Source organism: Phodopus roborovskii, unplaced genomic scaffold (genome assembly GCF_943737965.1).
Source record: "Phodopus roborovskii unplaced genomic scaffold, PHOROB, whole genome shotgun sequence".
Classification (NCBI taxonomy): domain Eukaryota; kingdom Metazoa; phylum Chordata; class Mammalia; order Rodentia; family Cricetidae; genus Phodopus; species Phodopus roborovskii.
Window position 1 is genome coordinate 75810828 of NW_026126418.1, and position 144179 is coordinate 75955006.

Genomic DNA, 144179 nt, shown 5'->3' on the forward strand with positions numbered 1-144179 from the left:
AACTAGTGAGTTTATGTCATTTCAACTTGACACAGTTAGAATCACTTGTGAAGAGGGAACCTCAATTGCCTCCATCAGATTGGGCTGTGGGCATGTCTGTAGGGCATTTCCTTTATTAATGATTAATGTGGGATTAATGTGTGTAGGGGTGCTACCCCTAGGCAGATAGTCCTGGATTATATAAGAAAGCAGGCTGAGCAAGCCATGGGGAGCAAGCCAGTAACCTTTTCTCCCCTGCAGGTTGCTTTTGGTCATGGTGTTTAATCACAGCAACAGAAAGCTAACTAGGACAGGTGGCCAATAGTCCAGCTATGCAAGTACTCACAGGACCTCTGCTGGACCTGGCTAGCCATGTGTCTGGGAAGCTCTCACCAGGTTGGATAATCCAAGTGCCTAATATAGGGCTCACAAATCATCTTCCCTGCCCAGGCCTTTCTCACCATCTGTAAAACAGCCATGTTAAAGAAGGGAATCCCTGTGGACTTTTCTCACAGAATGTGCAGGGTAGAGCTGAACCACAGCCTCCTGTGATGCTCTCTGAATACACAGCCCTGGGTCACATGAGAGAAGTACACATCTTAGGTCCCTCAACTCCTTACCTTCCTTCTCACCAAGTGGCTGATGTTCAACTGTTCTGCACATAGTGGGTAAGCATGCTAATTATCTGGCAATTAATATGAACGAATATTTTATTCAGTGTTCTCTACAAGGTGAGGAGGCTTAAGACCTTTGTGGGTGGATGATAGATGGCTGGAGAGGTAGCCTTAATTATGATACTGTCTGTTTACCTCCATCTATCTTGGGTGGGGCACTCCCTTAAAACTCCCCATCCTTCAGCACAAACAGGTCTGTGGCACCAGCTGTCCATGGTGACCTAGCCTGCCTCAGTAATCCTTGGATCTTCCTACCCATTTCTTTTTGTAGAACTTGGGCCCTCACCTTCCTGATAACCCTTCCTAGCATGATTTGCTCAGGGCCTCAAGTCACAGAGGCTCCACGGGTGGCCCTCTCCCTCTCTACTGCCGTAATCTAGGTGAGCATCTCTGTAGTCACTGTGTATGTCCACACTGTGTGCATTCTCTCCCATGTCCCGCCCTGTTATGGGTTTCTGTAGTGAAATATCCACCACACCTCATTTGGGCGTGGCCAGAGGTGCAGACATGACAGAAAATAGTTTTGGTCTTGGGTCGGGGCACAGGTGGCTCTCTTGCTTCCGGTCGAGTCACAGAGGGGCAGCCTGGGTGAATCCTTGGAGCTGGAACTTGTGGCAATCACCTGCTTCTTGTGTAAGTACATTCTCCCCGAATAAACTTCACTTAACCTATAATGAGTCTAGTGAATCTTGATTTCTATGCAATATCCACCCCACACACACTGGTAGCATTACAGGTGTATGCGGGGTGGATATCTTACTACAGGTCTCTGCATAGGATGCCATTCTGCTGAACTATGGCTGCCAAGAAATGCTTAATTTCGTTCACTGTGTACGCAGTATCTATTGCTTCTGGAAGTTATTCTACTTTGATTTTTGTTGCTTTGATATAATACCCCAAGAATATGCAGCTTAGGGGAGGAAGGGGCTTATTTAGCTGACAGTTCCAGGTTGCAGCCCATAATTTCAAGGAAGTCAAGGCAGAGAGTTAAAGTATCAGATGCATAGCCAACAGCAGAGACACATGGATGCGTCCATGCTGCCTACTCAGCTAGTTTTAATTACTTTTACACAGTTCTGGGACTCTGCCTAGGGAACGGTGCCACCCACGAGGGGCTGTATCTTTCTATGTCAATAAACAATCAAGACAACTTCGAATAGACACGTCCACAGGCCATGTGATCTAGATAATTCCTCAATTGAGCTGTCTTCCCAGGAGATTCTAGATTGCGTTAAGTTGTAGAGGTAAAAGTTGCAGTCCAGTCAGGCCCCACAGCATAAGAACCAACAATACTCCTTAAACTTTGATGTCCCTATAATATTCCTGGAGACTTGTTAAAATATAAATTTCCAGTGACTATGGTGGGGACTGAGACTCTGTACTCTTAACAAGCTCCTATGTGACGTGGATGTTGCTAGACAGGGGATGGGTTTTTGAGGAGCAATGAGCCAAGGACACAGCTGCATTGACTAAAGGAAGAAGTGCTAACAGGGAAGCCAGTGGTGTGAAGGATTATTGTTATTTATTTATTTATTTATTTACATTCCAATTCCAGTTCCCCCTCCCTCCTCTCCTTCCACTCCCTCCACTCTCCCCCCCCTTCTCCCATCTGCTCCACAGAGAGGGTAAGGCATCCCTTAGGAAGTTTACTAAGTTTGTCCCATCATCTAGTTGAGGCAGGACCTCTCTACTCCCACACCCCTGTATTTAGGCTGAGCAAGATACCTCCCCATGTAGAATGGGCTCCACTAAGTCTGTTTGTACATTAGAGTTAGATCTTGGACCCACTGCCGGTGGCCTCATATACTGTCCCAGTCACACCATTGTCACCTATATTAAGGGAATCTAGTTTGCTCTTAGGCGGGCTCACTAGGCTCAGGTCTGCTGATTCTGTGAGTTTCCCCATCATGGTCTTGACTCCTTGTTTATATTATCACTCCTTCCTCACTTAGATTGTACTCCAGGAGCTTGGCCTAATGGTTAGTAGTGGATTTCTGCATCTGCTTCCATCTGTTTCTGGAAGAGGGTTCTAGCTTCTGTGGGGTTATGGATTGTAGGCTGGGTATCTTTTGCTTTGTGTCTGATATCTACTTGTGAGTACACACTATATTTGTCTTTTTGGGTCTGAGTTATCTCACTCAGTTCTGTCTATTTGCCTGCAAATTTTAGGATGTCATTGTTTCTTATCACTGAGTAGTATTCTGTTGTGTAAATGTACCACATTTTCTTGATCAATTCTTCAGTTGAGGGGCATTTAGGTTATTTCCAATATCTGACTATTATGAATAATATTGCTGTGAACATAGTTGAGCAAATGTCCTTTTGGTGTGAGTGTACCTCCTTTGGGTATATGCCCAACAGTGGTGTTGCAGGGTTTTGAGGTAGGTTGATCCTTAATTTTCTGAGAAATCACCATACTGATTTCCACAGTGGCTGTACAAGTTTGCACTCCCACCAGCAATGGAGGAGTGTTCCCCTTTCTCCACATCCTCTCCAGCATAAGCTGTCCATTGTTTTTTTTTTTTTTTTTTTTTTTTTTTTATCTTAGCCATTTTGATTGGTGTAAGATGGAATCTCAGAGTGGTTTTGATTTGTATTTCCCTGATGACTAAGGACGTTGAGCATTTTCTTAATTGTCTTTCTGCCATTTGAGATTATTCTGTTGAGAATTCTCTATTTAGATCTGCATCCCCCATTTTTTAATTCCATTATTTTTGGTAGTTTGTCTAGTTTCTTGAGTTCTTTGTATATTTTGGAGATCAGCTTTCTGTCAGATGTGGGTGAAGATCTTTTCCCATTCTGTAGGGAGCTGTTTTGTCCTGTTGATTGTGTTCTTTGCTTTACAGAAGCTTCTCAGTTTGAGGGGTCCCGTTTATTAATTGTTGCTTTCAGTGTCTGTGCTACTTCTATTTAGGAAGTGCTCTCCTGTGCCTATGCTTTCAAATGTATTTCCCACTTTCTCTTCTATGAGGTTCAATGTGGAGGGAATTATATTGAAGTCTTTGATCCATTTGGACTTGGGTTTGGTGCATGGCTATAGATATGAATCTATTGGCATTCTTCTACATGTTATACCAGCACCATTTGTTGAATATATTTTCCTTTTTCCATTTTATATTTTTAGCTTCTTTGTAAAAAATCAGGTGTTCGTAGGTGTGTGGGCTGATATCAGGGTCTGTGATTCATTTCCACCTGTCTGTTTTATGCCAATACCAAGCTGTTTTTATTACTATAGTTCTATAGTAGAGCTTTGAAGTTAGGGATGGTGATGCCCCCAGATGATTCTTTGTTGTACAGGATTGTTTTGTCTATCCTGGGTTTTTGTTTTTCCATATGAAGTTGAGTATTGCTGTATTAAGGTCTGTGAAGAATTGCGCTGGGATTTTGATGGGAATTGCATGGAATCTGTAGATTACTTTTGGTAGGATTGCCATTTTTACTATGTTTATCTTACCTAGACTATTTTTGAGATAGTGGCATTTCTCCAATCATATTTTTTGTGTGTACCTGTGTGTAGGATACATGCATGTATCCTGTATATGCACATGTGTGTATCTGATTGTGGAAGCCTGAGGTTGATGTTGGAAGTCTTTCTCAGTGGCTTTCCGTTTCATTTATTGAGCTAGGGTCTCTCAATTGAACTCAAAGTTCAAGTCCTAGCAATTCTAGCTAGCCAGCTTGCCCTGGAAAACACCTGTTTCTGCCTTCCAAGTGCTAGGAGTACAGGTGGCCACCTGTCTGCCTGGCTTTTATGTGGTTTGGGGGAGATCTGAACTCAGGTCCGCATGCTTGTATGACAAATGCTTTATCCACTGGGGCATCTCTATTCTTTGAATGAAAGTGCCTCCTATCACAGGCCCATAGGGAGTGGTACTATTAGGAGGTATGGCCTTGTTGGAGTAAGTGTGGCCTCATTGAAGGAAGTGTGTCACTGGGTGTTGGCTTCTGACTGCCTGTTTTTGTTCTACAATTGAAATGCTCTATACTCTTTCTTTCTTTTAATTGGACTGCATTTGTTTATTTAATTTTTGATAATTTTTAAAATTTAAATTTGAAACAAGCTTGTTTTACATGTCAATCCCAGTTTCCAAACCCTCCTATCCTCCCTTGTTCCCCCACCAACCCCCATCCCATCCCCTTTCTGTTCCTCAGGGAGGGTGAGGCCTTCCATGGGGAGTCTTCAAAGTCTGCCATATCATTTGGAGTAGGGCCTAGGCCCTCCCGCTACACTTTTTCTTTTATTTTAAAGCTTTATTCAATGTGTATGAATGTTTTGCCGGAATGTATGTGTGTGCACCACGTGCGTGTCTGATACCCACAGAGGTTAGAAAAAGGCATCATAGAAGAGGGCATCAAATGCTTTTGGCTGGAATGATCCATGGTCCTGAGCCTCCATGTGAGTGCTGGAATCAGCAAAGACCTCTGCAGGAGCAGCCAGTACTCCAAATTGCTGAACCATCTCTCCAGCCCTTTCCATCTCTTTGATCTGTCCCATCCCTGTAACAGATCTGTAAGCTAGGTCTGGAGACACCCTACCACCTCATTTCCAAAGAGAAGGGAGGCATAGAGAGGACGGAAAATCTGGCAGCCTGCCCTGACCATAAGCAGTTTCTAACGCAGCCAGCAGGGCTGTGGATGTCACTTTCACTTTATGGGTGTGGTCCTATAACTTTCCTAGGGTAACGAGTCAGGGTAGCTCCACTCAGATAAGCAGAAGTTACTCAGCAGTAGAATCAGACTGGGCTTTTGGGAACGCTTTTCTGACTCATGGTTCAGTATCTCACTTCTTCATACCATTTCCGAAGAAACAGCCATCCCCCCTCCCCTTCTCTGTTACTATTTCTGCCCAACAGAGGAAAGTAGAATTAGTGCTGAGAATCTGACTCTGTTGTGGAACCCTGGGTCCCTTGTGCTACCTGTGAAGTGGGGATCATATGACTTTTAGGGAAATACTTTTTTAAAATTAATTTTTATTTAAATTAGAAACAATCTTACTTTATATACAACCCCAGTTCCCTCTCCCTCCCATCCTTCTATTCCCCCCAATAACCCCCATCCCACCACCATCCACTCCTCAGGGAGGATGAGGCCTCCTATGGGGGAATCATCAAAGTCTGTCACATTATTCGGGGCAGGACCAAGGCCCTCCCCTGTGTATCTAGGCCGAGAGAGTGTCTCTCCATTGGAAATGGGCCCCTGAAGTCCATTCATGCACTAGGGAGGCCCCATGAACTGCCCAAGCCCCCCAACTGAAATCCACGTTCAGGGCCTACTTCAGTCCTATGCTGGTTCCCCAGCTGTCAGTTTGGAGTCAGTGAGCTCCCACTTGCTCAGGTCAGCTGTTTCTGTGGGTTTCCCCAGCATGGTCTTGACCCCTTTGCTCATCACTCCTCCCTTTCTACAAGTGGATTCCAGGAGTTTGGTTCAGTGCTTAGTGTTTAGCTGTGAATTTCTGCTTCTGTTTCCATCATCTGCTGGGTGAAGGCTGTATGGTGGCATTTAAGGTAGTCATCAATCTCATTATAGGGAAAGGGCATGTAAGGTAGCCTCTCCACTCTTGCTTAGATTCTTAGTTGGGGTCATCCTTGTGGATTTCTGGATATTTCCCCAGTGCCAAATTTCTTGTTAAACCCATAATGGCTCCCTCTATTAAGGTATCTCTTTCCTTGCTCTCCCTCTCTATTCTTCCCCCAAGTGGACCTTCCTGACCCCTCATGTTCTCCTTCCCCCCTCTCCCCTCCTCTTTCTTCTACCCCCCACCCCCGTGCTCCCAATTTACTCAGGAGATCTTGTCCTTCTGGGGGAAATCTTGAATGTTAACCATTTATAACTGTAAGTAGCATGTTCACTGGGAAAGTTTTTTTGTTGTTGTTGTTGTTGTCACCTGTGGTGTGCAAGGAAATATGTTACTAGTGAACCACGGGTACACTGGTTACCCTTTTACTGCTGTGAAAAATACCTGACATTAAGGAAGGAAGGTGTCATGACTCAAAGTTTGAGGGTGCAGCCTGTAGCAGTGGCAGAGCTGGTGGCAGGAACAGGAGACAGCTGGTTTACCTGTCGTGGGGACACACGGAGAGATGGTGCTTAGCTCACCCTTTCCTTTTCATTTAGTTCAGGACCCTGTCCTGTGGGATGGTGACCGCCTACCTTTAGGGTGAGCCTTCCCACCTCAATGAACCAATAAAGAAAACCCATCAAGGCTTGTTCACAGTCCTGTTGTCCAGGTTAACAGACCCTATCAAGTTGACAAGCCACTATCACAGCCACTTTTATTGTGCTAATCATTTCATGTTATCTGTGCTCTCATTCAGGTCATAAAAATCCTCCAACTAGGGCATTATTAGCACTTCTATTTTTCAGATGTGAGAACTGAGACCTAAGGAGGTCCCTCCTATGGAGTTCTATGCTATTTTTGAACAGTTCTGGCTGTCCGAACATGTTTATTCACAGACTGATATCTCTCTATGCTCTGTTTTCCTGTGTGGTAGAAGAGCAGTGGGCCCCCTCAGAGGCCTTGGGCTTGTGTTCCTGGCGGTGGCTCCCCTGGGCCTGCTTTCCCAGGTGAAAATAGCAGATGGCAGGGGATGAACTCTTGTTTGTGGTTTGGACATTTTATGACTCCATAACTCATGATATCACACCCTCGTATCTGCTCATAATATGAGAGATCACTAACTCAGGTCTGACAAATGGAGAACCTGCATAAGATCCAGCTAGACTCCCTTAATATAGGTGAAAATGGTGTGGCTGGGACAGTATATGAGGCCACTGGCAGTGGGTCCAAGATCTAACTCTAATGTATAAACTGCTTAGTGGAGTCTGTTCTATATGGAGAGATATCTTGCTCAGCCTAGACACAGGAGTGTGGGGGTAGAGAGGTCCTGCCTCAACTAGGTGATGGGACAGATTTAGAAAAATTAAGCCCCACACACTAATAGTGGGAGACTTCAACACCCCACTCTCACCACTGGACAGATCTGCCAGACAGAAGCTTAACAGAGAAGTAAGGGAACTAACAGTGGTTATGACTCAAATGAATTTAACAGACATCTACAGAGCATTCCACCCAAACACAAAAGAATATATTTTCTTTTCAGTACCTCATGGAGCCTTCTCAAAAATAGAGCACATACTTGGTAACAAAGCAAACCTCAACAGATTAAAAAAAAAATGGAATAAACCTCTGTACGCCATCAGATCACCACAGCTTAAAGTTAGAATTCAACAGCAACATTAATTTCAGAATTAATTTCAGAAATCCCACAAACACATGGACATTGAACAATGATCAACTGAACCACCACTGGGTCCAGGAAGAAAGAAATAAATAAAAGACTTCCTAAAATTTAATGATGACCTCACAATATACCCAAACTTATGGGACACAATGAAAGCTGTGCTTAGTGGAAAGTTCATAGCACTGAATGCCTACATAAAGAAGCTGGAAAAATCCCACACCAGTGAATTAACAGAACAACTGAAAGTGCTAGAACAAAAACAAACAAACTCATCCAGAAGGAGAAGACGGCAAGAAATAGTCAAATTGAGGGATGGCATCAATAAAATAGAAACAAAGAAAACAATGCAAAGAATCAATGTGACAAAGAGTTGGTTCTTTGAGCAATTTAACAAAATAGACAAACCTGAGGAAATCCAGAGAAAACCTGTACTCCACAAAATTGGAAAAGTTTAAGGAGTTGAACAATTTTCTAGATATGTACCACGTTCCAAAATTAAATCAAGAACAGATAAACAACTTAAATACACCTATAACCCCTAAGGAAATAGAAACAGTTATCTATAGTCTCCCAACCAAAAAAGTTCAGGCCTAGATGGTTTCAGTGCTGAATTCTAGCAGATGTCCAAAAAGAATTAATACCAATACTCCTTAAATTGTTCTACACAATAGAAACAAAAATAGAAATAGGAACATTGCCAAACTCTTTTTATAAGGCTACAGTTACCTTGATACTCAAACCACATAAAGACACAACTAAGAAAAAGAATTACAGACCAATTCTCTCATGGACATAGATACAAAAATACTCAATTAAATGCTGACAAACTGAATCCAAGAGCACATCAGAAAAATCATCCACTATGACCATGTAGGATTCATCCCAAAGATGCAGGGATGGTTCAACATATGAAAATCCATCAATGTAATCCACCATGTAAACAAACTGAAAAAAAAAACATGATCATCTCACTCAATGCTGAAAATGCCTTCGACAAAATTCAACGCCTTTCATGATAAAGGTCTTGGAGAGAATAGGGATACAAGGAACATACCTAAACATAATAAAGGCAAATATACAGTGACCCAACAGCCAACATCAAACTAAATGAAGAGAAACTCAAAGCAATCCCTTTGAAATCAGGAACAAGACAAAGCTGTCCACTCTCTCCAAATGTATTCAATATAGTACTTGAAGTTCTAGCTAGAGCAATAAGATAACAAAAGGAGACCAACAAATTGGAAATGGAGAACTCAAACCCTCACTATTTGGTGATGATATGGTAGTATAAATAAGTGACCCCTAAAATTCTACCAGAGAACTCCTACAACTGATAAACACCTTCAGTAATACAGCAGGACACAAGATTAATTAAAAATAATTCAGTAGCCCTCCTATTACAGATGATAAATGGGCTGAGAAAAAAAAATTAGAAAAACATCACCCTTTACAATAACCAAAAATAACATAAAATATCTTGCAGTATCTCTAACCAAACAAATGAAATACCTGCATGATAGAACTTAATTAAATTTCTTAATTAAAGAAGATATCAGAAAATACCTATCCTATACTCTTGGATAGGTAGGATCAACATAGTAAAAATGGCAATCCTACCAAAAGTAATCTACAGATTCAATGCAATTCCTATCAAAATCCCAGCACAATTCTTCACAGACCTTGAAAGAACAATATTTAATTTCATATGGAGAAACAAAAAACCCAGGATAGACAAAACAATCATGTACAATAAAGGATCATCTGGGGGTGTCACCATCCTTGACTTCAAGCTTTATTATAGAGCTATAGCAATGAAAACATCTTGGTATTGGCATAAAACAGACAGGTGGACCAATAGAATTGAATCAAAGACCCTGATATCAATCCATACACTTATGAACACCTAATGTTTGACAAAGAAGCTAAAAATATAAAATGGAAAAAAAGCATATTTAACAAATCGTCCTGTATAATTGGCTGTCTGCATGTAGTAGACTCTATTGCCATGTACAAAACTCAAGTCCAAATGGATCAAAGACCTCAATATAAATCCATCCACAATGAACCTCATAGACAAGAAAGTGGGAAATACCCTTGAACACATAGGCACAGGAGACCACTTCCTAAATAGAACACCAGTAGCACAGACACTGAGAGCAACAATTAATAAATGAGACCTCCTAAAACTAAGAAGCTTCTGTAAAGCAAAGAACAGTCAACAGGACAAAATGGCTCCCTACAGAATGGGAAAAGATCTTCACCAACCCCACATCTGACAGAGGGCTGATCTCCAAAATATACAAAGAACTCAAGAAACTAGACAATCAAACTACCAAATAATCTAATTTTAAAAATGGGGTGCAGATTTAAATAGAGAATTCTCATCAGAGCAATCTCAAGTGGTGGGAAGACACTTAAGGAAATGTTCAACATCCTTAGTCATCAGGGAAATGCAAATCAAAACCATTCTGAGATTTCATCTTATACCAATCAGAATGGCTAAGATTAAAAAAAAAAAAAAAAAACCCAATGACAGCTTATGCTGGAGAGGATGTGGAGAAAGGGGAAAACTCCTTCATTGCTGGTGGGAGTGCAAACTTGTAAAGCCACTGTGGAAATCAGAAATCTAGGGATCAACCTACCTCAAGACCCCACAATATCACTTTTGAGCATATACCCAAAGTAGGTACATTCACATCACATCACATTAGCTATGCTAATAACAACATTATTCATAATAGCCAGATCTTGGAAACAACCTAGATGTCCCTCCCTCAACTGAAGAATGGGTGAAGAAAATTTACACAATGGAGTATTACTCAGTGATAAGAAACAATGACATCCTAAAATTTGCAGGCAAAACCATCCTGAGTGAGATAACCTAGTTCCAGAAAGATTAATATAGTATATACTCACTCATACGTGGATACCCGACATAAAGCAAAAGATACCCAGTTACTATCCACAACTCCAGAGAAGCTGGAACCCTCATCCAGAAACAGATGGGAGCAGATGCAGAAATCCACAACTAACCAATGGGCCAAGCTTCTAGAGTACAATCGAAGAGAGGGAGGAGCAATAATATGAACAAAGGAGTCAAGACCATGATGGGGAAACTCACAGAATCAGCTGACCCAAGCTAGTGAGAGATCACTGACTCAGGTCTGACAAATGGGGAGCCCACATAAGAGCTAACTAGATTCCCTTAATATAGGTGACAATGGTGTGACTGGGACAATATATGAGGCCACCGGCAGTGGGTCCAAGATCTAACTCTAATGTACAAACTGACTTAGTGGAGCTCATTCCATATGGAGAGACATCTTGCCCAATCTAGACACAGGGGTGTGGGGGTAGAAAGGACAGACTTAGTAGACTTCCCAGGAGAGGCCTTACCCTCTTTTAGGACCAGATGGTAGATGAGGTGGGGAGGGGGGATTTGGGGAAAGGGCAGGAAAGGATGATGGGAGAACTGGAATTGGAATGTAAAAAGTAAATTAATAAAAAATGTTTTAAAAAAGAATAACTTTACAATCATGTTTAGCAGAGAAGAAAAACAAGAACATTGTCCAAATCACAAAAAACAACTGCACCCCCTTTTCTGGCTAATCTGAGCTAATGGCTTTTTAAAAAAAAAACTAACTGGAAGAGAGTCAAGATACCCATTATAGGGTTGCCTCCATGTCCAGCCTACAGCAGAGCTCTGCTTCCTTGAAGTCTCTCCAGATAATATGCCACAACCCAAATCCCACAGTCTTTTCTAGCTCCTCTTACCAAGAGGGCTTATGGTCCCCATGGTGTGTTTTTCCTCTTCGAAGTCAACAGATGCTCTGAAGGGCATGAATGTGGCTGGGAAAGTCCCAGGACCCAGGCTGACCTGCCCCACTTTAAATTCCTGACTGGGAACCTCCAGCGGCCTCTTCCCACTGAAAGACAGTGGGCTTTAACCTGCAGTCTGTTCACTTTCCCTCTTTCTAAACAATAGGCTTCCTTTCTAGCCGCAGTTGGTCCTTTCTACTGGTTTCAGAGACATGAATTTCCTCAGCACACTTGTTCCCCCTCTCCAGGTCCCTACATCCTTCTCAAGGAAGCTCCGAATAGCATCTTCAGCTCTCTTCACATTTACAGACAGAAATATATACTTCATTACATGCATGCTTTTGGTTTTGTTTCCTGTTTCTTGTTGTATGATTATCAGATGATCTTAGTGCTTTAGACTAGAATGTTCAGGTCCCTTGTTTTTCAGACTATCAGAGAGATTAAGGGAACTTAATCTACCAATGAGGGGCAAAGCCAAGTCTAGAACTTGGATGTTCACATTCTTTACTGTCAGTGAGAGCCCACACGTAAGAGCTTCCAGGGTCCCTGTCAAGTTCTGGGCATTGTGCCAGGCCCTGGTCATAAAGGTGAATAGAGTGGTTGTAGACTTGCTCATGCACAGCTCATAATGGATCCAGGGTGGCACATGCTACCCAATTCTATATGATTCAGTACAAGTGTCTTGGAGGAGAAATGCGGGGTCAGGATTTGGCCTGGTTTGGAGTGACACTAAATGTGACTAAGGAAGTATGCTTGGAAGGAATAGGAAGAGAAGAGCTATCAACAAAAAAATCCAGCTGCATTTATGGCTTAAGCTGGTCACTGGTCTGGCCCATTTGCCACCACTCTTGGGGATGGAAGTCCAAAAGCTCGGAGACGGTGTGCCCCTTTACCCTTTGTTCAGCAAGAAGAGGCAGGAGCCATGAGCAGGCATGCTTAGTTGGTATCTTGGTCATATTCTGTGTAGCTTGGCATCTTTTTGGTTCCTGGAAGTAGAAAATCCCTGCCATTGATGAGACAAGCTATGAAGGTTCAGATAGTTCCATTGACTTGGTAAAAGGCAGATAACTTTTGTCCTTGTTACCATGACATCATGTGGACTATTTACACACTTCTTATGTTAACTCAGCAGGGCTAGGTAGCCTATACTTAAAAAGCCCTGGTTTTACATTTTGTTTTCATCTAAGGAAATCAACCAGTGCAAGTCTGGGCTGTGCAGGGGTGGACCTGGGATGCAAGTGAGCTTTTATCTCTGCTCTGCCCTGAACTAGGCTGGGGAGTTGCTCATGTTTAGGAGCCTCCATTTTGGGCGCTGTGAAATGGGGATAATAATCATCTCTATACTTTGGCGAGTCTGAGACTGAATGCAGACATCTAGGAGAACTCTTTCATAAGATCTATTGTGTTCCACGCACTATTGCTTGAAATTTAATCTTTTTCTTGTATAAAGCACAAACTTAGGATCCAAGAGCTACTAGGTCTAGGCGAGAATGACAGTCTTAGTTTCCTTTCTCTGGGTTTTTGCACTGGGGTCTCTCTTTGGTAGAGCGATTATTGGCAAGAGTGAGTTCCTGGGGAAACGGACAGGAGCTGAGAGAGGGAGGAAAGCAGAGACTTTTTCTGTCAGGGGCACAGGGAGAGCAGAAGAGGGAGCTGGCAGAGAGCAACACTCTTGCCTTCTCAGGAGCTGAGGGCTCAGGGGGTGGACTTCCAGGGTCAAGGTTCTCTATTTCTATTGCCATGTCGCCCTCTCTTTGTGTGCCTGAAGTAACAGTTTTTAATACAGCTGAGTGCAAAGTCAAGCGTTAATGGCCAGTTTCTGCCCTTGCTATTTCTTTCAAGTAATGGCTATGTTTTTATAGGGAGCTACATTTCAGGGGACTCTTTTATTGGTCCCAACAATCACTCCCAACTGCTACATGTTCAGTGTTGCTCAGTTTATTGGTGCTGATGTCCAATAACCTTGGGGGACCGGCTTTCTTGTTCCACACAGCTCTGTTATTGCACAAAGACATAACTTCAACTTGTGTCTTACTAAAGAGAAAGGGCGGTGAATTTTCGGGTAAGTCTCCAAGTAAAACTGGCTTCTAGGGAAAAGAGAATGTCACCAACAGGAGTCCACAGGGAAAGCGACACAGCTGAATTTCCTCAGGCGTTTTCACAGCCGTTTAAAAAGATGTCTTCGGCAAACTCATCCAAATTAGCTAAAAATGCTTGACATGAGGGACACGTCGTGTCTGTGGGCCAATACTCAATCCAGGTGGAGGAATCTAGAGGGTAGATGTACCTGTCAAGGCAAAATGGAAACAGTGTTGGTGATGGTGGCTACAGACAGAGGAAGAGCTCTTCCGTGGGAAGAGATCAGATGTGTGTGTGTGTGTGTGTGTGTGTGTGTGTGTGTGTGTGTGTGTATATGTTTGCATGTGTGTGTGAGTGTGTGGTGTGTGTGTGAGTGGTATGTGTCTAAATGTATGGTGTGTGAGTGGTATGTATCTAAATGTATGGTGTGTATGCGAGTGTGGTGGTGGTGGTGGTGGTGGTGGTGGTGTGTGTGTGTGTGTGTGTGTGTGTGTGTGTGTGTGTGTGTGTATGTGCTTGCATGCAGGTACATGTAGAAGCCAGAGTTCAGTCTTGGGTGCTGTTCCTTGGACACTGTCTACATTTGTCTTTTTTGAGACAATGTCCCTTACTGGCCTAGAACTTATCAAGTAGGTGCTCTGGTCTGTTCTGCAAGCCTCAGGGGTTCATCTGTCTCCGTTTCTCCAGCACAGAGATTACAAGTGTGCACCACCATGACTGGCTTTTGTTTAAATTATTTATTTATTATTATTTTATGTGTGTGGATGCTTTGTTTGCCTGAATGTTTGTGATCCTGGTACCTGCAGAGCCCAGATGAGAGTATTAGCTCCCCTGCAATTAGAGTTACGGATGGTTGAAAGCCACCATGTGTATGCAGAGAATTGAACCTGGGGCCTCTGGAAGAGCAGCCAGTGCTCTCAATCACTGAGCCATCTCTCCAGTCTTGAATGCCTGCTTTGGTTTGTTTGTTTGTTTGAATGTAGGTCTGGTCCTTGAACTTAGTTCCTCATGCTTGCACAGCAAGCACTTTCCTGACAAAGTTGTCATGTCTGCCTTCAAGCCCAGCTCTGTACAGATAACATAGCATTCATTTAAACATTCTTCTCTCTACAGTTAGACTCTTTGCACACTGCGGGAGCAGGCAGGTGGCCAGAGGATGTGGACACACTGTCTCATTTCCTCATTAGGTTGAATCACTTGGATGGCTCAGCTCTTGATCACTCAGGCACTGTGGAATTCTAGATACTCATAATGCATTGTTGGTTGAACTTAAGGCACAAGTGGAATGTGAGTGTAGTTAAGAGAAAAATGACACTCAGGTTGGAGAAGACCCAGAGGCTACAAATGCTGGTGACTTACTTGAAACTGAAATTGTGTTTGATCTGCAGAGCCTCTTTGCCCATGATTAAGTACTGCTTGCCTTTCACCAGACCAGCGTTGGCACAGCTCATCTTTCTAATAAAGGTTATTTCAGAGTCCTTCTCAGCAGCAGCTGCACCTGAGAGACACACAGGAGACTCATCATAGTCACATTTTAACGCCACAGTCATGAACTGACCAGATCCTTGTGGCCATGAGAGGTGAAGAGCGAATACTGTTGAAGAGTGGTACTTCCCCTGTGGCTGGCAGGGGACTCTGGACTCCGGCTGTCTGGGTTAAACCCCACCAGTGCCACTGATTTATGCTCCCTTCAGTAAGGACTCAGTCCCCTCATTTGAACAATAGCATGACTGCAGAACTACCAGGGAGGCTGACGGGCTGATATGAAAAGTGCTGAGGGCGATGTAAGACTAAGTGATCAGGGTGTTCAACAGTTGTGCAGTATTTATCTCCATGTGTTATATACTTAACTAGGGATGGATTTGGTAGCTGGCAATGGTCAACTTTCTAGAAAAGCATGTAATGTGAAGGGATGGCAGATTTTATGGAAGATAACTGAGATTCCTAAAGGACTCAGAAGTAGCCAGGACATGTTGCTTCCACCCAGAATGCAATCTTCCCCATGTTTAGCCTGTTGAGTTTCACATATGTTTAAGCCCACCTTCACTTCCCTTGTATATCTTTGTTGTAATAGTAACAGAGACTGACTCAGCGAGCATCTTCAATACTGAGCTAGACCCAGCCCGTCCCTCACTTCTTTTAAACCTCCTCCTCCACCTCCTCCACTCCCCTCCTTCCCACTCTGTCTTTCTCCGGTATATATGTATGTGCTTATGAAGGCAAGAAGTTGACTTTGGGTGGTCTCCTGTACCACTTTTCATCTTAGTTTTGGAGATAAGGTCTCTTAACCTAGGGATCACCACTTTGACTAGACTTGATGGCCAGGATCCGTTTGCTTATGCATCCAGATCCAGCACTGGGCTTACAGATGTCAGCACTGCATCTAGCTGTTTATAATAGTGCAGTGGACTCAGATCTGCAGGCTTGAGCAGCAGGCACTCTACCCACTGGGCCACCCCTCCCCCCCCCAGCACAGACACCTGAATTTCTATCCTCAGACATACTAGAAACTTCAGGGATCGCACCTTACTCACTGTTGTAATGTTAAGGGCCATTATTCAGCTAATTTTAAACTGTGACACAGTCTCCTGAACAGTTAAAGCCTGAAGAACTCTTGAACCTGTCAGGCAAATGTATATGATTGCTGCATACATAATTTTTCTAGTATCATTGGGTTTTTTTTTCTTTTTTCATTTTTGACTGTCCAGGGATACAGCTTCCTGTTGTAGCAATGCCTGAGCCACATCCCCAGCATCCTCAAGCCAGCCACTGTTACAGAAAGCAGGTGGCTACCCTGGTTCTTAACTTTTTGTTAGTGAAAAATTTCAAGTGAGTTCAGATGAGCAGAGAACAGTTAAGTTCAGCAATCACAACCCCTTTCTTTTGTCCCCATATTCTCACCTGCTCCTAGCATCCTTGAATATATAGAAATAACAATTTGTCAATATACCTTGATTCTAAAGGCAGGAAGCATGTGGGCTTCTGATACTTATATGAATTCAAATTTTCTGATAAGCATTAAAGGGAACATCCAAGATGAGGAGATAAAGTACCAAAAAACTTGCTTAGCCTTTCAAGCTTACTGGAATTAACCTTCATAATCCATAGGACAAAGATGAAATGACACTAACAAAGGGCTGTGACTTGGGGACCACCTGATGCCGTGTGAAATCAGAGCCATCCAGGTGGCTGTGGATACCAAGTGAGTACCGGTGTCAAACAAACCAGCAGTTTTGTATTTCTCAGGAGAAAAAGGCTTTTATTCTTCTAGTGAAAGACAAACTGCAGCCAGAGGAGGTGGCACATGCCTTTGAGCTTGGCATTTGGGTGGCTGATACAGAGGGTTGTGAGTTCAAGGCCAGTCTGAGAGTCTGAGCTACACAGTTAGATCATATCATTTTAAAACTTAAAAGAAAAGATGTGGTTAATTACTGCCTCTGATGTGAAGATCATATAAAAACAGTGCTCTAAATTTGGAGAGTGGAAAGGGCACAACCTTTCACCAGAATGGCAATCACAGGGCAAAAAAGAAGGGGCAGTGACCCTCAAAGATACAAAAATGAGATGGCAGACAACAGATACCAGGAAAGATGTTTTTGTCAGTGTTGACAAGTCAAATAAAAATTTGGAAGTTTATTAAAAGTTTTAATTCCATCTAGAGCATGCTAGTCAAGAGCCAACAATCTTGTGACATTGTGACAGAATTTACAAAGATACACATCAATAAAAACATATTACAGTGTAAACTTAGGGTCTTATTGCAGAATGTATATCTACTCAACTGAGAAATATGCTGTTTGGAGATATAAAATCAATAAATATTTAATTTTAAATGTGTTTTAAGGGTCAGCAAGAGATGGCTCAGCAGGGAAAGGTACTTGGTTCCAAAGCTGAGGACCTAAGTTCAAGGCCCTGGTGTCACATGGTGGAAGGAGCCAGCTCCTGCAAGCTGTCCTCTGACTCCCATGTTAGCCATAGATGCACACATGCAGAAATGAATAAATGGGATAAAAGGTGTGTTTTAAGTAACCCAAATGAGACACTAAGATGGTTAGGAAACATTTGCTGAAATCTGTGACAAGATAATTCAAGGAGAAATAGACACTTCATGAAGGTGAGGCCCCATGACTGCTTTCCAGTCTTCTCCATGTATGATACAGTGCCTGGCTGGTAAGGTGCACTAAATGGGGGGGGGGGAGAAAGAAGAGATCTCACCTGCTCTGTAAATATCCAGAAGAGTCGCAGTGTATTTGACAAAAACGTTTTCTTCAGTGTTGGATGTGATCCTAACCTTGTAAGCTGGTAAAGACAAAACAGGACAGAATGAAGCAGTTCTGATGGACACCACCAATGCCACCCCCATAGGAGCCAGGGCTTGTCATCAGATGTGGAATGTGGAGGGTGCTATCAGGGTACCCTGGGGCAGATCTCATTTATTTTGTGAATATTCCCAAATCCCTCAGCCAAATCATTTGATTTTTAAAAAAAGTGAAGATGAACTCAAAGGAAGGAAATACACGAAGATCATTCTGATGTCAGTAAATCTGCTGAGAAGAGTCTGTGGACAGAGATGGCAGTAACAGGACCAGGGCTACACCATTCCATCACTAGGTCCCTCATGATTCTAGACAAACATTACTCTCCTTGAGCCTCAGTTTCTTCACTGGTAAATAGTGCTCTAGAGCAGTGGTCTTCAACCTTCCTAATGCTGTGAGCCTCATGCTGTGGTGACCTCCTAACCATAAAATCATTTCATTGTTACTTTATAACTGTAATCTTGCTACTGTATTTTCATGTAAATATCTAATATTCAACCCCAAGGGATCGTGAACCGCAGGTTGAGAACTGCTGCTTTTAAGGGTCCTTATGGAACTCATGCTGTGGTGTGAGTGTGAATGTTGTCTGTAAGATCACATGTTTGGGGCTGGAGAGATGGCTCAGTGGTTAAGAGCACTGGCTGCTCTTCCAAAGGATCCAGGTTCAATTTCCAGCACCCACATGGTGGCTCACAATCATCCATAATGAGATCTGGTGGCCTCGTGTTTGAATGCTTGGTTCCCAGTGGGTTGGAAAGATTGTGGGATCTCTAAGAAGTAAAGCCCTCCCAGAGGAAGTGGGTCACTGGGACAAAGCTTACTTCCTATTCCCTTTTTACTCCTGAGTGCAGAGGCACTGTGCCTTCCCTTCCCAGCCTGCAATCATGTTTGCTTTATCCTGCTGGGACAAGAAGCCAAAATGAAGTTGTTCTCATTTATGATGCTTTTGTTGAGGCCTTTTGTCACAGTAATGGAAAAGGAACTCAGATGTCCAATGAAAAACCACCAGCAAAACACACAAAGAAGCCAAACCAGCTGTGTGTGTTTTTAAACTTGGAAACAACATTCTTTCTGAGAGAATTTAAAAATGCTACTGTACACTATTATTTCTCTCCCTCCCCTAAAAAAAAAAAAAAAAAACCCAAAACCCAGCCCAAGCCAGAAGCGCCTGATATAAACACAGGGAATGAAAGGCAGGCAGGGTGTCCCACACCACAATGGACGGCATCACCTCCAAAGATAAAGGAGAAACTTTAGTTTTCTTTTCTTTCATTCTTTTTATTTTTTCTTCCTCTCCACCCCTAAGGGTGTCAGATCCCCTGGAACTGGACACTTATAGATATTCGTGTGGCTGCTGGAATTGAACCTTGATCTGCTGGAAGAGCAGCCAGTACTCAACCCTCAAGCCATCTCTCCAGCCCCTACTTACTTAGTTTTCTACTGCAGAGATAAGATACATGGATCAAGGCAACTCAGAGAAGAGTTTATTTGTGGCCTCTGGCTTCAGAGTCAGAGCCCATGATAGCAGAGCAACGTCATGACAAAAGCTGGGAGCCATTCCTTAAGCCCCAATCTTTGTGTCTTTTCTCCAAAAGTTTTCTTGGAGTAAGTGTAGTACATCTATTCAGAAGGGTCTAGTAAGGGAAGTGTTTTGCTGAACACCTGTCTCTCCAATTATCATCAATGAATAACACATAACTTTGTACCCTAATGCTGAAAATTGACAATACTTTCCTTCAAGGTACCCCACAAATGTATCTATACAATGTCACTAATGTGCAATGCTCCATCTTTCTAACTGAACACATATTTATGAAATTTCATGATCAACTTACCATATGCAATCTCCGGTTTACACGCTGTTTCTTTCCTGGTGTCTGCAGAGATGGACAGGTCCATCTCTGCCTGCAGCTGCCCACAGTCAGCTAGATTGTGTGGAGAGTAGGTGAGAGTTAGTTGGGTGTACTGAAGTGGGCACTCACTGTGCGCGTGGACAGTCTTCAACGAGCCCTGACACAATCTGGATCATTTTTTATAAATGCCAGATTCCTCAGACCTATCCATTTTCTTCTCTTCAGTGAAGTGAAACATTACATAAGGCGAAAAGTTAAACCAGCAGCCAAAGACTTAAACACAGACTTATTGTTCTGTGGTTATTTATTCCACAGCCAGCTCTTCAGAGATGCATACCCTTCTCTCCAAGGTAGCGAGTGGGGAGTAACTTTCCATGTTTAGGAGTTTAACATAGCAGAAAATGAAGATTTGATTTTAAATATAAGTTGGTACAGTAAGGACCTAAGAAGGAGAAAAACAAAAAATAACCCCAAAACAACCGAACAAACACAAATAAGCAATTCCTAATTGATGGGCAAACAATCAAAACCAAACCAACTTGGACTCACAGACAAATGATGCTGATTTTCTGATGACTTTGGTGAGTTGCCAAAAAGGCTTCCTTTGATTGCAAAGAGACAGTTAGACTTGGAGAAGTGACAGAAAATCCCATTAATTAGAATTAAAAGAGAGAGGAAGGCCTGGTGGCCTAGCCCCGCATCTCTGCTCTCTTTGATTATGGTCCTTTGCTAAAAAAAATTAGGTGAAAGTAAAAGATAAACTATTATGTCCCCCAGGAAACCCAACAGCCATCTTGATGGAGTTTCTTCTCTTGTATAGGGTCTCATCAGGGTGTTTGGGAGCTGTAAGGAAACATCTTAGGGAGGCATTAATATTCAGTCAACTAAGATTACACATCTACTCCTGAGAAACTATGGTTTGGTCAAACAGCTTCCCGAGAGTCCCTTCAGACAGGGGCAGGCAGAATAAACAGGTGGTTACCTTCTACACATCTGCATGTTGCTCCTTCACATACTCTCTGAAGTCTGGTGTCAGAGGTGCTATAAAACATGGTGCACTGCTTGTCTGTGGGAATAGACAGGTCACAAGAAGTGTCTGGGCTGATCACAACATATTTTGTCACTGAGTCTCTTACAAGAGGCTGCAGAGATGTCTATGTCAATCTTTTCGTGTACAGCTCCAGGCCCAAGGAGGTGAAATTATGAACTGGCTGTCCTGGAAGGGCCCTTGTTCCCGAAGAACCCTCCCACCTCTTTGTTAGTTTGGCTCTGTGCTTGGGATTTTACTGTTCAACCATCATTTCTTAGTAACATAGTCCAGTTATTTTAAAAAGGAAGATGCTGAAAAATGACACATGAGTCCATTGCTTGATTATGAAGTTATTTGACTGCAGTATCTAAAAACAAGTGTTCAGGCCGGACTTTCTGAATTAGGCTTTAAGAACGGCAGTCTGTAAAATGTGCGGACCTCCTTTGATTTCTAAGTTACACAGACAGCAGACTGCAGAGCGGAGCAGAGGTGGTTACCTGGTCTATGATACTCATACACTGTGAAGGTAGCAGGATTCAAAAACCCAACTCGGAAAAGTTCAAATATCCGGAAGCGGACACAAAGGAAATCTCTGGAGGGAATCTGTTTGACAAGTTAAAGGTTGTAAGGAGATTGTGGGGGAGAGGTAAAGATTGGAGGGTAGGTGGAGATGCCAGGAAGCCGAGCTTACCGAATTCAGTTGTAGAATAACGTGGCCATCTTTGACCTGGTAATCCGTTAGGAGTTGGTCCACTCCATCCACAAGCTAAAGAAGAAAGGAGAAACACAGAGAGAGCACGCTGAACTTACTTTGTGTTTGATTGCACTCCCCCGTTATGCCCCGCTATGCCTCACCACTCAGAGCTGAAGCATGAGCCATCTTTCTGGAATCTCCGAGCACACTGCTGCGTGTACTCACATGTATGGGTTAGGTGACACTCCTGCTTCATTTTCATAAGTCACATCACAGATTTTTTTTTTTTTGGAAAGAGTATTTTGGGGGATTGTATGAGAGTGTGGCATTAAAGTAAAAGAATATAAATTTTCCCACAAAATAATGTAGGAAAGAAACCCCAGCATTCACAACATCTCAAAGAAAATACTTGCAGCACGTAAATCTTCTTGATTTGCTCCGATTCCGGTTGGCAGAGTGATATCCATCACTGCGTGGGAGGACCCGGATGCTGACTCCTCCCTGCTGGGCTTGTAGCTAAAACAAATTAGAGATTGAGAAAAGGATTAAATAAATTGTAAAATTCTTAAAGAAAGGGCCTCATTCCTCAGTAGCCTTTATTTGCTTACACACACACATACATACATACATACATACATACATACATACATACATACGAGACAGAGCCTAACAATGCAGCCCTTGGCTCTCCTGAGTCTACGAGACCTATGTAGCGTCAGCTAGCCTCAAAGTCACTGGTTCTGCCTCCTTCTCCCCAAGTGCTGAGATTAAAGGTGCACCACTATGGCTGCCATCAGCCTTTAACTTTTGATGTGGCTCTATGTATTAGGGTGTGTGAGTGTTAGAGTTGTGGGGGGGGGTCTCTATTCTAATGCTTCCTTGGGCAGCAATGGCAGTCTCTACTGTTGTGGAAATCATGCTCCAGAACAGAGGAAGTTAGGGCTGGAGTGCAGCATCTGGCCAAGGTTACACAGCAGCCTCCAGCGGAGCTGTGTATGAACCCAGGCTTCAGACTCTGTTGTCTAGGAATTTTGCTAGTTTGAAGTTAAGGAAAAGCAAAGTGGGTAAAATAGAGATTCTCTCTCTCTCTCTCTCTCTCTGAAGGGGGACCAGGAAATTTGGGTCTTGCCCCAGTTTTACTGAGCAATTTCCACAAATCATTTTCTTATTTGTGAAAAGTCACTGTGAGTATAGCCAGGTGTCTCAAAACATCTTTATGACTCTTGGGCTTTGAGAGGAGGAGGAGGCTTAGTGCTACACCAGTGGACAGTTAGAGGACTGAGGAGAAGGGTGGGTGGATGGGGACAAGTCAGGGAAGGAGCTAGTGGTGCAAGGTGACCCCTGGCTCCAGCTACACCTCAGGATGCTCAATAGCTGATTCACACTGGAGCAGGGAGGGTGGGGTGGAGAGGAAAGGGTGAGGGTGGGGGTGGCTCACAATTGATTTCACCCAAAGGAATGGGACTTAGGGAAACAGGTGGTATGAGGGTACATCTTTTCCTTAGTCACCCCTGACACACATTCAAACCAGCTTTTATGAGGAATTAAAAAAATCACATCTATCACAATAATTACAGGCATTAAAAAATAATCCCTGACTCATAAAAATGTAACTCCATCCCCACCGAAAGAGCCATTTAGAAGAGGACATGGGATGCCTTTGACCTGTGCCTTGACATCTGAGCATGTCCTTAATTGGATGTGGAGAAGCAGAGATTTCTGGCTCACAGATGCAAATAGTAGTCTGCAAGGAATGGGAAAGGGCCTCCCTGGTGGAGAGTGTCTATGAAAAGGGCAGCGGAACTTGATGACTGGTTGCCATGGGGACTGTTTCAATGGTGGAACAGAAATCCTTCATTCAAGAAGCACTTTGCCTGCTGCCAAAACCAGTAATCTTCCCCAAAGGCATTTTGTTGTAGAAATGAAATCTTTCCCCACCCCCTCCCTTTTCCTATGATTTTACCAAGAGGCTGTTAAAAAAAGAAAAAGAAAAAAGCAAATAAAAAATTAACTACACAAAAGAGACCTCTGACTATACAGTGTGCTAGCATTTTTTTTTTTTTTTAAATCAGGAGAGAATATTTGAAGGCAAAGAATTTCTTAAATGAATAAGGACTGCTTAGTTACTTTGGAATCCACCTAAGCTAACTTTAGGGTCACAGTTCCAAAAGCAACTTCCACCTGCCTTTTAAGAACCCTCTGTCTCTAATTTGTTTAAAAAAAAAAATCAAATGAAACAAGTAAAAATCTAAAGCAAGACCAAAACAACATCAAAAAGATATGCTATCTAGCACCACAGTTCCACTTGCTCTTTTGTATTTTGACAACTGGGATTAGACATCCTCTCAAAGAAGTCCAATGACTTTGAAAAGCACCCTTTTGTGTACAGCAGGGTTGGGGACAATCAGAACTGGCAGAAACTCAGAGGCAAGACAGCCCAATATGCTTCATAGGTCAGGTGCAGAGAATGAATGAATGTCCTCTGCTCAGGTCCATTTGAATGTTTGAGGGGAGGGCTGCCTGTGAGTGCACCCTCATCCCAGGGCTCTTCTCCAGCTAGCTCCAGGAGTCACCTGGTCAGCCCTGTGCACTGAGACCACTGTGACAAGTGTTATAGCTGTGGGATGGCCTCGTCCCCACCAAGGGGACTTGAAAGGGGGAATAACAGCTAGCTTGAAAAAACCTGCTGGGAGAGGGTGACCTCAGCGGAAAGACACTGGCATGAGGAAGATTTGAGAAGCAGAGGGTAAACTCTGCCCAGGGAGAAAGGAAAGAAGGAAGGAAGCTAGGAAGGGAGGGAGAGAGGGAGAGAGGGCAAGAGCGAGGAAAGAAAGAACTAAGGAGGGAGGGAAGGCTTACTGCAGGCAATGAAGCATGGCGGTGAGACAATCCTGAGAAGTGAGAGGCTCAGGGTCATAGACAAGGTGAAGAAATATCTGGGAAGGTGGCAATGGATTAACAGTCTTAGAGCATAGAGATCAAAAGAGGTAGTTTAGATGCTGTATGGGGGTGGCAAGTCAGGGAATTGAGGCCTTGCTGGCTTCTTTACTGCCTTTATTTCTAAAACCAGGGAATTCTATATCATTCCCAAAGTCCATTCAGTTAGAATCTAGTATACATTTTATACCAATTTTCTCCATCCACAGTGGGTACTTTGGTATCATGTATGTATAACCAACAAAATATGATTTGGGCTTTGCCTGATATTGACAATATTGAGATTTATGATGAGGACAGAACATGATAGGTGGCCTTGGAGGTGATGGAAAGATGAAGGAATTTGTCCTTGGTCTGGCTTTGCTACCAATGGTTCATTCTGTGCTCACTGAACCCAGAAGTGTGTGTGTTCAAAGCCTGTGTACACTTCACACACACACACTTGGCAGGAGGCCGTGATGAACAGTACACACCTTACACATACACACTAGGAAGAAGGTTGTGGTGAGCAGTGCACTTTGTAGGCTATGGTAAGTAGACTCAGAGTCTTCAAAGATGCTCACATCCTAATCTCCTGAACCTGCGAAGAAATGTGTCGATAAGGACATTACACATGTGATGGTACTTGGTTTAGGATGGTATGTCACAGGTTATTCATTAGACTCACAAGGCACTTTGTAAAGGCAAGATGAAAGTGAATCAGAGCAGGTGATGATGATAGGGGCCAAAATCAAAGCAAGCTGGGATGCTGCTACCAGCCATAAGAAACTAATATAGTGGCCAGCTTAGGGTTTTGCCAGCAGATGGGTTGATATCAATAGTCTCAATGTGGGCTGCAATAGATGGGGCCTGAGCCTTGGGTGTTTCTGAAGTTTCTGACCTGGAATGAGAGCAATGGCTCTAAGGACTGGAAGTTTTGTTGGTAAATGTGATTCCACTCCTCCCTCCCCAGATAGGAGAAATTTTCTGATATCACATTTCTACCATTCTGAACTATTGGGATGACAATGTGTGAGCAAACCCAGAGTTGCTCTCCAGAATAAGCAGCTACTTAAGAATTCTTGCTGTATTCTGCATTTAAAAAATGAACAACTGTTTGTGCAGAGGTAGCACATGCCTTTAATTCCAGCGCTCTGGAGGCAGAAGCAGGAGGATCTCTGTGTTCGAGGCCAGCCTGGTCTACAGAGTGAGTTTCAGGACAGCCAGGACACAGAGAAATCCTGTCTTGAGAAACTATAAGACCAAAATCAACCAACCAACCAATCAACAAACAAACACAACAAAACAAAGTAAAAAGCTAGAATCAAATGAATTAACAGATGAAAACTGAGTATCCTTGGAAGTGTTAAAAGGCATTGAAGTACTTCAGCGATAGCGAGGCCTCGGAAGCCTCCACTCCCTTTGTGAAATGGGCTCACCTGGCACATGCTATTATGTACTTGTGTCCAGAGTCACTGCGGCTGGGGTAGCTGGAGGCTGGCACATGGACAAACACACAAATTACAAAGTAGAAAGTAGACTTTTTTTTTTTTTTACTTGTTTTGGAGCATGCTTCCACAGAATCCTTAATGAGAAAGTCTCTAAACACACTTAAAAAATGATTTGTGATCTGGAAGCTGGCACTTGTGGAGATTTTAAAGCAATAGAAATCCAAAGGAATTTTCCATTTTGAGCCTTACAATCTGCTACCTTCTTTTAAAACATCAATAATAAAGCAACAAGCCTGAGTACGGTCAGCTTAGCTGCTATGTCCTTGATATTAGTTTGTAACAGTTATTAAAATTACATCTATTATAATAAATGGTAGTCATGGTTACTTGGAAGCCAACCTACTTAATAATTAGATTAAGAATTTTTTTTTTCTCACAGGCACAGCTTTCCTAATTAGTGAAGTTCTCTACCTGACATTTTCAAAGTGTAGCTGAAATACAGAGCACAGCAGGCCATCTTACCATCAATGTCTTGAGTATCAATTTTCAGGTAAAAGCTGCAGAATTCCTTGGATACGCTGGTTTTGTGAACCACAGTTTTTACCTATGTTGGGGTATGCAAACAAGAAGATTGTACGTCACAAGGGAAATGAAAGGGCATCACAGCAATACTCTGGCTGGGAGAGAGGAATGGTACATGTGAATGAATCAGTAATTCTATAGTCCAAACAAACACGAAGAACACCAAAACACAAAATGATGCCTTTGGGCCAAGCACAGTGCTCATGTGAATCCCATGTAATCAGATGGAAAGAATAGCTCCCCAGAAATCTGCTCCTTAGCCAGTACAGCTTAACGTCTTACCTTAGTCTTAGCTAACTTAAGAGTTCATTTCTCCCAACTCTACACACTATCAAGGCAAACAACTTACTGAAAATGTGTTTGGATTAGATATACTGACAGCAACCATGATTTCTGGAAAAATAAATAGCCTGGTTTCCTCCATGCCATCGTGTAAACAGTTCTTGAAACAATAAATGTGCTAAAGGTGAAAACATTATCAAAAGCATTGATAGAACAATAGTTTCTGCTCACAAAATGTAGACTGTGTGGACATCCACAAAGATGTGTAAATGAGAGATGTTATGAACCATGCAACACACACATCATGAGTCTGGTGAATAAACATGCAGCCATAAAATTTATACATATGTGTACTATTTAGCAATAGGGATATTTTCTAAGAAAAATTCATTAGGCAACTTTTCCATTGTGCAAACATCACAGGGTATATTTATATAAACTAAGATAGGTATGACATCACTAGCTGTTGCAGTCTCATGAGACTATAGTATACATAGCCAATTGTTGGCAGAAATATCACAATACAGTTGCTTGCCTATTTGCAATATGTACAAAATTTCCACAAACACACAAAGAATATGCACACATGGACATGGACCACAAGTTAATATCCAAAATAAACTGTGACAATGGTCAAGATAGAAAGAAAGAATTAGATAAACTAACCCTACTTTAGTCATGGTGATCTGATGGGGGATGTCCTTCTGTGTACATGTTTCTCTTAATTGGTTGATGAATAAAACACTGATTGGCCAGTAGCCAGGCAGTAAGTAAGGGTGGGGCTACTAGACAAAGAGAATGTTGAGTAGAGGAAAGAGAGAATTCTCCAGGGGAGATGCCACATAGCCATTGGGAAGATAGCATGCTAGAAGTTCTCCAGGAAGATAAAACCATGTAGAAACACATAGATTACTAGTTATGGGTTAATAATTAAGAGAGAGCTAGCCAGTAAGAAGCCTGAGTCCATCGGCCATAGAAGTCTATAATTAATAGAAGCCTCTGTGTTTATTTGGTGCTAAATGGCTGCAGGACCAGGTGGGAAAGAAACTCCATCCACAGTGGCCCAAGTCATATTTATGTGACTTTCTATCAAAGTGGTTTTTAAAAATGTTACCTAGATATACAGCTTTCCTTGGTACCAGTCAAATACTCACATATACTGTAGCCAAGCCATTGCTAAATCCTGTGGTGATGATGAGGTCATCATTGACAGGTACCTGAGGGGTGGATAGAGAAACCACGCTTTCATTCATCATTTGATAGAGGGCAGAGAGAGCGGAGAAAAGAGGGGGAGACCTGCAGCCTTTCTCTTGGATCTTGTGAAATTAGATGGATGACACCGAGGATCTGAACACAGCAGACACTAAAAGATCCTCGGGTGGGTCCTCCTACCCCTCCCTTCTATGTGCGAACAGGATGTCCTTTTCCTTAGCAAGCCAACTAAAGCACTGGCGTCCTGGAACTCTATCCATAGATCAGGCTGGCCTGGAACTCACAGTTCCACCTGCCTGTGCCTCCCCAGTGCTGGGACGAAAGGCGTGTGCCACATTGGATTGTTTCCATAAGCATGAAGATGCAAGACCAAAGCAACTGCAGAGTGTTCAATCCTCTCTATTTCCCCCTTTGCACCTCTCTTCTGCTTCTTGATGGTCCATCTTCTCCACTTCTCATTGGCTTGTGCTCTTTTAAACCCCAGGCATCTGCTTCTAACCCCTCGAACTCTATCCCAAGTCTCTGACCACCCCACTTAATCGTGCTACAAATCTGCCTTAGCTGTTCTCCCGCTCCTGCTGGGAGGAGAGTGAAGACACAGATTCAGCCAAGCAGCCCGCTCTCTCGAGGCATGCTATCACCCACAGACTCAGTAGTTTGGGGATACAATGGAAAGGATGATTTTGAGTCAAACTGAAGATTCAGCTGCTACTCCACACTTTGAGTCCATTTCTCTTTGCCGAGCACACTGGTGGGGTGGGGTGGGCTTGGCACACGGTCAAGTCTGTCAACCTTCCCTTCAAATTCCCTAGGGAAATAGGTCACCTCTCCTGTTGTGCCTGAGAGGACACCGCAGCATTACTTAGGGAATGAGTGCTTTGAGATGCTGAATGAGGAACGTTTCTAAGGTGATGAGTCTGGGAAATGCTATGCTGCATCCCATCTCTGTCCCGCTTCCTCCCAGAGTCACCATGCTTAGTAGCAAACATATTAAAGACAGATTTAATTGCATTTAAACTAGAGTGTCCATGCTTAGTTAGCAACCTCACACATTGCCTCATGTGGCACATTTTAGGAAAAGCTGTGGCAGAGAATCCGTATGTGGGTAGCAGCAGCCCAGGCTTCCCAGGGAAGCAGCATCCACACTGAGGTCAGGCTATTTAAGATGGCAAAAGGCCCTTACAGCATTACTCCTAAAGAGAGAAGTAATTCTGCCTACTTGAAGTATGCTGTGATGGTTTGTTTTGATTGTCACCTTGATACAGTTAGCATCTCCCAGGAAGATCATCTCAACGAAGGGCTGTCTATATCAGGTTGACTCATCAGCATGTCTATGGGGGAGTATCTTAATTATGCTAATTTATAAGGAAGATCTTCCTATTGTGGGTGGCACCATTGTCTGGCTGCTGCATTGTATAAAACTGGAGTAAGTGACTGAACATAAGCATTTCGACACACACTGAGCTGTGGACATGAGTAGCCCTTAATGCTCCTGCCTCCTTGAATTCTGCACAACAATGGACTGTGTCCCGGCATTGAGTTAAAAGGAACCCTTTCTCCCCTAAATAGATATTTTATTGGGTATTTTATCACAGCACAGGAAAAGAAGATAGGATACAGCCCCATGCTGCTCAGACCTACAGCTCCTCATTAGAGCATAGACTCAGAGCATGTGTCTCCGATGACTTGTAAATGTTCCCTGGGACAAAAGACATATTCCCAACCTTCAGAAACCCAGGGGGTGAGAAAATATGGACATAAATGCATATGCATATATCATGTGACCAGTACAGATTGAAAAAGCCAGGCCCAATGCCTATGCCCTGTTGCCAGATCTTATTTTTTCAAAGGAAGTTGAGAATCAGAACTGTATTTGAAATGTTTACATCACTAATTATTGACATAGATCTTTGTCTATGGCTATGTCCTTATCATAATTATATTATCATTATTTTGCTATCAGCCACTGGTTTGTGGTTTTTGCTTAAACTGCATTTCTCACAAGCATGAATATGTAGGGCAAGTAGATAGAGAGGACTATTTATGGTAATATATTATTTATAATTTATTAAAGCTTGCCTGAGGATTCAGAAAGCTAAGGCAGCCACAAGCCATAGAAGTCAGGCACACACCTTTAATCCCAGCAGCCAGAAGCTAGGAAGTGGTGGTGCACACCTTTAATCCTAGGATTCAGGATGGATCTCTGAGTCCAAGGCCACACAGATCCACACAAGATTGATCCAGTCCTAAAGAGAATCAGCTCACACAAAGATGATCTCAGCACCTGGGATCACATGTCTTTAATCTCAGCATTAGGGAGGGTATATAAGACAGTATCAGGCATTCATCCTCCAGCCACGCTGAGAATAGGAACACTTTTGCCCTGTTAGAGATAAGAGGTCTCTGGTAGCTTGGCTGCTTTGCTTCCCTGATCTTCAACTTGAACCCCAACATCTGTCTCTGGGTCTTTTATTTATTTTGTTACAACTATTCCCATTTGCATATATATTGAATGCACTAAATTCACACATAATAATTAGAAAAATATATATTCGCCTATGTAGATTGGCAGCAATAATAGTATAGAATATACTTTGTCTAATGATTCCCTTTCTTTGGGAAATTTCCATAACCTATTAAGAGTTTTCCCTTTTAAAAAATCCAGCCTTGGAAATAGACATGGAGCAAAGAGTCTAGAGATCCAGAGACCTAAGTTCAAGCTAGCTGCAGTCCGTGAGCAAGACCAAGGGCGAAAGGGACCTACAGCAGGTGCCAGTCAGGTCTTTCACGTCTTTACAATGGCGCTTGTGTGTGTGTCCTTTTCTTCACCTGGCTGCTCCTCTCTGATTCTCCCAGATTAGTCCATACACGTGGACATACCCTCACATACACACAACCTCTGTCAGCCTGGATCAGAAGGCCCCTCTGCACCTCATTTAAATGGCTGTCCCTCCCCAGGACATGGATTCGTTGTGTTTTATTCTCGACTCAGTGACTGAGATGTACAGGCACCCTGTCTACGTATCAGCTGGTACTCAGTGCATGTTTAAATAGTGAACAAAAACACACGTTCAGTAAGAATGGGAGAAATGACTTCAATTCTCCCATCTGATTGCAAAATATGTCATTTACCTCCACTGGTCTCCCAAGGAAATTCTTCTCTGTCATCTTATACTGGTAGAAATCACCTTTGTGTTTGTAGGAGACATTGATATCCATATTCAAATGAAGTTGTTTGGCCAGGAGTGAATATTCTGTCAGGCCCTCGATGGCATTAATGGTATCCTATCAATAATCAGCAAGATGCAAAAGCACATTTAGTTTATTTATACACTTTCAGTTTGCAAATAGACCCACTTTTGTTTTGAGAGTAGGATTCTGATATGTAGACTTGAACTCGGAATGCTCTTTTTTTTAATTTAATTTATTATTTTACATGTCGATCCCAGTTCCCTCTCCCTCTCTCCCTCCCTCCCTTTTACCCTCTCTGCCCCCTCACATGCACCCTGACCACCCTCCCCTCCCATCCCCCACCCCAATTCCACATGTAGTGCAATGCCATCCAGGTGGGGTCATGTAGATCTGTCAAGACTAGGACTTCTTTCCTGTCTCTAGGTTAAGGCAGTTATCCCTCCATGGGGGATGTGTTTGCAAGGTCACTTTGTGCACCAGGGATACATCCTGGCTCCACTGTCTGAGGTCCCTTAGACTGCTCAGTCCTTCTGGCTGAGACCCATATTCAGGGGGTCTGAGTCAGTCCCATGCTGGATTCCCAGCTATCAGTCTGGGGGCCCGTTAGCTCCTCCTTGTTCAGGTCAGCTGTCTCTACGTGCTTCTGCAACCTAGTCTTCTCCTCTCTCTCTTTGCATCTGGGTTCTAGTTTGACTCAGTGTTTAGGTATGAGTGTTTGCTTCTGTTTCCAACAGATATTAGATGAAGGCTCCATGGATAAGTTAGTTGTTGATCTCACTATCCGGGAAGGGCATTTATGGTAGCCTTTCCATGGATGCTCAAATTGTTAGTTGGCGGCAGTCTTGTAGGTCTCTAGACCTTTCTTTGGGTTCAGTTTTCTCTTCAAATCAATATTTTAAATATTTTTGTTCTCTCTCTCTCTGTCTGTCTTCTGTCTTCTATTCCTACCCTGACTCAATCTTCCTGGTCGCACATGTTTTCCTTTCCTCTTTCCTCCCTCTCATTTTCTCCTACTTCTCTTTCCATTCGCTGCCCCCCCCCCCAGTTCCCCTGTGATCTGGAGATCTTGACCCTTTCCCCTTCTGTGAGGGACATTATATGAATCTCTTAGAATCCACCTTGTATCCTAGTTCCTCTGGTGGTGTGAATTATAGGCTGGTGATTCTTTGATCTAGGTCTAAAATCCATATATGAGCGAGTAAATACCATGTTCCTGGGTTACCTCATTCAGGATGGTTTCTTCAAGTGCCATCCACTTGTCTGTGAATTTCAAGATTCCATTGTTTTTTTTCTGCAGAGTAGTATTCCATTGTGTAGATGTGCCACATCTTCATTAACAACTCTTCAATTGAGGGGCATCTAGGTTGCTTCCAGGTTCTTGCTATTACAAATAATGCTGCTATGAACATAGTTGAACAGATGTCTTTGTTGCATGGATGTGGATCATTTGAGTATATGCCTAAGAAGGGAATTGCCGGGTCCTGTGGTAAACTAATTCCCATTTTCCTGAGGAACTGCCATACTGATCTCCAAAATGGCTGTACAAGTTTGCACTCCCACCAGCAGTGGAGGAGTGTTCCCCTTTCTCCACATCATCTCCAGCATGAGTCATCATTGGTGTTTCTAATTTTAGCCATTCTGGCAGGAGTAAGATGGTATCTCAAAGTTGTTTTGATTTGAATTTCCCTGATAACTAAGGATGTTGAGCACTTTCTTAAGTGTCTTTCAGCCTTTTTGATTTCCTCTATTGAGAATTCTTTCTTCAGTTCTGTACCCCATTTTTTAATAGGGTTGTTTGGTGTTTTGTTGACTAGTTTCTTGAGTTCTTTGTATATTTTGGAGATCAGCCCTTTGTCGGATATAGGATTAGTGAAAATCTTTTCCCAGTCAGTGGGCTGCCGTTTGGTCTTGTCAACTGTGTCCTTTGCCTTACAGAAGCTTCTAAGTTTGAAGAGGTCCCATTTATTAATTGTTGATCTCAGTGTCTGTGCCCCGGAGCTATGTTCAAGAAGTGGTCTCCTATACCAATTTGTTCAAGGGTACCTCCTACTTTCTCTTCTAAGAGGTTCAGTGTGGCTGGAATGATGTTGAGGTCTCTTACTCCAGCCTCCCAAGTGCTGTGAACACCGAGCTCTACAAATGCCGGTCTAGAAGATGGTAGGTAGCACTGTCTGGAGAGGAAACCTGAGCTGACTGAATGAAGTATCTCTCTCTGCCATCAGGGACAGGAAGGAAGTATGGCTCAGTCTAGGCTCTCCACATAGTCTGCACATGTACCCTCAGGCAGATAACTCTGAAAAATGCCTCTCATACTGCAGGGTTATCTCTTTCTCACCCTCTAGTCTCAGTTTAAACACCCCCATAGCAAGGCCACAAACTATCCTTTTAAGATAGATGTAATTTTAATAACTGTTACAAACTAATATCAAGGACATAGCAGCTAAGCTGACCGTACTCAGGCTTGTTGCTTTATTATTGATGTTTTAAAAGAAGGTAATAGATTGTAAAGCTCAAAATGGAAAATTCCTTTGGATTTCTATTGCTTTAAAATCTCCACAAGTGCCAGCTTCCAGATCACAAATCATTTTTAAGTGTGTTTAGAGACTTTCTCATTAAGGATTCTGTGGAAGCATGCTCCAAAACAAGTAAAAAAAAAAAAAAAAGTCTACTTTCTACTTTGTAATTTGTGTGTTTGTCCATGTGCCAGCCTCCAGCTACCCCAGCCGCAGTGACTCTGGACACAAGTACATAATAGCGTGTGCCAGGTGAGCCCATTTCACAAAGGGAGTGGAGGCTTCCGAGGCCTCGCTGTCGCTCTGTACTTCAGTGCCTTTTAACACATGGGACCCATGCTTTCCTTGGTGTCTGCTCCAGTTGATTGTGTCCCTCAGTTTGTGTTTTGGAAACTTGATGTCCCTTTTGGGAATTTGGGGGAAGGTAGGATCTAATGGGAGGTGTGTGGGTCATGGGCACCTGTTGTGGAATATTATTTGAAGCCCCTGGACTTTTATTCTCTAGTCTACCTTCCTTCCTTCCTTCCTTCCTTCGTTCCTTCCTTCCTTCGTTCGTTCCTTCCTTCCTTCCTTCTTTTCTTTCTCGGTTGCTGGTTGTGTAGCTGGCTGGCTCCTGATGTCCTCCTCTCCTTTTCTTGCTCCCCATCCTTTCTCCCCAGATTTCTCCTCCTATTTATTCTCTCTGCCTGCCAGCCCCACCTAGCCTTTCTTTTGTCTACCTATTGGCCCTTCAGCTCTTTATCAGATCACTCAGGTGATTTAGAAAAGCAAAGTAACACAGATCCACAGAGTTAGACAAATGCAACATAAAAGAATGCAACACATCTTGCATAATTAAAAAATGCTCCACACCATAAACAGATGTAATGTATCTTCAAATAATTTTCAACAACAGGCACCACCCTCACAAGCAGATTGATGTCATTATCCTTATAAAAGAATGAATTTGTCCCTCTCTCTCCTCTCCCCTTCCCTCCCTCTCCCCCTCTCTCCTTTCTTCTCTTCTCTTTTTTACCTCCTCTTTGTCCTTCATGGAATGACACAGCAAAGATGTACTTGAAATATGAGCTAATAAATGCATATTAATTATAATTACAATCACCTTTATGTGATTGGCAGTGCTCACATCTGCACAAACATGTGTTATATACAATATTATAATAGTCACAAATCTAATAGTAGGCAATAGGAAATTTTCAGCTCTATTATAATTTTATGAATCACCATTATATTTATAGTTTGTTATTGACCAAAACATGTAATACATGACTGTGCATTATCCAACTATATAACAGTGGTCACAACATAAAACATGATTGATAGGTAGCTAAACACCATGCAGCAGAGGAATCATTGGCACCTTAGCTTCCATGGAAACCACAACTTCTTTTCTCTATTTTTTTTTTTTACATTCCAATCCAAGTTCCCCCTCCACCACACACTCCTCTCCTCCCACTCCCTTCATCCCCCTCCCCATCAGCTCCACAGAGAAGACAAGGCCTCCCCTAGGAAGTCTACTAAGTTTGTCCCATCATCTAGTTGAGGCAGGACCAAGGCACCTCTCCACTCTCCACACACACCCCTGTGTCTAGGCTGAGCAAGATAGCTTTCCATATAGTGTGGACTCTCCTAAGTCAGTTTGTGCATTAGTGTTAGTTTGAACCCACTGCCAGTGGCCACATATATTGTCCCAGCCACACCATTGTCACCTATATTAAAGGAGTCTAGTTTGGTCTTAGGCAGGTTCCTCATTTGTCAGACCTGAGTCAGTGATCTGTCACTAGCTAGGGTCAGCTGATTCTGTGAGTTTCCCCATCATGGTCTTGACTCCTTTGTTCATATTATCGCTCCTCCCTCACTTTGATTGTTCTCCAGGATTGGCCCAGTGGTTAGTAGTGGATTTCTGCATGTGCTTCTGTTTCTGGAAGAGAGTTCTAGCATCTCTGGGGTTATGGATTGTAGGTTGGGTATCTTTTGCTTTGTGTCTATTATCCACTTATGAGTGAGCACACACTATATTTGTCTTTCTGGGTGGTTTTTTTCTAATTCTGTCCATTTGCCTGCAAATTTTAGGATGTCATTGTTTCTTATCACTGAGTAGTACTCCATTGTGTAAATGTACCACATTTTCTTTACCCATTCTTCAGTTGAGGGGCATCTAGGTTGTTTCCAAGATCTGGCTATTACAAATAATGTTGCTATGAACATTAGTTGAGGAAATATTCTTGTGGTGTGAATGTGCCTCCTTCCAACCACTATTTCTTAAACAGTATGTAATGTAATTGCTTGTAACCTACCAGCCTTCCATGGTCTTTAAAGACAATTAAAGAAACACCAGGGGCCACAGAGTCAGGGAATACGGTTCTGATTTGACTCCTTGAATAACCTTCCTCAGGTTCATTTCCTCTTCTGAATATGAAGTTACCAATAACCTCCAGGGGCCTGTGATTCTAGACATGATTTGTATCCATGGCAGTTCATTTGTTAGACAGAGTCATAGAAGCCAGATAGTGTGAAGGGTGTGAGAAGGAAGCACAGATCAAGCGAACGCCACATTACCTGGGTGGAATAAAAGCCGCCTCCATATCTCTGCACTTCAGACAGCCACTTGATGATTGGGTTGACATAACTTGTCTCCTTCAGGTTCAGGCTGGTGAGCAAAGCATAGGCTGTGGTTTCTACCATACCTGCTGTGCCACTGTTAGGTACAGAGCTGTCTCTGTGTTGAAGAGCATCTTTCCAGAAACGGTAAAAGGGTGGATCACCTGATGGCAACACATGACATTCATTAGTAAAAATGGAAGCATGTAGCAGGTGTGTGATGGCCTTCTTACCTTTAGAAGTTCTCTTCTTTGTCAGAACTTTGTTAAGTTTCAAACCTGGGACAAAAGGTTAGTCTATTTAACTTATCACAGGGGACCTGGCCACCAGGTTCTGTCAGCATCCCTACCTGTTACAGGGTATGGCTGTACCCTGAACTCTCCAGCCCAGGGGCTGCCCTTTCCCCAGAGGCTCCTCCCTATATAATTCAGACATTTTGGTTACTCGCTCTATTGCTCCTTTGCCTCCTGGCTGCTACACCTGGTTCCCCTCTCTCCCTTCCCCTCACTCTCCCCATATGGCCCAGCTCAGTCTGGTCCTGTCCACTCTGCTCTCTCCTAGATGTCTCTGCCTCTGGTTATGCTCTCCCACACATCTATAATAAACTTTCTCCTCTGCCATACCTAGCAGCTGTCATGTCTTTTCTTTTTCTTTTTTTTTTCTTTCAAACTTCATCAAGGTAGCCAAGACAAAATGAGATCCCATAGCACAGTGTGCTTTGACTCCATTGTAGGATGGCCACAAATGCTGGAGAGCCAGAGACCGGCTGGCAGGCAGCAGAGCAGGCCTGAAAAGATGGCACTCAGGAACCAGGTTCTAGTCTGTTTTCTCCTACTAACTGGCAAAACAACCCAGAAAGCTGACTAGTTCTGTGGGACCCAGGCTCCTCATACTGTGAGTAGGTAATATTCATGTCTATGTAATGAAACTCACAGAGACAAACAGGAAAAAGTATTTATGAGCCAGCAAGCTCCATGCATAGATGAAGAATTATCATTATCCACACTGGAAGAATAAATTTGATGCAATGTATTTCTCTTTTGAGGAACACCAAAACCACATCTGGAAATGTGTGAGATGACACCCAACAGTAGGGTCTTCTATTATCTTTTCCCAAAGAAATGTACCCAGATTTTCATATATGCAATGTTTTTTCATGGCATAGATCATAACTTATATTTACTGTTGCTCTGATAACATAAAGCAATCTCTGCAACTCTTTCTTGGAATAATTTTTTTTAATAGTAAGATCTGTTTTTTTCCCCCAGGTTAATCTAATTTTGAGGTGTCTTTTTTACAATTAGTTGTTATATGATTTATATGACTCTGAACAAAGTATTTTCTTATTCCTCCCATACTCAGATTTACCATATTTAAAATGAAAGGTTTATTTGGGTTTCAAATATTATTTGAGTTATTCAGTTCCCTCCTAGCTTTTTAAGTGTATTATTTTATAATGCACCTTACAATACCCCAGACATTTTTGTGCTATTTCTGAAGCATCCAAGAAGTGGTTTTGAGGTGTGTATTAAAGCTTAGGCATTTTTATTTTATTATTATTCTTTCTTTCTTCCTTTCTGTTTTGTTTTTTCAAGACAGGGTTTCTCTGTGTACCTTTGGAGCCTGTCCTGGAACTAGCTCTGTTAAATGATGACAAAGGTGACATTTTCTAGACAGTCATAAACCTCACATGAAACTTGTTAAACATTTAGAAAACAGATTGGGATAGGGCTCAGAATTGCCAACCATGATAATCACTGCAACCTCCTGGTGAGATATAAGCCAGGCCACACAGCCCTTGGCTCAGTGTCTTCTGGTGGCTTAAAATGTAAGTTAAAGCCTTGAGCCAGGCAGCTTTGTGATGGAGGACGCAGTCTGGAGAGTGGAGGCAATATAGCCAATTTCAGACTCCTCGACTGTCCTGAGCTGCTGTGGTTTAAGTTGGATTGTTCTCAATGATACCAGTGTTGGGTGGGAAGAGAGCGGCTCATGAGTCTAGATGAATGGATGCTTTCCCGAAGGGCATAGTCTAGTCACTCTAGTTTAATTCTCTCTTCTGTTTCTCTAAACTTCCCACCATTAGGGCTCCACCAGAAGCTATCATGATGCTGGAGCTGTGTGCTTGGATCCCCAGAGCCATTAGTTCAAAGGGATCTCTTTCCTTCGCCCAACTCTGGTACTCCATTGTGACAACAGAACATGAACTGAGACAGGTGCTTAACCATTGCGTAACTGCATACTTAATCCTGGGGACACTGCAATGACCCCTAACATCCCATCTGCCCTCCTCATTCACTCACCGTCCCTTCCCTGCTCTCCCTTCCTGCTTTTCATCTCATAGCTTTGTCCCTCACTGGCCTCCATGCTGCTATTGGAACACCAGGAATGCTCAGGCCCTCTCAAGTTTACACTTAAATACAGTTGTATGCTGCACAATGATATTTTGGCTAATGGCAGACTGAATGTGACATTATTTCCCCCATTATCTATGTGGTTGCGGTACTTAGGTTTGCATAAGTACTCTCTGATGCTCATGCAGTGGAGAAACGTTTCTCTGAATGCATGGAATGGAATTCAGCTGTACCATGTTCTTGTGAGGCTTAAGCCCAAGTGCACATCTCAGCTCCTTACTGTATCTTTTCTCTGGGTTGTGGGATATCTGTGCACTGTGAAGATGTGCTGCTGTGATTGGTGTAACAGCCAACAACAGGTAGGGCAGACAGGCAGGACTTCTGGACAGAGAGAGATCTGGGAAGAAGAAAGGCAGAGTTGCCAGCAGATGAAGAGGAAACAGGATGGGCAGTACAGAGAAAAAGTAACCGAGCCACATAAAAGAACGTATATCAAAAGATATGTGTTAATCTAAGTTATAAGAACTAGCTAGGAACAAGCCTAAGGTAAGGCCAAGCTTTCATAATTAATAATAAATCTCCATGTTGTTATTTTATTTTTTTTGTGAGCTGGTGGCCCAAGAAAAACTCCCTCTACACCGTTTTATTTTTTTTTTATTTCTGTTGTCATAGCATATTTATAAAATTTTACTTATTTCTCACAACTGCTTCTTCCCAACTAAGTTTTGTAAGGATATGGATTAAAAAAAAAAGAAGTATGTTATTTGTTTGTTTGCTTGTTTATTGTGTGTATGTACATGGGTGCTCATGCTGTGGCATGCTTGTGGAAGTCAGAGGACAACATGCTGGAGTCTCTCTCCTCCCACCAGTCACCAGTCTTAGTGATTGGACTCGGGTTGTCAGGCCGAGTAACACTGGATGTCTTCTTTTGTCTTTTTTTTTTTTTTTTTTTTTTTTTTAAGACTGGGTTCTCACCAAGTAGCTCAAACTGATGGAACTCTGGATCCCCCACCTCAGGCTCTTGAGTGCTGGGATTGTAGGAGTGCACTATCACAGTCAGCCACTTAGGGTTTGTCTTGCTCTGTTTTATTTGTTGATTTGTCCCTCAGTGTAGAGCAGTGTGCAGCATGCAGGAAGAATTTGTAGGATGCTCGACATCTATGCATTGAATGAATGAATAAGTATTTGCTGAGTGAATGAATGATGGCAGGATTCATCACCTCGTGGTGTGATGGTTACTTCTTCCTGGATAAGGATAGTATCTCACTCTGCTTCCATCTCACTTGGTTGGAATCTCCAGTTTGCCTCTGCATAATCTGGAAGGCCCTGTTCCTTTCTCTCTCCCCAAACCCTACCTCCGAACACAGGAAAGGCGCTAGCAAGCCCATTGTAGGTGGCTTCTGCAGCTTCCTCCCCAGAAGTTGCCAGCTGCCCAAGTCTCCACCAGCTTACATGGACAACCCTTACCTACAACCTATTAAGTCTCCCTGCTTTCCTTTGTGGGCCTGACTTCTCCAGCCTTGATTTTTGGAATGGAGAACCTGTCCAGGGGTTGCTTTGCTCAGATAAGCCTGTTGTTATACCTTTTCAACTTGGCTTGATCTGGCTTATTGCATTGGTTGAGAAACGTATTATTGGTGGTGGTGGGGCAGAAAACCTATTACCCAGGGTGCAGACTCTCGGTGCTCAGTCAGTGCCTATTGAGCAGCAGTGTGGAATGAATCCTACCTTTAACCAAAGCTTCCCTTTTCAGGGCTGAGACGATTGAACGAAATCGAGGGTGGGTTCTGTCTCCCAGGGAAAGAGCATAGGCCACAATGGCCAGTGTGAAGGTACTCTTGGACGGCAGGGCCTTTTCAAGCAGGAAGGAGTCCGCTTTAGTTAGTGCTGTGTTAATTTTCTGGAAACAAGAGCAAAAGACAATCAACTTTCTTTGTCCAACATCCATAAATTGATGGGAGTAACCTTGAGGTTGCTGATGCACTGCAGTGTGTGTGTGTGTATCAGGGGTATGAAGACCCCAGAGACCTGACTATAGTCAGCAATGGGTGGTGGTGAAGACCCTGAAGACTGGTGAATACAATCAACAAAGCAAATCCTTTACAGAGAAGGGGTGGAGTGTATCTCAGAAGAAACCATGTGGTTGTCAAAATTGGGCTACACTTTCTGCCACTGAGTTCCTGTTTTCCTTGAGAAGTTTGTCCCTTGAGTTTCTGATTCCACTACTGACCCAACCCCTGAGGAGATGCAACAGTGTAGACAGGATTTTCATCCTGTGTCAGCATAGCTGAGACAAAGCCATGTGTTCAAGAGGATCATACCAAAACAAAAGAGAACAGAACCATAGCAGCAAAAGGAACAGAGCAACCAGAGCTCCCTGACCCTCATAAGAGTCCCTGTTATGAACCACTATGGATGACAAACCAGGTTGAGCCTGCTAGTGTCCTGCCTGGCCCCTGTGGGCATGAGTGTCAACCACACCTATGCGGCTGGGACTGGTTTCTGGTTTCTTGTTGATTATTTTCTCTTAGGTTTGAACACCAGTGCTTATGGAACTACCAGAACAGAATAATGCTTTTGTGGCTCCTGCTCTGCAAAGTCTCTTTGGAAACTGCTTTACAGGTCATGTATAGCTGACTTTGGCTTTGCAGACGGGAGCACAGAATCTCAGAGCAGGGCTCTCACTCTTCCACAAAGGGCTGTTGCCTATGTTAACCTTTGGGAGCTTCCTTTACCTCCTTCTTTTGGGACATGGACTCCCACTGAATTTGGAGCTTCCTAATAGGCGATACTGGCTGCCCAGCAACTCTCAGGGATCATCCAGTCTCTGCCTTCCAGGACTGGTGTTACAGGTGTGGTCATGTCACACCTAGCTTTGTATGTTCATGCTGGAGATCTGAACTCAGATCCTCCTGCCTCACTGGCAAGCACTGTATTGGCTGAGCCATCTCCCATCTCCCACATTGGGAAGCTTCTATGTTAAATAAGTGGCTCTTCTCTTCACCTCCTCAGCTTCCAAGCAAACTAAACAATATGGCCCAAGGAAATAAGAGTGTGATTGGATGCTGGGGACTCTACAATGATGAAGGCAACAGTAATGTACACATGACTGATGGGAGATGTCATTCTGTAAATATGTTTCTCTTATTGATTAATGAATAAAGCACTGTTGGCCAATAGGAAAGCAAGATAGGTGGGACTAGGAGATGATGAGGAGAGAGGGAGTAGTAGGGAGGAGATCCAAGATGGAGGATGGAGAGAAGAATGCCAGCCCCTCTCTCCAGTAAGATAAGACCACATGGAAGTACTTAGATTAATAGAAATGGGTTAATATTTAAGACAGAGCTAGCCGATAAGAAACAAGTAATTGGCCAACAGCATTTATATCTAATACAGAGTCTCTGTGTGTTATTTGGGGCTGGCACAGTAGTGGGTCCAAACCGGCAGGGAAAACCTTACATAATGGCGTCCAACGTGGACCGAAGAATTTCCACTTAAAACTTAACAAAAGCTTAAAAAAATGGTTTTAGAAACAAAAGAACAGAGACAAGCAAGGCTTCTTGGTAATAGCATTTTTCTCAGTTGGGCTCTGTTTTGCTAGAGACAAACAGAGATTTGTGCAGCTCCTTTAAGGGAGGTTTCTTGACTCAGCATAAGCGGCAAACAAACAAACAAACAAAAAACAAAACAAAACAAAACAAAAAAAACCGGCAAGGCTTTTAACGAGCTCTGCTAACAACGGAATGGTGTGTACGAGAGCTGGCAATGACAGTGACCACATCTCCAAGCTGGCAGCATGCTGCTGGATGGCAGCACAGACCAAGGCAGTGAGCACAGCTCTCAGTTCTGACGGTAAAAGTACCAGCAGCTATCTTTGATAGACCATGGCTGAAACAACTGTGGTTTTCATTTTAGCAATGTTGTTTACCAGATAAAAGACTTCTGGCCAGAAAAAGATAAAGATTTACAGTAAAGACAGATTCACATTAAGAAAAACCGCTAAAGGTTTACAGTGTGTTTTAAAATATACGCAGGCTTGGGAGAGAAAAAGAATAAAATGGTTTTCAAAAAGACAGAGAGTAGCTGGGTGTGGTGCACATGCCTTTAATTCCAGCACTCGGGAGACAGAGGCAAGCAGATCTCTGTGATTTCAAAGTAAACCTGGTATACAGAGTTAATTCCAGGACAGATACAAGTTTCACAGAGAAACCCTGTCTCAAAAAATGAAAAAATAGAAGCAGAAGAAATAGAGTAATAAAAAAGCCATGTAAAGATGGAAAGCACAGAAAAACTGTGGATACTATATGCTATTCTGTTGTCTTTAAATTGTTTGACTGCTGAGAAAATAACAACTGTTAAAAGAAATGCTGCTGGATTATTCAATTTATATATTTTTAAAATACTTTGATGTCAAAATTTAAGTCTAAGGACAGGTTACTGGGGGAAAAGATTTCTACTTTTATTTCCACAGAAAATGAAAAGCTGTGGATTTCTTCCATACTAATATGTTTTGATCAAGCCAGACCCCCTGAAACAGTGTCCCAGATGATCCAACATTCAAGACAGTTGGAACAAGGCAGTCTTACAGATTACAGCCAAGATTTCTGCATCTTCTTAGGATCCCCATGACAGTGCCCCCTTCTAGCAGGAAGAAGTTTGGAAAGAACGATGCCCAAATTCCCAAATATTGTCTATAAATATTTGTTTTAATTTAAATGGGATTGGTTATAAATGGTTAATGATCACAACCAATTCTTTTAAAGGTTAAAAAGGGGTTTATGGTATAGATATGAATACTTTGTTTTGGAATGGATTTTCATTTATTGATACAATTTAACATCAATTTTGTGATATGTGTATTTATCCTCTTGTTTAGGTATTGTGTTTATATAGCTCATTTAGGAATGTAATGTATAATTTAGTACAGATTATAGACAGTTGCTTATGATAGTCAAAACTTATGGTTAGGTGAGTTAGGTTTTCTAGATATATAGAGATGTATTTGAGATGAATAAGCATTCTTCAAACCTTTCAAAGACCTACAGAATATGGCATTAAAATGGTTTAGGATTTTTCTTGACAGTGAGACATAACTGCTCCTGACAACACCACCTGAGTCAGAAAGGAAGATGGACATCAAAGAACTAGTTATGGGGTTTGCTTTCAATATGGCAAGACTAGCCATTTGGGCAAGATACTACTCTTGACTTTATGCTGTATAAACTGGACATGCAGGACCCACAGAAAAATGACTGCTAAAACAAGATGGACATTGCCACAGAGTTTTTGCTTCATGGAAGAGTCTGGCAGACAGTCTGCATGACACAGAGAAAAGTGACTGACAAACTGCCAATACTGGTAAAAAGTATCCTGCTTTGCTGAGGAGTCTGCCAGACACACTATGGCCTATAGGCTGAAGATGGAACATTACAGAAGAACTTCAGGTGCCTGACCAGGCAGGGAGTTGTCTCTGTCATTTCTAGAGTTTATATACTATCCTTCTGTGGTCTTTGATTGAGTTGAAGACAGATAGTTATGGTTATAGTTTTCCTTAGTCATGGTTAAAGATAAGTTACATATAGGACTTTAGACTCACAAAGTAGGATAGATGATAAATCTTGCTAAATGTTAATGGACTAAATATTGTTAATTGTGATTCTTGTTTGATAACTGTTGTGTGATATATTTTGCTCTTCTTTTTATTTAGACAGAAAAGAGGAGATGATGGGAGATGTCATTCTGTAAATATGTTTCTCTTATTGGTTAATGAATAAAGCACTGTTGGCCAATAAGAAAGCAAGATAGGTGGGACTAGGAGATAATGAGGAGAGAGGAAGTAATAGGGAGGAGATCTAAGATGGAGGATGGAGAGAGAAGAATGCTGGCCCCTCTCTCTGGTAAGATAAGACCATGTGGAAGTACTTAGATTGATAGAAATGGCTTAATATTTAAGACAGAGCTAGCCGATAAGAAACAAGTAATTGGCCAACAGCATTTATATCTAATACAGAGTCTCTGTGTGTTATTTGGGGCTGGCACAGTAGTGGGTCCAGACCGGCAGGGAAAGCCTTACTCATAACACATAACAGAAGAGTTAAGAGCAGGAAGCTAGGAGCTGGAGAGATGGCTCATCAGGTTAAGAGCACTGGCTGGGTAGCTCACAGCCACCTGTAACTCCAGCTCCGGGGAACCCGATGGCGTCTTCTGGCCTCCAAGGTAGACATACAGACAAGAAGGCACATATGTACAAAAATCAAACTTAAAGTGTAAAAAGACATTGACTCTTTCTCCCATCAATGTCCCAGTTACTATCCCAGCTCTACAGTTTAGTAATCCATAACATGGAGCAATGAGCAATGGCAGTCTTCCTACCTTTGGTGTCAGCTGTCACCTCTTGATGAATCTACAGGTCAGACTAGATGGCAGAATCCATCACAGTTATAAAATCTTTGATTCTGGTCTTAAGATTATTTCCAAGTAATAAGAAAAGCAGTAAAAGAAACATTTGAAATAGAGTGTACTCTGATTGGTGAGCCTGCTCTCCCCCAAGTGTGTGACAGACTATGCCAGACAAGGAAAGGAGAACTAATTCTTACCATCAGGGGGCATATGTCCATGGCCTTCCTAATTCCAATCACAGAAAAGGCTGTAAGATACAAAGCTTTCTCTTGGGCTTCAACAGGCAGAGTACCCTAAAAACAAACAATGTTTTAAAAGAAGGGCAGATGACATTTTCAAAGTGAAATGATCTGGTTCAAATATCTTTGGGGCCATTCCATGTGTCCACATAACACACACTCCAGCTGGATGCTTATGCTTTCCCAAGAACACTGGAGTTTTGTGAGTGCCTTCCTTAGTCTGTCACGCCATCTTTACCTGTCAGCCACACCTCATGATTCTTTACTACATTCAAATTCATCCTCTCCTTCACAATTCTGTTAAAATGCCATGTCCTCTATGTGGTACCACTTAGCCCTCTTAGGGCAGGTGTGACCTAGTGCCAGGCTTAGAAGATCACCGGTGGAGCTGTTCTACCTACACAGATGAAGTTTATGTCCCTCACAATCTAATTCTCTTGGTGCAATTCTAATTCTTTGAATGAATTTCAATCTCTCTCTTTTTCTCTCTCCTCTCTCCTCTTTACATTTCTTCCCTCTCCTCCACTCTGAATTAAAATCTCCAAGCATAATAGGTATATGAAAAGTGTTCATTGTTGCTAGTCACCAGAGAAATTCAAATTTAAACTACAAGGAGACAGTATTTCACATGGTTGCTATGGAGGTGACAGAAAGACAAGAGGTAAATGTTGCCAAGGTGTGGAGAAAAGAGAACCACTGTGCACCATTGCTGGGAGTTAACATAGCCACTAGGAGACACAGTACAGAGACCTCCAAAAATCTAAAATCAAAACTACTGATAGACCAGTTCTACTCCAGAGTGTATATTCAGGGGAAAGGGAATTAGTATCTCAAAGATGCATTTCACTTTGATGTTACCTGCAGCACTGTTCATAATAGCAAGCTTCGGGATACTCTCTCTCTCTCTCTCTCTCTCTCTCTCTCTCTCTCTCTCTCTCTCTCTCTCAAGCACATTTTATGTTGTAAACATGGACATTTGGTGAAAAGGAGAAATAACTTTGAAGAAAGATTCAGACATCTCCCAGGAGTCACACAGAGCTTCATCTTTTCAGATTCTCTGATCTAGACTCAGTCCCCTGCTGCCAACGAAACTGGGTTTCCCTTCACTACCAAGTATATTACACACTTGAAAATCCTTAGGTCTGACTTATTTGTCAACCTGCCACCGTCTAGAGCCTGGGAGGAGATGATCAGGGATTGTCGAGATGAGGTTGGCCTGTGGGAATCTTTGTGGGTAATTAATAATATTGATTATGTTAATTGATGTGAGAAGACAAGCTCCTGTGGGCGGCATCCCTGGGCTACAGTGAGCTGAGCACAGCATGCCACCATCCCCTCTTCAGTTCCTGATGCTGTAACTTCCCAGCTGCAACAGGCTGTGTTTGTAACTGAGCTGAAAACCTTCTGGAAGAATTTGCTATACTCAGATATTTTATCACAGCAACATAGTGACACTAGGATAGTTATATATCTTTTCCTCGATCCTCTAACTCCATAATAAGATGGGAATATAATGAGTCTGTAAATAAAACTAATGCTAATTTACACATTTGATTTCCTTACCTGTAATTTTATTGGTAGATATTGGGATTTTTCTTGGAACGATCCATTTTCCAGCTGACAGTTCTCAATCAGCCACAGCAGAGAATTACAAATTGAGTTTTGGTCCTGTTTCACATACTTAGCCACTTGTCCAAGCACCCGCAAAGCAAAGGCTGTTAGCCTTCAAGACAAAACCACACACATACTTTAGAACATGGAGTCTCCCCTGGCTTTGCATCTACAGTGTTACTTGAATACCTTATTCTTTAAAAGGAACTATACAGAAGACATGCAATTCTAGGGTAAGTCATCATTTTATAAAGTGACAAGATTTGAAAAAATCTTCAAGACATTCAGTCAACAAATACTAGCAGCACACCTGTGATTATGACACTGTTAGCTAGCATTCAAAAAATTGACTCCTGATGACAGAATAAAAAGATGCCACATTAAGTTAAAGGCCACAGAGTTAAGGCAAGTAGTTTTGAGTTAAAAAAAAAAAAAAAAAAAACTGGTCCATAAAAGTGAGTTATGGAAGAAGAAATGTGTGCAACCGCTCCTTTCTGAGACTGTATGAGGTCCTTTGTCCCTGGAAGCAGCTGTCTCCCTTCCGGTTAAGCTCTGCCCAGGACTCAGAATCTGCCATGTGACAAGGAAGCTTTAGGGACATCACCTACTTAGGCAGAGGGCAGCACACATTCACCAATATCCAGCACAGACTAGCCGTGAGGACAGCTCGCTGCCCAAGACCACACTCTTGGGGCCCTTCTGATATCCTTGAGCTTTTGACTCTCCTTTCTCCTCACTTTAAAATTTTGTTTTAACTTATAGTTTTGAAAAGCATTTTAAATAAAAAATTTAAAGAGCAAGACATTTTCAAAAGCCCCAACTTTTGCTGTGTCCCGTTTTCTCTTCCAATAGGCATCTACTGCTTCCAAAATCCAGCCAACAAATGCAAACAGCTCAAGCTAACACATGATTCCAAATAGCAAATAATATTTACATTTTCCTGTCCTTGGGCTTTCTCATTTGATATGTTTTTGTGGTCCTGTGTTTTACTTTGAGGCATGCTTGCTATGGATGCCATGTGAGGTGAGGCTGGACAAAGAATCAAAAGCAAAGGGGAGGGTGTTAAGAACCATGTGGTGATTCTGATTCAGTAGAGGACAGGGGTTCAGTGGGAGGACAGGAAAGCGTGTTTGAGAAACAGCAGTGACTTTGGAATGCGTTGTATTTGGAGCTCTTTGTGTCCAGACACCTGGAAATGCAGACCTGGGGTCAGGAGAGAAGTTAGGTCTTGAGATGTTGATTAGAAAGGTTGATCAAGGATCCCTCTACACAGAAGTACTGGCGGTCAAGGGCAAAGATGAGATCATGCAAGAGAGATCAAAAGAAATAAGAGGTCAAGGGTGAAATTCTGGGGAACATCTAAAAATCAACTGTAACTTGCTGGGCATGATGGTACATGCCTGCAATCCAAGAACTCTGGAGGCAGAGGCAGGAGAATGGATGCAATCCAGGCTGGGTCTAAATAATAAGTTTCAGACCAGCTAGGGGTACGTAAAAAGACTGTCAAAAAACCAGTGAATTAGTGTGGGCTGTGAACTCAGGAACTGTATGTGTTATGCAGTAGGAGTATAAAGTACTTGGCACACTGTTTTATCTCTCACTCTGTGGACACACCACCTTGTGATTCAACCTTGAACTTCTGCTCTTCTAACCTCTTCCTCTGAGGGGCTAGGGCTATAAGGCTGCACTACCATACCAAACTGTTTCTTTTTTGTTTGTTTGTTAAAATTAAGTATCTTCCAAAGGGGGGAGGACAATAAAAGAATAAATAAATAGGATAAGTATCTAGTCAAGGCAGGAGGGCTTGCTTTGAAAGCAGACTGCTGTGTAAATGCTTGGTTCATCTAAACTCTTTCCTGAAGTGATCAGGATTCAGAAGCTATTCCTCACTGAAAAAATATTTATTGAAGGTACAAGGTCCTAGGAACACATGGACCTGGCCACACACCACATCCTGATGAGGACACAGATTAAGTGAAGTAAGCAAGAATGTTAGAAATAAATGGGAAGGGGGACAGGAGCTGAGCAGGGAAGTTTTAAGTGCTAGGTACAGTGGGTTGTGGTTTTATATAGAAGGAGACAATGGTGACCTCATTACGATGGTGACTTTCAGTAAGTCCTGTGGGAAATAAGAGATTGGGTCTTGCCCAGGGAGGAGCATTGCTAACAGGGAGGGGTCAGTGCTGAGACCCTGAGCTGTGTCTGGTCTGGTGTGTTTGAGGAACAATGAGGAGACCATAGACATTGAGTGGAACATAAAACAAGGTGGGTACGGGAGGGAGAAATGAGGAGACAGTGGTTGCCACTCTGGGTGAGGTGAGAAACATCTTAATGGCTCTGAGTGGCACGGCCACTCCAGCTTCCATGCTGAGTGTAACTCAGGGAATCACAGTCTGAAGTCAGAGGAATGAAAAGAGAGATGGCTTGGACCAGGATGGTGCACTGAAGTTGGGGAACAAAATCCAGGCTTTGTTTGAATGTGCAACCACAATTGTTAACTAGATCAGACATGGGTTGGAAGAGAAAGGTGTGCAGAAGGGGTGTCTGTCTGAGAAAATGGAAGAGGATTTCCTCTATGGAAGTCATTTTTGTGCATGTACGACAAAAGGAGAAATTGTGGAAGTCACTTCTCTCCTTATACCATATGGATCTTGGTGATAGAACTCAGGTCGCCTGGCATGGCAGGAAGAGCCTATCTGCACGATCCCATGGCTGTTATTCTTAATGAATGAATCAAAAACCACACGAGAATGTAAGATAAACCTGTTACTCACCAGGTACTGGCACTTCCCCCCTTCCACATGCTGTAAGAATAGTCACTGTTTCTGTAGGACATGATGCTCACCATCCCTAAGAAGAACCAGAGGAAAAGACCATTTCACTTCACAGGCTTGCTGGGTCAGCCCCGGGATGGCGGGCCCTCTGCTGTGAGCAGCGATCCTGAGTTCCGTATGAACTCTCACAGGATGTGCATGAATTACTTGGGTTGGGGATCAAAAAGAACATTCTACTTCCACTCAAAGAGGAAGACAGTGGTCCTTGGAGTCTGGAAGGTGTCTTATTTCTCATCCAGGCATTTTGGTGAGTTAAGCCAAAATGCCTCAGAAAAAGTTTATTACATGATTTTTTTGATGTTGCTAAAATTCTTTCATAATTAATCATATATGTATAATTCATAACAATTTAAATATTACAGTAAATAAAATATTTGCTTTAAACTTGTAAAATGATGTATAAAATAATGTTTTACCTTCTTTTATTTTCTTCTGCAGGTTCTGTTTTCTAGTTAATGAATCAGGATAAAATATGTTCCAATGGTTTCCTGCCTCCAGGTAATGGAAAACATAGAACACTGGAACGATGCTCATGAGTTCTGCCTCTGCGCTCCCCCTAGGGAGGTGGGTTAGGATGTCAATGCCTTCCTTACTCAGGACTGTGGACAGGAATTCCCCTATAAGCAGTCCTGAAACACAAAGAGACCCATGTAGACATGACCGCTCTATCAGTTTTCACCAGTGTGTTCTGAAGAGGAAATGACCACTGTCTCATCTTCACTTTTTAATAGTAGCAATTTACTTGTATCACAGAAACTGAGGGAGAAAGCTGGGTTTGATCGGGAACATGGGGATTTGGTGGTAGATAAAGTGGCTGTAGAATTAGGTGCAGACATTGTAACCCAAACTGACTAACCCTCAAGTGAAGCAGAAGAGTCTGGAGAGAGAGCGTTGACCTCTGAATCTACAGCAATGCTTGCTGTGCAACCTTGGGCAACCAATTTCTTGTACATCTAATATCAGGATTGCACGTGATCCAAAAGGTCCTTTCTAGTACTGATAGTCTGTGATCCCAGTGTTTGATCTGAGATGAAATGTAGCCAGGACATTCTGTCGTGTTGGTGATGGGTTAACTGCACTGCAGAGGCTGATGGCCAGGGCAAACATATCACAGATGCCCCTGTGTGAGTGAACACCTTGCAGGGGAAAGAATCCCTGCTGGACTTGAATGCACCTGTCCCCCCAACTGCTGAAACCTAATCCACAGAGACAAGGTGATGGTGTTGAACAGTGTGGCTTTTCTGGAGAGGGTGGGGGAGCCATTCACCCCTTTTGGCATCTTGCACTTCTACCCTCAGCCATGTGGGGGGTGCCAAGACAAGACAGTGGTGGAAAAGCAGGGAGCAGCCCCTGCCAGGTACTTCATTACCTTGATCGTGGACAAACTCTAGAAGTGAGGATTAAGAACCTGTCCTTTACAAATTATCCAGGTTCTGGTGTTTCATTATAGCTACACACATGGGCTAAGCCACCCCCCCCCCAGCCCAGGACTGGTACTTGGAAGGAGAGCTGGTGCCCCAACAAGCCACTCCAACTTGGAAGAAGAGCTGCAACCCTGGGGCCATTTGTAGGCTATACAGTCTTCAGTGGGGTAGGACTGGCTGGGTAGACCATGGAAATTTAAGTGTTGAAGCAGCTGTACCCATTCTAGAGAAGTCACTGGGCTAGCAACGGGAATCCCCCCATCAGAGAAGAATTTCCAGGCAACTCAGGTGAAGACTGTTGGAAAGTAATCAAGTGTTTGAAGATAAGGAAGGTGGAAGACAAGGTTCTATCAGAAGTCAATAAATGTGTGTAAACAAAGAAAAATAAAGAATAATCACAAATATATTTGATTTTGGTTTGAAGCATAGAGTGAAAAATAATAATAAAAATGAGATTTGTGGTCAGGCGGTGGTGGCACATGCCTTTAATGCCAGCACTTGGGAAACAGAGGCAGGTAGTTCTCTGTGAGTTCAAGGCCAGCCTGGCCTACAGAGCAACTTCCAGGACAATCAGGATATATATTGATATATATATCAAAAACCAAAAGAAAGAGAGAAGGAGAAGAAGGAAGAGGAGGACGGGGTGGAGGAAAGAGATTAGTTTCTGAGACTGGGTTGCTCACTCTGGCCTCCATCTTACAGATGACCTTCAGTCTCTGACCTTCTTGCCTCCTGGGAACTACAGTGAGTACCACCATCCCCAGGACGTCATGCATTCTAGGCAGACACTCTACCAACTGAGCTCCATTCTTGGCCCATAAATTTGATTTATTAATTTACCTTTTACACTCAAAATCCTTTTGACGCTGGTTTTAGGGACCAAATCTAATGGTATTCTGTATGGGAATTCCTTTCGTCTGCTAACAGTACCTGTAATAATAATTGATAATAAAAATTAGAATTGCCCAGAGTTCTTAAGGGGAAGAACTATTTTTAGGTTATATATCTAACAAAGAAAATTTCAAAATAAAACACATTTATAATAACAACATCAAAGTTTTAAAAAGAGAAAAAAATGTAAAGGATTTTAATCAAACCCTAGGCTTGTAGAATCTCTTTAAACAAAACACTGACTTTGGTGCAAAATTCCTGGTCTTTATAAGGCATGAGCTAAATATGTTATATCAATGTTACCCATTAGGAAGAAGTAGCATGCCCCAAGTAGCTGGCACGGAATCTCTGGGTTGTCTGCACAAGTTCCACTGGGAAGCATGACCAAACATTCTTCATACTTTCCCCTCCCAGCCAGACTTAAACAGTTTTTTTCTGTGCACACAACTCCACAGTTTCTGAATGCCAGTATCAGAGAATTTTAAATTATAGCCACTCCCTATTTTATGTCCTAAGTCATATCATTTTATTGATTAACACGGAGACTCATGTCTGCTCCATGTGCTAAGAGTAACTGACTGTGAGTGATAGCCAGAGAAGGGACATCTATATCCACAGCAGCTCCCAGGATCAGGGAAGTGGGGGGGTGCATAAAGAATGTAAGAGCCAGAAGATGGGGAAGAGTGCTGTGACATGCTTTCTTCTGACTGTGACATGGCTGTTGAACTTGTGAACTCAATGCTGCTGTGGTTATCTGCTTGTGATCAAACCAGTTAAAACTTGTAGCATGGATGGGGGTGGCCTCAGAGGCCAGTTGTGCAACAGTTTCTTCCTATATTGAAACATTCCTTAAGCAGGAAAGTAGACAACTTGAAATAGCTTCAGGAAGTTCCTGAAATGGAGCACATACACTCGGCCCCTCTTGCCAGAGTAAGCAGAGCTAAGCTACAGGCAGGCTCTCAGACAAGCCAACCTGCAAAGAAGACTGCAGCTGGACCAGTTGGTTGAAGCAGAATCTGGAAGAAACAGAAGCCAGCTGAGCTGCCTGGAGAGGTTTAGACCAACTGAAGCACCTGGAAGTCATCAGCCTGCCATGCTGCCTGCAGGGTGTGCAGTGTGCTCCAGGTTCCTAGCTTTTGTGAGCTGTCACTTGTGCTGGGGTGGGCATTGGTGATGCAGCTGTCTGAGTTATTTCTGCTCCTGGAAGTGACCCGTCACCCATATTCCTGTAAGTAACCCCAATAAACACTCACTGGCTCACCACACTGGACTTTGGTGATATCCATATTTCAGTCTATTGTGGATACCCTATGGAGAAGGAGTAAATGTGTGTGTTGAGTCACATAGGGAAGCTTTTGTCACTCAACAGGCCTACCTCTCCCTCAGGAGCTATTGGCAAATGACAACTAATAAAGGAGGAAGAGTCTGTTTTCTTTCCTTCTTCTTCTTCTTCTTCTTTTTTTTTTTTTTTTTTTTTGTTTTTGTTTTTGTTTTTTTGAGACACGTTTTTCTGACTGAAACTCATTCTGTAGACCAGGTTGAATTTGAACTCAGAGATTGGCCTGCCTCTGTCTCCTGAGTGCTGGGATTAAAGGCGTGTGCCACCACCTAGATGAGTCAGTTTTCTTTAGTGAGATAGATGCTGGTGTTCTGATGACCCTGATGACCTCATATTCATGAATATATGGGCAGCACTAATTGGAGCCAGTGAGCTAAAAAAAAAAAATTAAAAGTAATTAAGTAAATAAATAAATTTAAAAAGGGGATGTGAAATTGAGTTAAGTTGGATAGTAGAGACTGGCTATGGTCAAGATTCATTGTAGATGTGTGACAATTTCAAAGAGTAAATAAAAATATTATTAAAATATGCTACTGCCTTCAAAACATCATTCTGTTTATCACTGTACTGACAGAGAGCCAAGCTTCAACTAAGCTAGCTAAGTGCAGGGCTACATTGTATTCTCATAGGAGTCCTGTATGTAAGGTCTATTTTTTATTGTTTTAATGTTGTCTAGGGATAGTACAGGTGGTGCCAAGATCCAGGCCAAGGAAGGCTTACTGCAGAGCTCACCAAACTCAGCATAGCGAGAACCAGCTCCAGCACTCAGCAGAGACCCTGGCAGATGAAGATGCTGTGTATAAATTCTGAGATCTCACGGATGAGCTGTATGGCTTTGGCAAAGATTCAAGAATGTTCCTTAAGAAACTTCACTGTCATTTAACCCTTGTAAAACCCGAAGAGGCTTCCTTACAATCAGTGAGTGAAGGCATTTAGGAAGCTGGAGGTAAGGGGTCAGAGCATAGAGTTTAAGGGGCTTGGTGTGCATGTGACACTAAGCAAGACAGCCTTTTATGCTGCATTAACTCCTTAGTTACAGAAGGGTAATGGTGTTTCAAAGGTTATTTATTTATTTATTTATAGGGTAAAAATGATGTAGACAAAGAACCTGAATACATTGACATTGCAAAACCACTGTTAGTTAGGCCAGGTCTTTCAGAAGCAGGCCTGGACTCTTAGTCCAGGAGTCAGTCAGCAAATGTTGAAAAGCTCTTGCTTTGAGGAGATTCTCAGCTGAAGGAAAAGAAGAGACACAGAACAGTGGAGAAGGGATTTTCTAAGTGACTGTCTCACTGTAGTGCTTCAAAGGAAATAATTACACTGTGGCTGGTTTTCAGGTGTTCTTGGACAGAGACTTCTGTGGTAAAATACTGTGTTACTGTGATGATGAGCAGACTATCCAATGAGGGGTGAGTACTGTTGTGTTGTGGACTATTACTTTAACTAGACAAAGATGTGTTACATTTGTTTATGTTACAGAATATTACATTAACTGTGTAAAGGTGTGCTACAACTGTTTCTGCTGCCTTTGTTAACCATGTAGAGATGTGTTACATTTGTTTGTGCTGCATTTAATTAATTATATAAAGATGTGCTGCATTTCTTTCACCTTGCCTGTCTAAGCCATCTAATTGGTCTAATAAAAAGCTGAACCACCAGTAGCTAGGCAGGAGAGGGATAGGCAGGGCTGGTGGGAAGAGAGAATAGATAGGAGGAGAGAGAAGAGAAGAAGAGGAGAAAACTAGGGAGAAAGAGAGGGACAGGCCTGGGGCCAGAAGCTACAGAGTTGCCATCAAAACACAGTAAAGTAAGATAAGCAGTAAAAGTAAGATAAACAGAAGGAAAGAAAGGTAAAAATCCCTGAGGTGAAGAGAAAGAGGATGATAAGTTATAAGAGCTAGCAAGAAATGAGCCTAAGTTAGTGCCCAGTATTCAGAATTAATATTAAGCCTCTGTGTCATGATTTGGGAGCTGGTTGGTGGCCCACAAAGAAAAAGTCCAATACACTGTTGCAATGTGTTTGTGTTGTAATGCGCACACGTATCACAGCAAGCTAGGGCAGTGTTATACAAGCTAGACACTGCTGATTTTGCACACTGAATATTCTGAAAAGTGTTGTTTGTTTTTGTTTTTGTTTTGTTTTGTTTTTGAGACAGGGTTTCTCTGTGTAGTTTTGTAGACCAGGCTGGCCTGGGACTCACAGAGATTTGCCTGCCTGTGCCTCCCAAGAGCTGGGATTTAAGGTGTGCATTACCACTACCCAGTTTGAAAAGTAGTGTTTTAAGTTACATTAAAATTACACTTTAATTTCTACTTCTGAAATACAACACATAAAAAAATAAAATAACTTTTCCTACCATAAATTCCATTAGGGTCCAGTGTAACACCAGCATAGCTTTCTCTTTTGACCCCTTCTGGCTACAGTGAAAACAGAAAACATTCCGTGAAAAGTATGATTGCATTTATAAGATTCCTTGGATCAAATTTCTCTAGACCACTTTGCAAAACAAAAAAAGACAAAACAACAACAACAAAACAAAAAAACAAACAAACAAACAAACAAAAAACCCACTAAAAACCTCTTCTGAAAAGGCAGACTTTATATAAATACTTACATGCATACAGACAATGAAAAGATTCTGGCTATTTGAATATTAATCACAGTGAACATTTAAATGGATGCTCATATAGGTTGGGTAATTTGTCCAAATGCTTTGTGTATTAACTCATCAACCTCTATTGACCTCTGTGAGGAAGGTGCTGTCTTGGCTCCCAGTGACAGATTACAAAGCCAATGCAGAGATCAGCGACTTATCCTGGTAATGCTGCTAGGAAGCTTGGAGCCAGGATTGAAAAACCAAGAACGTCTCCAGTTCCGATCATGAAACAGAGGTACCCAGACATGGACACAGCATAAAAGAATCAGCACCACTTTCCTTTTCAACAAGGACTCATTAAGTTGCCATGGTGGCATCAAACTTGCCTTAGCCTCCTAAAGCAGTTGGGCTTACAGACAAGTACAGTGCCAGCTGATTGCATGTTTGCTGAAGTTAATAGCATAGACCAAAACAGAATCCAAAGAATAAAGGCTCTGGAAGGCATGAGACATCATTAGTTCATGTGACAAGAACAATGTTTCATTCTAAGTTAGCAAATCATAATCCGAAGATCTCAATGGTAGGAAAAACTCAACAGGCAGCAGGACCAACAATGCTTTTAGACTTTTGGGAAATCTATATTCTGAGAGGTCTTTATTTATTACTGCTTTACATTTGCTATCTGGCCTGGCATCTTGCACATGGATTTCAAGATAAACTTTCTTAATTAGTGGGGTAGCAGGAGTAGCCCAGAAGATGTGTATCAAATAGCAAAACTCAGGAATCCCTGGGCTTGGGAATTTATTGGAGACTTTTCTTTTTCTTGGTGGAGTTTTCTTTTTTTGTATTTTTATTTTCTACAATAATCAGGTGGTACCCTTCTATTCAATAACTTTAAGCATAATTCTATATTAATGTAAAAATTACAAGAATAGCACCAAAAATGTGGGAGAACTTCCCATAGACTCTTCAACTGTTACTGTGTTCTGTTTATGTCATCATTTCTCTCCCTTGCTTTGGGCCTCAAACATAATTATTGACACAAATCGTTGATAGCATTTTCCCCAGAAGCAAAGAGATTTTTAAAAAGAACCATATTTTTCTTACCACTACCCGTAATGTTTTCACTAAGATTTCTTTTCCAAATGAAGTCTCTAGTGAGAAGTTGATGGAGTGGAGCCCAATTTCCAGAGGAAGCAGGCTGAAGGTCACCACGTGACTGGAGGAGCCCTCAATGCTATGATATGCACATTTGGAATTCTTGGAGGCCTGGTGACTGACTTCTGAGCCCCCTGACGTGCAGATTCCCTCCACATCAGACATTTTAACACAGAACTGAAACACATCAGGTGAAGAACTGTATCAGAACTCCTCACCATTTAAGAGATATGAAAAAATACATATCTCTCGAGTTATGCTGGTTTGGATACAAACTCTTCCCTGGTTTGTTAGCAATGTCAAAGTCAGCCTTCTGGTTCCAGGCACAGCAGAAGGCTCATTTCAGATTTCCTGCAGGTACACACAAGCTGCTGGAGGCATAGCAATGTCGCAGGGTGAATGCAAACTTAGTGCAGAGCGGGCAAACCTTTCTCAGGGTGCTGCCCCTCCACTATGCCACAGCTACTGTCATTCTTTGTTTTTGCTACTTTGGTATGACTGCTTTGTTCTCTCCACATTCTGTGTTTTGGGTGGCAGAAACCTTGGGTTTAGCTGTTCAGAATCTTACCTGGCCCTTTATCTCAGCCTTTGACTCCTGATAAACGATAGTGTGAAGAATGATTGAAAACTGAACCTCAGCTCTCTCAAAGGCTCACCTAATATATATATACGCAGCATTCAATCCTGATCTTATAAACTTCCCACTTGTGCTCTGCTATGTAAAACATGCTCTAGAAAAACAGATTTAAACTTGGGCTCCCCTCTTATGAACTTATGGAAACAGACTGCATGAGTCCTCTCATTTTCTGGGAACTTTGGTGAACCAATAGAATCAAGATGTATGCCCAGAGAATACAATCCATAAAAGTCAGAACCAGCAGATATGCACAAGGGAATGCAAACATTCAATACCTAATTTTGTGTTATTTCTCCCCAAATGTAGAGTCCCTTCTGCCCCTTGGCCACATTTTTGGGATGGTGCCAACCATAATGGATGGGGAAGGAGCTAGAGGAGATAATGGTCTGAAGGTTCTGAAGGGATTCTAGCCCACTAGAGCATGTGCCTGAGTCAGAAAGCAGGCACTTTATCTTCCCTTCTGATGGGAGATGTCATTCTGTAAATATGTAAATGAATAAAGCACTGTCGGCCAATAGGAAAGCAACATAGGCAGGACTAGGAGACAAGGAGGATTTGGGAAGTAGTAGGGAGGAGATTCAAGATGTAGGAGGGAGGAAGCAGAATTCCGGCCCCTCTCTCCAGTAAGATAAGACCATGTGGAACTACTTAGATTGGTAGAAATGGGTTAATATTTAAGACAGAACTAGCCAATAAGAAATGCTAGTAACAGGCCAACAGCATAATATCTAATACAGTGTCTCTGTGTGTTATTTGGGGCTGGTGTGGCTCTGGGACCAGGCCGTAGGGAAAATATACTCTTAATACCCTTCTCCTTTTAATAGAGGATCTCTCTGTGAATACAGGTGTTTGGGTGTGGTCTGTGCCTAACCAGAGGTCTGGAAGGGAGCCCTGGCTGTATGGGGGTCCCTTTCAGATTCCACAGCACAGCAGATGTGGGGCAATACAAGTTCATTGTAGAAACCCGCAATAGCTGGGCATAGTGCCATGATACCAGCACTACAGAGGCTGGCCCAGAAAGATGATAACTTTGAGGCCAGGCTGGGCTATGCAGACAGTTCCAGGCTAGCTTGAACTACATACTCTGTCTCAAACAACAACAAAACAACCAAACTAGACCAAACAAAAAGCCACAATAAAAAATAGAAGCTAAAATAAGTCCTTGCAGTAAGTTGAAATTAGGGAAGAACGTTTGAACCCGCCTGGGTAATATGGGTAAAAAGTTATGTACAGCAGGAGTTCTGATTTCAGTTATGACCATGAGGCTAAGATCAACCATGAACTCTAGAAAACACATTTAAGCAAACAACAGCCTGAAGGGAAAGGGAAACTTGGAAGAAGAGAATGGCACTGGGATGGATTTATTTTTTTTTTTTTTAAACTGAGGGTGGTTTCCATTAGTAGAAACCTTCCACCTTGCCAGCTCGGGCAACCAGAGGACAGAGTGTAAGGAAGTCACCACAGCTGAATAGCGAAGACACTCCAAATGCTCTGTATGTTCTTACTCAAACCCTGCTGACCCTTGACCAACACACAGCACAGATTCTAAGTACTCCAGCTAAGGCTCAAAGGAGTCTTGTATGATAGCCATCCAACTTCTAAAACACGTAAACAAACTGAGACACTTGTCAGAGGGACACAGCAGAACCCAGAATCTCCATATGACATCAGTTAACAAGGCTCAGAGCTGATCCAAAATACCAACAACTAGGGCATAGGACAACATAATTTACACTCAAAAGGAAAGGGAATTAATAGATGTTAGCCCTCATCTACCATGATGCACTTATTTTGATATAATGGAAATATTGGTAAGTTAAAGATTAGCTACAACTGGCAATATATAACCTTCAAATTTCAATTGTGTCACCCTATATCACAATGACTTTGGTTGACTGCTGTGACAGTGCAAACTAGGGCTGGGCAGCTAGGATACAGGACGATCACATAAATCAAGTACAAACTCCAATGTTCAAAATTAAAATGATTCAATAAAATATGTCAACATAAGAATAATAAAGTTGGGAGATTCAAGATGGAGGACAGAGACAGCAGAATTCCAGCCCCTCTCTCTGGTAAGATGAGGCCATGTGGAACTTAGATTAATAGAAATGGGTTAATATTTAAGACAGATCTAGTCAATAAGTAATGCTAGTAACAGGCCAACAGCATATCTAATACAATGTCTCTGTGTGTTATTTGGGGCTGGCACGACGGTGGAACCAGACTGGCAGGGGAAAACTGCTCATAACAGAATGGCGCCTCCAATGTGGCTAATAAGAACTTCTACTTAAAACTTAACAAAAGCTTAAGAAAGGGTTTTAGAAACCAAAGAACAGAGACAAGCAAGGCTTCTTGATAGCAGCATTTTTCTAGATTGTACTCTGTTTTGCTAGAGACAAGCAGAGACTTGCATGGCTCCTTTAAGGGAGGTTTCCTGACTCAGAATAAATGGCAAAAAAAAAAAAAAAAAAAAAAAAAAAAAAAGCAACCATGGAAAAGCTACCATAAATGCTCTTCCCAGATAGTGAGATCAACAACTAACTTATCCACCATCATGGAGCCCTCATCTAGTACCTGTTGGAAACAGAAGCAAACACCCATAACTAAACACTGAGTCAAACTAGAATCCAGATGCAGAGGGAGAGGACAAGACCAGCTTGCAGAAACACATAGAGACAGCTGACCTGAGCAAGGAGGCACTAACGGTCCCCCCCCCCCATAGCTGGGAATCCAGTATGGGACTGACTCAGACACCCTGAACATGGGTCTCTGCTAGAAGGACTGAGCAGTCTAAGGGTCCTCAGACAGTGGAACCAGGATGTATTCCTGGTGCACAAAAGGACCTTGAGGACACATCCCCCATGGAGGGATACTGCCTTAACCTAGAGACAGGAGAGAAGTCCTAGTTCCTACTTCAAATGACTTGACATATTTACATGACCCCACCTGGATGGCATTGTCCTACATGTGGAATTGGGGTTGGGGGATGGGAGGGGAGGGTGGTCAGGGTGCATGTGAGGGGGCAGAGAGGGTAAGAGGGAGGGAGGGAGAACTCGGATCCGCATGTAAAAACAAATAAACAAACAAACAATCAATCAAAAAACCAAAAAAACCCACATGGCTTTTAAAGAGCTCTGCTAACAACTTACTGGTGTGTATGAGAGCTGGCAATGGCAATGACCACATCTCCAAGCTGGCAATATGCTGCTGGATGGCAGCGTAGACCAAGGCAGTGAGCACAGCTCTCAGTTCTGGTGCCTGCCACCATCTTGGATAAACTGCAGCTAAAACAGTTGTAGCTTTCATTTTAGCAATGTTGTTTACCAGATAAAAGACTTCTGGCCAGAAAAAGATAAAGATTTACAGTAAAGACAGATTCAGATTAAGAAAAACTTCTAAAGGTTTACAGTGTGTTTTAAAATATATGTCAGCGTGGGAGAGAAAAAGAAGCAGGGTAAAATGGTTTTTAAATGAATAATAAAAAGACAGAGTAGCTGGGTGTGGTGGCACACACCTTTAATTCCAGCACTCAGGAGACAGAGGCAAGAGATCTCTGTGATTTCAAAGTAAACCTGGTATACAGAATTAATTCCAGGACAGATAAAATTTGCAGAGAAACCCTGTCTCAAAAAATGAAAAAATAGAAGTAGAAGAAATAGAGTAATAAAAAGCCACATAAAGATGGAAAGCACAAAAAGATTCTGGATACTATATGCTATGGTGTTGTCTTTAAATTGCTCAGTTGCTAAGGAAGTACACTTGATTATCAATGTTGTGAAATTAATCCAATTTATATATTTTAAAAATGCTTTGACATCAAAATTTAAGTCTAAGGACAGGTTACTGGAGAAAAGGATTTCTATTTTTGTTTCCACAGAAAATGAAAAGCTGTGGATTCCTTTCAGACTAATACGGTTTGATCAAGCCAGACTCCCTGAAACAGAGTCCCAGGTGATCCAACATTCAAAACATCTGGGACAAGGCAGCTTTGCAGACCACTACAGCAGGATTTCTGCATCTTCTTAGGATCCCCAAGACAGTGCCCCCTTCTAGCAGGAAGCAGTTTGGAAAGAATGACGCCCAAATTTACGAATATCATTTACAAGTGTTTGTTTTCTTTTATATGGGGTTGGTTATAAATGATTAATGACCACAACCAATTTAAATGATTACTTTGTTTTAGAATGGACTTTCATTTATTGATACAAATTTAAGGTCAATTTTGTGATATGTGTATTTCTCCTCTTGTTTAAGTATTGTGTTTATATAGCTCATTTTGAAATGTAATGTATAATTTGGTACAGATTATAGATAGTTATCTATGATGGTCAAAACTTATAGTTAGGTGAGTTAGGTTTTCTAGATATATAGAAATGTATTTGAGATGAATAGGCAATCTTCAAACCTTTCAAAGACCTACAGAATATGGCATTAAAATGGTTTAGGGTTTTTCTTAATAGTGAGACACAACTGCTCATGGCAACACCACCTGCATCAGAAAGGAAGATGGATATTGAAGAAATGCATTATGGAATTCGCTTTCAATATGGCAAGACCAGCCATTTGGGCAAGATACTACTCTTGTCTGGACTGCTTGACTTTATGCTGTATAAATTGGATATACAGAACCCACAGAAAAACGACTGTTGAAACAAGATGGACATTGCTATAGGATTTCTGCTTCTTGGAAGAGTCTGACATTCAGCAGCACACAGAGAAAAGTGACCGACAAACTGCCAATACAGGTAGAAAGTTTCCTGCTTTGCTGAGGAGTCTGACAGACACACAATGGCCTATAGGCCGAAGATGGAACATTACAGAAGAACTTCAGGCGACTAATCAGGTAGCAAGATGTCTCTGTCATTTCTAGAGTTTATATTTATATTCTGTGGTCTTTGATGGAGTTGAAGACAGATAGTTATGGTTATAGTTTTCCTTAGTTACAATTAAAAATAAGTTACATATAGGACTTTAGACTCAACAAAGATAAGAGAGATGATGGAATATTTTCTTTAAATCTTGCTAAATGTTAATGGACTGAACTTTGTTAACTGTAGTTCTTATTTGATAATTATTTTGTTATATATTTTGTTATGTTAAGGTTAAAACCCTTCTTTTTATTATAGACAGAAAAGAGGAGATGATGGGAGATGTCATTCTGTAAATATGTTTTTCATATTGGTTAATGAGTAAAGCACTGTTGGCCAATAAAAAAAGAATAATAAAGTTGATAGTATTTTTACTTTTTCCAATTTTTGATTTATAAAAATGATTGTAATTTATTTAGAATGGAATTTATGCTGAGCTCACTGGTTTTTTTCTAGGAATAGGTACCCATAGTTATTAAACTAACAGAAGGCATTTGCTTTTCTTAATACAATTCTATTTTTCAAGATTTATTTTATTTTCGATTATGTGCATCTGCGTGTGTACACAGTTGAATGCAGATGCCTGCAGAGTCCAGAGAGCTGGAGTCACAGGTGCTGTGAGCCCCCACTGGAACCAGGCCTGCTGGAAGAGTGGTCCACACTCTAAATAGCTAAGTCATTTCTCCACCCCATGCCACACCCGTTAGTAACTTCAAAAAATTTTAACATACTATTATTTTGTGAAAAATTTTATCAATTATACTAGTAATATTTGTAATGATAGCTGAAAACTAAATATTTTCTTAGAGTCTTAAAATGAAGAGATTTAAAAGATTTTTGTTGTTTATAAATATATTTGCATCAATATATGACAAGATAATCAATACAAAAAAATTAAGCATAAGCATAATGTATAAGTGAGTAGAATAAAACAGTTGAAAAAATGATATGAGAGCTTATTTGGATATTTAAAAATTGATTACTTAGACTTCATATACACATTTAAGTGATATAACAGTCCTATTTCAACTACTGATGTAATTTTTAAACATTTAAAGTATTTAAAATGTTATAGATTGGCATATTTTGAAAGTTTATGATGAAAAAGTTTATATACCAATATGAAAGTGTGCCAAAGGAATGCATATTTTCTTTAAAAATGTTAGCGAATATATACAATATTTGGGTGAGGAAAACTATAAATTAAAATATATAGTTAGATCTGTGGATAGTGTTGGGTTCCCATCTAATGTCATGTGACTGTGATGAAACCTATCAGCTATTGTTTAGTTAGTTGTAGAGATAGATGCTCTACAAAGAAAGGACAAATGGGAAGGTTCCCCATACTTGGAGCTTTTCACTGTTCAGATCCTGAGTGAGGAAGATTCATGAGAGTTGATGTTATTTTAGACAGTGTATTATATGATGATTCATGAGTAGCTTGTACAAAGAGGAGAGTAAAGACATCAGCAATCTGAAGGATAATAGAAAAAGTTTTGAGTCAATCAATGGATTGGGGGGGGGTTTCTATGGGCTTCCGACTTGCTACAGAAGTATTGGCAATAATCAGTTAGCAAAATGGAAAGGAGGCTATGGCTGGAGGTGAGGCGTTGAAACCAAGATTTCTGGGAGGATGACAAGATACACAAAGAGGAGATGAGCAGAAATAGAGAAAACACTGCTCAGGATAGTTGTTAGCATCAAGGGGACGGAGGAACTCAGATGAATGAAAGTCACAATACCTTAGTTACCTTCTGTGTGTCAGATTGGCATCATGCGACCCTATTCTATCCCTTCTTCCTTTCTGTACCCTTCCACAGACCAAAGTGTACTTCTAGGACAATATTCAACAAATGTGCTTATTGGAGAGGAGTGTGTATATGTGTGGGTGGGGGGAGTATTTTAATGACATTCTCAGACAACTGGAGACTATGTCCTTTCTCTCTTTTATTCTAACACACTAAAACACTACTCACCTTCGTCCCCAAAGTCCTGTAATTGTAAACAGTTCCTTTCAGTTGGATTTGTTCCCCTCGTACAACAGAATACGGTATGTTTATCTCTAGAAAGACATCTTTGAACACTTTTGCCTTGAGTGTATCAGCAACACATATACCTTTAGCCCAAATGAAAAAGCAAGATAAGGTCATATTAGGGAATTCTTACCATACTTTATTGGTACTAAGATGTGTCATATTCTCTTTCTTTAAAAATAATATTTCATTTGTTTGACAAATATTTAATTCTATTTAAAATATGAAAATGTTTGTTAACTAGAGTACCAAATTTTTGGATATTTATGGTTGGACCCATGGAATGACTATAAAATTTTTATTATGGAGACTAGGATTTTGTAAAAACATTAAACTAATGACAGTAATCCAGTAGTTGTGTATAAGGCATCTGCATTAAGTCACTTCCAAGGGGCATCCATCAGTTAGGTTTACTTCTAACTCTCCTCCAGCTCCCACTTGCTGTGGAAAGCAAAAGAAGGGAGGGATTTGATTCTAGCACTGTGACTGGCAGCTCATGGAAGATCAGAAGACATTCATTAGCTTCCAAGGTGTAGATACAGTCAAGTCTTTTGAAAAGGAAGAAAATTTAAAAATTGCCGCTTATATCCTGGGCAATTGAAATTTACAATAACAAAGAATTATGTCTTGTCTAATTGATCTCTCCTCACATGAGCATGTGACTCGGGGTTTCTTACCACTGTCTGAAATGCCAATGCCTTGGATCTCCCAGGTAGTCAGTGAGTCAGGCAGCATAACCTGCATCTGGTTTCTGAAAGTTCAAACATTGATATTCATGATGGTTAATATCACCAGCTTGACAAGGTCTAGACTCAGCAGAAGACAAGCTTCTGGGTGTACCTGCGAGCCATTTTCTTGATTGGGTTAGTTGATGAGTGAAGAGCCACCCTAAAAGTAGGCAGTGCTGTAGGGGTGGTGGTGGCACACAACTTTAATTCCAGCACTCATGAGACAGAGGCAGGCAGATCTCTATGAGTTCAAGGCCAGTCTGGCCTACAGAGCTAGATCCAGGACAGCTATGGCTGTTACACAGAGAAATCTTGTGTCAAAAATGTCAAAAAACCAAAACCAAACAAAACCAACAAAAAAGGGCAGTGCTATTCCTTAGGCTTGGGTCCTGGGTTGCACAAGAGGAGAATCTAGCTGACCAGGAGCATTTATTTTTCTTGCTTCCTAACCATCGATGCTTCAAGCTTGAACCTCCAAGACTTCCCCATAGCAATGGGTTAAATCTCAGAACTGTGAACCATAATGAACCCACCCTCCCTTAAGTTGCATTTGCCACGTATTTTTTTCACAGAAACAGGAAGAGAAACACATACAATATTCAGCTACAGGGAAACAGAGAGTTGACAGTATTACACCAGCTATTAAGGAAAAACTAATCCAGAGAAATATATTCAGCATCTGCCCCACCCATCTCAGATTTGCAGATATCATGCCTGTGGTGTGAAGACTGACTGGAGGGAGAAGTCACCTTTGGAAATATTATCCTGTCAGAGCATATGCCACAAAGAAAAACCCATCCACTATCATGTGCTAAAATATGAGGCAAAGTAATGAACTTTGACAGTGCTTATAACAAATTAGCATATCTTAAACCTTCAGGCAATGACTATGCCTATGATTCTTCATTAGGTATGATAGCAAGTACCAAGTACACAGTATTTTTAAGCTATGGTCCTTCTGTTCACCGGCTTACAGTCTAGCAGCAGACAGTCATGTAGATATTAGTCATGGGTTGCATGTCACTGTAGCCACTGTACCAAGAAAGAGTTCAGTCAACACACTCATATTTATGCCTGTACAAGCAGGCCCTGGATAGAACATAGGTTTTGCATTGGAAGCTTTGATTTTTTAAAGGGGGAGACAGGTAAAGAGACAGGCTACTGAAATAAATACCAAGTGATCCCTGAAACAGGGTAATTGGGACTAGTAATGGAGCCATTCATGTTCTGGTGCCGAAATAGTGCTGGGATATTTTACTAGAAGTGCTGAACAAGAAGCAGTGTTGGGTGGGACACTGGAAAGCCATGAGGAGGGAGGATTTAAAATGGCAAGAAGGAAAAGAACAGAGAGAGTACGGTGGCTTCTCATCACTACAAAGCCAGCAGTAGTGGATGATGAGGTGGGGCTCAGTGTTTCCATCGTTGTTTCCAATACCTGGTATGGAAAGGCTTCCCTTTAAATTCAAACTCTAAAAAAGAGTCTAACAAAACATACCTTCACTTTTGTTTCATCTATTTGTTTTATAACAGGTACTTTTATGTTGAAAATGGCTGCCCCAAATGCTACATAGCACATAGCTATGTGTAGTAAATGCATATTAAAAATAAACTAAATAAAGTAGTACCCCTCTTTACTAATAAATGATGTTGCTCAGACAAAATGCACTAAACAAAATGAGAAAACAAAACAAAATTTAGCATAGTGGCATTATCTTAATTATAGGAAAATAGTGATGTTCAGATTTGGGGCAATATTATTTGAATTTTCCACATTTCCTTCCAGAGAAACATCAAAGATACCTTTTGGGAACATGATGAACTTCCCATAACCAGCTCTCTGGAAAGTAGCTTCGAATATCTGCTTTCATTACTGGTAACAGGGTCTTTATGTCTGAGAGAAAATATATTTAGTTATAGAAACTAGTATAAATTCTGCTTACAAGTGAATTTTTAAATAAAACTATTCAAATATGACTTAACTGTTTTCTAAAAGGTCAGTAAGGCATTGTGTCTAATGATTTCAAAACACAACTTTAAAGCCTTAGAATGCTTCTCCTAATGACACTAACAAAACAGGAAAGAAACACCTGAGGGTTTGTCTTTCTGAGACTGTACAAAATATCAGTGAGCTTATAAAGTTATCTGCAATTTTGTGATTTTGGCAATTAGGTTTATATCAGAAAACATGGAAGTCTTCTGTGATGTCTGACTTAATTGGTATTTGTATTTCCCTTAATAAGATGGATGGGACTTCTGCTTCCATCTATGCTTGCATAAATAGGGGACTGTGGGTTTACTACTGAGATTCAGGAACCTAGAAAACCAGATATAATAACAGAAACAGCAGTTCTTAGACATTAGCATAAGCATTATGGGCCTGGGATCCCTGAAAATGCCCAGCTCTGTTTTCTCCAGCTCCCTCCTGGAGGCCATTCACAAGCCAGGGCAGGCAGAGGAGCCCACACAGCCTGGTGACTTTGAAGATTGGTGGCAGCATAGATGGGACTTTGGGGGACCAAGCTGTCTAGGACAGGATTGTAGACTCATCAGGGAAGGGGTGTGTACAGAGTGGGTACCATGCAGCTGAAGCCAACTGGAAGATGCCAGTTGAAAAACTGGGCAGTGAAAAAAAATGTTTTAGATTGTTCATCAGAATGGCGCTTGAATAAACGTCATGGCTATGGTAAAATGATCCCTAATCACATGAATAGTTTTTTTAAAAATGCATATCATTTATGTCTATAGCATGTATCAAATGAGATAGACAATGCAGAAGATACACAGCTAAGCAAAACAGTAGACAGGGGAGATGCCATTTTGCATAAATAAAGGTCTTAAAAGTTTTGAAAACATAGGAAGTTTTACAAATTCTAAAAAATGCTGTTGGCTGAAACTAAAATAAGGCTTCCAGTTTTATCAAAAGTAAACAGCACTTTACTCAGAAGTCTTGCTAAAGTTGATCAGTGTATACACAAATTTCATTTTCAATGGTCAATATATAACAGAACCACAGAATTTTAGGATTCTAGGGTATATTGGGGTTATCCAATCCAAGGCTCCTGCTTGAGGCTCACAGGGAAAAGCGTCTCTCAAATTTTGGGAATGAATGGGCTTTAGATTTACACCCATTTGGGATCCAGGCTTGACTGGGAACTGTACCACTCCAAATCCCCAAGAATAAGATAAGAATTTGGGTATGTATGAGTTATCATTTCTAACTTCAATGTTTCCAAAGCATCTAAGCTGCCTCTCTTAGCAGCATTGATTTACATGAAATCTCCCATATAAGCATTCTGATAGAAAAACTCATACTTACGAATCCTCCCCAACTGCATAGGTTTATGGAAACCTTCTTGTCGGATCTTGGTTGCAACGATACAACACTCGTTGAAGGCCCTGACACAGTTTGGGCCTATGGTGACCCGGGCAACTCTTTCTGCACAGGTTTCATGTTCATTAAGTCGGGCTCCATCAAGACAACATTTCCTTGGCACTCGGTGTTTGTATTTAGCAGCTGAAACAGTGACAACACACAAACCCTTATCAATCATACTCCTAACATCTCAGATTTAGAACTTGCAAGGGATATTTGGTTCTTACCATCAAGTAACCCTCTCACTACAGTTATTGACCAGCCTGTCCTCGGAGCTTCTCTAAAAACAGGGAGAAGAATGTGGGTAGCAGGTGGTCTGTTCCAACTGGTGTGAATGGTTGAAAGGCCTCGGGAAACTAAGCTAAACACTAACTTTTGAAAGACTTCAAACAAGTTAAATATCCAAGACACTTTGACATATTTAAAGATGGTCATTGTTATTATACAGTAACTGTATATATCCTACTTTCTCTAACATTTTTCTGACATAGTTCAAAGACCTTCATTAAGGGTATCATCTTTTCTTGTAAGTATTCTCCTAGAAAAAGCATCAAAACCAATGAACTTATCTAGATGATTCTTCCTAGTACATGCTCTTTACATGTTTACAGGAAAATAATTTATTAAAACTAATAAGAAAGTAAAATTAAATTTTATTACCAAAAGGTGGTTAATTATCATAATAATCTTTTAAATAAATTTCAATGTTGCTTTGTTTTCTGAGACAGGGTTCTCTGTGTAGCTCTGGCTGTCCTGGAACTCACTATGTAGACCAGGCTGGCCTTGAACTCAGAGATCCACCTGCCTCTGCCTCCTGTGTGTGCCACCATGCATTGCTTAAATAATTTTTAATAGCTATATTTTATAAAGAATAATCTAAGTCAGTGGTTCTCAACCTTCCTAAATCTGCAACCCTGTAATATGTGTTGTGGTGACCCCCAACCATAAAATTATTTTCATTGTTGCTTCATAACTGCAGTTTTGCTACTGTAATGCAAATGTTTGTGTTTTCCAATAGTCTAAGGCAACAACTGTGAAGGGGTCATGACTCTTGGGTTGAGAAATACTGCTCTAAGTGCTATGAACTGTTAAATACAGAAAAGAAATAGGTTTCCTGTTAATCATGGATTTTGCCAGAATAAAATCAAAGAACATGATTTTAATTATTAGGTGAAGTTTGTAGAGAGGAAACACTGTAACAAATAAAAGTCAATTTTGTTTATTTTAGTTTCTAGTAAAAATACCTCCTTCTTACTTCAAGTCCTGGATATTAAACCCAGGGCCTGTGCACGTAGGCAAACTCTACACTAAGCTGTGTCTCTGGCCATAATGATATAAGCAGTAAAGACAGACAGTCCCCGAGTTAAGATTATAGCCAATGAAATACTGGCTTTGTTTGCATTAACCTTTCTGAAGGGGTGACCTAGACCTCCCCACACCTCTTTCCTCACTCACTGTTCTGGAATTGGGGGAGGTTCTATAAGGTTTCATTTTTGACAGCTTTTGATAAGATCATAATGTTTTACAGACACTGGAAACGTTGAGTGAGCATACCTTGCTCTTCTATTGTCCGCTGTAGGAGCTGCAGGTCTCTTTTTGGCCTGAGAATTTCTTCACATGATTCATCTGTTTAGAAAAAGACAGAGACATAGAAAATGGGGAAAGAGCATAAAATCTAAAACAGTAAGTTTCATGAGAGTATTTGAAACACCCCCAGTGATTTATTTAGCAAGTCTGCATGGAGCCTGATTTACATTAGGCTTCATTGCTTGCCTCTGCACTAACCCTCTGCATACAAGCTGTGGTTGTGTGGCTTAGTGGCCTTGTGGGACTCCTAACAGTGGGAGTAGGTGTCTCTGACTCTTTTGCCTGCTCTTGGAACTCTTTTTCTTCTACCGAGTGCCTTTCCCAACCTTGATATGAGGGCTTGTGGCTAGTCTTATTGCATCTTGTTATGCCATGTTTAGTTGATATCCCTGGGAGGCCTGCTCTTTTCTGAAGGAAAATGGATCTGGGGAATGGGGAGGTGGGAGGGAGAACTCGGAGGAGTAGAAGAGGGATGCTGTAGCCAGGATGAGAAAAGAATAAATAAAAAGAAAAAAACTAGACTAGGCTCTATGTGTTACACTTCTGAATATGATATGATTCATCAAAGATCTAGCATACTGTAATCTGTTTTGTGATCTTGGTTTTGAATATGGCTGTTTTTGGATCCATTGATTACATTTAGGAGGAGTCAAATTTTTGTTGAGTTACTTTTTCCTTTTCCAATTTTGTTAAACGTGTATTTATTTATTTGTGTGTGTTTGTGCGTGTGTGCATTCTTGCAAGTGTGCAGGCTGAAGTCAGAGGGCAGCTCGCAGTAGCTGGTTCCTTCCACAGTGTGGGTTCCAGAGACTGAGCTCAGGTCATTAGGATTTGCAAACATTGTACCCACTGTGCCATCTTGCTGGCCCTTATTTCTCTTACTTGTTTTTTGAGCTACATTATTTTAAATATGAGGATGAACATCCTGGTATCAATTAGAATTTTGAGCATTTGAAAAGCACAGAAAGAAGGGCATTGCTATATGATGTCTGCTCTCACAGAGCCACAGAGCCCATGGCACCAGAGGTGAGCAATGGTGTGGTTTAACCACAGAATTTTAGAACTCAAAGGTAGAGTGGATTACCTAACCTATGGGTCTTCACAGTGCAAGTACAAACAGATCTAGTTTCTATAAAATTCTCTGCAGGAGTGGAGGAGGCCATGGTTAATTCTGTACAGAGAAGAGATTCCCACAGAGGAGGTGGTTTGTTCGCTTTTGAGACAGGGCTGGCCTCAAACACAGTCCTCCTGTCTCAGCCTCCTCAGTGGCTGGGATTTGTAGATGTCACCATGGCACCTGGAGGTAATTCTTATTCTAGCTTATAAGGGGAGTGTGGTCTCCAAGGAAGATCAGGGTGAGAAAGAGTTGGAAAGGGTCAGGAAGAAAATCATGGAAGGCTTTGAGTAACACAGTAAAGAAGCTGTATTTAATCTGGAAAGTCAACAAAATGCCTTAAAGTGTGTGCATGTGTGTGTACAATGTGAGTGTGTACATGTGCATGCTGGTGAGTGTGAAGCTGCATGTGGAGGTCAAAGGTCAACATCTGTGTTTTTCTTCCATTACTGTCCATCTTTATGTATGTATGTATGCGCGTACATACGTATGTATTTGATATCTATGGATGTTTTGCCTGTGTGTGTGTGTGTGTGTGTGTGTGTGTGTGTATGTGTGTATGTGTGTATTTGATATCTATGGATGTTTTGCTTGCATGTGTATATGTGTACTGTATACATGCCTGGTGCCTGCAGAGGCCAGAAAAGGAAATCAAGTCCTCTGGAACTGGAGTTACAGATGGTTATGAGCTGCTGTGTGGGTGCTGAGAATTGAACTGGAAGAATAGCCAGTGCTCTTAACCCTTAAACCATCTCTTTATCCCTAGGGATCTGCTTATCTGCTCCTTCCCAGAAATGTGTGTTCCCACAACGAATATCAAGGAGACTTAAAAACTCATGGGAGTCCTAGGAAGTGGGGGGAGGATGAGGGCTGGAGGTACATCTTAGTAATCAAAATGCTGAATGTTTTACCATGGTGTTGGGAGTCAGAGTCATCTGCGTTTGCATTGGTGAGGAACGTGAGTCCGGCTAGATTGAACACATCTGCATTGTTACGGCCGCCGCCTGCCCCACAGCCCAGGTCACTCTTATCAAAAGCCTGAAACACCTGTCCAGAAAGGTGAAATGCTGAGTCTATTCCTCCAAAGAAGTAAAGGAATTAGTCATCATGCAACATCAACAAATCTGTGAAATACATTTAATGACCAAGGACCACATTTCCCAACGGCACTCCTTCAGTTGTATTTATAAAAACTTCACTATTTAAAATCAACCAAGAATGAAGCCTTAAGCAAATAGCGTTGGTGAGGAGACCGTTAGGAATTGTCCCAGAGCATATACCACATAGAATATATGAGTATATAGGTAATATAAGTACATACACATAAACATAAAAACTCTAGATTCTAAGGGGTTTATTCTGGCTTTAAGTTTGATTCAAGGAATATTCTTTCTAAATATTTTTTATTAATTTATTTTATACATTCTAATAACAGGTTCCCCTCCCTCCTCTCCTCCCACTCCCCCTACAACTACTGCCCCCCCTCAAACCTCTGTGTCTAGGCTGGGCAAGGTATCTCTCCATATAGAATGGGCTCCACTAAGTCAGTTGGTGCATTAGTGGTAGATCTTGGACCCACTGCCAGTGGCTTCATACATTGTACCAGCCACACCATTGTCACCTATATTAAGGGAGTCTAGTTCAGTCTTATGCAGGTTCACCATTTGTCAGACCTGAGTCAGTGATTTCTCCCTAGCTTGGGTCAGCTGTGTCTATGGGTTTCCCCACCATGGTCTTGACTCCTTTGTTCATATTATCACTCCTCTCTCACTTTGATTGTATTCTAGCATGCCAATGGTTAGTTGTGGATTTCTGCATCTGCTCTCATCTGTTTCTGGAAGAGGGTTCTATCTTCTCTGGGGTTATGGATTATAGGCTGCGTATCTTTGGCTTTATGCCTGGTATCCACTTATGAGTGAGTACATACTATATTTGTCTTTCTGGGTCTGGGTTACCTCATTCAAGATGTTTTTTCTACTTCTATTCATTTGCCTGCAAATTTTGCCTGCAAATTTTGGGTGTAGATGGATCATCTTTTCTTTTCCATTCTGCAGTTGGGGGGCATCTAGGTTGTTTCCAAAATCTGGCTATTATGAATAATGTTGCTATAAGCATAGTTGAGCAAATGTCCTTTTGGTGTGAGTGCACCTCCTTTGGGTATATGCTCAAAAGTGATATTGCAGGATCTTGAGGTAGGTTGATCCTTAATTTACTGAGAAATCACCATACTGACTCCCACAGTGGCTGTACAGTTTGCACTCCCACCAGCAATGGAGGAGTGTTCCCCTTTCTCCACATTCTCCCCAGCATAAGCTGTCATTGGTGTTTTTGATCTTATCCATTCTGATTGGTGTAAGATGGAATCTCAGAGTGGTTTTAATTTGAATTTCCCTGATGGCTAAGGATGCTGAGCATTTCCTTAAGTATCTTTCTGTCATTTGAGATTGCTCTGTTGAGAATTCTTTGTTTAGATATGTACTCCATTTTTAAATTAGATTATTTGGTAGTAGGGTTGTCTAGTTTTTTGAGTTCTTTATATATTTTGGAGATCATCCCTCTGTCAGATGTGGGGTTGGTGAAGATTTTTTCCCATTCTGTGGGGAGCCATTTTGTCTTGTTGACCATGTCCTTTGCTTTACAGAAGTTTCTCAGTTTCAGGAGGTCCCATTTATTAATTGTTGCTCTCATTGTCTGTGCTACTGATGTTCTATTTAGGAAATGGTCTCCTGTGCCTATGCGTTCAAGGGTATTTCCTACTTTCTCTTTTATGAGATTCAGTGTGGATGGATTTATATTGAGGTCTTTGATCCATTTGATCCAAAACTTGAGTTTTGTGCATGGCAATAGATATGGATCTATTTGCATTCTACTAACTGAAGACAGGCAGTTTTACCACCACCATTTGTTGAATATATTTTCTTTTTTCCACTTCATATGTTTAGCTTCTTTGTCAAAAATTAGGTGTTCATAGGTATATGAGTTGATATCAGGGTCTTTGATACAATTCAAAGCTATTTTCCTTACTATAGCTCTATAGTAGAGCTTTGAAATCAGGAATGGTGATGCCTCCAGATGATCCTTTATTGTACAGGATTGTTTGGTCTTTCCTGGGTTTTTTGTTTTTCCATATGAAGTTGAATATTGTTCTTTCAAGGTCTGTGAAGAATTGTGCTGGGATTTTGAAGGGGATTGCATTGAATCTGTAGATTAGTTTTGATAGATGTGCCATTTTTACTATGTTGATCCTATCTATCCAAGAGCATTCTATTTTTTGATATCTTCTTTAATTTCTTTCTTAAAGACTTGAAATTCTGTCATGCATGTATTTCACTTGTTTGGTTAGAGTTACCCCAAGATATTTTATGTTATTTGTGTCTATTGTAAAGGGTGATTGTACTGAGAGCTTTCTGTCCCAGCTGGTCCCGAGGCCCTTGAACCCCAAATAAACACACACATGCTATATTAATTATGAAATGTTGGCCAATGCCTAGGGCTTCTTAATGGCTAGCTCTGTTTAATTACTATCCCTTTTCTACCAATCTAGGTATTGCCATGAGGCTGTGGCTTACCCAGTAATGCCCTGGCATGGTGTTATTCCTCTAGCAGCATAGAGTTCCTGGAACTCTGTGTTCCACGTTCACTCTGCCTACACTTCCCATAATTCTCCTCTTCCTAGTCTTGTCTATCTTCCTGCTTCGTTGACCAGACAGTGTTTCGTTCATCAACCAGTAAGAGAAACGTATATGCAGAAGGACATTCCCCCATCAGGTGATGTTTCTCTGATTTCTTTCTCAGCCCATGATTCTTCTGTATACAGTAGGGCTACTGATTTTTTTTTTTAATTTAATCTTGTATCCTGCTACATTATTGAAGGTGTTTATCAGTTATAGGTGTTCTCTGGTAGAATTTTGGAGGTCACTTATATTTACTATCATATCATCAGCAAATAGTGAGAGCTTGACTTCTTTTCTAATTTGCATCCCCTTGATCTCCTTTTGTTATCTTATTGCTCTAGCTATAAGCATGAATACATATGGAGAGAGTGGACAGCTTTGTCTTGTTCCTGATTTCAATGGGATTGCTTTGAGTTTCTCTCCATTTAGTTTGATGTTGACTGTTGGGTTACTGTATATTGTCTTTATTACGTTTAGGTATGTTCTTATTCTCTCCAAGACCTTTATCATGAAGTGGTTTTGAATTTTATGGAAGGCATTTTTAGCATTGAGTGAGATGATCATGTGTTTTTCTTTCAGTTTGTTTGTGTGGTGGATTACCTTGATGGATTTTCATATGTTGAACCATCCCTGCATCTTTGGGATGAATCCTACTTGGTCATGGTGGATAATTTTTTTGATGTGTTCTTGGATTTAGTTTGACAGTATTTTACTGAGTATTTTTTCATCTATGTTCATGAGGGAAACTGGTCTGTAATTTTCTTTCTTAGCTGTGTCTTTGTGTGTGGTTTGGGTACCAAGGTAACTGTAGAATAGTAAAAAGAGTTTGGCAATGTTTCTTCTGTTTCTATTGTGTGGAATAATTTGAGGAGTACTGGTATTATCTCTTCTTTGAACATCTGGTAGAATTCTACAGTGAAACCATTTAGGCCTGAGCTATTTTTGTTGGGAGACTATCAATAACTGCTTCTATTTCCTTAGGGGTTATAGGTGTATTTAAGTTGTTTATCTGTTCTTGATTTAATTTTGGTATGTGGTACTTATCTAGAAAATTGTCCATCTCCTTAAACTTTTCCAATTTTGTGGAGTACAGGTTTTTGAAGTATGATCTGATGATTCTCTGGATTTCCTCAGTGTCTGTTGTTATGTCCCCCTTTTGTTTCTGATTTTGTTAATTTGGATATTTTCTCTCTGCCTTTTGGTTAGTTTGGGTAAAGGTTTGTCTATTTTGTTGAATTTCTCAAAGAACCAACTCTTTGTCTCACTGATTCTTTCCATTGTTGTCCTTGTTTCTATTTTATTGATTTGAGCCCTCAATTTGACTATTTCTTGCCGTCTTCTCCTTGTGGATGAGTTTGTTTGTTTTTGTTCTAGCACTTTCAGTTGTTCTGTTAATTCACTAGTATGGGATTTTTCCAGTTTCTTTATGTAGGCATTTAATGCTGTGAACTTTCCTCTCAGCACTGCTTTCATTGTGTTCCATAAGTTTGGGTTATGTTGTGTAGACATTTTCATTAAATTTTGGGAATTCTTTTATTTCTTTATTTCTCCCTTGACCCACTGGTGGTTCAATCGATCATTGTTCAATGTCCATGTGTTTGTGGGATTTCTGAAATTAATATTGATGTTGCATTCTAACTTTAAGCTGTGGTGATTTGATGGGGTACAGGGGTTTATTCCATTTTTTTTTTAAATCTGTTGAGGTTTGCTTTGTTACCAAGTATGTGCTCTGTTTTTGAGAAGGTTCCATGAGGTGCTGAAAAGAAAATATATTCTTTTGTGTTTGGGTGGAATGTTCTATAAATGTCTTTTAAGTCCATTTGAATCATAAACTCTATTAGTTCCCTTATTTCTCTGTTAAGCTTCTCTCTGGTAGACCTAATCAGTGGTGAGAGTGGAGTGTTGAAGTCTCCCACTATTAGTGTGTGAGGCTTGATTTGTTGTTTGAGCTTTAGTAATGTTTCGTTTACAAATGCAGGAGCCCTTGTGTATGGGCTATAGATGTTCAGAACTGAAATTTCCTCTTGATTGATTTTTCCTGTGAAGAATATGAAATATCCTTCTTTATCTTTTTTGATTGATTTTAATTTGAAATCATTTTGTTAGATATTAGGATAGCTACACCAGCTTGTTTCTTAGGTGCATTTGATTGGAATTTTTTCCCCCAACACTTTTATTCTGAGGTAATGTCTGTCTGTGAGGTTGAGGTGTATTTCTTGTATGCAGAAGGATGGATTCTATTTTCATTTCCAATCTATTAGCCTGTGTCTTTTTATAAATAAATTGAAACCATTTATATTAATGGCTATTAATGACCAGTGATTTCTACTTCCTGTTATTTTTGGTTTTGTTGTTGGTTATGGCATTGTGTTTTCAATCCCCTCTTTTGGGGTTTGATGCTGTAAGCTCTTCCATTTCCTGTGTTCTTGTGGATATAGGTGATTTCCTTGGGTTGACATTTTCCTTCTAGTACTTTCTGTAGGGCTGGGTTTGTAGGTAGGTATTGTTTAAACTTGGTTTTATCATGGAATATCTTGTTTTCTCCATTTGGGGTTATTGAAAGCACTGGCATCCATGGTCCCTTAGTATCTGCATTGAAAATGTCTGACCAGGACCTTCTGGCTTTCATTGTTTCCATTGAGAAGTAATTCTGATAGGTGTGCTTTTATATGTTACCTGTCCGTTCTCCTTTGCAGGTCTTAATATTCTTTCTTTATTCTATATGTTTATTGCTTTAATATTTATGTGGCAAAGGAAGTTTTTATTTTGGTTCAGTCAACTTGGTGTTCGGTAAGCCTCTTATACTTTCATAGGCTTGCACTTCTTTAGGTTGGGGAAGTTTTCTTCTATGGTTTTGTTGAATATGTATTTTGTGCCTTTGAGTTGTACTTCTTCTATCCATATTATTCTTAGGTTTGGTCTTTTCATGGTGTCCCAGATCTCCTGCATGTTTTGTGCTAATGATTTCTTAGATTTAAAATTTTCTTTGATTGATGAATCTATTTCCTCCAAGTTATCTTCAATGCGTGAAATTCCCTCTTCCATCTCTTGCATTCTGTTGTTTATTCTTGCATTTGTGGTTCCTGATTATTTACCCAGATTTTCCATTTCCAGAATTCCCTTTGTTTGTGTTTTCTTTATTGCCTTTATTTCAGATTTCATGTCTTGTATTGTTTGATTGTTTTTTCTTGGTTTTCTTTAAGGGATTTTTAGATATCTTTCAATTTTTTGTTTGTCTTTTCGTCCATTTCTTTAAGGGAATTTTTCATTTCCTTTTTAAGGGCCTCAATCATCCTCACAAAGTTATTTTTTTAAAGTTGTTTTCTTCTACTTCATCTGTGTTGGGATATTCAGGTCTTGCTGTTGTAGCACCCTAGTTTCTAGTGGTGTTGAGCATGCTCTTACTTTGTTGTCTATGCATCTCCTCCTCTAATCTTTATAGGTGGAGCTTGTGCTTCAGGGAGTCTCTCTTTCTCCAGTTGGTATAGTTGGGGGCTGTGGCTCTGTTGATAACTCCTTCAGGCACAAGCAGAACAGAGCTTCTGGTGAACGCTACTCCTGGTAGAAGTATGTTCAAGGGTCATGTGGTCGCTCTTTGAGGTGCAGGTGGGTCTAAAGCTCTGGAGGACACTCCTCCTATTGGAGGTGTAAGTGGGGCTGAGGGTGCAGTGGTCAATGTAGCAGCAGGGTATCTCCAAACTAGAAATGGCAGTGGATGCTGACTGGGACACAGGTGCTCTTTCCCAGAGGAACTTCTTGCAATAGTTTCTAGAAGCTTCTGTTAGAAACCACTGCTATTGTTTCACCTGGTGGATGCTCCTTGATCCTCCCTCTGACCATGCTCCCAGTTCTGGGTCTTGTGTCTCTCTTGATGCTGTCCTTGGGCCTGAGGCTCAGGCCTCCCTTTGCCGCTGCTCCAGGTCTGAAGGTTGAACCTCCCTCTCCCAAACTTTTTAAGACAGTCTCACTGTGGAGCCCTGGAGCTCACAATGTAGACTAGGCTGGCCTTGAACTTATAAAGGTCTGCCTCTACAATTCAATTTTTTAAAACTAATTTTATTACTATTCAAAATTCTCCTAAATTAGCCCAATCTAGTGAGACTTTTCTTTATTTTTTCAGAACAGGGTCTCCTGTAGACAGGAGGGCCTCGGGTTCTTGATCCTCCTGTCACTGAGACTTACTACTTATTATGTATGCTCAGCCTTAGTTTAGGCTTGTTTCTGGCTAGCTTTTTTTTTTTTAACTTAAATTAAACCATTTATTATTAATCTATGTGCTGCCCCAAGGCTTATTTACCTTATGTATGTCCTATCCACCCTGCTTTCCTGCTTCTTCCCGCTAAATGTTTTGTTAACATCATAGTTTCTTGGTTCTTTCTGCTCCTCAAAGAAACCCAGGTTAAGAAATAGCAGAATGTGGTAGAACTAGATGGGGACATGTGGAATCTGGTCCTTTCCAGATTTGCCTGTAGTTCAGATATAAGTGAGAATTCAAACAATCAAGCAAACAAACTCAGCGATGTCCTGGTTTCTTCCCCAGGGTTCTCTTGTGCTGCTGCTGCTGTAACTACCTCCCCTGGCCTGAGCCCTCAAAATCTCAGTGAGGAGCCCAGCCATTCCTGCCTATGGAGCTTGCATCTGTATTTGGAGGAACCAAAAAGGATGTCTGGCCCGTGCTTTAGGGACACATATAAGGATGCTTACCTTTATAAGTGCAGAAAAGCAGGCCAGGGCCCTTTAGCTCCTCCCCCACACCCTGCCACACTTTGTGAAGCACTGCATCAAACTACCCCACCCAGTGGTCACCACGGGGATGGACTTAACTCTTTGCATGGGCCTTTTGACTCTGCCCTGGACTCCATACACAGCACTGTCCACTGCTGCTAGTGCCACCCATGAGTCTGCTTTAGTCACTATATCAAGGGACACAGTTTGACCCGGAGAGTAGATGTCTGCATCTGGAGACAGATGAACCTAAAAAGTTTGGAAAAATAAAGCTCATTTTATCCCATCAAGACAATCAAAGGTAACTAACTGCTTTGGCCCACCCGCTTCACCCACAAGAGAACGCACTGTGGATGCGTGTCTCACCTGGAGCTGGTTGTCACACTTCTCTTCAATGTTTATCCAGACTGAGTCAGCCACTAATTCTGCTGTCTGCTCTCCTGTGACGATGTAATAGACCAGGAGTCGGGCTGAAGGAACCATGTTCTGTGTCACTGGAATGTTTATGTTTTGATAAGATGAATAGAGAAGTTTCTCTTTTGTGCCATACTGTACAATTTTGCCCTTGGATAAAATCTGAAATTAAACAGCAGCAACAACAATCAAAGAACAAACAAACAAACAAACAAACAAACAAACCAGAAATGGAACCTGTGCTCCAGGATGCAGTTTGAAGCTGGAACAAAAAAATTACATTGAAAAAGAGGAAAATTAACCCATGTGTTCCTACTGTGTTCTGGGTGTTTCATGTTTACTAAACTTCTTTAATTCTCACAACACAATAGTGAAACAGGAATATTTATCTCCACTGAAGAAACTGGGGCTCAGGTAGGTGAAGTTCTTGGCACACAAGGGTGAGGACCAAAGTTCAAATCCAGAATCCACACAAATGCAGGTGTAGCTGCTCCCAGTAATCCTAGCACTCAGGAGCCTAAAACAGGGTCCCCTGAGGCAAGCTGGCCAATAAGTTCTGGGTTCAGAGAGGCCCTCCTCTCTGAATAAAGAGGAGAGTGATGGAGTAGGGTACTTATCAACTTCAGGATTCCACAGGTATGCACACATATACATGTATCTGCACACATGCTCTCATGTACATGTGAACTCACACAAGGCAAGTGTAAGCACACACACACACACACACACACACACACACACAAAGACAAAACCTGTGGCTTCCGTGCTAACTAAACATTACAGTTAGTTTTAGTGTTTAGTTCAGAACCACATAATAGGGAATTAGAGAGCTCTATTTAAAACTAGACCTGTTTGAAAGCTTAAGCTTACTAAAACCTCCTTTGTCTTCTTGACTTAAAAAACAAACAAGCAAACCAACCAACAAAAAAAAAAAAAACAAAAACAAAAACAAAAAACAACCAACAGTTGAGTAAATAGAATGTGTCTTATCTGGGGATTAAGTTTTAAAGTCCTGGATTAGATTCTAAATGGGGGGCTTACAGTTAAAAAAAATGACATGAAATCAAAATGTCTTCAAAGGTTCCATTATCTTGTCTTTAAATAGTTAGCTTCTTACCAATGGTTTTTGTTTTTCAATGTCTTCTAAAACATTAGAAAAGTCACCACCTAGTTGCCCTGGGGCACTGGAATAATTCATCCACCTCCTTGTCAACTGTTAGACATTTTTTGAACACTCTTTTCTGAGGATACACCAGTTTAGCAGATGCATCTCTTGGATAAGAAACAGGATAACGTTAACTTCGTTCTTAGCAGCTGGACCTGAGTCCTCTGTTCTGTCAGTGAAATACACATACTTGAATTAGACATAGAGAAGTAATTGTTGGCTGCGAAATAGGATGAGGTGACATAATGAGGTCATCTATGTTGGATGGAATCATTGGATAGGACACTAGGGCTCCTCAGTTCAAATCAGTCTTCCCCTCAGCTTGGTGGATGTTTGATCTTGTAAGTTCTCTGTCTTCCTATGAAATCATCATGAGACTCGCGCCCTGCCTCAGTGTTTAGGAAGGCTATAGGTGACACACTTGAGCACTCTCAGAAATACAAATGTGAAAGTCACTACCATACTTGGCTGTCAATGTTCTGGGCTGGGGATCATCATTGTACTTACCAAGTAATTATAGTGAGTTATTTTGTCAATATATGGGCTCTTGGGAGTAACAATGATATTCAGAAATTCTCCCACAAGCATGGGCTTGTAGTTTTCAGTCCAAGCAATATAAATGTAACTTTGGCCGAGAGATGAGTATGCAATTGCTTGATATTCTTTGCTGGCTTGATTTTCTTCTGGAAGTTCCGGGGCATCAGTTTTGACCTGGAAAGGAAAATTTCAAAAGCCCTCATGGACTGTGTGCAGTGGTTTCTGTAAAACATATCTTTTACATCTTTTGATTTTGCAGATTCCTACATTTCCCTACACTGGTTGCTAAAGAGGAGAAACATCAGGCTTACTCCAGTGTTTGTATAGTCATTTGCAGTATTGAGTAACCTTAGAAAGCCTATGGAAAATACTGAGGGCAGGGTGGGCTGTGTGGAGGAATCTGATAAAGCCAAGAGAAGGCTGTTCAATGGCAGGAATATGGGCACACATCTTGAAATATCCCACGAACTGGAGACTTCTAGGGGATCCCACAGGAGAAGTGACAGAGAGGTGGCTGTAATTTGCCAGGACTGGTGCACAGGAGTCATGAATGCATGTCACAGTGCTGTCTGAACCAGTTTCAGTGGCAACTGGTGACAAGGGACTGCTCATAAGCTCAGAGGGAAGTGGCACTGCTTTCAGGCAGGGGGGAGGCTTCTAGCCCATGGCTGGAGTTATCCTAATAAGGTCTCCATAGATGCTAGTGAATGTTAAGTTCAGTCGGTGGCCAGAGTTCTTAGCCCACTTGGGTTTTATTGGGAACTTAAACATATTTTCTGGAGAGAAGATGATGAAGTGAGCTCTGTAACAGTGTAGCTGATGTATCAGGGAAAAAGGGAAAACTCTTACATCTGACTCCAAGAGACTCTGAAAAGATAAAGTACACATGTGTTGGAATAGTATATTCCTGCCACTGACGCCACTGTTGGGTCTACTCTGATACTTGTGAATTGTGATGTTATCTTTTTGGTGTAAAAGGAAACAGTTAATTCCCAAACAACAAAAAATTTGACACCCCCTGCCCCCTGCCCAGGACCACTGTGTTAGCAAATTGTTTCAGATACTCATTTCATTATTCTCTGGTCTTGGATAAAATCAGCCACATCTGGCCTGTACACCAGCCAAAACACACAGTCAGAAGCACACACTGTGCTGGGAAATACAGCAAGAACAGAAACTCACGTTAAAGTTCAGCGCCGTCACGTCAGATGGGAGATTGACCACGAATGAAGCTACCCCATCAGTGGTGTGAGTGACACTTCTCTTTGATTCCAGGTCAGATGTCTCTTGGTTCACATCAACTGCTTGCGCCGTCAGAGTTACCGGGACCCCTCCTACCAACTGCTCAAGTGAATCCTTAACCTGGACCTGTTTGACAGAATAATTCCATCATGTCTCAAATCGGAACACCTCTGAAATGGCTTTCTGTCCTCTCCACCTCCTTTAGCCCTACTTACCTTGATGGAAAATGGAATACCAGGCTTCAAGAAAAGAGGAGTAGCAACCAAATTCAGTGTGTAGGGAGAGAGGACATATTTGATGCCAGGGATTTCTGCCTCTTCTGAAAATCCACCTACGAGGGCAGCAGGCACTGTGTTAATGCTTCTGGAAAGGTGATGGTGGTCTGTAGAAGGCCTGACCAGTTTGTGTACCACACACATACTCATCCCCTCCACCCATCCCTGCCTTCATTCATTGGCCAGCCATAACTGGGGTGTGGTTCCCAAGTGCAGACAAGAAGCAGGGGCTTCTGAAGCCTATGTAGACAGCCCCTGCTAGATGTCCCTGTGAAAGTCAGGCTGTAGCAGGAGGCTGAAGGATTCGAAGGCCATAGTGTCTTTCAGCAGTGGTTCAAGATTCAGTTGAATGTGTTCAAAGGATCTGGGAGAGCACAGGGACCCCAAGGCTGAGCCTCAATAGGTGGAGAGAACTAGAGAAGAATCAGACATCTTGATACCAAGCAAAATCCTGAAGGCCTACCTGAAGAGCACCATAGAATTACCCTGCAGCTTAAAATTAAATAATAGTAGGGTAATACAAAAACCTCTAGTTTCCCCAACCTCCTTTCTAGCATTCCATCCCTGTTTTCCCCTTGCAGCCAGACCAAGAACAGGATCCACTCCCCTTCATCCCCTTCTTTCTCTGGACTCTCTATGGAGGGAACCCTGCTTTATCCCATCTACCACTCCTGCCTCCAAATCCTACCTTTTCTTTAAGACCAGTCATCTTTACAACATTGTTGTTGATTACTGTACAATCATCCAGCAGCTGGCCTCCATTTATAGGGTAATAGCATGGAGCTCTTTGCTCAGAGCACATGTGGGATTCTTGCACAGGTCCCTTGCTAACTGCCTTTGTGCACATCTGATACTAATTTGTAAGCCACTGTGTGCAGTGTTTACACTTAACTCATAAGTGTGGTCCTGTACATTTATAAACACCTTTGAATATCTCATAACTGTTGCTTATATTGAGTTTATTTGAAGCAAATTGAGGAACTAAAGAAATGTGAGAAAGACACATTACTGTCATGTTGAAAACAAAAGCCAGGTTAAGATATTACGTCACCAACACTCTCTAGCTGCCCTTGGGCCTCTAGCAATGCATGGTAGTCAGTAACATAATTATTTCCATTCTCTACTCCGCTACCACAGAAGGGCAGATTTCAGTAGTGGAGGGTGCCTTAGGAATCACTGAAGATCATTATTTTAAAGAAAAACGTTAGACTTGATGTGGTTAAATTACTTATCCAAGGTCAGTTGTGGGTTTGATATGAACCCGAAACATAAAAACCATAAGAGCTGTAAACATACACTAGAAGACAGACTCAGCTTGGAGTATTAATTAATAGCTATTAAAAACCTGAGAGCCAGGTGTAAGAACACATGCTAACAATCCAGCATTTAAGAGGCAGAGACAGTAGAATTGCTGTAGAAGGCTAGTCTGTGCTACATAGTGAGATCCTGTCCCAGAACAACAACCACTGCAGGGGATCTGAGAGCCACAGGCAATAAGTAAATTAAACATGCTAGAGACATGGTAGGGTGGCTCTGTGAACAAGCGGGAAGCAGAGAGGAAGAGTGGAGAAGCTAGCGCTCAGGCAGCGCAGGGGAGGAGACCCGGATGATGGTGACAGTGACTTAGCAAAGTTTTACACGCATAATCTCATTTTTGGCTTTATGCATGTGACACTGGGTGCCAGATGCATAAGTAAGATAGCTGTAGAGCTACTGGCAAATGTTAGTTTGCTTTTTGGGATGACAGAGACTCAGGCACTGCTGAACAAGAGTGCTCATCAATCTTCAATGGCAGAAAAAGGAAGGTAAAACTTAGCTATGAAAGAAAATAAGTTATGAAGAAGCTGTAGAAGTCACTTCCACCATTGATAGGATGTCTAAATCTGTAACAACTGAATGCTGTACACACACACACACACACACACACACACACACACACACACACACACTTACCATTGGATTCTGTGACTGTCACAGCAACATAAAGGTATTTGTCATTTAGCTCCTCTAGACTTTCATATGACAGTTCTTTAACTGATGTTTCAGAATCAAATGTGACTTGAGCAACTCCATTGACCAACTTTTAAAAAGGAACAAAAGGAAGAGTTAAAACAGAGAATATAGAGGGAAACTTCAAAGTCTGCTTTTGCTAGCCTCTAAATTGAAGGCAAATTACAGAAGGCACATTTTATTGTCACAAGTGAGTACCAAGCCTGCAGTATCAGCCAGAATGCCATTTTCTAATGAGTCTGTGCAGAATTATAGATGGTGGAAGGGTTTTGGCTATCGCATGGTCTTTTGGGTACCAGTTGATAATATAGTATTTACTTATTTACAATAAGTAAATAAATGTAAGGCTTGTTTATATCATATTGTTTAATTACTAATTATGTTGTTGAGAAAGGAATCAGGCATAGAGAAGACAGGAAAGGATAGAGGGAAGAAGTGAAGACTTATAGGCAAACATGGCTATGTTGGGGAAGGAAGGAGATGGCATGATATTAGCTGACTGGGAAGGCCAGAGCCGAAGAAAGGGCCATGTGTTTATTTTGTTTCTGTTTTTGCAGGCATGTGTGTGTGTTGTATTTGCTGTATAAGCATGTGTGTATACTTTTTTTTGTATGTGTACACAAGGGGAGGGTAGATATATGTGCACATGAAGGCCCAGGTTGGCTCAAATATCATGCTGGATTGTTTTTCCACCTTACTTATTGAGGTGGAGGGGTCTCTTAATCCAGCCCAAGGATCACCAGTATGGCCCAAGCCCACAGCCAGCTTGCCCTGGGGTTTGGAGGGCAGAATTTATCTGAAAGGCAATAGATGCCTACTGGGAATTTTAACCTCAGTGTGCACAGACGTGGGGTTGGACTGCAGAGGACTTGCATGTGATTTCCCTCCTCACAGCATCTTGAGGCCTCAGCAAACATTTACCGTTGTGACTTGCATTGCTTTCTGCATCATCTCTTTCTGGTCCTCTTTTATATCTTCTCTCAACCCAAAAAAGACATACACTTCAGCATCGGGGACCACTTTATTATAAAAATACCTGTGAATACGATCAGAAAGTTATTCTCCTAACGTTGCTGTAACCGATGACTCAGATAAAAATCTAGTGACTTTAAGTCATATAAGGCACATGATATACTTCCACCCACTATTGTGTTTCACCCTTAGAAGGCCACAGCAAGAAAAATATGGCTTTTTATCCTGGCACTCTGAGTTCAAGGTCAGCCTGGTCAACATATTAACATATATATATACATACATACATACATACATACATATATATATATATAGTTCAGCAGGGGGACTATAGGTGAGAACTTGTCTCCAAAAAGAAAGGTAGTTCAAGGCTTCATGACCTGAAAAGGCAGTGTCTACGGTGGCAAGAAAGGAGGGTGGAGAAGACAGGAGACAGCATGTGACTGTGGACTCCTGACATCTGGACAGTCCAGGAAGCAGAAATGGGATTCTCCTTTTAGTTTGATCAGAGCAACGAGAAAAGTGGGGTGGGGTGGATATGAATAAAAGACATTGCATGCATGTGTGTAATTTTCAAATAATTAATTGAAGCAGATTATTAAATACAAGATAATAAGTGAAGGCTTCTGTATCAGTGTCCACACCCTAAATCATGCTGTGATGGTTTGAATGTAATTGGCCCCCATGATCTCATAGAGAGTGGCACTATTAAAAGGCGTGCCTTTGTTGTGTTGGTGTGAGTATGTATGGCCTTGTTGGAGGAAGTGCGTTGCTGTGGGGGTGAGCTTTGAAGTCTCCTACAGCAGGTTCCTCCCAGTGTCTCAAGTCAACTTCCTGTTTCCTGCAAGATGGACTCTCAGCTCCTCCTCCAGCACCACATCCGCCTGCACACTGCCATGCTCCCTGCCGTGATGATAATAGATTGAATCTCTGAAACTGGAAGTGAGCCCCCCCATGGAATATTTTCCTGTAAGAGTTGTGATCCTTGTGTCTGTTCGCAGCAATAGAAACCTCAACTAAGACACTGAGCTTCAACCTTGAGGACTTTTTTTTCTGCCTTCTAGGCTGACATCAGCACGAAGTCTCTGTTATCCCCAAAGTCAAGGAACACATTAAGTCACAGGCCATCTCAGGACAACTCTGAGAGCTAGAGCCAGAACTAAAGTAGCTAATGTTGGGATTCAGGCATGGTGGCCTGCCCCGGGTCACCTGGCAGCATGCACTCAGGCAGAACCCTGGCCTGCCCAGGGTCCTATGGCTGCTACATCATTATGAAGTCTGTGTGCATGTGCTATACCCCCCTTTAAGAGATAAGCTCCGCCTATTCCCGCTCTCTTTTTTTGCCGTTTCTTTGAAGAGCAGGCAGATCTTTGTCTGCTTGTCTGTCTCTCTTTGTCTCTGTCTCTGCCTGCCCATCTCTCTCCTTTCTCCGTTCCCTTTCCCTACTCCCTTCCCTTCCCCCAATAAACTTCCCACATAAGTTCTATCTACACGGCGTGTTTGTCCCTCACCCACTTTGGGGCTTCAGAAAGTCCTTACCTGGCTTTTACAGTGATTTCAAAGTTCTTAAAGTTTTTAAAACCAATGAAGTTACTTTCTGGTTCTATTGAAACAGAGAAACGTGGCAAGACTGGAAACAGAAATGAAGAGATGGTGTTACCATTTAGCCAGAGTGGCCTCTGAAGCACAGCAGACAGCTATATTTTCTAGTTGGACAATGGGTAGCATTAATAAAGCAACTCAATCCTTATCACCATCATCATCATCAACAATGATATCTTTGATAAGATCTCCCTCTCTCTAAATCAGAGTGAATCCAGGCTTGGTTTTATTTCAGTTACAGTGTATATTGTGGACAATAGATTATTTTCCTTGGTAGAGACTCTGTCTGTCTGTCTGTCTGTCTGTCTATCTATCTATCTATCTATCTATCATCTATCTGTCTATGTCTCTCTCTTCCTCTTATCTTTCTTGTAAGTCTTAAACATAGTGTTTCTTTAATGAGTATTTATTAAATTGGAAATAGGAAAGGAAAATGTGGATTTATTTAGCATCTCTCTTTCATTAGAAGATAAAATCTATCCTGTATTTAAGTGCTGTCATAAGTGCTGTCTATGAAGGGTTATCTTGATTGCTAATTGACAGAGGAGGTCCTAGCCCATTGTGGGAGTTACCATTCCCTGGTCCTGGGTTCTATAAGAAAGCAGGCTGAACACGAGCCTGTGAGCCAGCCAGCAATCAGCGTTCCTCCATGGTTCTGTTTCAGACTCCTGTCCTGACTTCTCTCAATGACAGACTGTGGCCTGGGAGGTAATTCAAATAAATTCCCCATTCCTCCAAGTTGCTTCTGGCCATAGTACTTTCCTGGTTAGGATTTTTCTGAGGGGAGGGATTGGATGGAGATATCCCATTTCCAGCTGTGCGTTCCAAGGTCTCTCTCTGAGCAATATCTAGCTGTGGGTCTTTGTATTTGTTGCCATCTTATGTAGAAAGTGCTGGCTAGTTTGATGTCAACTTGATACAAGCTGTAGTCACCTAAGAGAAGGGACACTCAATTAAGAAAATGCCTCTGTAAGATCAGGCTGAGCATAAGCCTGTAGAGTATTTTCTTGGTGACTGCTGTGGAAGGCCACAGCCCATTGTGGGTGGGGGCTACCCCTGGGCTGGTTGTCCTGGATTCTATAAGGAAACAGGCTGAGTCAGCCATGAGGAACAAGCCAGGAAGCAGCTCCCCTCCATGGCCTCTGCATCAGCTCCTGTCTCCAGGTTCCTGCCCTGTTGAGTTCCTGTCCTGATTCCTTCAGTGATGGACTGTGATGTGGAAGTGTAAGCCAAATAAAGCCTTTCTTCCCCAGTTCCTTTGGCCATGATGTTTCATCACAGAAACAGTAACCCTAACTAGGACAGTAGTTTATTACCACAACAGAAATCAAGCAACAGGGATAATTAAATAATGGCACAGATGTGATGAATTCGTCACTTAGTGACCAATGGGAAGGAGTGCAGAGGTCCTACCTAGGAAACAAACCCAAAGAAAGCTTCTCCAAGTAAATGAATGTTAGACTGAGACAGGAGACAGGAGTAGAACTGACCGGGCAAGGGGGTGAAGGGAAAACGCCATGTGTAACATTCCCAAGGCTGTGGAAAATGAGGCCAAGAGTGGTATCGGGTAAGGCTGAAGAAGAAACGGGCCAGCTCAAGCTAAGGAATGAAGAGCTAGCTAGTCAGTAGGCACTTGTCAGTGTGAACAATATGAGCAATATTGAGGTGACTTAATGGATACTAAGCAAGACAGTGTAGAAGTCTGCAGCTAGAGGAGGCTGCTGTGGTTTGCATATAAGGCTAGTAAGAAGAATGGATACCGGCAGCTGTAGGAAATAAGATCTGGAAAAATCTGGATCTGAACAGAATGCAGCAAATGTACAGGAGGGAGAGTGGTCACTTAGATCAGCAAGTCACTGGCAGCTTAATCTTTAAAGCTGAGTTTCATTATGGCAGAATTTGTCAACTTTTTCCCTCTATTTGTTAACTGTTGTGCATCTACCTTTACTATGAATCTCCTGAGGAAATAAAGAATGTCTTCAAGCAGAGACATTCCATCTGCTAATATAGCACATAGCTACTAGAGTAAACTATTACAAGAAATGGGAAAAGCCAGGCATGGCGGCGCACACCTTTAACCCCAGCACTTGGGAGGCAGAGGCAGGGGAAACTTTGTGAGTTTGAGGCCAGCCTGGTCTACAAAGTGAGTTCTAGCATGGTCAGGACCACACAGAGAACCCCTGTCTCCAAAAACCAAAAAATGGGAAAATGAAGCCATTTATAAGTCACATTATGACCAATAATATGACTGATCTCAAAATGGGACTATGTTCAGTTTCTGAGTAAATCTTATCAGATTCACTCTCTCTAATTATCTGTCTATCCTAAGACTATAATTCTTTAGTCTTTAATAAGCCAAATATTAGACTTTAATAAGCCAAATAAGCCAAGGGCCTTGAGGAAGCATATTTCTCTCAGCTCTGTCATGAAGGACATGGTCCAGGAGGGTTGGGTGGCTTCTTCAAGGTTGACAGCACAAGCTGGAACTAAGCGCTAGCCACCCAAGCCGTCATTACTGTCTCTCTCTGCTCACTCCTTCCGGTACTCCAGAGGTACTGCAAAAGCCCTTAGTTATGATAATATAGTAATATTAGAGTTTACCATATTCTTTAATTTCAAAGTATGCAGTTCCAGTTGTTGAAAAATCCTTCTTATATTTAGCTTTAATTGTCCATACACCATACCTGTGGAAGCAAAATATTTCAAAGCAGATGTCATTAAATAGTTCTAATTTTGCCAGAGGCAATTTAATTAATTCCTATTTAAAGATGCTATAATATGCATAGACATGTGTAACCTAGGTAAATATTGTGTGAGAAATTCTAAAGCACTAACAGAAAAAGCTTTTGATAATAGAAATATTCATTAACTCGATTTTCACATATTGTATTATTTTTCCATGTATTTTAATACAGTCATTATGTTTGATTTAAAGGACTGATGATAACTTCAGAATTTTACTTAATCCTTGAGTTTAACAATGCTAACACGATACTACAATCTATACTACATTACAAAATTCTCTGCTTTAGAGTATGCTTCCCTGTCTTCCGTGATGAGTTTCATGGCATCTTCAGGGCTAAAGTAGTTTTTGTCAAGACACTGTCCCCGGGTGTGGTCTTTGTGATGCTTACCTCAATGTCTGTCTGTCTGTCTGTCAGTCTCTCTCTTCCTACCTCTCTCTTCTCTCCTCTCTCTCTCTCGTTTCTTTTGAGTTTTGCTGTTTGCTTGCTTTTGAGGCAGGATCTCACTCTATCTCAGGTTGGCCTGGAATTCATTCTTCACCCCAGATTGGCCTCAAATCCCTGTTGATCCTCCTTCTCAGTCTCCTACCAGGGCTGGGATCACAGGCAGGACCACACTCCTGCCTCTCTAGTTTCCACTTGACTGGACTCCCAAAGGGAGCCCTTACCTGGACTGCTTATTGTGTTTCAGCAGTCATTAGAAGAGGTGCTTGACAGATACCCTTTGAATTAACACTGGCAATAATCATAATAAATACATACAGACATTGACAGCGTATTTTCTCTTCACAGATGACGCTAAGTCATCAAACCTGCTAGTATGCAGAAGCACACGGGCATCTATGAAGAACTCTATGAAGAACGTGACTCCTGTTACTCAATAAGCAAAGGCCACTTTAGCCCTGAAGATGCCCTGAAGCTGTGCATGGGAGATGGGAAGTGTGCTCTAAAGCTGAGGAGACATATGCAAAGGTACAGAGGTGGGAAGTATGAGCCAGCAGTCTCCTAGTGATGTGTAACCTGCATGGGACAAACGGCACAGAGAAATGACAGTAGTGACAAGAAGCTCAATTCTGTACTATAGAGCACATAATATTTTCAAGAAATTATTCAATTTATTGAAACTCCCCAGTTTCAATATCAGAATATAGAATACTGCATCTACTGTAAATTCCTTTTTAGAGAGCACAGGGAAAAGGGCCATGGAAGGGTTGGTTGACGTTCTGTAGTCGCTGTTTGTAATGTTCTTGTCTTATACATGCTACACTGCTTCCCATTGGAAGCAGCGATGGGGTCTCCATGTATGTTCTGCATTGCCCATTTTCAGTGTGATTCAAATATACAGGTGCGTGATAGCTAAATATGTATCTCACTGAAAGTGTGCGTGTGTGTTTCAGGCAGCTATCTCTGTTTCCCAGATGATAGTCAACTCCTGGGCTCCTCCTGCCTCAGTCTCCTGGGTATCTGGGAAGGTGGCAGGGCTATGCTGGACCCCAGCAGTGAGAACATTTTTCTTTCCCTATCAGGAAGCAGGCTCATGTGACTGAAGTGTCCACACTCACATCTGTGGCGCCCTGTCAACACTAGGTGGCTCTATTCGATGGTGTTTCTCCTTCTCCAACTATTCCAGATGTGCTTTTTAGAGAAAATTTTGTTTAATAAGAAATATTTTTTACTTACTTAGGATTAGATGGAATCTTAAAGTCAGGAAAAGAGATAATTCCAGTATAATCATTTTCTTCTATAATGTCAACTTCTGATCCTTCTGGATCCTTTGAATAGAAACAGACACCACCTTAGTTCACTTTCTGTGGCTATAAAAGAATACCCAAGATGGGTAATTTACAAGAGATGGAGATTTATTTAGGCTTTTGGTTTGGAGGCTGGTAAGTCCAAGAGGATGGGTGGGTAGGGGAGTCCTTCAATGGTGATAAAAAGCGGCACAGTGAGCAGATTCTGCAAGAGGCCTTTCAGCTCTAGCACTGTCCCAGGCATGGACTTAGTTCCATGGGAACACCCAGGATTCATTCATAAGAGTAGCCGCCTCCCCCTGCCCTACATATGTCCTACTGCTCCTCACTCTCTTACATTGCCAATCTGAGAATTTAGCATTACCATATTAACTTTAGGGAGACACGGTAAAACCCTAACAGCTTTCAAAGTACAGAAACCACATTTAAAGTTTCTGACTGCAATATAATCTTTGATCTGCAAACAACAACAAAACAAAACAAAACAAAAAAAAAAAAAAAAAACAAATTTCCCAACAGGCATCTATGACTTCATTAAATATGAAGGACAAAATTCAAGCAAAGATTATGAAAGGCAAACAGTTCACTTGAAGGCACTTCCCTTCCTCTAGACCCTCTCCACACTGTACACGAAGAGAAATGGAAGCCCAGACCAGACTGCACTTGTCATCCCAGTACTTAGGAGGGACAAGAAGGAAGATTGTGAATTCAAGGCCAGCCTGGGCTACATAGTGAGACTCTGCCTCAAAAAAGGGTGGGGCTTTAATAATATACAGGATAAAAGCAAAATAACTCTGAAAGGAGTGAAATGGGAAAAATCAATAAAAGTCGAAAAATTTAGACTTCAAAGCCCATATAGGAAAAAGAAAACTTTCAAGCTCCTCTGAGCTCCCAAAAGCTGGCTGCACAGGTAAGGCTAAACAAAGAACTGAGACCAGATAACACACCCCAGCTGTGTCAACATTTCTTTGTCCTAAAGAAAACAAGATAGTCATCAACTCACAGTTCTAAAAACCCCTGGTCCAGGAGACAATTAACAGACTAATTTCTGCTAAATATCCTGCTTAATTGTATACTGCCTAAATCATAGTTATTGTTTCATCTTGTGTAACCATGGAAGCTTTGTAATCTTGAGACTTTCAGTCGTTTGAACTTTCCCTTTAAAACCCCCCTTGCTTGTAAAGCAGTGTTCCCTTTGCCCCCAGCCAGCAGAACCCAGGTTGCAGCTGGAAATAAAAGAAACCTTTGTTTTTCCATTCAGTGAGTTGTCCTTGGTGGGTTTTTTTTTGGGTTCTGTGAACTGGGCACAACAAACTCCTCATCTGGTATTAAAAACAACAACAACAAAAAGCTAAAACGATTTTTTTCCTTTTTTTTTTTTTTTTTTTTTTTTTGTTTTGTTAAACTGAAGAACCATCCTGCCTCCATTTTAGGTTTAAAAGCCATCTTATAGTAAAGACAACCTAGATCCATTCCTGTTTATGATTAAACCTCTGTTTCTTAAGGATTAGGCTATGCCCCATCTGTAGCTTTAACTATGAATGGTTCTTAACTGTCTGTTCTAGCAATAGCTATCAAGTCCTTGTTTCAAAGATTATATGACTACCTATGACTATCTGTTGTTATGACTACCTTGTTATGCCCACCTTGCAACCATGTTTTTGTTTCAGGAGGTCATTAGGACTAATTTGTTGTGCTTATGCTCTGCTCCTGTAACCCCAGCTAAACTCCATACTGGAGTTATAACAGCCTTGACTTCCTCACATCCAAGGCTGACCTCTTGAATCCCACCTTAAGGGGAGGCAGCCTGAGTACATGAATAAAAAAGCCTTTTTAAATTAATTGCTTCCTTTAGTCAATATGACCATAATGATTTGGGTTGGTGGTCTTTCTCTGATCTTTGAGATTAACAAAACATTTCTCTCTCTCTCTCTCTCTCTCTCTCTCTCTCTCTCTCTCTCTCTCTCTCTCTCACACACACACACACACACACACACACACACAAACACTTTTTAGTCCTGATACAACCCTTGAAATGGTTACACACACTGAAAGTTCTCATGTATTTTCCCCATAAGTGACATTGTGTTTGGGTCAGTGACTTGGGACTTTTTTAGATCTCTTCATGGAGTTCCTGGTGAGTCTTAATTTTAAAACTTGATATTGTTTACCATTTACCATGGTTGGAAATTTGGGGTTTATTTTTTCTTGAATTACAAATTGGAAAACTGACAAAAGCCTGTTTTAAACAAGAATGGTCCCCATAGATTTACAGCTAAGTGTCTTCCTGACTGTTTTTGTCACAACATCATTAGCAAGGGACCTTCTCAAACCCTTTTCTCAGATTGCTTCAACATCCTGCCTCCCTGTGGCTCTGGCCTCACCCCTCTATCCCAAGAGGCTCTTTTACAGATGCTGGGCATCCATTTCTTTTGCATGTGGTTCCAGGATTCAGTTTCACTCAAGCTCACTTGCTGCAAGGTGGGGAAGAGCCTGTATCACTTCACCCCTTATTCTCCAGTAGATGTTAGAAAATTCGAGCTGACATCTCTCCACACTTTGCCAGCCAATTATTTACTCTGCTTGATTGTGTCTACACTATTCTCATTGTGCTGGCAAGTTGTATGTCAACTTCACACAAGCTAGAGTCATCATGAGGAGGGAGCCAAAACTGAGAAAGCACCTCCATAAGATGAGGCTGTAGGCAAGTGCATAGGGCATTTTCTTAATTAGTGATTGATGTGCAAGGGCCCAGTCCATTGTAGGTGGTGCTGTCCCTGGGCTGTGGTTCTGGGTTCTATAAGGAAACAGGCTGAGCAAGCCATGAGGAGTAAGCCAGTGAGCAGCGTCCCTCTATGGCCTCTGCATCAGCTCCTGCCTCCAGGTTCCTGCCCTGCTTGAGTTCCTGTCCTGGCTTTCTTCAGTGATGGACCATGATGTGGAAGTATAAGCCAAATAAACTCTTTCCTCCCCGAGTTGTTTTTTGTCATGTTATTTCATCACAGCAACAGTAACCCTAATTAACACATTAATTTTTCCTGTTTCTATTCATTGACTCATGCTAGTCCCTACATGGATAGGCTTCCTCTCTTCAAAAGAACCCATGACAGTTCCTTTTATTAGAATCTAATTCAGAGTTTTCTTTACCTTTTCCATTCCAGAGAAGGAATATACCCCTCAGGCTCATCATACTGCATTTCCTCCAGAATTATTGATTCATTAATGCACATTTTGGTATATACTCTAGTATAGTTTTGTTTCTCATACACACTCCATTGTATGTGCATTCTAAATTTGTTTGAGAATGAGAAAAGATGCCTGTAGATCATTTGTAGGACAACCACTGTTGATACGTGAGCAGTTGACCAATTACAATAATTATTTCTTTACAAAAATGTCTTTGGGGATTTATTGTAAATTTATGAATAGGTAAAACTGTGAAAGTTGGTTTCATATCATCTGCTGTGTATGATCTCTAGTTTAGTGGGTGGTAACTGCTGCCGAGCATATTAGTATACTAGACATTAAAATCTAAGCTCCTTAAAAATAAGTGAAATCATACAAACCAAAGTTTTATATATCACAGACAGTCAAGTGATTCTTTTTTAGATTTACTTTGATATTGTGGAGGCAGTTTCAATGTTCAAGAGATTTTCACGGAAATAAATACTTACTATGAAAGTTAAGATGGTCTCCCTTTTGGCTGGCTTCAAGTCATCATTTAGTGAGTAGACTCTAACTTTTACTGCAAAAACATGTGATATCATTAGAAACTCAGACAAACAAGCAGGTTTCAATCTTTCATTTATTTATTTACTTTTTTCTTTCACTTTTTATTTTCAGTCAGGGTTTCATTAAATTGATTAGCTTAACCTTGAACTCACCCTGAATCCTAGTCTGACTGTGAACTCATAATCCTCCTGCCTCACCCTGTCACATAGCTGGGATTACAGGCTTTTAAAATTTTTCAGTCATCCTTAATGAGATAATTCTCATTTAAAAGGCTACATGCACAATCCATAAATCTATTTCTGTCTTTTCTATCTCTCTCTCTCTCTCTAAAAAGAAATTATTTTTCAAAAGAAAGAGAATACCTTATTTAAGGAGATACTTGTATTGAATTTAGCATATAGTTCAATATATACATACATACATACATACATACATACATACATACATACATACCCCCTTTAGGAACACATCCATTGTGTAAAATAATTCTATTTGTAACTATCAAGTAGCTACCATATGATTAGATGAGAGTATCAGATGTTGTTTTGAGTTAATGAAAAATTGGAAGTTTGGCTCAGACAGTATGTATTCTTCTACTTACAAAATTGAACAGGGATAAAATACTATGACCAAAAGCAACTTGGGGAAGAAAGGGTTGATTTCAGCTTACAACTCTCAGGTCACTCTCCATCACTGAGGGTAGTTGGGGTGGGAACTCAAGGAAGGAACCTGGGGGCAGGAATCGAAGCAGATGCCATGGAGGACATTGCTTACAGGCTTGGTCTTCTTGGCTAGCTTCGCTGCTTTTATAAAATTAATGCCATTTGCCCAGGGGTGTCAATCCTATATCATGGGCAAGACCCATGTACATTAATAGTTGGCAAATGGTATTATTATATTTTTAAAAAATCAGATGAGGAATGGAGCTGTGAAAGTAATTCACACACGATCTCATAGTCAGTAAATAGCCATCACTTGGATTTGACCCAGTCAGTATGGCTCCAGACTACATTTACTATTTTGCTATTATTATTATTATTATTCTAGTTTGCTATTTGTTTCCAAAGGAGAAACATTTATAAGAAGTTCTTTTATTTTCCTTTATGACTAGATTAAGTGAAAAAGAAAAACTGTCTCTTATCAGTCAAGTCCTGATGGGAAAAAAATGAGGCCATTCCCAAGGAAAGCCCTAACAACCAAGGACAGTCCTGGGCTTTGAGATGTAGACTACAATCTTGCTATGCAAATCTGATGAGCCGAAGTGGTAGGGGTTGGGATTGGTACCCATTCCATGAAGCATCCTCTATGATTGAAGGACAAGGTGAGGTCATACTTGTTTTTAGGTAGGATGAAGTGGGAAAAGGCCCAATCTACATGGGTAGAGACTATAGCTTTTTTTGAAAAAAAAAATTTTTTTTTTTTTAATCCTTAAAAAGAATTTTAGGTGAGTGGTTGTTTTGCCTGAATGTATGTTTGTGGACTGTGTGCATGCTATGCCTGCAGAGGCCAGAAGAGGTGACGGATCCCTTGAGACTAGCGTTTCAGACAGTTGTGAGACAACATATGAGTGCCAGTGCTGAACCATCTCTCCAGTCCTCCTCTTCCTCTCCTTTCAGTCCTGAGCACACACAGTCTAGGCTCGCCCTCTCTAGGCTTTTCCTGCCTGAGTCAATCACAGCAGGTGCTCTTTCCACTTCACCATTGATATCATCAACAACCACCACCATTAGCATACTATGCAATGCTTTTGAATGAAGCTCACCGATCCTGTCTCCCTTGCCCTACCCTTTCCCATCAGGGTTATTAATGAAATCTCATCACCTCCTTTTTCCACACCTGTGTTTCTGATGCGGTTTGCAGTCAATGATGGAGAGGAGGGGAGATGAAAGAGTCGAAGGCTGACATGAGAAGAAGCATTCATACACTCCTGTGTCAACCAGGGCTTACCTCAACCACAGGGGCTGGGCCGGCTACACCCACTCCCCTCTGTAACAGAACTATGACTATGGCACTGTCTAAAGAGACGCTTTTGAAGGTAAATGACCTCTAATATCACCATCCACACATTCCCATGATGCTGTTCATCTTGTCTGAAACATCTAGTCTCCCCACATTGGGTGTTGTTTCCCAGTTTGAGAATTCAGTCCTGACTCTGAATTTGTTATGAACATGGCTCTATAATAAATGTTTCAAAATTTATTAGAAAAAAGTCTATTTGTTTAATGCATACGTTCTAACAACATTTTACAATGTTTAGGGAGCTTTTTTAGCTACTTAGAAATAACTGTTAATGTGGCAAATTTGATTTTTGGATTTTCAATCTATTTAGAAATTTCCCTATAAATTAACAATCAAATGCTATTTGAAAATATAAAAGTAATTAGGAAATGAGGACCGGTTTTGATTTTGTTATTTTTTTTTCAGGGTGGAAACCATTTTTCATTCAATTCTATGTGTCAAAAGGTCTGTTATCAGTTTCCCCACAAAGAAATGCTTTGTACTCTACCTGACTGGTCTGGAGTGTAAACAGGTTTGTCTGTGTGGATGAAGAGAAATCCATTGTCATAGGTTAGTGGCATTTTTTTCGATTTTGAAAAATGTTTTGACACAACTTCTAGGTACACATGTGATACTGGGTCTTGTTCTCCAGGCAGTTGGCTGGGTTGTATCTGTAATAATAACAATTGAAAGGGTGTAATTCCAAGGTTATAAAGCATACTGCAAAGGCACTGCAATCTCATTAGAACCAAAAAGCAATGCTGCATATTGCATCATTTAGAAAGTGGTATAGTCTAGGCCTCTAGAGACTGAAGCAGAGAGACCACAAGTTCAAGATCACCCTGGGCTACATAGTGAGTCACCATCTCAAAAGTTAAACTGATTCAACCAGCAAGTGAACAAAAGCAGCAAACTGGCCCTACAGTTAGAAGGGCAAATTAGTTTTGTCCAAGCCCTTCATTGTCCAATGGCATGATGAAAATTTAGCTGTCAGCAATGGGACATGTTTGTTTTCTAAGAACACTAAAAAGGGACTGGAAAAATAGCTCAGTTGGCAAAGTAATTGCCTTGCAAGAATTAGGTCCTGAGTTCACATCCCCAAAATCCATGTTACAAAAATGCTAAGTGTTATAATCCCAAAACCTGAGTGGTGGATACAGACAGATCCCTGGGGCCTACCACCTGTCCAACCTCCTCTACCTGGTGAATTCCAGGCCAGTGAGAAACACTGTTGTGAAAAATAAGGCAGCTGAGCTTTTCCTCTGGCCTCCAAAAGTATGTGTTTGGTCACTGGCACACACACACACACACACACACACACACACACACACACACACACACACACGGGGTTGGGGTGGAGGAAGGTGACAGTCTAAAAGAAAAGAAAAACAAAACCCAGAGACTCAAAAAGTATGACAATGACAGAATGACTGAGCAGATCTGCAGTCTAATCACAGATATCGTGGGTCTAAATACTGTATCATGAACCATAGAGCGCTGGGATCTCCTCTTGGGGATGGATGGGAGCAGCACCTGGGTGGATGTAGAGGCAACGCTCCTCCCTGGATAGCCCAGGGAATAAGGGAAGTATTAAGGGACTTCTCTGGGTTTTAGCATGCAGAATACCTCTAGGTAGTACTGGAATGTGGTCTGAAACATAGACAGGAGTGAGACTTAATAGTCTGCAGAACAGGGATAAAAGTCTTTGCCAATGGGAAGCTCACCAGTAGCCCCCTTTTAGTACTCAGAGACCTTAAGACTGCTCTCATTATTGTACTCCTGCCTGGCCTAAAACCATAGCTTCTGTGGTGGGACCAATGATACAAGCATCAACCCAGGAAACCTAGTACCACATAGATCCAGCTGTTATGAGAGGATGCCAAGTCAAATTGTCAAAGAAGTACAATGCAGAGATATGGTTCACCCTGGAGAGCGATGGCATAGACACCACAGTGAATACTCTGCATTTTATACATGTGCATGGCCACATAAACATAGTCTGTACCTGAATACACTGACCACATAGGGACAGATGTTACTTAATACCTACATTTACCACATTATTCTCCCAAAGTGCACAGGCGCTTTCCATGCCTTGGCCTTCTGGTGTTTCAGTTGCTTTAGGTTGAGTAGTTACACTTTTAAACCCTTTTTTATTTCCATACCACCTTTAACTGGGACTACTTTATTTCTTCTCTTCTTCTTTATTGATCCCATTCACTTTTCTCCCCATTTTTCCTTTTTGTTTTAATGCTAATAGCTAATTTTACTTGTTACTTTACTTAATATTTCCTTCCATTCCTACTCTGAATAGCCAATGCCTAAATAACACTATGCTATCTTGGATCCTTTATTGTCCTGAAGTTATTGGAATTGAAAAGTGATTGTTCTTACTGTATTTTCATAGCAGGCCTACTTATCAGTTATGTCTGGCTCTGCAGTTTGAATTCTATTCTTAGAGTTGTAATAGAGATTGTGCCTGGTCCCCTGAGCATGTGGGCTGAGTTTAGCCACTGAGCTAGTCTAGACTTGGAGGAATAACAACTCAATCCAATTACAACTTGGTCCCACTTGAATTGGGGAAATAGTTAAACTGAAAATAATACAGGTGATTAAAAAAACAACCAATGACCTAATCCCAAATGCTCAAATCCAGTTATAGTAATAAAAGAAACATGAAAAACAAAAACAAAAAAACCATAACACGACCCTTCACCAAATCACCAAGCCACAGTAATGGGTTCCAAAGAATGCAAATTAAATGAAATCTCAAAGAATTTAAAATATTGATTACAAGAATGTTCATTGAAATCAAAGAGTACATGAATAAATTCCTGAATGAATTAAAAGAGAATATAAAAAAGCTGAATGAAATGAGACTGGCAATAGAAAATGTGAAAGGGATTTCAATAAAAATAGTTTTAAAAAAGTCAAATTGAGGGGCTGGAGAGATGACTCAGAGGTTAAGAGCACTGGCTTCTCTTCCAGAGGTTCTGAGTTCAATTCCCAGCAAACACATGGTGGCTCACAACCATCTGTAATGAGATCTGGTGCCCTCTTCTGGCCCACAGCTGTACATGCACATAGAACACTGTATACATAATAAATAAATAAATCTTTTTTTTTAAAGTCAAATTGAAATTTTAGAAGTTAAAACCTTTATAAGATGAACTTAAAAACTCAGAGGAAAGCCTTTTCAAAGGAGTATATCAAGTGGAAGACATGACTTAAAAGCATGACTTAAAACAACAATAACACATGAACAAACAGAACCTACACCATTTATCGGACACCATGAAAAAACAACTCTATAGTTCGGGGACAAAAGCTAAAAGCCTAGAAAACCTATTCAACACAATCAAAATGGAGCAACTTCCAAATCTAGGGAAAGAAATGGGTTTCTGGAAACAGAAGACATTTAATATTCCAGATACACTAGATCAGAAAAGAACCTCTTCATATCATACTATAATTAAAACACTAAGTACATAGAACAAAGAAAGAATATTAAAGCTGCAAGTGAAAAACACAGAGTCATTTATAAAAACAAAACACACTAGAGTAACAGCAAATTTTTCAACAGAAACTCCAAATACCAAGAGAGCATGGAACGATGTATTTTAGCTGTTAAAGACACTTGCCAAACCAGATTGCTATATTCAACAAAGGTTTCCATCATAAGTAAGAAGAAAGAAAATCTAACAATAAACACTGACTAAAGGAATTTATGACCACACTTCAGCATCGCAGATGCCACAATGAAAAGAAAGATGAACATATCTGTGAAGCCACAGGAACTAGAATAGTTATATTAAGGAGTAGAAAGTGCCAAACACTACCAAACAGCAAAACAATAGGATTTAATACACCTTTCAGTAATAAGTCTAGATATCAATAGTGTCAATTCAACTAAAAGATACAGAATAGCAGATTGATCTTAAACATGTAACTTATCTGTTGACTGCAAGAAACACACCTTACTGGCAAAGACAAACTGCCTCACAGAAGGGTTGAAAAAGGAATTCGGAGCAAAAGGACTAGCCACAAGCAAGCATAACTACCATGACACCTGAAAAAATAAACTTAAAAACTAGTCAAAAAAGATAAAAAAAAAAGTCACTTCATATTAATTAAGGCAACAGTCCATTGATTGGTAAGACATTCAATAACAGATAGATGTATTTTGGACATCCACACACCTGGATACATAACAAATGCCACCAGATGCAAGGCACAGACTGATATCAACAGAGCAATAGTAGTTGTCTTCAGCATCATACTCTCACCAGACCCACTCACCCCCCCCAAAAAAAAATTAACCAAGAAATATCAGGTTTAAATGGTTCTATAAGTCATATGGACTTAACAAAACATTCATAGAATATTCTACCCAAACACTGAATGGAACATGTTTTGCTCAGTGACCCACAGAACTTTCTCTAAAATACACCACCTTTTAGGACATACAGTATGTTTAGCTAAATTAAAAAGTTTAAATGATTTCTTATATTCTATCTGAGGATAATGAACTCAAACTAGAAATCAGTAGCTGGAAAAATTATAGAAAATACACAAAATCATGCAGATTGAACAACACATCACTGAATAATGAGCAAGTCACCAAAGATGAGGAGGGAAATTAAAACTCCAAGAAACAAATAAAAATAAAAACAACAAAATCTGGGGATAAAATGAAAATGGTTCTGGGAGGGGATTTTACAGCTAAAATTTGCCTACTAAACCCCAATAGTCACAAACAATGATGCATTTCACTCTCTTAAAGGAAAATGTGCAACTTAAAATAATCTATAACAAGACAATGGGATTCAAACAGTAATAAATGTACTAAAAATGCCCAACCCCAGATATAGTCACAGCTGATCCTGTGCTGCCCACACTATCCCATTAAATAAATAGGAACACTGCTGTTCTAGTTTGCTTTTTGATGTAAGATCAGAAAACATTGAAGCTGTTAAAGGAAAGCACAGAAAGGCACTTCAAGACACAAACACAGGCAAGGACTCTCTGGACAGGACCCCAACAGTTCAGGAAACAATAATACCCAGAACTAACAAACATGATTGAAAGAAATGGTTTTTTTTTTTTTTCTGTACAACGAAGGAAACAAATGAAAACGTGACACACATAACAGTTTTGTTTTGTTTTTTTGCTATATATTTGATAGAGAATGAATATCTAGAACAAAGAACTTTTAAAACTAAGTACTAAAACAAAACGAAACTCCAAACAACATAAGCAATAAATTGGCTAGTGAAGTGATCATACAGTTCATAATTAAAGCACAGATGGCTGATGAACATATGGAAATCTGTCCAACATCTTTAGCTATATGGAAAATGACAATGAAACTGAGATCCCAGCTTACTCCAGCCATCATCACAATGATGATAAAAACAAGAAATGCTGGTGAAGATGCAGGGAAAAGGAACCCTTATGTATTGCTAGAGGGCGTGTAAACTGAGGGAGCCACTAGGAAAACCCGTGTGGAAGTTCCTAAATAGAGCTACTTCTGGCCCAGCTGTAGCACTTGGGCACGCATCAGAAGTGATCAAAGTCAACATGGTAAGACATGCTTGCACACCCATCTTTATCATTGTACTATTCCTGAGACCCAAACTACGGAGACAGTCTGCTTGTCCATCAACAGGTAGATGGATACAGAAAATAAGAATTTATACATGGTGGAGTTTTATTCTACTGCAAAGGACAAGACTGCTGTGAAATGGATGCAGCTGGAGATCTCAGCCAGACTCAGAAAACAAACATTGCATGTTTGCATGTTTTCTCTCATTACACACACACACACACACACACACACACACACACACACACACACACCATAAGGAAATAAAAGGGAGCCCTAAATAAGAATCAAGCTAGCAGGAGGGGGAGAAAAAGCAGTGGATGAGGAGGGCTGAGGGGGATAAATATGGCCAAAGCACATGACACACTTATAAGAATTTGCCTTTATGAAATCCATCAGCATCCACAATGAACACACTAGAAAAATAAAAGTGGAACTCATGCTTCTAACCAGTCTGAACCCAAAAGTCTCAATGACATTTGAAGTTATTTGATCAGTTCATTCTTTTTACTCGTTGTGTTTGCCGTGAGAGTTTTTCGGCTGTGGTAGTCAACAATCCCATAGCAGGGGGAACTATATGTACATTTTGAGAATAACAAGGTATAGCAAACATTCAACAAACACCCATTAATACCTTTCCTTTTCTAATTTTCACCTTGAAAATATTTCCAGTTAAAATTTTCATTTAAATTTAAAACATATTTTAGTTCATCTCCAAATATTTTCATAGAGAATATCTTATTTTTAAGTATGTGGGCATGGACACACTTGGCTCACAAAAGCAAATGAAGCAAATGTGATTTTTTCTGTTCAGAGTTTTGTGTTTCCCTAATCACTAATGACTATTAACCATCTCATAACCACACAGTTGTAGAACAGTACTAATGACTATATATTTATCAATGTTCAAGCTTTGTACAAATTTTACCAAAAATACATAAAGAAAAAGAAGAATAAATACATACTGTTAATATTGCTGAGTTTTGGAATTTATTTTCTGGAGATAAATTAACATATCCTGAAGAGTAGGTTATTTTTTTGTCAGGATAACTTCTTATAGAGATTGTCGCATCAAATGCTTCAGTGTAGCCTTGGGCTTGAATTACAACATTTTCAGATGCTCCGACCTGGAAGACTTTGGGTGCTGAAATAACATAGCTGTTGAGACAGGAAAAGAAATGGCTCACTACCTTTTCCGGTTTTCTCACACCTCTGATATTTTTTCTTTCACTCAAGATTAATTTTAAAAATCTATATTAAGGCAGACAGTGGTGGCACAGGCTTGTAAACCCAGCACTCAGGAGGCAGAGATAGGTGTTTCCCTGAGTTAGAGGCCAGCCTGGTCTACAGAATGAGTTCCAGGACAGCTAAGACTGTTAACACCCTGTCTCAGAAAAACCAAACCCAACCAACCAAACAAACAAATAAATATTTCAAATTAAAGTAATAATTTTAAAGTAAAAAGTTATTATGATGGAAAAATGTAAGTTTTCTGGAAAGGAACAGGTTGTATTTAAACCTAAGAAATAGATAAAAGGTTAGTTTTCATTTAGAAAGACATTTAGAGCCTCCCTGGAATGCTGCACCCAAAGAAGACTTAATGGTGCTGACTGAATCATGTAACTTGGTCATCTTTATTTCTAATTTAGAAAACTTTCATCATAGGAATGGACCACTGAATGTCACCCTTGCCACCTGCTAGAGGAGCAGCTGAGGTAAAGCCACTAGTCTAAGACATGAGTCACAAGTTAGTTTACAGTAAGTAATTCTAGAAATATGCTATACTAATGGATGACTAAGGACAAAGATAGACTATCTGTAAATGAAGTATTAATGGAGATCCTTAAAGGGCTAAAATAATTACATTAGTAACTATACAACAGTAATGCTAGCACTAAAGAGGAGTCGACACATGCTAAAGGCTCTGTTAGCGCTTTACACAGAATTCATAATATTTGCAGAAGTAAATTATTTAGACTGTATGACCTTATTTTAGGTATATTCAGGGCGTAATTTGCTCAAGGTCACTTGGCTTATAAATGAATGAGATGGGACTTTATATTCAGGTCTATTTCAGCTATTATGTATCACTGAAGTCAGTGTAATTGTAATATTGTATCATCAACAACCACAGGTAGATCTCTAATTGTCTTCCATACAGTTTATACAAGAATGGAGCTTATTCTATTCAAGCTTTTGAAACATGGTTCTTAAAAGAGCGTTTTGTCACTTTTGTCAATTTTGATACTATTAATAACTTATTACGAGAGTATCTATGCTGAATCATGAGAGATGCATATGTGGTCACATAGCAAAAGAAATGCATGTCCACCCAGCAATTAAGTGTTCCAGCAATCTCAGGGTGCACCACCCCATCACCTGTTAATTACTGCAAGCTTCTACCAAAATTAGGACATTTTTGAACCCCTTAAAAATCAATAGATCTACTAGATGTAAAGCAAGATACCCAGCCTACAATCCACAACCCCAGAGAAGCTAGAACCCTCTTTCCAGAAACAGATGGAAGCAGATGCAGAAATCCATAACTAACCATTGGGCCAAGCTCCTGGACAGTTGAAGTGAGGGAGGAGCGATAATATGAACAAAGGAGTCAAGACCATGATGGGGAAACCCACATAATCAGCTGACCTGAGCTAGTGAGAGATCACTGACTCAGGCAGGTCTGACAAATGGGGAGACCACATAAGACCTTAACTAGTCTCCCTTATTATATGTGACAATGATGCAGCTGGGACAATACATGAGGCCACTGGCAATGGATCCAAGATATAACTCTAATGCACAAACTGACTTAGTGGAGTCCATTCTATTGTAATAGGAGAAATTAATAAAAGTCTAAAAAAACTTGGACTGCTAAGCACAAACAGGGAAAATGGGAATTTCTGATCTTGGGTTCCCTAAGATAGTACTGAAGAAAATAGAATTGGACAAAGGAATTTGATCCCCTGACTGAGTACATGACTAGAGGCCTAAGTCCAGTACTCAGAAAAAGACAGTTAACACATTCCTTTGTCCTAAAGAAAACCAGATAACTACCCATTACAAACCTCTGGCCCAGCGGATATTAACAAGCTCATGACCCAATGCCCCATACCATATCCTGTTCAATTGTATCCTGCTTAAACATATAGTTATTGCTTTATTTTGTGTAACCATGGAATCTTTTGTAATCTTTCAGTCTTGTGGTCTTTATAAAAAAAACCCCTTAGCTATAAGCAGGTATCTTCCTCCCGAGCAAGTGAGATCCCTGGTGTGCCTTGATTAATAAAGAATCCGTTGCCTTTGCATTTGGTGAGTTGTCTTCTTGGTGGTGGTCCTTTTGAGGTCCCATAGACTGGGCATAACATTTGGTGCACTGTGTGGGAACCCCAACCCCCCCGGACCCTGACCCCCAAAGGTTTAGTCTCCAACTAGTTGGATAAATGTCTTGTGTCTGTTTGTTAAATGTACATTTTTCTGTAGGTACACTAGCGAAGTCTGTAAGTAACAGGTTGAAGGTAACCCCCTTGGTGGACCCTATAAAAGGGCAGACCTGAAGGAGTTAGGGGGATGCCTCAATTCCTCATCTGAATGGGAGTTCAGTCAAAGGCTAGACTGTCCTGCAATTTATAGGAAGGGACCTGGTCGAGGACTGAGTTACCCTGTTTGGGAGGCACCTCCCATCCATACTGTTTTTGGCTAGCCATTTGAAGGGATTAAATTCTTGTAAGATTCTGGGTAGGGGCCTCAGTCTTACTGTGTCATTTGTCTGTGTTGTATGTTTTGTTGCTGTTGTTGTCTCGATCCTATAGACACATAACCTGATGAATAACAATGGGACAGACCCCTTTTCTCTACTAGACCTCTGCCTGGGACACTAGAAGGATGGGAAGACAGTAGTCCACAAGGACAAATGGGCATCTGAATGGCCTGCTTTTAACATGAGCTGGCTGCCTGAAGGTTCTTTCCATCTGGACCTCCTTGCCAGGGTGGAAGAAATTGTCTTCTGACCTCACACTGGTTATCCTGACCAAATATATATAGTTACTTGGTGAGGTCTTATAGAGGACCCTTTTCCATGGGTTAAACATTTCCTTCTGTCCTACAGGTGATGGCAGTCATGCTGAAGCTGTCCTGGGATCCAACACCAAACCTATTCTTCAGGAGGAAACAGATGAATATGATATCTTTCCCCCTCCCTATGCCTCCCCGCCTTTAGAGGAACCTCCTAGAGCAGCAGAATGGGCAGAGCCAGTCGAGTCCCTTGCCAGAGACCTGGGAGACCCTGCACAAGCCACACAAATCCATAAGGCAGCTACCACTCAGGTGGAGGTTGTAGCCCAGAAAATCAGCCTTTTCTCTATTGGCCATTTGCCACTAGTGACCTATGTAGCTGGCATCCACAGAACACTCCATTCTCATATAATCCCCAAGACCTGATTAATTCGTTAGGAACTGTTCTCTTTACCCATCAACCCATCCGGGATGATTGTCAGCAGCTCCTCCAGGTTCTGCTCCACCACAGAATAAAGCAGGATCCTAGAAGAGTCCCAGAAATTGGTTCCAGACAGACAGGTGATCCATCTACTGACCCAGCAGTCATTAATGCCCACTTCCCATCTACCCATTCTGATTGGGATTACAACACTTCCCAAGGTAAGGAGGGGCTCCTGGTCTATTGCCAGACTCTGTTGGCAGGTCTCAGAGTGGCAGCACAAAAGCCAGCCAATATGTCCAAGCTATATGGTGTTAGACAGGGTCCAGAGGAAAGACCAGCTGCACACCTGGAGAGGCACACCTGGTGAGGCAGGAGAGTCCGAGACAACTGTGATGTTTGCTTTCATCAGTCAGGCAGCACTGGATATTAAGAGAAAGCTACAGTCGATAGAGATTGGGGGAAAGCGCCTCAGAGAACTAGTGGCAGTGGCAGAAAAGGTTTGTGCCAGAGGAGAAAGTACAGAGAATAAGGAATTCAGGAAAAGAGACAAGAAAAAAAAAAAAAAAAAAAAAAAGCCTAACTAGAGTCCTGGAGCAGCAACTAGCACATCATTGGGTGGAATGAAAAGAGATCCTTCTGGCCACAGGCATGGGAACAACACCTTTCAATCATGACACCCATAGGGCCAAATAAGGTATTAGCCCCAATGAGCCCCCCTCCTCAAAGGCCTTCTCAGCCCCTCCTGACCCCGCGCCCTCAGGCCACAGGCTCATTCATTTCCACAACTCCCAGTCTCCCTCCATTTATGCCTCCCGGTCTTCTCACCCAGGGACAACTTTTTACAAGTGCTCCAGCAGTCATTTTTATTTCTAAATGCCACCAACCCTAATGCCACCAAATCCTGTTGGCTATGCTATGCCATTTCCCCACCATACTATGAAGGAATTGTCCTCCTGGGGCCGTTCTCAGGCAATAGGTGGTGACCTGAAACTTCCCAGACCCTACAGTTGGTCTCAGGCCCTTAAGTCATCAGCACCTCTGTAATAGAACAACCCCCATTATAAATGGGGCTGATTACCTTATACCCCATAATGACACTTGGTGGGCCTGTTCTACTGGCCTGACAGCATGTGTCCACCAACAGTGCTCAACTGGACTAGGGGCTTCTGCATTTTTATCAGGCTCCTTCCCTGCCTGACCTATCATACTGAAAAAGAGCTTCTGTCACTCTACTCAGGTCGGCTGGGACCTGTTAAAACAAAAAGAGAGCCTATCACAACAATAACTAAAGTCTCCTTCTGGGGGCAGAAGTTGCCACCAGTATAGGTACTGGGACCACAGCGCTCAAACAACAAGGACAATTCTATTCCACCCTAAGGGCAAGCTTAGACTCAGATCTTAAACATGTTGAGGATTCTATCACCCATTTACAGGGTACCCTAAGCTCCCTAGCAGAGGTGGCCCTATAGAATTGGAAGGGGCTAGACCTATTTCTGCAGCCCCAAAGGAGGAATATTGTTTTTACCGAGACCACATAACTAAAATAAAAGACAACATGGCCAAGATCAGAGAGGGTCTAGAAAGTGCAGGTGGGAAAGAGAGGCCAGCCAGGGATGGTATGAGTCCTGGTTTAACAGCGCCCGTTGGATGACTACTTTGATATTTGTCCTCACAGGCCCCCTTCTGACACTTGTTTTACTGCTAACATTTAGCCCCTGTATTCTTCATAAACTACTCCAGTTCATACAGGATCGCCTAGGCACTATTCAGTTCAGAGATCCAAGGTCTATCAACCTATGCCCCAGGCTTCCCCAGACATTTTTGAATTACCCACCAGGAACCCAAAATTGAGTCCTTAATGCACAAGACAAAGGGAGGAATGTAATAGGAAAAATTAATAAAAGTCTTAAAAACTTAGACCACTAAGCCCATACAGGGAAAAAGGGAATTTCTGATCTTGAGCTCCCTAAGACAGCACAAACGAGCTGGACCAAGGAATTCAACCTCCTGATGGAGTAAGTAACTAGAGGCCTAAAAGACAGTTAACACACCACCAGCTGTGTCAACATTCCTTCCTCCTAAAGAAAACCAGCCTCCAGCCCAGGGGATAATTAACAAGCTCATGACCCAGTGGCCCCTGCCCTATCCTGCTCAATTGTATCCTGCTTAAACATACAATTATTGTTTTACCTTGTGTAACTATGGAGACTGTAATCTTGAGGCTTTCAGCCTTGTGGTCTTTCTCTATAAAACCCCCCTTAGCTATAAGCAGCTATCTCACTCACTCCTGAGCAAGTGAGGTCCCTGCTGTGGCTTGATTAATAAAGAAACCTTTGCCTTTACATTTGGTGAGTCATCTTCTTGGTGGTGGTCCTTTTGGGGTCCCGCAGGCTGGGCATAAGAATGGAAAAGCATAAAGTATTGAGTGTGTAGATACAAAGCTGGTCATGTAGGGTTGGAGAGATGGCTTAGCAGTTAACAGCATGTATATCTCTTATAGAAGACTTGAGTTTGGTTCCCGGTACTAATAACGGTGGGTCACCACCTGTAACTCCTGCTACAAGCCACAAGATCACACAGTAATTATACAGCTGTCATATCATGAGACAACTCAGGATAATTAAGGATTCTTTTGATACATAAACCAGTTCAAAGATTGTATTTGGTGTTATAGTCTTGTGAATGAATTGGTTGTTTCTTGCTGTAGATTCTTCCTGTAGCTTATTCCTTTCTGCAACAAACTTGGGATTTACTTCCCACAGTCCAACACTATCTGATCATTTACTGGGAACGATTTCTCCATGCATTTGGAGTATACTGATCACATCCCTTACCTATATTTAAAACCTGTTCTCCATTAACAGGTCCTATTCCCTGATTACACTCCTTAGCTATGTGTGAGGCCTGTTTTTTCCACTATCAGGTCCTTGTTCCCCTCCCCATTGCAGAGATCTGCCTTCCTACAATTATCTTTATTGACAGGCATTTGGTCAGTGTTTAGGGCCCAGGCAAAAGCATTCCATCTAAGATTTTCCCAGATATCCAAGGACATAGAATTACTACTCACCCAAAGCTGTTGATTCATAGCTGTCCAGATGGATAGAAAAAATAAGCATGCCCTGGTTTTACCTTACTGGAAAATAGAGAAGCCACCAATGAGGCCAGAGCACTAGAAGAGGCGAGGTTTTGTTTCTTGTGCAAATTAAACTTAGACCCCTTCTTTGACTTATTAGCCCTAAGTAACTGATGCTAAAAGTTTCTCCTAGCAGTTTGCTGTGTGTGTAAATCTTATCTGCTTTGCTGACTCTGAGAAACTCAAGCCTCACACTGTATTGCAAAAAGAATTACTGTTGCAAATGTATTATACCTGTACCCCCAAGAACTTGGGAGAAACAGAGAGAAGAAGACAAGAAAAGGAGAAATAAAGGAACATGTATAGGAACAGTCATGTGTGAGTCGATTTTATTTTCTTCCAGATTTTAGTTCCTTCACTGATCTGCAGTTCCTTTTTTTGAACAATGCCTGAAAACTTTAGAAACTGGTCTTCCAAAGTTTTTTGGGTCCTCCAGTCCTAGGGAACTCAACATCACCTTCCATCCTCTAAACACACACACACACACACACACATGCATGGACACACGCACGCACGCATGCATTCACGCACATACACACACTTTTTAAAGGTGGCTATGGGCTAGAAGAAGGCTAGCACAAAAGGACAGTTGCCACCAAGACTAATGGCATGAATTTGATCCCAGAAACCCACATACGGGAAGGGGACAATTGACTCTTAGAAGGTGCCCTTTGACATTCCCGTGTCTGTGGTGTAATATGCATGCCTACCGGTTCCCATACACAAATAAATAAATAAAAAATTTTAAAATGCTGACTACAGAACTTCCCTTCACATAAACTTTGGCCCATATTGATTCATCAGCCATGCAGTCTGCACATGCGAAGAAATTTCATCTTGTGTATCTTTTCTGCACTATCAGAAGCTCAGGCCATTGAACTTGCACAGAGACAGGTATTATCTATGCAATTGTTTCTATTTTCTGCAGACATTTGTATGTTATCTCTCATTTCCTCCAGGCCCTATCTGCATATCACCTCTGTCAGACAACCTTTTTCATCCATAGCCTTAAATATGGCCTTTGGTTTCCGTACTCTCCTACCTTCTTTATGCTACTGAACTGCCTGTCCTTAATTCATTCATTCTGTAGTGGGATAATTTGTTCTTTCATTAGCTCATTCATTCTTTCATTGCTTCATTCATTTTGTCATTGGATCATTCATTGTCATTCATTCATTCTGCCATTGGCTCATTCATCTTTCATAGGCTCATTCATGCTGTCATGTGCTCATTCATTCATTCATACATTCATTATTTGCTTCTTCAAAAAGAATGCAAGCTCTAGGAACTGTCTTCTCCCACCCTCCAGAACCGATTACAAGGTAGGTGTCATGACAGTTGGCTTGATTGTCATCTTTCTTGGACTGAAAATGCCTCAGAGTTTGGTAAAGTCTGTTGTGTCTATGCTGGTTTCAGGGAGTTAACTAAGGAATGTCACCCTCATACCTCGAATGTGGATAATGACAACATACCATGGACCAAGAGATCCCCTGCAATGAGGCAGGGGCTGGGCTTGAGTGCAAGCATTCTTCCTTTACTACTGAGCTGCCCCATAGTAGCTTCCCTGTCTGTCACACACTTCCTGCAGCGATGGACTAAAACCTCTGACATCTGAGCAAAATAAATTTCTCTTTTAAGTTGCTTATGCCAGTGGCACGAAAGCTGACTAGTATGAGTTTCAAAACACATTTGCTAAATTAATCAAAGTGGCTAACTACTGTGCTGTAAATGGCATGTTTATTGAGGAAGAAATACTTTTATATTACAGTCCATTGCAGGAGAGCAGGAAGAATTCCGAATATCTCTGGACAAGAATCATGAGGGTCCAGGTTCTGGTGTTTAATCTTACTGTCCCTGAGTTTCAATTGTTTGTCTGTCAAGAAGGAATACATAAAAGTAGCTAGTAGTAATCATGGATGACTGTGACCTTGCAATAAAAATCTGAGAGTGGACATGTGTGGCAGGCTTATGACATTAGTCCACATTTCCTGACATTTGCATTTCTACAGGCACAATTCTGAAAGAGTCAGGGAGGAGGGAAGTGCTAAACAGGAGACCACAGGAAAAACCCTCTCTCCCTATCAGTGTGACCTTTGGCCAGTCCCTTCTCCTGTATGGACTTGCCATAGGATGTGGGCTGAGTAGGCTCTGCAATTTGCAAAGGCCTATAGTACTAGTCAGCCAGGGAGCTGAAGGCAAATTTTCATGTGTGCATGATTTGAGACCAGCCTAGACAGCACAGTGAAACCACACCTTAAAAAGAAGAAAAGAAAAAGAACAGTGCAGTGAGATAGTTTTCAGTTAACTTAAATACCAAAATATTTGTACACACGACAGCACTATTTAATATAGAAGTAGTTATAATCTTAGTTTTAATTGTATTGATTAGTGGGAATGCCTAATGACCCACAATAAGTAATCTTATACATCATAATTAAAATGAAATTATGATCATTAGCGATTGGTTTTGTAAGACTACAACATTGAAGTTACTCCAACTTAATTGCACTTAGAACAGGAAAATTAAAAACTAAGTGCTAAGTACAAGTAGGTGATAAATGCTAAGAAAATTGATTATATTGGTTTGACTTTGCCATCTCAAAGAAACAGCTGTGTTGTTAGCCTCTCCCCAAATCCAATGTGTCCTCGGCTCTCTCATGAGCAGCTGAGATTACCCGTTTATTATTTCTGGAGGGACAGTTATTGTCGAATCATCACAGCCATGAATATCCTTTGCACTCCCCACAACTAAGATGACCAGGAGAATGAAGATGGCGTGTTTTACTTACGTTTGTTCCTGTCCCCAGGTTTTGTCCAGGAAAATTAAAAAGCAAAGTGTCCACCAAATGCCCATGGCTGAAAGTGGCATGCACCCATGGGCATGACCTTCTTGTAGCTACTTTTCTTTTAAGTAAACAGAGTTGGAAGAATTTGGGTAAATTAGTTCTCTGGTTAATTATTAATGTCAGAGAAAAAGATCTGTAACTGAGAAAGCTAAAATCAGAAATGGGCACAGTAATAAGTTGACATCAACTTAGACCCAGTGGGTCATTAGGCATTCCCACTAATCGATACAATTAAAACTATGATTATTTTTATGAATCCAAGTAAAAGCAAGGACCTGGGTGCTTGCCAATGTGGGAGCTCAATGTGGGGACCAGGAGCCACTATGCTTCTGGCTTTCTTCTTTCAGCCAGGTCCTTGTTCTGACACCCCCTACCCTCAAACTTGATTCTGGCAAGTTTCATTTATTTCTAAGATTGACAGAAGACTTACTTGGATTACATTTTAAATTGTTGGTTTTAGAATGAGTTTGGTCAGGCCTTTAATTCCAGCCCTCAAGAGGTAGAGGCAGGTGGATCTCTGTGAGTTGTAGGCCAGCCTGATCTACAGAGTAGATCAGACAGAGTAAGTTCCAGGACAGCCAGGGCTACACAGAGAAGCTCTGTCTTGGAAAAACCAAATAAATAAATGATAGACAGAGATGGATGGATGGATGGGTGGGTGGATAGATGATAGATAGGTAGGTAGATAGATAGATAGATAGATAGATAGATAGATAGATAGAACAAGTCTGAGCTAGAGAAGTGGCAGTAGCATCCTTGGTACTTTTACAGTCAATGGTAACCTAGGTCTACAGAGATGGTCCAAGGACTAGACTTTGTGGTCCATCCCAGTCTAGAGCAGGAACAGGGCATTAGATGGAGAAAAGGTTGTAACTGCCTGGAAACCCAGCAGAGATGCTCATGTGATTCGCTGACCATTCAGCCACTTAGTCCTTAAGAGGGAATGTGTGTCTATTACATTTGTCACTCTTTCAAAATTTGCATGCCATCAGTCCTAGAATATTTTATTTTTAAATGTTCATGCTTTTCAGGTAGGATTTCAGTAGTTTAAGACAAGAGTTCAACATGAACGAGGATGAACGGTATTTCCCATGAAATAATTAATTTTTGGCTTTTGGAGACAGGCTCTCTCTCTATAGCCCAGGCAGTCCTGGAATTTACTGTAGACAAGGCTGGCCTTGAACTTCCAGAGATCCACCTTCCTCTACTTCCTAAGTGCTGGGATTAGAAGAATATACAACTAGACCTCACAACAGTGGATTTTCATAACTATTCATAATTTTGAAAATTATGCAAAAGGTAATTTTTAATTAAACTTGTTTTAATATTTTAGAAAATTTTATTCATATTTTCCATTTGTTAGTATTCATTTGTATGTTAGTATATAACATATATTGCATTTCAAGGTAACAGAAGAAATTTCCTGGATCTGGAGGTGTATTTCAGTTGGCAGAGGGCCTGCTTACCATGTTCAAGCTGTGACTGGAGGCCCAGCCTCTCAGGAATATCAGGTGTGGTAGTGTACACCTGTAATCACAGCACGCAGGAGGTAGAGGCAGGAGGATAAGAAATTATAGGTCATCTTCAGTCACATAGTGAATTTGAGACCAGCCTAGGCAATGTAAGACCCTGTCTATCGTAATAATAATGATAATGTTTTCAATGATGATGATAAGAGATGTCTAAATGTAGTCCTTACTTTAAATTAGTAAGGTTCTAGTTTTCAGTACTTCTTTTTCCTTTTTTTATTTTCTTTTTTCTATTAATTTATTTTTTACATTCCAATCCCACTTCCCACTCCCTCCTCTCCTCCCACTACCCCAACTTTTCCCCTTCCTTCAATCTGTTCTTCAGAGAGGGTAAGGCCTCCCCTAGAAAGTCTACTATGTCCCATCACCTTCTTGAAGCAGTATCAAGTCACCTCTCCATGCCCACACCCCTGTTTCTAGGCTGGTCAAGGTATCTCTCCATGTAGAATGGGCTCCATTAATTTCAGTTTGTGCATTAGAGTTAGACCTTGGACCCACTGCCAGTGGCCTCACATATTGTCCCAGTGACACCATTGCCATCTATATTAAGGGAGTCTAGTTCGGTCTTACGCAGATTGCCATTTGTCAGATCTGAATCAATGATCTCTCACTAGCTTGGGCCTGTTGACTCTGTGGGTTTCCCCATCATGGTCTTGACTCCTTTGTTCATATTATCACTCCTCCCTCACCTCGATTGTACTCCAGGAGCTTGGCCTATTGGTTACTTTTGAATTTCTGCATCTTATTTAGCAGCACTTTAACACTGAATTTGTTAAAAGAAAAGGGAGTGGACTGAAAATCTTTATACATTATTTAACATTATTTCCTTTATACATATCATTGAAGTGGAAAAAAATCTGCCCTTATTAGTCAACTATCTAGCTCATTTATTTCCAAAGAAAACCTGTAAAATGATTAAACTGGGTTGCAAAAGATGGGTCAGGCTAAAGCAAACAGCACTTGTGTGGTCACTTTCGGGAAACAGAACCTAAGAGCTCAAAAGACTGCCCAGTGGACAAACATAATAGCTATTTCAAGTGTGAGCCAGGTGCCCTTTTGCTATAAGAGGGCAAATACTAGGAAATGCTATTTTCAAACCACTCTTGTAGAAAATGTTTAAAGAATGACAGTTCTCAACAATTTATAGAATCTTGGATGCCAGCTGTCTTCTAAATGTAGGTCAAAGATGGATTTTCTTTGTGGTTTAATATGTGACCTTTCCACAAGAATTTCTGTGTATGGAGGAGAATGGGTGGTTCACTCTTACTTTGTAAAAATACCACATTCCTTTCTATCTTTCTTTCTTTTGTGGACAGGGTTTCTTTTTGTAGCCCTGAGCAGATGCTCAGCCTGCTAGAAACCCTTAGGGTCACTGAACCTCCAGCAACCTTTACCTGTTTTCTGGGGACTAGACATGTGCTGGCTAGTTTTTATGTCAACTTGACACAAACTAGATTCATTCAGTAAAAGGGACCCTCAGTTGAGGTACTCGCCCACTAGATTGGGCAGTGACAAGCCTGTGGGACATTTTCTTAATAGGTGATTGATGTGGGAGGTCCCAGTCCATTGTGTACATTTTCTCCTTGGGCAGGTGGAACTGAGAGCAATGTATGAAATCAGGCTGAATAAACCATGAGGAACAAGTAGCAGCACCCCTCCATGGCCTCTGCATCAGTTCCTGCCTCCAGATTCCTGCCATGCCTGAGTTCCTGTCCTGACTTCCCTCAGTGATGGGCTGTGATGTGGAACTGTAATCTGAAATAAGCCTCTTCTGCCCCAAGTTACAAGTTACTTTTGCCATGGTGTTTGTCACAGCAACAGGAAACCTAGGTAGGACAACCTCAGAACCTCTTGCAATCTGGATCCTGCTTGGTTCTCCTGCACCCACATCCCTTTCTTTATTGCTTAGTAAGTGGATATGACATGAAGGGGCTCCTGGTGGGTGGCTCTGCCAGGCATAGTATGGCCTGTGGGCTAAAGATGGATTCTCCAACCTTACAGAAGAATTTTAGGTGACTGTCCATGCTGTGAGATGTCTCCATCAATCTTAGGATTTATATATTATCCTTTTGTGGCCTTTGATGGAATTGAAGACAGATAGTTAGGGTTATGGTTTTCCTCAGTTATAATAAAAGATAAGTTCCATATAAAACTTTAGACTCAGCTGGGCGTTGGTGGCACACACCTTTAATCCTAGCACTCAGGAGGCAGAGGCAGGTGGATCTCTGTAAATTGGAGACCAGCCTGGTCTACAGAGCTAGTTCCAGGACAGGCTCCAAAACAATACAGAGAAACCATGTCTTAAAATACAAAACTAACAAGCAAAAAATAAAACTGTTGTGCCAGGTTGTCAGAACCCCAGACCACCCAAGGAGCCAGATAATTCCGATGCAAGCACAAATGTTTCTCTTTATTGTTCAGGCTGGCCAGCTTGGATCTAACTCCATAGCAAGGGAATGAGATACCAACCATTCATAAAGGGAAGCTTTTATTAAAGGGGAAGACCATGAGGTTGAAGGCCACAAATTCCAGAGTTTCCATGGCTACTTAAGGTCATACAAAGAACAGAGTAAAGCAGTAACTATATATTTTAAGCAAGATGCATTCGAGTAAACTAAGACAGGGTATGGAGTTGCAGAATTACAGGGTCACAGGGTCTGTCAGTTATCCCCTGGGCTGAGGGATCTTTACAACCGTCAGGGGACCTTTATGACCATCAATTAGCACACATAAGAATGTTGACTTAAGTGGCTGACAGTCACCTCCACTTCTCTGAAAGGGAGCTCAGGTGCCAGCCATGGCACTCCTGATTTAAGGAGTTAAATTTTCCTTTACCATTAGAAGTTCCTTTTCTCTGTATAGATTTAGTGCCCAAGTTTTTAAACTTTTATTAATTTTAAATTTTGGTCCTTCAGAAACGAAAACTTTAGACTCACAAAGTTAGGTTAGATGACAGAATATTTTCTTTAAATTTTGCCAAATGTTAATGGACTAAATATTGTTAGCTACAGTACTTATTTGATAACTGTTGTTTTATGTTTTGTTATGTTCAAGTTAAAATATTTTTTTAATCAGACATACAAGAGGAAATGATGGGGGATGACCTTCTATATATGTGCTTCTCTTATTGATTGATGAATAAAACACTGTCTGGAAATGAGGCAGTAAGATAGGCAGGACTGGGATGAGGAGAATTCTGGGAAAGGTAGGCAGAGAGGCCCTGCCAGAACAGTCACCATGTTCTGGACCTGTCCAGACCCTTCTCCAGTAAGATAAGACAACGTGGAAATACTCAGATTAATAGAAATGGGTTAATAATTAAGGCAGAGCTCGCCAATAAGAAGCCCTAGTCATTGGCCAACAGTTTTATAGTTAATATAGCGTCCATGTGTTCAATTGTGGTTGAAGGGCAGCAGGACCAGCCTGGACAAAGAACCTCTTGTTACAGGACTTTATCCTTCTTCTTTTTTCTCCCAAGCCTATGTTATTTTTAAACACACCCTTTAAAGGTTTTTCTTCATCTAAATCTCTTTACTGTATATCTTTTTCTGAATACGAGTCTTTTATCTGCTAAACACAATGGCTAAAATGAAGGTGAATGCTTTAGCTGCTGGCTTTCCAACATGGCAGGAGTAAGTTTACAGCCAGCACTGGGAGCTGTACTCACCGCCTTGGCTCTTAAACCTTTTTCGTCTGTATGAGTAAATGTTAAATCTGCCATGCAGCATGCTGTGTGGCTTGGAGATGTGGTCACTGCTGTCCTGCTGCCACCAGCTGCTTGTACACACCATAATTGTTTGATATCCAGGCCTCTTTTAGGTCTCTTAAAAGAGCCATGTGGGACTTCAGATGCCCATTCCCCATGGAGGGATACTTCCTTAGCCTAAAGACATGGGGGAGGGCCTAGGTCCTACCCCAAATGACTTGACAAATTTTGATGATCCCTCATGGAAAGCCTCACCCTCTCTGGAGAGTGGAAGGGAGATGGGATAGGGGCCCATGGTAGGGGACATGGGAAGTTGGGAGGGAGAGGGAACTGGAATTGATGTGTAAAATAAGAAAAAGATATTTAAAAAAAAGAGCCGTGCGGTTTTTGCTGCTTATGCTGAGTCAGGAAGCCTCTCTTAGCGGAGCCTTGAACCTCTGCTTGGCTCTAGCAAACAGAACCCACCTGAGAAAACGCTGTTGCCAAGAAGCCATGCTTGTCTCTGTTCTTTTGTTTGAATTCCTTTTATATTTTTTGTCTGGTTTTACATGGAAATTTGTGCCCTACATTGGTGGTGCCATTTTGAAGGCAGGGTATTAATGAGTTCACTAGACCCAAGATAAATGACAAATGGGTGTTTTATTGGGGAACAATTTACACAGCTAATAGTAAAGAACCACTGCATCCTTCCTGCTCCAGAAGATGCATGTCTGCCCTTGCGGTGTTCACCACCCAAGACAGAGTACCCGTCCCCTGCTTCTCTCCCTTCCAGTCATGTCCCCACAAGAAGCCATGCCCAAAGGGGTGTGGCCACTAACACAATTTCACTGGCAAGGTGAGATGCTACTACATATGTTAGTAGTTTTTCTTTTCGTATTAGACAAAATAGAGGAATTGCGGTGATACATTATTTATAATTTATTAAAGTGTGCCTGAGGATTCAGAAAGCAAAGTCAGCCACAAGCCACAGAAGCCAGGCACACACCTTTAATCTCATAAGACAGAAGCTAGAGGTGCTGGTGCACACCTTTAATCCTATAATGCAAAATTAAGAGGTAGACAGATCTCTGTGAGTTCAAGGCCACCCAGATCTAGACAAGTTTGATTCAGTCCTAAAGAGAAACAGCTCACACAAAGATGATCTCAGCATCTGGGATCATATGCCTTTAATCCCAGCATTAGGGAAGTGTGTAAGACAGAAGCAGTATCAGGCATTGATTCTCCAGCCACACTGAGGATAAGAGGCCACAATGAGAATGAGAATGCCCCAGCACTTTAAGAAGTAAGAGCTCTCTGGTAGCTTGGCTGCTTTGCTTCCCTGACCTTCAGGTTGAACCCTAATATCTGTCTCTGGGTCTTTTATTTTTCATGTTTCTATTGAGATATTAGATTTACATTTGTGTACTGCTATGCCCAGCACCATAAGATTATTTTTTAAAATATTTTGTTTATGCATATGAGTATTTTTCCTACATATTTAAATGCTTGGTTCCAAGTTGATGCGACAAGTTTGGGAAGGAGTAGGAGGAGTGGCCTTGGTGGAGGAGGTGTGTCATTGTGGATGAGTCTTGAGGGTTCAAAAGCCCATGACATTCCCAGTTAGTTCTGTCCCTTTCTCTCTGGCTTGTGATTATGGATCAGACATGAGCTCTCTGCTACTGTTCCAGCTCCATGCCTGCCTTCTTGCTATCACGTTCCACACCAAGATGGCCATGGACTCTAATCCTCTGGAATCATGATCCCCCAAATTAAATGTTTTCTTTTATAAGGTGTCTTCATCACAGTGCCATTGTCATGGCAATAGAAAAGCAAATAAGATACTAGACTCCGTATATTACAGAAAACAGATTTTTACCTTGATTTTCTGAGACTGGATTATTTCATTTAACATGTTACTCTCCAGTTTCATCCATTTTTTTGCAAATGTAATTTTCTTACCTTTTGAAAACAATCTGTTTTTAAGTGTGTTTGTGTGTGTGTGTATGATATGAGTGTGTTTATGTGCATATGTGAGTGATGGTGCCCTCAGAACCCAGAGAGGCACAGATTCCCTGGAGCTGGAGTTACAGGTTCTATAAAGGTGCTGGGAATCAAACTTGGATCCTTTGCAAACCTTTGCACTCTTAACCACTGAGATTCCTCTCCAGCCCCAATTCTATTTTTCTTTATGGCTGAATAAAATTACATCATGTCTCTATACTACATTTTCTTTATTCTTCATCCAGTGCTAGGCACTTAGGCTGACCCCAAAATCAACTGTTGTTATTACTGCTGCAATAAACGTGGATTTGCAGCTATCTCTCTCATATATTAACTTTTATGTTTTGGGTTCCCACCCAGGATTTGTATGGGGAACATATGACTATTCTAGTTTTAGTTTTTTAAGAAACTTTCATACTGATTTTCTTTCCCTTACAATCTCCCCAGAATTTCTTGATGATAGCCACTCTGATTGGTAAAACACAATCTATATGTAGTTTTGATTTACATTTCCCTGATGACTAATGCAGCCATTTCCTCCAAATGGAACCATTCAGGAGAAGAGTGGGAGGTTCATAAGATTCAACACTGAAGGAAACTCACAAGGCTCAGGAAGTGTATGAAACTAGACTCAGAAGGCAGATTACCAGATTACCAGATTACCAGGAACGCTCCCTGAATTTTTGTGAGCAATATACAATTGCTAGAGGAGAAGAGATGCTTAGTGGGGGATGCCTGGAAATTTGGCAGGAAATCCCAATGATGCAGCTTTCTTGATTCCTTACCCACATTAGGGTGGGTCTTTTGGCAATCAGTTGCCTCAAATCACCCCATACTCATGTAACACCAATGAACTCTTCAGCTCACCAAGACAGACTTGAGTAGAATTGGTTTTTTTTTTTTTTTTTTTTTTTTTTTTTTTTTTTTTGATCTGTTATAGATACTCTATCTTGGTGAATAGATGTTTGTTTTTGACTCTTCAAGTCACAGTCGTGGCGAGCATGTTTTCTTGTGTTTCTTGGCATTTGTACTTCTGTTTAAAATTGCATCCAAATTATTTACTCCTTCAATAGTTGAATTGTTTATTTGGAATTGAGTTTTCCATTTCTTTACACGTTGACTAATAATTCCCAGTGAGATTAATGGATGGTAAAGATTTCCTCCCTTCTGTCTGCCACCTCTTCGATCTACACTTTACTTACTTGTACAACTTTTTTGGGGTGCACGTACATGTGAGTGATGTAAGTATGTATAGTGTGTGTACATCTGAGTGTGTGGGTGCACCTGCTCATGTACACACATGGAGAGGACAGGATGGTAGGTGCTTTCTATTGTATTTCTCCTATTGCCTTGAGGTATAGTCTCTCACTGAACTGGAAGCTTGCCATACTCCTAATGCTGGGATCACATGCATGCATTACATGCCTGGTTGTCTTAAGGTTCTTATTGCTGTGAAGAGACACCATGACCACAGTAACTCTTACAAAGGAAGACATTTAATTGGGCTTACAGTTCAGAGGTTTAGTCCATTATTGTCATGGTAGGAAGCATGGAGGTATTCAGGCAGACATGGTGCTGGAGAGGTAACTGAGACTTCTACATCTGGATTGTCAGGCAGCTGGAAGAGAGAGTGACACTGGACTTGGCTGAAGCATCTGAAACCTCAAAGCTCATTCCCAGGGACACATTTCCTCTGACAAGGCCATACCTGTTACATACAACAAGACCACACCTATTCCAATAAAGCCACACCTCTTAATACTGTTACTCCCTATGGGCCTATGGTGGCCATTTTCATTCAGACCACTACACTGGCTTTCAAACTAACAAGAACAAGAACGAAGAACAAACAACAACAGAACCCACCCGGTTGTTAAAGATTTACACATAGACCCTCCTGCTTACAGAGTAGGTGCTTCTGCCCATCAAGTCATCTGCCCAGACTGGTGTGCAGATTCTTCATTTCTTGTAGGTCCATTTGTGAACTCTTGCTCCTATTTTCCATTCAGAAAATCCTTTGCCTATCCTATCTCTAGATCTTAAAATATTCCCGTATTTTTCACTGGTGGTTCAAATTTTGAAGTCTGAATTGATTTCACTACATGGTGAAACACTACTTTCATTCTTGTACATGGACATGTTGCTTTTCCCATACCGTTTGTTAAAGGGGCTGTCTTCTCCAGCATATACTCTGGAACTTTTGCCTAGGACCAGATGTCTGTAGCTTCCTGCACTTATTTCTGTGTCCTCTATTCCATTCGTCTCTGTATCTGTTTTTGTGCTGGCATCACACTATGTTGTTGGTTGTCTCTGTATTTGTTGCTATAGCTCTGTAGTACAACTGAAAACAAAGCATTAGGATCTATGCACAACAAATACAAGCTCTATGCAGTGGGGAAAAATTGTCTAATTTACTACTGTGGCCCCATTGCTTCCTGCCACACTTGGGGTGCAGTCAGTGCATAATGCATATGTCATATAAAGGGACTGCCTTAAAGTTGGAGGCAAAGGCTGAGGTGAGAGGGACATTGAGTGCCATAGAGAATGGAAGAGGGTGAGGTTTTATAGAATAGCACCTGGTTTTGAAGAATTATATCTCATAAAGGGGAGAGGAGAAGTGGGAAAGGCAGACAACATTGGACAAATTTGTGTTGGATAATTTGAGCTTCTTAGTATGAAGTGTTACCTTCCACTAAGGGTCACCAAGAGAGTAAGTCTAGGAGACTTACTAAGTGTGCTCAATGAGAGTCCACCATGGACTGTCTAGGATCACAGGAAGGTTTTCTGACTGATCACAGCAGCCCCTGGTGAGCATATTTGTGCTGTGGGCTTTATGTCATAGAATATGTGACGTAGATAATTTACTCATTTGTCTTCCAGTTAGTACATAGAGAGTTCGGGAAAATATTAAAATTATGGTATATTCTTTCTGCTCTAATCCAAAAGGGAAGACAGAGAAAGGGCAAAAGTTATTAAAAATATTTGAATTCAGTTACTATGCAACAAAGTCAGCTAACTGCTTCTAAGGATATTTAGGCAGGGTCTTCCTTGCTGGAAAAGCACACTAATGCTCCCTAGTATTCTGAAAGGAATCACTTAGAACAGGGATATTTGGTGCATATACACTGATAGACTCACATTTTCATGAAACCTGCCCTTGTGCTTTGGAGTCATTTATGTGTGTGTGGAATAATACCAGGAAGCAAAACATTTTGAGCATCAAATTTTATCTGAATTCTATTTCAGTCTGAACTATCCCAAGATATCATTTGCAGTGCATGGCTTCATTCTACCAGGGTTTCTGACACTAAAGAGATTCAACTCGATTGATTTCATTTACTTTTATGTCCTTTGCTCACTGCTACAAAAATACTCTCAGTGTTGGTTTAAACTCTTTTTTTTTCCTTTTAGTTTTTTGAGACAGGGTTTCTCTGTGTAGCTTTGTAGACCAGGCTGGCTTCAAACTCACAAAGATCCTCCTGCCGCTACCTCCCGAGTGCTGGGATTAAAGGAGTGTGTGTGCCACCACCGCCCAGATTGGTTCAAATTCTTAATGATCATTCTGAGAGAAATAAATACAACAAAAGAGACAATGGGTAATACTACACATAGAAAACATGCTACAAACATGGTGCAAGAATTAAATCTTGAATTTATTAATTCGTGCTAGGAATTAAACCAAGGGATTTTGTTAACTGAGTTCATATAACTAACGGGCTTTGTATCCCACCAAACCTTGAAAATCCTGATGTCTACACACTCTAGGCTATATTTATTAAATTATTATGCTCAAAAATTCAAACAACTAGCAATTGAAGTCCCTAAGAGGAAAAATGAATAAAAAATAAACAAAAAAGGAATCTGTCTTAAAATAAAATTTACATGAAAGGAATTGATCTTGGTATAAATAACTGCAGAGAAAATAAAAGTGAAAATAGGGAAGGATAGAAATAAATGGCCTAGTATAGAAACTTGGCCAAGGGATATAAATAGAAAGGTAAGTTGTAAGCACCATGGGGAAAATTTCATCATTGAAAATTTCTCAACATGGGTAATAATACTTCATTGATTTAAGTATTCTGATTATGATCTTTATTTATAAGCAAAGTATCATTTTAGAAGCTTCACGATCTGGTGGCAAAACTGGTCATTCACGATGATTTCATGAAGAGACATCTGAGCATCTGGGCAGCAGATGGCACACAGCAGCGTGTGCTGTTGGGTCTTCAGCTCTCCCTGGGTAGCGTCTCAGCATTCTTTGTGGCAGCAACAGTGCTGTGAGCACCCTCTTCTCCGTTTGTTCACAGTTACATATTCAATACAGTTAGACACTCGCTACATTTCCTAAGTAAAATATTCATGGAATTTGTATTAAAGTTGAAAAACTCATACTACTCATAGAATAGAAGTCTATGGGCCTAAACTTGCCTTTTATGTCCCTAAATTATCTCTAATTTGTTTCAATGCCCTCTTTAAGTTAGAGGAAATAGTAGTTGGGAGACACTCAGTGGGTAAAGTGTTTGGGTTTCTAATACATATGCAAATGTGGGCACAGATGTGCACATCTGCATTCCCAGCACTGGAAAGGCAGGGACACAAGGCCCTGTAGGTCACTGTCCAGGTGGCCTAGACAAATCAGGGAGCTCCAGGTTCAGTGAGAAACCCTGTCTCAAAAACACAGTAGTGAGAAATTCAGGAGGACACCCAGATCTTCATCCACATGTGTGGTTGCACAAACCTACACCAGCACATGCATATACAACATACACATACATGCATGCATACCTATACATACAACACCATAAAAGAAAATTAGTGAAACTAAATCCTTTATAAGGTTATTACGGGGCTCAGATGGAAAGTGTCAAAGTGCATTAGAAATCTGATGTTTCAGCTTCTGTAGGTAGGGCTTAATAAATAATATTATTTAATGCTAAAATCCTTTTTTTCCTAGTTTTTCAAGACAAGATTTCACTTTGAAGCCTGACCTGGAACTAGCTCTTGTAGACCATTGCAGGTCTCGAACTCCCGGAGTGAGTGGCATTAATGGTGTGTGCCACCAATGAATCAGTAAAATCAGAAGGCATCTCTGCTTGTTTGTTTTCTTGAAGACAGTATATAAATGAGAGTCCTTAAAGTCTGGAAACATTAAGGAAGTCCTTTAATCCAGAAACATCTAGTAATGCTTCCACTGAAGTAAGATTTCAACTTCTAGTGACTGTAATGTGACAGAATGATCACATTTTGTTATCTGGGGTGGGTTGTTGTGTGAGACTTTGGGTGAACACTCCTTGGAGTCTGCAGCAGGGGCTGGCCTCCCTTCCCTGGGCTTTGGCTCTGGGCTAGTGTTCCCTGCTGCTACTTCCCTGTTTCCAGTTCCCAAAAGCACAACATCATTTCCTCTGGGCGTTACAGTTATCTGCCTTTCCACTCTTAACTATAAGTAACTAGGACCTGAAATCTGCTCTTCTTAGAGAACTTAACTGACACAAAGTTATACAGAAGGTTTCAATAGAAAATGCCGTACTTACTGTGATGCCTGGACACATGGATGTGTTTAAAGGTGTCATTAGCTCTGATCTCATTTGCCAGGGTACAGCAGGAAGAGAAGGCTCTGACACAGTGGGGGCCTATTGTTATACGTTCAGCTCGTTGCTCACAGGTTTTATATTTATTAAGCACAGCTCCATCATAACAACACTTCTTTAGCCTTGGATGTTTGTATGTAGAAGCTGAAATGATGTAATAGTCATGTCCTTATCACCACCAGTCGTAACACCTTGTAGGGATCTCAAGGGCTATTTTCTCTGCCATCAAAGGACTCCCTCACCAGATACATATTTGGGGAAAACAATTATTTTAGATTGTTAAGACATGAAAATAATAATGAATCGAATTGTTTTCCTCAGGTTAAGGCTGTGGCCAATAAAATCCTGAGTTTACCTGAATGAACATTTTTGAGTGATGAACTAAACCTCCGCATCATCTTTTCCCCCACCTGTTGCGTTTTAACTAGGGAAACCCCATGCGTCATATTCTCTGTCTGCGAATGCTACAGTCGGCATGGTTTACAGCTTTTGGAGTACCTTGTTCCTTTATTTTCTGTTCCAGGTACTGTGTTGGCTGGAGATTCACACCTTGTGCTTCATCTGTGAGGGAGAGGATGGAATGGGGAAGAGTGTTCAGTGTCACGCCGCTGTAATATTACTCGAAAGCAGATCTTGTCCTTAATATGCTGGTAAACTAAGAGTTAACCGTTTGTTTACATAACTACTTGACCCATCACTAATTGCTTATTTTTCCTAACATCATAAACCTAGAAAGATCCTCCCTAGGCCAGGCTCCCCTAGGGACTGCATCCCTTCTGTTCTGAACATGGACCTATATAGGCAAGCTGACCCCAGACTCTTCAACAGTCAAGGAAGTGTTGCAGTACCTTGAATTCCCACTTGGTGCTGCAGGTCACTTATTGGCATGAGAGTTATTTTGTAAGCTTTATCTGTGAGAGACAGAACGGGGTGGGAAAGGCATAAGCTCTTTCTCAAACAGCTCCATGACAGTATTCTATTCTACATTGTTGTGGGCCTTCTTCAATCTCTAACAAGCGCTGACTCCCGAGCCCTGTGCCCAACCAGGATTCCCATCACCCTGGCCGGGGGACCGTCCCCACCTGGGAAGGGTTTGCATCAGCTACATTACTGAAAATAATTACCAGGGGAAAACTAATGTTTTATAAATAAGTCTAGATGGAAGATTACCGTGTTCTTTAATGTCAAAGTATGTGGTTCCATTTGTTGAAGCATCTTCTCTATATTTAGCCTTAATTGTCCATCTACCATATCTGTGGAAGCCAGATGTTTGAAATCATAGATAGCACCAAATAATTTTAATTTATCAAGAAGAAATCTAGTAATTTCTATTTTGAGAGGTAAGAATATATATATATATATATGTATATATATATATATATATATATATGGATACATACACACATACACACACACATGCACACACCCTAAGTAAAAGTTTGGAGGAAAGATTTTAAACACTAAATAGACAACTGAACATTTCAAAAGAAAAGAAATTGTTTAACAATTAGTGTTTCATATTGTCTACTTTTCTTACATATTTGACCTTAATATAGTAATTTTTTGAGAAGTGATGCGATTTCCTCATTTACATAAGTTAAAGCCACAGTATAGTAAAAATTGACAATAATGTCTCTGTATATGTGGCATGCCAGTGAATTCACACCTCATAGAAGCAGAATTTTATTTGGAAAAAAACAAGGCTCACTTAAAGAGTGAAATAACCTGTCCAACTACCTTCATTCAAAAATAGTTTGTGAGACTGGACAGTGGGGGCACATGTCTTTAATCCCAGCACTCGGGAGGCAGAGGCAGAGTTCAAGGCCAGCCTGTCTACAGACTGAGGACAGCCAGGGTTACACAAAGAAACGCTGTCTTGAAAAAACCAAAAAACAAACAAGCAAAACAAAAGTAAAGACTACTATACTGTTATAAAAACAGAACAAGGCAGAAGAACCACAGTCCATGCCAATTCAGATTTTCACACAGTTTTCCTAGCAGGTTTGATCAGTCAAGTAACCGCATCTCATTTGGAAAATGAGAAAAATAATATCTATCATGCAGGTGAGGGATGTGGTCAATGAAGGTGAATATCATAGTTATCATGAATAGCATCAGCAGTTCAAGTATTTAACCACAGGCTTACGATGCTGAAGTGCTGAGCTAAAATGAACTCTACAGACAAGGGCTTTGTCATGAAGGAGTTTAGAGTCTAATACAGGATGGGGCACATAAATAAATAATGAATAAGACACAGAGCTAAAAAGAAAATTAAGTGCACATTCCATCTTATCCAGGGATGGCATTGTGTGAAGTATCACCTCCCCATGCCTCCCCATGTCTCAAGGAAGAGGACAGCAGATGCCACGCTGTTAAGACAGGAGAGTATAGCCATGATGGATTCTGATAATCTGCCATGGGACAACTGACATGAGGTGGAGTCTGGGAAATAAGAATCCTAATAACATAACAAACTCAATTCTGCACTAAGGAGCCTATGGCATTTAAGAAACTGTATAATTTTAAATCTTCCAGATATTTCAACCTCCCAATTTTGGTCTGTGTTTTCATTAAAAATGAGCTAATTACAAACTCCCTAGAGAGGACAGAGGAGCAAAGACTGTGTAGTGGTTCTACTTTAAATTTGTGTGGTGGCCTTTTATAGCCGCCCTTGTCTTAGGCCTCCTGCTTTATGTTCCTTGGGAGCAGGGATTGTGAACGCTTGATTTCTGTTTGGCAGCTTGCTCTCTTATTGTGATTTACACACATTAATTATGTATTTTCTCAATTTCTATGTGAACATCGTCTTAAGTCCTTGCATATGAGGACAAATAGACTAAAATTTCCTATACATCTGCCCCCCCCACACACACAGGTTTTCATTAAACCCATATCTGTTCAGCTGCTAGTCGTAAGTGCTCTTCCAATAGAGTATAACCCAAACCAACAAACACTCCCTATACTGGATACTCTGTTAGTTTTAAAGAGGAAAAACACTACTTAAAGATTTTTTTTTTGTCTTTAAGTTTATTGCTCTCTCTATATAAAAAGAATAAAAAGAATGGATAGGAAATTTTTGGAAGTTCCTCCATCTCTCTCCCTCTTTCTTTTTCACTCATCCTCTGTGTGTGTGTGCGCGCGCACGTGTGTGTGTGTGTGTGTGTGTGTGTGTGTGTGTGTGTGTGTGCTCGCACGCGTGTGTGTATTCATTTATTGAAACAGGGTTTGCTATCTGCTGAAGCTGACTAGTAATGCCTACATTTAAGTGATCCTCTTCCTTCAATGTCCTGGAAATCTGAGACTCCTGATACGTTGGGCAGTGTCTGGTATCTGGCATTTCTGCTTTGCTCAGAAGTGGGCCTACCTTCTATATCCCGTGGAAGGCTTCACATAGCCACTTGTGCGCTGTCGTTGGTCAGCAGGAGGTGGCTTCACTGACCACTTCTCTACCTCACAACCAAAAGCTACAGGTGTGTTTTTTCAGAAAACATTTTTTTTTTTTTTTACATACTTTGGATTAGAAGGGATCTTGAAGTCAGGAAAAGAGACAATTCCAGTGTGATTGTTTCCTTGTACTGTGTCAACTTCTGATCCTTCAGGGTCCTTTAGGGAAGTAAGAAAATCCACCCATCTTAGTTTGTTTTCTGTTCTTATAAAGACTATCTGGGATCAGGTGATTGTTTAAAGACTAGAGATTTTTGCTCCTCAGTGTATGGAGAGGGGCTCTGCCCTGCATCAACTCTGGATGGGAAAGCAGATCGGCAAGCAAGCACTTATGAAATTTGTTCTTGTGACAAGTCACTTTAAGAAGTTTCTCCCATGGGGCAGCCCTGCTCAGTCCATACGTCTGTGAGGGAAGAACCATGGGACTAAGGAAATACTTACTATGAAAGTTAAGACAGTTTCCCTTGTAACTGGTTCTAAGTCATCATGCAGAGAATAGACGCCAACCTTTACTGCAGGAAAAAGTGATATCGTCAAAAAACCTTGTTAAACAAGGGCAATTCTAATTATTGAAACAAATAACTTCAGGGTGAAAATGATTTAAATATATACTTGGAGACAGTTTCAAAGAATAATAAAATATTTTAGAAACATCTTCCATGAGATAAATCTTATTTAAAAACTATAAGTATCCATAGATGAAAACATATATTTACAAGAAAGTCATTGGTAAATATTTGTATTAATAAAGATTCCTTCACTTTATAGCAAATCCTTCTAGTGAACAAGATAGTATACTCTATGAAAATACTTACATACAACTTGCTGGGAACATGCATATAGTATAAAACTAATTATATCTGTCACCAGGCCACTATTTTTTGGAGCTTTCATAATATCAAAAGAGTGAGATCTTCTGTAGGTTATATGAAGTCATACAGTACTGTCTTACAAATGCTATTTAAGCTTATAAAGGTCATTAGGATTTGAGTTTCTCTTGAGTAAGTGGAAACTGGTCTCCATTCAATTTTAGATGTTAAAAATTCTACGTATTTATGTCATTCTCCCCTGAAAGAGGCATCAGATACTCTACCGGGCTCCTGTGAAGTGTAGACAGGCTTGTCAGTATGGATGAAGAGAGAGCCATTGTCATGGATGATTGGCATTTTTTCTGATTTTGAAAAATGCTTTGACATGACTTCCAAATACACATATGAAAATGAGCTTTGTCCTTCAGACAACTGTTTGTTCTGAACCTGTAAAACAACAAACAAACAGCACAATGGGAAAGTGTGACTGTAAAGTCCTAAAGCATGCTGGTCCTGTAAGAAAAAAAACCATTGTAATCTCATAAGACTAAAACTGAACTTGTGTATTGCATCATTTTCAAAGAGGTCCACTGGGCTGGGGAGACGGCTCAGCAGTTAAGAGCACTCAAAGGTTCTGTTCCCAGCACCCGCATGGCAGTCAAACCACCTCTGACTCCAGTTCCAGAGGTCCTTTGCCCTCTTCTGTCCTTGTGGTTATTGCACACAATGGTACCCAAACATTCATGCAGGCAAAATACCCATACATATCAAATTTAAAAGGGGTGCACACCTTGAATCCAAGCATTTGGGAGGCAGAGGAAGGCAGATCTCTGTTACACTACAGAGCTATTTCCAGGACAGCCAAAACTATTAGAATCTCCTTCTAGGCAGAGATTATCATCTGGTATACCAAATCATCTTGTTGGAGTCAGATCAACAGTTCTGGTGACAACTCTCTGTCTAAGCAGGTGACAACATCCTCACCCTCTCTAGATTATTGCTTTCCAAGCCTTGTCTCAAAAACAACAATTAATAATAATAATAATAATAGTACTACATTTCAGCACTACAGAAGCTGAGGCAGGAGGATCTTGTTTTAAATTTATCTAGGATTCCATGTGAAAAGGAAACATAATCAACCAAGTAAGCTTACTAAAACCACTCCAGGAAAAGAAAACCTTAGTTTGCCTATTTCCCTTCATAGTGTCATATCACAATAAAATTTTAGCAATAAACAGTCAGACATCTTTTTGGTGCCTTTTTTCCTGAATTTCAGACATATTTAACAGAACTACTAGTAAAGAAACTTGGAAGAAACCTTTGCTTTATCGGCTTCTGGATGAATTAATTTCTCCATTCTCTCTGCATAATATCCTGGTCCATGATCTGGACAGGTCATATCACACCACATGCTTCTGTGCCCACATCACAGACACACACATTCCAGTTTGTGTGTGCAATTACCATCATCACCTTTATATTCAATGATATGGAGGCTACATATATTAACATGGATAATCAAAGGGAAGGGTATTTCCATGAGAAATTAGGGTTCAGAAACACCGAAATCAACTGCTGTGAGATTATACAAAAAATTTGGAAACAGTAAAAGTCTATGGATTTTCTTCACTGAGATGATCATAGATGTCTTTGAGTTCTTTCTCAACTTAAAAACAAACAAACTACAGCTTCTGTCATGGTTTTTTGCTTGTTGTTTTGTGGGGCTCCAGTGGGAATGGGGGTGTCTCTGACTCTTTCATCTGCTCTTGGGACTGTCTTCCTCCTACTGGGTTACCTTGTCCAGCCTTGATGTGAGAGTTCGTGCCTAGTCTTAGCCAGTCTTGCTATGCCATGCTCAGTGGCTATTCTGGTGAGGCCTGCTCTTTCTGAAGAGAGACTGAGGAGGGGTGGATGTGGGGAGAGCGAGGGCGCTAGTGGGAATGGGAGGAGTGGACAGACAGGAAACTGCAGTCAGGATGTATTGAAAACAAAACCAGTATTCGTTAACAATATAAAATTCAACTTAAAAAGTGGACTCAAGGACAAGACTTCGACAAAGCATTTAATTGACAAAGAGACACTTCATAGTGTTAACATTAAATTAAGTGTATGTGTCGATGTTCATAACTCCTCCAAGCTCCTCAGGCTGCTGAGATGATCAATAAGCATGGCTCAGTGGGATTTCCTGTGGTAAAGGACATGTCCTGTAACTGTGCTGTCCAAACACATGGCTAGTGCCACTCAAGTATTAAATCAGCTGCATTTCATTGATTGGCTTTAAAGACAAATGTGGCTGGTGGCTACCATGCCTCATAATAGACTGGCCAGAAAAGGTAAGAGTTTAGAGAAATGAACTTTAAATTTCATAAACCAAGTAGTTGGGAAACTTTTTTTTTTTACATTTACTCTCACGAGCATTAATGAAATAATTTCTATGTCTGGTTAGAACTGATTCCAAGCAATGTTTCCCAATATAAGTAATAGTATATATTACCATTAAAGAATAAAGGATACAGAAGATTCATAGCATTAACATTTTGTTGTTTTCAATGAAACAAAATCATTTGCAGGGTGTAATACATATAAATATTTCATATATCTATCATCTATCTATATATGTCAATAAAGCAGAAATCTTACACCTATAATTCTTAGATATTTAAAAACTAAAACTGAAACTGTGAAGATGGCTCAGTGTTTGAGGATCCTGATGGGACCTGGGCTTGTTTCCATCCCCCCATGTCATGTAGCTCACAACCACCTGTAACTACAGTGTCCATGGATCTGACTGACCTCTGGGGGCCCGTACGTACATGGTGCACAACAAGCACACATGCCAACACACATATAAAGGACATTTTAATTGAAAGATTTTAAAATAAAAACTTAAATATATTAGAAAACCCATAGAACTCTAACTTTAGGCCTTTTTGTAACATTTTCCTTTTTTTACTTTCCCTCATATGTTACTCACTGTAGAGAAACTTCCATTTCTATGGAGCCACAGAATATCTTCGGAAGCTAAGGTTCTTTCATTTTCTGGTTTACTTTTATCAGAATTTTAGTAAGATGGGTTGCAAGTACTTTTGTAAACAATCTGTATTAAAATTAGTCTTTGTAGCATTGTTCACTGTAGTAACCAATCATTTTACAGGGCCTATAGCTGTAGTTCAGTGGTAGAGTGCCAGCCTAACATGAGACCCTGGTTCCACTCCCCACAAACACACTCTGTTTCTTTACTGTCTTTAATGATAACTGAGTCTCAGACAAATGTTAAAAGCATGCATGTTTTTGTTTCATTGCTGTTTTTAGTGATAATTTCATAGGCAAAATTTTTACTGACTCATTTCCAAATGTTTCCACATTGATACAATTTTATTTTCCAATAAAAGTGTTAATATTTATATGCATGGCTCAAAAGCAGACACAATTGTCTGTTGAGAATATTGTTCAACTCAGGGACTGGAAGGACCGCTCAGTGGTTAAGGTCACTTGCTGTTCTTGCAGAGGACCCAGGTTGTGGTGATAGCTGGTTTGTACTCTAACAAATGAAGCTTGCCTGCAGATCAGAGGGCGGAGCTATTCACTAGCTAACCACAGAAGTCTGGAGGTCTGAACAGACAGGAGGTGAGATGGCTGGGTGGGATGAGGAATGTAGGTCGGAAGAGACAGGATCTCAGTCCTTTTTTGGCTGGAAAGTAGAGGAGGTAAGGCGGCTGTGGTTTTGCTCCTTTGTCTCTCTGATATTTCAGCCTTTCCCCTATATCTGACTCCAGGTCTTTATTATTAAGACCTATTAGAACTCAACCTACATTTTGGTGCCCAACATTAAGGCAAGAATTCACAAAAAGCTGCTTGCCTGTGGCTTTGCCTCCACCAGTACAGGCCAGAACTGCCCTGGGGGCTCCCTCGGGGTTATACTGGGTAGGTTCTCTCTTTTTCCCTAAGCCTCTAAGCAAGTTTGGGATTTTTGTTGTTGTTGCAGCCTCTCTGCAGGAAACTCCATGGGCCCCAAACTTCAGAAGCACCTGGGATCCAAACACCACAGGACTTAACCTGCCCTAGCCTGGCTGGTTCTGCCTTCAGGAGCTCTTACCACAATCTCATATGACATGCATTCACCTTTTGGGAAGCAGGTGCTAAGCTGGAGAGACTTGGGTAAAGGCCCTCTGACTTTCTTGGACACCTGAACATACCTGCACATAAACTCACACAGGCACATCCACATAAATAAAAAATAAATCCTTTAAAAAAGGAATTTTGTTAAACTCAGATTGTTACCAGTTAGTGATAATCATCTAATAATTATACAATAGTAGACTGATACAAGTGAGTAGATCTCTGCTATCAGTATTCAAAAATTATACATATTTTACCAAAAATATTCTGGTATATGTTTGAAAAGGAAAGCCAAATGCATACTGTTAAGATGGCAGAGTTTTGGAATTTATTTTCTGGTGATAAATTAACAGAGCCCGAAGAGTAATTGATGTTTTCATCAGGATAGCTTTTTACAGAGATGGTTGCGTCAAAGGCATCAGTGTGGCCGTGGGCTTGGACTGTGACGTTTGCCGGCACTCCGATGCGGAAGACCACTGGTGCTGAAATGAGGAATCTGTGGAAACAGGACAAGATGCAGTAGCTTTGGTGATACACCCCTTCTGATTCATGTTCATCTCACTGTGGATATATTTTTCTAATAGTTATGTTTAGAAACTACACTTTGTTTTTATGAGCTATGACAAATTCAGCATAGTTTCTGAGAAGAAATACCTTGAAATATAATCCTGGAAAACAGAGCATGGATTTGGTTTACAGTTTAAAAAGGTCATAACAGTGTGTCTCTGGCCCAGTCCACCTGCAGAGAACTAAATAAGGCCATAATGTCATCAACATTTCATATGCTGTTGTAATAATAAAAATACAAAAAACAAGGTTTACTGGAATATGTAAATGGGGGCATTTCCCCCTAATGAATTAAAGTATCAAGTAGGCACTAGTATCAAATAGGATGCCAGTTTTTTCTTCTGATGGCCAAGTGAGGTAAAGTCACTAGCCTTTAGTCACCTTTTTCCATGATGTGCTAAATAAGAACATATCTATAAATCATCAGCAAGCTACTACTCAAGAAATAATGACACTCACTGAAGTAGTTGGAAGGAAGTGATCTTAGAAATGTATTATGTCAGTGGTAAAGATAAATCTACCATACAAACGGGCAGAGAATTATCTACGCACTGAAGGACAGAGTCCAGCCTGAGCTAACCTGCTGGAGTGGGGCCATTCTAGTCCAGGCTCTGATAGTAATTTACAGAACTCATTCACTCCCCACAGAAAGACAGCCATATCCCAGGTACTACTATGTTACATGTGAGCAAAAGTAATTTGATCAAGGCCACATTGTTTATAAGTGAAGGAGGCCTTCACTTTATAAGTGAAGGAGGCCTTTATACTCAGAGTGCTCTAGCTTCTATGTTTATAACTGGGGTCAAGGTTAAAAGTCTACAACAATAGACTCTTCAGTTTTTAGATGGAATTTATACAAAACTGGAATTAAAGGCAAGCTTTGGAACCCTTGGGTTTTTTGTTTGTTTGTTTGTTTGTTTGTTTGGTGTGTGTGTGTGTGTGTGTGTGTGTGTGTGTGTGTGTGTATGTGTGTGTGTGTCATTTTTGGTTTTTGTTTGTTTTTGGTTTTTCCAGACAGGGCTTATCTTCATAGTAGACCTGACTTGCCTTCTGTTCAGAGATCCTCCTGCCTCTACCTCCTGAATGCTGGGATTAAAGGCATGTGCCACCTCACCCAGCAACATCTGATTTTGAAACACAAATTTTAAAATGCGTGGTTTCCTTCATTATATTATTAAGTAGAAACTTATAAAAAACAAAAATAATACATCACAAGAGTATCTAATTTGAATAGAACTGGATATCAACCATAAAGAAGAGAATTACATATTAATCGCAAAGGGCTCAGGCACTCTCTCTCTCTTTCTCTCTCTCTCTGTTATTTTGTTTTGTTTTGTTTTTTCAAGTTACAATTTCTTTCTGTAACATCTCTGGCTGTCCTGGAACTCACTCCATAAGGCAGAAATTACTGTCCTGCTAGGAACTCTAATACTCAGCAGCCACTGCCCAAATTAATAAATACTTAGCTAGTAGCTCAGGCTTATTACCAACTAGCTCTCACACTTAAATTAACCCATAATTCTTATCTCTGTTTAGCCACGTGGCTTGGTACCTTTTCTCAGTAAGGCATTCTCTTCTCTATTCCTCTGCATCTGGCTGGTGACTCCTGACTTCACCCTTCCTTTTCCCAGAATTCTTAATTTGGTCACCCCATCTATACTTCCTGCCTGGATACTGGTCAATCAGCATTTTATTATATCAATTTGGGTGACAAATCTTTACAGTATACAAGAAGATTATTCCACAGCAAGACTGGCTTCTAACTCATAGAGATCTGCCTGCCTCTGCCTCCCAAGTTTCTGGGATTAAAGGTGTGTGAGACTGCCAACAGTGTCATCACATACACAATACCCAACCCAAGAATTATTGCAGGCACCTACCAATATTATAATATTTTAAGTTATATAGTCATATTTTAAGTTATAACTTAAACCTAAGTTATAAGTTTCACAAATCGGCAAGTCTTGTGTAACAATGAAGTTAGTCAGTAATTAAGACCTTTACCAAATCTAACACTTTGGAGGCATGTACAGACCAAATGAAGAATCTGTAAACCTACTCATCTGATGTATATGCTTAGCAGAGACACAGCAAATGAAAACAGGTAATAAGATTAATTTACTGAAACTTTCCTATGAGCAGGCCCCATTCTCAGCATCACACACACACACACACACACACACACACACACACACACACACACACACACGCTGAGAATGGCAGCCCCAAATAATACACCGAGACTCTGTATTAGATACAATTCTGTTGGCCAGGTACTTGTTTCTTATCGGCTAGCTCTGTCTTAAGTATTAACCCATTTCTGCTGATATATGTATTTCTCTTACCAGGGAGCCGGCCGGCATACTGCTTTCTCCTGACTCTCCATCTTGACTCCTCCTTACTACTTCCTCTTTCCTCCTTGTCTCCTAGTCCCGCCTATCTTGCTTTCCTATTGGCCAACGGTGCTTTATTCATTAAACCAGTATGAGAACATATACAGAATGACATCTCCCATCACCGTTATCCCCCACACATCCTTACTGATGCAATCTCTCATTGGGTCATTCACTTAGTACCCAATTCTCCCGCTATGATGAAAGCTCTTCCATCTGCCACACTGCACTGCCTGCTACATAGTGCATGCTCAACAGGTGGTTACTGCCCCAGTTAATCCACCAAGTGATCCATTCCCATGTTTGTGATACACTTATTCTCTTTTCAGAAAAAGTGAGGAGCCGCCTTTCAGTGAGAACCCATGCACATCTGTAGAAAGAATCCAGAGTGTTTCTCAACCTGAATCATGGGAGCCCAGGTTCTGACCCAGGTTCCAACACTACTGCTTTTTTTTTTTTTTTTTTTTTTTTTTTTTTTGTGCAAGAAAAAGAACAAGAAGTTGGGTAGGGGAAGATCTAGAAGGAATTGTGGGAGGTGAAAGAATATGATCAAAATATATTGTATGATTTTTTTAAAAAATTAAAATAAGCAAATTTTAAAAAGGAGCTAATCCCCAAGTTATTATGGCTTAACTGTAGCAAAGTCATAAAAAGCACAAAGAAACTAAGCACTAAATACAAATGAGCAAAACAAAAAGTGTGTGTGTGTGTGTGTATGTGTGTGTGTTTGCATATATATTATTTTATAGTTAAGTTTTTTTCCTGGCCACCCACTGATACAAGCAATCCCACCACTCTCTCATTTAGATGAGCACACACACCTGGTGTGTCAGATTCCCACAATCTGATGCCTACTGATCACACCACTACTGACAAGCACTATAAAATGAAGATGCTTCCCTTCACTTACATTTGTTCTTGTCCCCAACTTTTCTCCAGGCAGGCCAAAACGAGAAGTACTCCCCAAAAGTCCATGGCTTGAGATGGTATCAAAACCACGTATGTCACCTCCTTGAAGTTATTTTCTGCTTAAGGAAAGTGAATGTGGAACTTTGGTATCAACAAGGTTGTGTTACTCATTAACATCAGGAAAAGGGATCAACTGAAATCAGAACAGAAACACTCTTTCATGCCCAGGAACACAGGCAGGAGGTATTGTATAGGAATTTTCAGCAGGACACTTACCTTAATTAATACAAAATAAGACTTGGGTGTGGGGACCTAGTCCTGTGAAGAGAGCCTCAGCCCTCGACAGCAAGAGTCTTGCTGCCTTTGCCTTCTCTAGACCAGGTCATTTTCCCGAGATAGCCAGCTTCTCCTCCCTCTGACAAAGACGTGAAATAACATAAAGGTGGAAAGAATTACTTTGGCTCATGGTTTCTGGGATCTCAGTCCATGGTCACTCACTCATTCTCACTTCTTCTGGCCCAAGCATAGTGAGGCACACATAACAGTGGTCAGTGCGCACCGGAGTACCTTCACTTCGTGGCAGACAGGAGAAAGAGAGAGGACAGGCAGGGACCAGCGACAACACTCCCTTCAAAAGTGTAATGTCTCCAGTGACCTTCTTCCTATAACTAAGCCCACCTCTTAAGTCTTCACCATCTCCCAATAAGGCCATCAAACTGTGTGTCCATCAATGGAATAACCCATATTAAGTGAACTCTCACAACTCAATCAATGCATGGCGCCCTACCAGTTGGCAAAGCAGCCTTTAACATGTAAGCAGATTCAAACCTTAACAGTATCTGCTAGGATCTAGTTGTTTCTGCTAGTGGCAGACACCTACCTAGATTTGTTTTAATGCTGACACAATCTGAGGATGTGATGAATTAGACAAGGCTGATGAGGAGGACCCTTTTAGAGAAACACCTGAGTAGACAGCATCCTTGCTCCTGGAAATAGCCTATGAACAGCCTACCTCTTCCAAGGAGGGCCAAGGAAAACTTCCTCCATATGCCTAAGAAGCATGCATTGACCATGTCATACCAAGGGTGCTGCCACTACTCTCTAAGTGACCTAAAAGTTTAGAGATTGCACATACTTTCAGAGCCACACGTCCAAAATCAGCATTCATTCAGTCACTTATTTTATTTTAAAGATTCATACCTTACAGTAGAATTTTAATAATTTGATAGTTTTCATTTCAGAACTGAAGATAAAGATTTCTCTAGTTATTTACATGTAAATAAAATCATGTAAATTTATATGTAAATAAATGTATATGTAAATAAAATTTTACCTTTAAGATTTTAATCACATTTATTTTCATAATGTTTTATATTCAGTAGAGATGTTTTATTTATACATTTCTCTATTACCCTTTCTATATTCGTATTTGAAAGAAAACAATCTCTTTAAACATGTTTGTATAAACTGACATTACTTGCTAATGTGTTGGTATCATTTACTTTGCATTCCTAAGGTCCTATACCAACCCTTTTAAAGCATTTTTTTTTAAAAAAAATATATTCTTTAAGCATTTATACATGCAAGCCAGGCAATGATGGCACACACCTTTAATCCCAGCACTCAGGAGGCAGAGGCAAACAGATCTCTGAGTTGGAGGCCAGCCTGGTCTATAGAGCAGGTTCCAGGACAAAGTTATACAGAGAGACCCTGTCTTGAAAACAACAACAAAAAAGAATTTATAGATGCAAATAATGCATTTCAATAATTTTCACAGCACACTCTTCCCCTCAACTCCTTCCAAACAGATCCCCCATTCCCATCTGCACACACACACACACACACACACACACGCACACACGCGCACGCGCGCACGCACACACACACACGTTAATACATATATACACGTATATCATACTGAGTCTAATTAGTACTGTCCATATATACATGGGACTATGCATTGGAGCATGGTCAATTTCTTAGGGACTACACCAGTTAAAAACCTGACACTTTCTCCTGACAACCATCAACTGTCGCTGGCACCTCAGCTACAACTTAACAACACCTTTATATTAGAGGGCTAAAGGAGCACAAAGCAGAATCTGATGTGCAAATTTCACCGGAAGTTTCTCTTATATGTGTCAACAAAGTGACAAAAACTGACTAATATTGTCTGACAACCTAGCACATTTATTTCAAAAGAACATCTGTGAAATGATTCATCTGGGCTGTGAAAAATTAATCTAATTAAAACAAAGTTCCTTTGCCATCATTTGGGCAAAAATGAAACCATATAAGGAAAAAACAAAAAACAAAAAACAAAACAAAACAAAAAAAACCCAAAACATAAAGTATATGTGATGTGCTTTTCTCACACTGGTCCCAAGCTTTTAGCCACAGAAAGATAATTTATATCTCTTATTTTGTGCATGGATTCACATTATCACTAGGAACGAAACAAACACTGTGGCAAAGATTGAGAGCCAGAACAACTCCTTAGGTCAAATTTCACAGTAACCAGTGCTTGTGTAACTTAGCACACAAACCTTTATTCTCAAATATTGCAGCTCGCAGAGTTCTTTTCTCAACTGTGACAAATAGAAGAAAAGTAGCACAGGTAATGTTAATGTTTCTTCACAACAACACTACTACAAGGCAGGGGTATGGGTGATTTTTGCTATGGGCACTGCAGGCTGCTTATCAACAAACTTGGCTTCCACCCACTAGATGGCAGTAGACCCTTCAGAATAATAAAATCCCCTACACTGTCAAATGTTCTTGGGGAGAAGGGATGTCAAAGAGGTCCCTTAGTGAAAATCTCTGCATTATTGCATACTTGGCTTAGAATTCGTGGAGAATGAGGCCTGTGTCTCTAGTAAAGACACAACATCTGGGAGGTTTGAAGCTACTATAGAAAACTATCCACTGCATCCTTTTCTTGACCATCAGAGATTCTCAACCTTTGGGTCATGGCCCCCTAATGAATTGAATGACCCTCTTGCAGGGGTCACATAATACCACTGAAAAATATAGATTCTTACATTATGATTCATAATAGTAGCAAAATTATAGTTATGGAGTAGCAACAAAAATAACTTCATGGTTGGAGTCACCACAGCATGAGAAACTGCATTAAAGGGTCATAGCATTAGGAAGGTTGAGACTCACTGCTCTACATGGAGAAGTCATCATTTCAAATAACATTTCTCTACTGATGACAAATTCAAGACAACAGGAAATTCCTCAGATCCCAATGGCGGAGTGCATCCGATCTGTTTTCTACCTACATTCTTTACATAGTCATTGAAAGGTTTCAGTACCCCAATATGAAGTCTCTCCATTGACATGGTAATCCAAATGAAACCAAATTAATAAGACCAGGTTTAATAAACAAAGCAAAGCAACTCCTGGGTGATTCTCGGGGGAAGAAAGCAGGAGAGAAATCACATGGCAGGTGACTGGGCCTTAAATACCCTGTAGTATGGTCTTGAGCATCTCATGGGGAGGAGCTACCTTTTGGCAGGCTTTCTGAGAAGGGGCAGGGTTTTGAATGGGGGCAGAGTGATGCTGGAGTGGAGCTTCCAACTAAACATTCGTATCTGATTGAGCGCACTTGGACTAAGATATATGAACACTAGCAAACCACTAAATTCCCAGGCCTCCCTCTTAAACACCACAACCATAACTGCCTCACACCAAGTCTCCACTTGTATATCTAACTAGCATATGAAATTTAGTATGTTCAAAATGGGTATTTTGAAGATCTTCCCTACCTAACAGAGCCAAGTACTGCTAAGGCATCTGAGAAAGATCTTCACTGTAGAAGACAATGACCTGCAGTACCAAATATTCACCCAAATGCGTCTATCCCATATACATATATATGTATGTATATATGAATACATTATATATATGTGTGTATATGTGTATATATACATACTTGTATATATACATGGAATATATATATGCACACACATATATATATATATATATATATGTATATAGTTTCTGAATGTTTGTATGTGAGCCACACACATGCTGGACACCACAACCACAGAGGTCATTAGTGTGAAGAAATATTAGATTCCTGCATGAGGGGCTCCTTTCCCTTCTTATATCCCTCAAATTGTCCATATATTTCTATCCTAACTCAGAGTTAAGAAACTGAGATATAAAACGATGACTTGCCCCCTCAAGTTATTTCTGCCAAGCATTCTGTTAATGAGATGATGAGAGCAACTAAAGAAACTAAACCTTTTACGCTGTCATGGAAAGTATGGGTGTTTGAATGAGAACAGCCCTCATAGGCTCATGATTGATACTTGGACCCCAGTTGGTAGAACTATTGGGGAAGGATTAGGAGGTGTGGCCTTCTGGGTGGAGTGTCACTCACAAGGCTTTGAAGTTTCAAAAGCCCTCAGCATTCTCAGTTAGCGCTCTCTTTCTGCCTCATGGCTGTATTATCTCCACTACTGCTCCACCAACCATGCCTACCTGCTTGCTGCCACGTTCCTGCACTTGACGGTCATTTTATCTACAGTAACTAGCTAAAATTCTGGGGGAGAAAAGCAGAAGAAGCACGTTCTTTTTAGAGCAATTCACATATTCAACTTACAAAAGCTTTAAAATTAGAAACAAAGTTAGAGGTGTGT

At 41.0% G+C, this 144179-nt stretch overlaps 2 protein-coding genes across 2 annotated transcripts; both read right to left on the bottom strand.

Annotated features, from left to right (window-relative positions):
* Nucleotides 1–13635: 13635 nt before the first annotated feature.
* On the bottom strand, nucleotides 13636–114531 carry C5 (complement C5). Its single transcript, XM_051185288.1, has 41 exons — nucleotides 114427–114531; nucleotides 105032–105224; nucleotides 98970–99132; nucleotides 96406–96476; nucleotides 92661–92752; nucleotides 90838–90920; nucleotides 88174–88264; nucleotides 86584–86698; nucleotides 85606–85732; nucleotides 83593–83708; nucleotides 83318–83503; nucleotides 82106–82309; nucleotides 80386–80595; nucleotides 80119–80268; nucleotides 72532–72667; nucleotides 70474–70545; nucleotides 68863–69060; nucleotides 67347–67437; nucleotides 65496–65569; nucleotides 64762–64901; nucleotides 57227–57454; nucleotides 55880–55940; nucleotides 52133–52222; nucleotides 50285–50497; nucleotides 49809–49884; nucleotides 46987–47146; nucleotides 45382–45477; nucleotides 40514–40685; nucleotides 36393–36598; nucleotides 31261–31413; nucleotides 28071–28133; nucleotides 26575–26656; nucleotides 26041–26098; nucleotides 22099–22201; nucleotides 21683–21757; nucleotides 21489–21594; nucleotides 20944–21027; nucleotides 19944–20033; nucleotides 18008–18091; nucleotides 15152–15290; nucleotides 13636–14000 (listed from the first exon to the last, which is right to left on the bottom strand). The coding sequence occupies exons 1-41, from the start codon at nucleotides 114504–114506 to the stop codon at nucleotides 13862–13864; spliced, it is 5070 nt and encodes a 1689-aa protein (XP_051041245.1). The 5' UTR covers nucleotides 114507–114531; the 3' UTR covers nucleotides 13636–13861.
* An 11057-nt stretch (nucleotides 114532–125588) lies between these two features.
* LOC127222817 (complement C5) lies at nucleotides 125589–139627 on the bottom strand. The gene is made up of 10 exons (XM_051185289.1): nucleotides 139529–139627; nucleotides 135962–136154; nucleotides 131824–131986; nucleotides 131172–131242; nucleotides 130798–130889; nucleotides 128457–128539; nucleotides 128135–128197; nucleotides 127785–127847; nucleotides 127230–127430; nucleotides 125589–126042 (listed from the first exon to the last, which is right to left on the bottom strand). Exons 1-10 carry the CDS (start codon nucleotides 139591–139593, stop codon nucleotides 126023–126025), a joined length of 1014 nt encoding a protein of 337 aa, XP_051041246.1. The 5' UTR covers nucleotides 139594–139627; the 3' UTR covers nucleotides 125589–126022.
* Nucleotides 139628–144179: the final 4552 nt, after the last annotated feature.

Excerpts from the sequence above, each read along its gene's own strand:
- C5 (XM_051185288.1), bottom strand. The coding sequence starts at position 114,506 with ATGCCACTTTCAGCCATGGGCATTTGGTGGACACTTTGCTTTTTAATT. Across the intron at positions 96,477-98,969 it reads TTACACTCCAGACCAGTCAG|TAAAAGTTAGAGTCTACTCA; the intron begins GTAGAGTACAAA and ends ATGTTTTTGCAG. Across the intron at positions 22,202-26,040 it reads TACATAATAGCATGTGCCAG|CTACAAGCCCAGCAGGGAGG; the intron begins GTGAGCCCATTT and ends AATTTGTTTTAG.
- LOC127222817 (XM_051185289.1), bottom strand. The coding sequence starts at position 139,593 with ATGGACTTTTGGGGAGTACTTCTCGTTTTGGCCTGCCTGGAGAAAAGT. Across the intron at positions 136,155-139,528 it reads AGTTGGGGACAAGAACAAAT|ATTCCTCATTTCAGCACCAG; the intron begins GTAAGTGAAGGG and ends CTGTTTCCACAG. Across the intron at positions 128,540-130,797 it reads AAGATCCCTTCTAATCCAAA|ATATGGTAGATGGACAATTA; the intron begins GTATGTAAAAAA and ends TGGCTTCCACAG.